The 136,902-nt window shown below is 48.8% G+C and overlaps 2 protein-coding genes across 12 annotated transcripts in view; one reads left to right on the top strand and one right to left on the bottom strand.

Moving 5' to 3' along the window:
* Positions 1 to 23,858: 23,858 nt before the first annotated feature.
* Positions 23,859 to 92,030, bottom strand: Mi-2 (chromodomain-helicase-DNA-binding protein Mi-2 homolog). 10 transcript variants are annotated; one of them, XM_077675864.1, is made up of 30 exons: positions 91,810 to 92,030; positions 85,991 to 86,583; positions 82,171 to 82,339; positions 80,001 to 80,101; positions 79,516 to 79,716; positions 79,233 to 79,376; positions 77,904 to 77,957; positions 70,156 to 70,428; positions 68,869 to 69,588; positions 66,965 to 67,165; positions 66,397 to 66,534; positions 64,662 to 64,783; positions 64,340 to 64,457; positions 63,711 to 63,766; positions 63,116 to 63,257; positions 62,628 to 62,759; positions 62,195 to 62,312; positions 61,232 to 61,356; positions 59,690 to 60,302; positions 57,705 to 57,746; positions 56,986 to 57,086; positions 48,297 to 48,388; positions 41,397 to 41,583; positions 37,423 to 37,608; positions 36,107 to 36,320; positions 34,559 to 35,180; positions 33,993 to 34,087; positions 32,445 to 32,813; positions 29,895 to 29,989; positions 23,859 to 25,197 (listed from the first exon to the last, which is right to left on the bottom strand). In XM_077675864.1, exons 1-29 carry the CDS (start codon positions 91,892 to 91,894, stop codon positions 29,919 to 29,921), a joined length of 6,084 nt encoding a protein of 2,027 aa, XP_077531990.1. In that variant the 5' UTR covers positions 91,895 to 92,030; the 3' UTR covers positions 23,859 to 25,197; positions 29,895 to 29,918. The 10 variants fall into 10 exon arrangements, with proteins under 10 accessions (XP_077531990.1, XP_077531980.1, XP_077531984.1 ...); XM_077675854.1 differs by having other exon boundaries at positions 77,781 to 77,957; positions 91,810 to 92,029; XM_077675858.1 differs by having other exon boundaries at positions 29,930 to 29,989; positions 77,781 to 77,957; positions 91,810 to 92,029.
* Positions 92,031 to 118,592: 26,562 nt separating this feature from the next.
* Positions 118,593 to 136,902, top strand: part of LOC144144418 (calmodulin-B-like) — a 94,207-nt gene continuing 75,897 nt past the window's right edge. Inside the window, exon 1 of one of the 2 annotated variants that reach the window (XM_077675851.1) lies at positions 118,593 to 119,071. Coding sequence is in view for 1 of the 2 variants with exons in the window: in XM_077675850.1 (XP_077531976.1) it covers positions 119,069 to 119,071 (3 nt within the window). In the remaining variant the exon portion in view is untranslated. The remainder of the gene's footprint in view (positions 119,072 to 136,902) is intronic. The other variant, XM_077675850.1, reaches the window with a different exon arrangement.

Genomic DNA, 136,902 nt, shown 5'->3' with positions numbered 1-136,902 from the left:
TGCGCCAGCCGCGGAAGTGCCCTCACTCTACCGTCGGGACAGCCGCCGGAGGGGCAGTGCACGGCACAGATGCGAGGATTAGCGAAAGTCGAGAAAGCGCGCACAACCAGCATCACGCAGGACCTCTCTCTCCTCCAGTTGAAAGGAGGTGGAGGCTCGAGAACACAGGTACGAAGAGAGAGGGACTCGAGCGTTGCTCCGTGTTGTCGCGGAAAGGAGAAGGAGGCTCGGCGGGAGAGGCGTGAAGAATCAATCTGGTGGCGCGTCGACAGGTGAGGCGCGCGAGATGCGCTGTTTTACTTTCCTGGCGGAATAATCCGCGGCAGAGAAAGGCCCCGCGGCGGCGGCCTGCAGCCCATCTCGGTCAGCGAGGCCCCCGTCACGCACGCGGAACGAACGTCGGGACACGCGCTGCCGGCTGCCGCCACCGAGCAGCAGCAGCAACCGGGCACGCACGCCACGCCGTGCGACTACCGGCACGCCGGACCAAGACTAAACAGCAAAAAACGGGCGAAAGACAACAGGGGCGAGCGAAAGTGCACGCTACAATCCTCTCGGAAAACGGACGGTGGAAAAGAAATAACGGGGAAGAACGAAACAGCGCGCGCGGCTGGCCAGATGGTCCGCATCCCATCAGATGCGTGGCGAAAGAAAGGTTCGCAAAACGCGGCTAACGCTGTCGACAACGTCGTGACGGCGTGGTCGGTGCGAGCGTGTCTGCCTTCCCGTGCGGTCGTCCAACGCCGAGAGATGAAGCTGTCGCCGCTGTGTTCGAGGAGGCGCGTGATCGGCAACAAAAGGATGAGGATGGAGCCTCCCGATGCGCTCTACGGGAGCAGAAGACCCTGAAAGCATGCTGGGCGTGAAGCTCGCGTGCGCGTGCGGTAACAATCGCGCGTGATCCGAAAATCTCGGTGCGACCGAATACCAAGGTCGGCGATCTATCGCGAACGCCGCATCGGATTACGCGGCTGAAAGGTCGTGGAGGGAAAGACGCGGCCCGTGCACAGCGCCGTCTGCCACGCAACTGAACGACAAATAACAGAATCGCATAACGCCGTTGGATAGTGTTTTCTCTTTCAAGTGTTTTGTGGTTGCTCTAATTTAAATTGTTGTTTAGTCGTGTTTTGTTTGAACGCCGGACTCCTTTTATTCGTATCGCGATGACGTGCTTGAGCCTGTCAAGGGACCACAGCATGAAATAACTAAGTCGCTCCTGGTTTCGGTTAGCACACAGGCTGGCGCAGTGGGGAAAAATTCGATTGGCAGGGAACGCGCTCACTGGCCGCAGTCGATCAGCAACGACAAGGAGGGGACAAGTGGGCGCGTTTTCTTCCCTCCACGAGTGGGCGACACGGGAAGTCGGGCAGCCACACGTCCAGATGCACGTTTTGTATACGTGTGCGCATGGGTCAAAGTGGTCGCGTTACAGGCCTGCAACAGGCGTGTTCGGCGCTCAGAGTTTGCCGAGGGTACGCACTTCAAAGGTAGCGTTGGCGCTACGATTACTGCTTGATCCCTAAACGGTAGTTCTGCAAGCCAGGCGTTTCATGGAGAGAAGTAACACAAGACTACAACGAGTCGACTGTACATGGTGTGGACAGTCAAGAATGAATCGGGGTTTTTGAAACACAGAAAAGTCTTATGACTGAACGGAAGGGTCCGCTCTAACCCACGGATTTTTAATTCCAATTTATACCATGGCTCAGCCGACGCTTTTCACTCGAATATGCGCAGACTAATCTATTATTTCACCTCGAAACTAATGCGTTAGTAACCGGTGTGTAGCCGCATGATTGGCGATCGGCCGCCAGGCGAAGGTTTCTTCAGCACGTAGGCGAAGGTCCCTTCAATCTAAATTATACAACTATGTCAATTACACTGACTTGATTTGAGCCTTTAGAGCACATTGTGGGGGATATATAGGTGATTTTCTAACTAAAACGTAGATTTTATGAGAGACGGAATGTGCACAAATTACGCAACTTTAACCACACTACACTAACTTTCACGATTTCGGATGGCTTCGGGCAAATTATTTCTGTATACCATTTTTCACATATTGCATATTTTGTTACGAATAATTAACCGAAACTGAAATTGACGATTTTAATATTTTTTGCTTATCGTAAAGCGTTTGACAAGGTATTTCAAGCTTCCTTCCAAACTTCAACTTCCAAACTACCTCTTCAGTTGATATCTTCATATCCTACATGATCATATATGATAAACTGAAATCTGACGGGGTCGCATTTCACAATGCATATTGTCAAAGACAGCATACATACAGCTTTAGACGCATAATATATTGCTGTGAGAGAATACGGACAAACTACGGTACACAAAAGCTAACGTTTATGATCACTGAACTATTGAATGCTCATCCAGCCATTACAACCATGGTGCAAGAAAGCCGCTCAGTAATTTCGTTTAAAAAGAAAATACACACACATCTACTAAAGCTTCAACAGTAAATTTGTTTTTCTTTTATTCTGTTTCTCTTTTTCGTTTTTCTTTTTCTTTTCTTCTTTTTTCTGACAATTTCATTTTAGTTCGCATCCCTCAGGCTGACTTTAAAAATAGACGTGTATGGATGTGTCCCTTTAGTAAGTTGTGAAGACAGATGAATTTAACTTTGGTTGACGTTAAAAATCGACGTGTACGGATGTGTCACTTTTAGTAAGTAGTGAAGCCAGATGATTTTAACTTTTTTTTTTTTTACGTCTCCAACATGCTCCTTGTGTGCTTTATTGACTGGGACAGGTTGCGGCACTTTGTCAGGCATTAAATTGCCTTTTTGCGAACCTTGTCCCTTTCATGTGTGACAAATGTACTGTTCCCTGTACTCTGTAATCGACTGATTGATTGAATAAACCTTGATTGAAAATCGAAATCGAAATGGTCGCAAACAATTTTCTGGGTCAATCTACTGTGCCCCCGGGCTATATTTGATGCTACCTCGGGTTTACCACAAGGCAGTGTTCTGGGACAACTGCTCTTTAATTTGATTTTAATGATTTAGTAGATGTGGTTCCGGCGTCAGTGCTTATCAAATTGTTCGCATATGACATCAAAGTTGTTTTTTTTTAACTGAATCTGGAACTTACCCGGAAGCACTAACAGGAATCTATCAATGTGAAAATAAAAAGACAAATAAACCAAGGGTGCGGAAAATGGGATACGAAAACTTCATCAATTTGTAGCAGATTGTTATTTTTTAAAATTACACCAACAATCACTATCAGCTACTCGGCGACCTAGTACCACGGGTTAACAGCAAAGTGAGATGGAACAAGCACATTTCGGGTATCTGCGCAGGTGCTTTTAGGAATTTTTTTTTACGTAAAATGAAATACACATAGAAAAAATGCAAGGCTTTTTGTCCATCAATAATGAATTTACTAGGCCAAAACTCGAATACCAGAGTACAGTTTTGCATCCACAAACCAAGCTTGAAATGCTCAAACTTGAAATGATTCGAAGGCCATTCGTTGTATGGCCTGAGGCTATATCAGCACACGTCTCTGAACTGAGACCCCCTGTCATACAGTTCAGAGCCGGTTTTGGTTCCAAAACCGCGTCCATAAATCGACTCTCCGTGGCATAACTGAGATGGGTCACTGAACAGTGGGCAAGTCTTCAGTCGTTTCGCGATCGTGCAGCCCGTCGACCACGGCCACAGGGTCTGCTCCGTCCGTCCGTCCTTCGTCTGCATATACGCGCATAGTGACACAAATGCATGTTTGCAGCGACGCGTCTGCAGAGGATGCACCTGGCAAACTTCCGCCGCTGAGTTCGTGCCGTACCGTGGACAGGCCATCAACAGTGCACAGTTCACGCACGCGCCATAAATAAAATCCAAATGTGTGGCCTATACGCCCAGAAAAAGGAGCGAACGATTCCGTAGCAAGAACATTTCGGAGTTTCTGAAAATTTTTGAGTTTTAGAAAATTTTGAAGCTCAGTCTTGCCACCCGACTCGTCGTCCACATCAACCATTGTACTAAGGTAGTGAGACACACAATTGATCCGGAAACTAGAGCAAATGCTTCCAACGCTTATTTTCAATCGCTATTTTCCTGCTATTGAAATGCGGTTCCCCCATGCGTTGCGCCCAGTCATTCTTCTTCAATCCGTAATATTACTATTAGTGAGGATGCAGTATTGAACCTCGTTCTGAACTTAGACATTAAAAAAAATATGCTGGCCCAGACGGCATCCCCGACCAATTCCTGTACGTTACGCCTTATGAATGTCCCAAGTCCTTATCTGATAGGTATAAGCATGGGCGGCTCGCGCCGTCCTCTTCCAATCTCTTAATGTAAAGCTCCCACCAGTTGTTTGATTGCTGTGTTAGCACAGTATCTTTGCGTGAATGAAGGATGGGGTATACTTGCTTTACTTTTTTTTTGCAATGAAGTGACAAGTGGTTGCAGGGCCTACTTTTACTGCGAAGCAGTATATGTCTCAAGGGGTCTCAACGCCCCGGTGGCAAAATCGCCACCTTTTTAACATGAAAGTTTTATTCCTGGATACAGAAATATTTCGCTGACGTCATATCCGTCACGTAAGTGACGCCAGTACAACGAAGCAAGTGGCCTGTAAAGGATGCACCCCTGCAACACAGTCTCCTTGCGGAGAAGCAACCTTTAGTACTAAAGGGTATCAGAGAGGAAGTTAACTTCAAGGCTGTCGAGGGGACGAAAAGAAGATTAGAATGCTGGTGGACGAAAAGCAGAGAGGGGAATATTGCCTAGGACAGTTACCACCTGTAACAGGGAAAAGAAAGTATTTCGGGCCTAATAAGCTTTAGTGCCTGCCCTAAGCAGCGCTAGTATTAAACCAAGAGTGTAAAACATCGTTATATTAGCCCTTTTTGGTAAGATGACATATCATCACCCCGCTTCAAAGGGGAAACCAATATGAATCATCATCATCATCATCGGGTAGGTTGTTCGTTTTGGGGTTTTACATTTTAACACGAAAAAATTATGCCTGCATACCCCAAGCTTTCACTGACGTCATAACCGCCACGGAAATGACGCCAGTACACCTTTGCCGAAGCGACCCGCCAGCAAGACGTCGCTTGCCAAGCACACCCACAAGACAGCCGCCGACCGCAAATCATGCTCAGCTGCAGATTTCGCTGCACATTTCACTTTCGTGTTTTACTGATTCCTACGACAGAGGAATCAACCACAGTTTTTTTTGTTGTTGTTGTTGCTGTTGTTCTTCCCCAGGTCCCTCGGTTCGGGTAATCATGGATGTTTAGTCGCAAGGCCACTGTCCAGTCATACGACGCGAAAGTCGTATACCTTTTGCACAAACACTCTCCTGCACGCCCTCGCACGTTCGCGGCAGATGATACCTCGGGCATCATTTCGCGTCTGTGTCGCGCTTGCGTGTGCTACTGCAGGTGCCCTCTGGACGTTGTTGTCACGTGAAGCGTTTCGTCTTGGCAGGTGTCAGCTCGGCGTAGTCGGCGGCGTCAGGCTCCTCCGACGGATTCTACAGTAACCAGCTGTGGTACATAGCAATGCCGCGGAGTGGAGCTAATCCTAACCTTAATCCATAAACGCCATCGAGACTCTGCACACACCATCAAAATCTGGCTTGACAGAATGCCCAATTAACCCGACACCCTGTATTAAAATAAAGACACCTTGTATCAAGGTACAAGGGAGGCTCCAAAAACACCAACCTCCAGCAAAGGCTTAAGAATCCGCGGCCGAAACCGTTCACATGCCCCGTAGGGCGGCAAACAAGAGCTATGAAAATAAGACACGACCCGCGTGGTGCAGGCCCTTGTTTCCAGAATCGTTTGCGTAGCTTCACGCGATGCCGGTGGCAGTCGAAATTCGTTACGTACACGCCTAAGGAAAACATGTACTATCGCTATAAATTGAAATACGAACAACCGAGCGCCTGGCTTTCAGTACATGCCGCGCATCCTGGCGACGGGCCGCGCATGCGCAATGGGGAAAAGTTACGAGTTTGTGTCCAACGCTGATATGGAAACATCTTCGTTGGGGTGCGAGCGTTTCGGCGGTCTTCCCACGGTTCGGCGCCCACTCACGCAAGCGTTATCTAACTTTGTTGCTGCGATGAGTGAAAATGGCGCACACAGCTATGTTCCTCTTTTTTTATTTTTTATTTCGTGCTGAGCGCCCGACAGACGATGGAAATACGATGGCCGATGCAAGCGTGGGATGCATCCCGCGCCTGCGTCGGCCATCGTATTTTTATTGTCTGTTCATTCCTGGGAGCTCTGGCTGTCTCCCCCGCCGACATGGAACATCCAGGCTACCCAAGAAGCTCTCCGTAAACATTTGCATATGATCAGCACGAACATTTGTCAGTATACTACGTGAACCCGGTGTGTTGAAGACTGAAATTAGGACCAGGTCCTGCGGACAATAAAGTCTCTCTCTCTCTCTCTCTCTCTCTCTCTCTCTCTCTCTCTCTCTCTCTCTCTCTCTCTCTCTCTCTCTCTCTCTCTCTCTCTCTCTCTCTCTCTCTCTCTCTCTCGAAACGCTGCATATCTATGGTATGCGCTCATGTTTTGCCTCAAATGTTTCCAACATCTCCATGCGTCAAATAATCTTCCAGACATTGACACTACACGAGCGAACATTGCACACCTCGCGACGCTCATTTATAAGGGTTTTTGTTTGAAAGATGTTCCAGTTCCACACTTTCCACAAAGATCTTAGACGATGTAAATCATGAGGAAAAGCCTGTTCGTTTTAACCTCACATTAACGTAAGCGCGCACTTTACTCTCACAGAGTTACAGACTCGCCGGTTGAGGTCAAAACCCCTGATCTCCCTCACTAAGCAGGTCCCCACATCTCAGTTATTCAAACGTCCCATTACATGGCGAGGTTGAGGCAAACTTTATAAGGTCGAAACTCCACGGGGTTGACCACCTGCGCAGAAAGAGGACACTACACACGTGCCGAAAATAACGCGGTCTCGTTTAAATGGACTCTGCAACACTTCCGGTTAACGCTTCCACTCTTTCCTTCACAAAGTCTGAAAGCACCACGCTCGCCAGCACGGAGCGGCACTGCGTGATTTGTTCGTCGCAGCAGGTACGCCCTCCGTTTCTGTTTTGCTTTTGTGGCTTTTTAAAGTGGCTATCGAATGTGTTCATTGAACCGAAAGGAAGCCGGCCAATAGCCGCTACACCGATGCGATGACGTAATTCGAGCGGCCGACGAACGCCAAAACCGGGAAAGAGAGAGAAACCTCTTGAGCCAGTTTCTAAGCTACCTGACGGGCACAGAGCAGGAATTTCTGGCTGAGGTACTTTGTGACCCCCTATTCTAAGCACTGGTTGTGTTTGTTCACTACGTTTTGAAAGCATCAACGATTTAGAAAAAAAAAAAAAAAAGAGTTGAGAGTGTTGCAGGACCCCTTCAAAAGGAGTTGTTATCGGGCCGCTATCTGCTTCCCTGCAGGCTTTGTTAAACAACCCGTCTTAGTTGGCATGCGCAAAGTGATATTCGTGACAGCACGCATCTTTCAGATTTGCATGCTATAATTACAGCGCTGTTTCATTTTATTTGCTCATCCCTCGCAGTCGTGTTGACTATCACCATGTTTCTTTTTTTGTTTCTATTATTTCGGTTAATTCGGTAATTACGACGGAAAAAGCAATGTTTTGAAAAAAGTTACTCCGCCAACATTTCCCAATTGCAAAGTTGCAGTTCGTCAATGATCTGTGAAACCAGGTAGTCCTCTTGAAAAAACAAAAATCTCAGGACACCTAAGCGCTTCTTCAGCTTGGATCAAAACAGGATAGCTGGGGAGTTGGTTTGAATTCATGTTCACTAGGCGCAAAAATGCACAGACGAAAAGACGGAGGCAAACGCAAACAGGGCGCCACTCACGACAGAAATTTATTTTGAAAAGTCTCGGCGCATGTCGCCCACTGATGCTATGCATTTCGTCACGTGTTCTTATCTAAATACGCTACTTCTTGCTGGGATAGTGCTAGGGATGGCTGGCCAACACATTTGTCGCCTCGTTCTCTGATTTCCACCCTGGAGTTGCCACCTAGGACCAGCAAGCCCTTGCTGGATTGGAAGTCCGGCCATTCAAAAATAATAAAAGATGGCATAGCGCTGTCCTGTGTAAGGGCAGCGGTGACCAAGTCATGCTGGCTAGCCTTACAGAGCAGACGGCGCGTTTGAGTGGTGCTGGTTATCCAGATTACGTACTCGCGCGAGCCTGCGAAAAAAGACAAATGGGTGAAAGCAGGAGCAGGAACGTCCAGCCCGGATCAGGAAAAAGAAAAGAAACGGGCCCACGCGTCGATTCCGTATGCGCACAAACCTTCACACGGGCTGGAGAATGTGGCGGCAAGATATGGGAAGGCAGTAGCGGTCCCAGAGATTGGTTCTGCGGGGGGGGGGGATTTATTTTTTTATTTTCTTTTCTTTTTTTTTGGGGGGGGGGGGGCGAGGCGAGTAAAGAATCGCTCCCCTCCTTGCGCCAATTCTGCTGAAGTGGTTAACCATGGAGGCGTGTGCGCGTATGCGGTGCAACCCGCTGGGATTTAACTTCGCGCAAGTGGAATGCTTAAAAAACTAAAAATAACAAACTGAGGACCTCTTTAGGGGGGGGGGGGTCCCCCCCCGGGACCGCCACTGTGGGAAGGGTAGTGTTTAAGGCGCCAAGGAAGGCTGGGAGGCATATGCGCGGCCATCAAAAAGAAAGCGGAAACCAAGGGCACAACGCGAAGAGAAGGATGTGGCTCAAAATATCGATCCAGGCATGTAAGATGTGCTGCGGGGGTGGTTCGCGATATTGGACTGTCATGTCGAGCGAGCTGTGTCGGACAGACGGGACGCGAAAGGAACACGAACGGGCCACCAATAACAAAGACAACCTCCCACAGTTGGCCACCCATTGCGACGAGTGTGGATGCACGGCAATGTTTGGCGCTACCACTCGCTTATAGTACAAACATAAAGATCAAAGAACGAGGGAAATACTCGAAGCATGCACTCAATCAGAAAGCGAGGCGGCAAATGCGTTGGCCAGCCGTCCCTAACACTATCGCAGCAAGTAGCGTATTTAGATAAGAACATGTGACGCAATGCATAGCATCAATGTGCGACATGCGCCGAGACTGTTTGTACAGTCTTTGTCAAAATTTTGTGGGCCACAGCAACTGTGGCTGGAGCAGGCGCGGGGCCGAGCAGGGGCGCTGCGCTTGCCGCTGTCGGCTGGTTGCGCGGCTAAAGAGAGCGAGGGGAACTTTTGTTCTTGCTTTTGTAGTGTGTTCGCCCCGACAACTGCTGCGCGAAGTGCCTGCGCTGAAGCGAAGTGCGCCTACTCAAAGAACCCGCCCTCTTGAATAAAGCCAGCGCTAATTCAGACGAAGACGAAGCCCTGCTGCACTTATCGCGGCAGCCATACTACGAAATGAAGAGCAAAAGTTCCCCTCACTGTTTTTAGCCGCGTAACCAGCCGACAGCGGCAAGCGCAGCGCCCCTGCTTGGCCGCGCACCTCCTCCGTCCATGGTCGCCGTGGCCCACAAATTTTTGACAAAGACTGTACATGTTTCTTCTCTTCAAAGTAAATTTCGGCTGTGGCGCCCCGGTTTGTGTTCACCTCCGTCGTTTCATCTGTGTGTTTTTGCGCCTAGTGAAGATGAACTTCAGCTTGGTTCTGACTGCGGAAGCATGAATGGCCAATATTGAACACCGGGGGCGCTTAAGCCGTTCAAGCGTTTCCGACGGACTTATTTCTCTTGCAGAGGCTTAGCACGATTTGCACGTTGAGCCGCTCTCGTTGCTGCCGCCGTGTATTCAGAAAGTTGTTGACAACGGCGGATTTCGCTGCCGGACTGTTCGCTCGTTTGGCTGCCTTCTTCCGCTCCCTTCATCTGCGGTGCACTGGCGTGGCCCTCCAGTGCTCGGTGCTGCCGAGATTAAGGTCACGCTATGGAACGCCTCGTGCTACGGAACGTTTCGAGGACGCGTGGTCGAGGGGCAGTTGCGCAGTCACGGACGCCGAAGCCAACGCCGCGGCTTTGTTGCAAAAATGAGCCGCTTAATGTATGTGCACTAAGGGGGACTCACCTGGTAACATTCGTATGGAACTGACCACTTCATGACCCACGGGCTTAAAAACCATCGTGCACCTGTGCGAAAAGCTTTGCAGATCCATGAAAAGGTTCCAAATGGCCTAGTTCGCCTATTTTGGAAGTGAAATATCGATAAACCGAAATGTATTTCTTGTTAAATTTTTATTTCAGCAAAGAAACGATATATTTTCGAAAGAAGAAAACTAGGCCGTTTGGTACATTTTAATGAATTTGTAAAATCTTTCGTATCCGCACACAATGCTTTTTAAGCCTGTGAGTCATGACGTGATCAAGTGAGTTCCAGAACAGCTGCATGCGTTTCAGTGCAGAAGCATGCGTTCAATTATAATAAATACCGGCAGTTGCGTCTTTTCTGGCGCGTTTAATCTAGAATAGCGAAGGAGCTTGTGCAACTACATTTTTTTAATTTTTTTTTAAAAACAAACCGCAGCTTTCCACGTTTCTTTTGACAATCCACCACTTTGTAATAAAAAGATGGCTGGAGTCCTTCCTCAAAAATCAAAACGTCAGAAAAATTTGAGATGGTCCACGTACACCAGAGCGTCGTGAAAACTATTGCAAATTATTATAAAAAACTGTAGTTTTTTTTTTTAATTTACTGTTGTACAAAGCAAGGAAGAAAGTGCATCCCGGCTTTCCCATCAGGCAACGTAACCGTAAGACGTCGCCTGCAAAGGGGTGCTTCGGGGACACACATGCACAGAAACAGGAAAGACCCATCTCTGTCTTAATCACAGAGAAATTAGACATAACCCTCACCCGTCCCCCAGTGTGGTCTGGTACCCACAAAATCCGACGAAGAAACACGCATTTAAATCTGCGATACTTACGCCTAAAGAGGCGTGGCTTGTGGTGTCGTTGGCGGTGGTCCTGGGCTAATACATTGACTGTATTCCAACCAAGCATACGCCGAAAATAGTTTACAAGAAAGCAATGGGTGGTCCGCCAAGTATTAATGCGTAGCATTATTTGCGGGGTACCCCCACAGCCAGGACCGTGTAACGCCTTCCATATGCACAAAAAATTAAAGCCGTTCCATTCAATGTGAAAGCTGTCTTAAGTGAATAGCAGTGATTCGCCATAATCAATGTTGGCGCTGTTAGCCGCTCACTGCTACCACCCATCACGCTCTTCTCAGCCCTGTCTCACTCCTCTCTTGATGAATATGCAATTCAAATTTCCCGCCTTCGCAGGGCTCGCGCGTTCCCTGCCTGAAACTGCGCCAGCGGGAGTTCTGTTCTTTTTGTGCATGCTTTAATTTCGTATGCTGGGGCTGTTTTGCGTCATTTCGAACGCGTAATTTTTTTTCTTGCGCGTTGGATCCTTTCTGCGGCATTTCGAACGCGCCATTTTTTTTTTTTTTTTCTTGAGCGGCCGCTTTTTTCGCTTACTACCGTAAAAACTAACCCAAAGAGCGTTCCTAAAGGCCGATTCACACGGCGGACGAAATCACCGATTCTGACCGCGGAATGCGTAGATTTGTTATGACGTCAGCGATTCGTGACCCTCGCGAACGGACCGCGGACGACGCTTCGCGATTCTAGCGGGGGAATGCAGCAAAATACTGTGCTGTATCGCGCACACAAGGCTAAATAGTCTAGCAACCAAGCCTCCCTGCTCGTTGCAGCGGGTCGTTTGTTGACATTTTTATGCTCTTGGGGCCCTATTCTCGACCGACGTTTATAAGTATCTATAAACGTTGTTCTCGACTGCACAAATTCCCAGGGAACTGAAAAATTTGCCGGTAGTCTTTTCTGATTATGAAAGGGGAACAGCGCAAACTCAGACAGGACACAAGAAGAAGGAGGTGACAAACACGAGCGCTGACTTACAACTGAGGTTTATTCCTTGGCTTTCCACATATATATGCTAATAGTCAAAAGCACAAGAAAAACCGAAAATTTCACGATAGAAGGAGATACGAAGCCGCTCGTCACGCTTCACCGACGCCATGTGCCACAAACACTAGCTGTACTATTGAGGGACAGATAATTAATCTCTTTCTGCGAGAGGGACAAGGAAGGAACACTAACACATTTGTCTTTTCTGCGCAATATTTCTGCGGCTTCAATTATTTCTCTTGTTATTTTATCTTCATGTCTTGAAATGACCTGCGTTTTTTGAAATATTGGGGCGCAGTCACGGCAATCCCGACAGTGGACACCTAAGTGGCCACTAATCGCCGTATGTACATTGTAGTTATGTTCTTTTAATTTTTCATTTAGGCATCGTCCAGTTTGGCCTACGTACGTTTTCCCACAAGACAGCGGAACGGAATAGACGACGCCTTTAACACATTGAACAAACCGATTTTCGTGCTTTACGGAGCAAGACTGCACTGTACTTTTGGTTTTGTTTACTCTGGAGATACGGCGATTGTTTACTCTGTACATACGGCGATTAGTGGCCACTTAGGTGTCCACTGTCGGGATTGCCATGACTGCGCCCCAATATTTCAAAAAACGCAGGTCATTTCAAGACATAAAGATAAAATAACAAGAGAAATAATTGAAAAATATTGCGCAGAAAAGATAAATATGTTAGTGTTCCTTCCTTGTCCCTCTCGCAGAAAGAGTAATTATCTGTCCCTCAATAGTACAGCTAGTGTTTGTGGCACATGGCGTCGGTGACCTCCTTCTTCTTGTGTCCTGTCTGAGTTTGCGCTGTTCCCCTTTCATAATCATGCACCAACTCGTCTAAGCCTTAACCCTTGCTAGCTTTTCTGATTGGCTTTCAATTTTGGTCACGTGCTTCCGGTTGACAAAGCGGTTGTGTGTGCTTTGGTCATTTTGACGTTTCATGACGTTTACTGCCAACAGTTCTAAAGTTTGCCTTATTTCTCTCTATGTGAAGTGCACAATTCTTGGCCGGAAATGAAAAACTACACTAAATGCACCGGACATGACAACGTAAGCCTGTATTCGCTATTCAACAACAATACTGCTGTAATACACGCCCTCTCTGATTGGCTGAGAAGGCGTGACGTAATTTAAACAGTTGGCGTGAACCATTTCCTCCATGGCGTGAACGATCACGTCACGCATTGGCAACTCCAGTCTGCGTAAAAGTTACGTAATGTTACATAACAGCTTGGAAATGGCGGCTGCATTTGCTCCGAAACAGGGCAAAAAATTTCCCCGACCTTCGGCGCCGCGAAATGTCCGTGAATTTGCAACAGGCGCAGTTTCGCATGACGCGCGGTTTAAACCATGTTTTCTACCGAAACAAATAATAGTTTCGACTATTTCCAAGTCAGCGATCACGGAGCATACAAATAACGTGCAGTGTTTTGCTTTTATGTCTGGCAATAAAATAATTATTTGTTTGGCGTAACCGCAACATACTGAGAGGGCAGTACAAGCCTCTCCATGACAAAGAGAACCCAATGCATGGTATTGTCCACGCTCCTCCAAGTAAGCTGCTGGGTCGCATGATCGAACTCAAGAAAAAATAACAAAGAAAAATTAGTGCCCTTCCACTCTGTGAATGTGGAGAAGGATGAACAGCAAAGCTGGACGCAGTCCACGGAGTCCACGAAGCAAAACACGTTTATCGCAACTTGCAATGGAGCATATTTCCCAGCCAATTAACCTCTGACGGATCCAAGCTTTGTTCTTACAGATAAACATGGTACAGCCTGCGTCCCTCCCGCGTCGTAAGCATCTTACTGTTTGTGTAAGGCAGGGTTCAGGCTGTTGCCGCAACTGTCGTTAAAGAATGACGTCGTTTCACGTCTCAGCCAACCGAACTGCGTCACATGGCATTTTTTACGTCCATAGATAACGATACGGGTTTTGCGTCGGTAATCTGACCATAGCCTAACACACAAACCCAATCCGCTCTACCACTAAGGACTCCGGACAGGTCCCACTGGGCCGTTTAACGACCGCGTTTAAATCTCGCACCAGCACAACGGACATTCCATTCATCAGTACGGGCATGAAACCTATAGCTGCGCGTGCACGCCTGCCCTCCTCCCTCCCACTATTCTCCACTACAAACCTGCGCACGCATAAACCGGCAACCGGTCATGTGAGCGTGCTTATTTATAAGTGACAGATGCCGTCGAACATATCCCCTGAAAGCGCTCTGAAGAAGTGATATTGGCTTACGCCGGCGTTCCAAGCGGGAAATTCGCTGTTCATCCGGGAGGGATTCGCCGCTACTCCACAATCTGAACTTGAGGCGGTAACGGCGGTGCCAGCAGCTTTCTGTTGTTTTTGCACCCATTCACGCTTGTGTTCGGGCCAACGCTTCGATTCTTGCTCTTCTTCCTCCAAACGAACTGCATGCATCCATCCCATAACGATTTAAAACCTGGAAGCCCTTTAGCTCTATCCTCGCGTAAAACATGTGGCTGTCCGTTTTCCTTCCCCCTCGTATGCATCTTACTGTGTGTTTAAAGGAGCCATGAAGAGAAAACACAAGTTTGGTTCATTCAAAAGATTGTCTCGTTAGAATCATACTGACACCACTTTTAACGTAAACTTCGCTCAAATAAGCTACATAATTAGGAAAAACGGGAATGGTCATGCGACCCACCAGCTCATTTCCCGCAACAGAACCTATGATGTCACATGAGCTAAGCTCTGCGATTGGCGGAGGCTGGCAGAAGCAGACGCAAATTAGGTAGAGCTTACAAACTAGACGAACGAGCGATTTGCGCTTAAATTTAGGGCACATTCTTTACAAAGCAATAGGAATGATGGGACAAACAGTGGAAGGTACGAAAGCACATGTAAACATAGAAGTACTGATGCGTTCTGCTGTTCGTACTGCGCACAGCATGCTTGGTTTAGCTGCACAGCACTACGGGGCTTGGGGTTGTCTCAGACGACACTGGCCGATTGACGCAAGCAACGGTGTCTTACGTGACCCCATTTGTCGAGCGAGCACTGTTTCAGGGAACGAATATTTTCTCCCAGAACAAAAACAAGCCAGGTTTAAATGCGGGCAAAAACAAACCATACGCTTGCCACGGTATGGAGGCGCCATCTAGGTTACGGAACATAAAGAAACGCGGGAACAAACCAACACCGCTGTACAGGGTGGAGACAACCTTTGAACGGTCCCGTGCCGCCGCAATTGGGCCAACGGGCTCAACGCGTTATTCTTTTCGTTTCCCACGAGACCTAGCAACACGAAACAGACAATATGATTCAAACTTCTTCAGTAAACTGCGTTGCGGCGATAATTTTAGCGCGGTTTTGACACAATGACTTGCTTCGGCGGCGAGCGAGCAACCGAAAATGGCGGCGCCAGCGTATACGTGTCTCTACTGTCTCTACCCTGTACAGCGGATGCGTGAATGAAGGTACTCTAGGCTGCAGAACGGTCGGTTCCTGTGATGTCATTTGGGACCACGAAAACGCACGATTGAGCGGGAAAATCAAAATTTTAACCTAAATTGTTTAATTTCTCAGTGAATAAAGCACCGTTGGTATCCGGACAAGCGCTGGGGGCACTATAAAACACGAAATCTTTCGAATAAAACCAACTTGTATTTTCTCTTCATGGCTCCTTTAAGATGTCTGTGTAACACATCAACCCACACCCGAAACACTCGATTGAGGAGGACATCCGACTAACCGATTAAGCCATGTATTTTCGACATCTAAATACCAGCACAACCGGAATTTCATCGGTAGCGGCATGAAGCCTAGCTATGCGGGCGCGCCGCCCTTTTTCTACCCGCAAACCATGCACGCATAAACCGGCAACCGGTGATGGCGCATACTTAGGCGTGAAAGACACCTGCGAAAATGTCGCTCGGAAGGCCTTCCAAACTGAAAAAAATGCGTCCTAACTGGGGAACTTTCTATTCTACCGGGAGGGGTTCGCAACTGCTTCCCGAAGTGAATTCGAGTGGAAACGGCGACGGCTGGCTTCGGTCGTTTTAGGGGACAGTCCTTTGGCAGCCGTCCCCTGGGCTTCGCGGGAGCGGCGTCTGGTAACCGAGTGAGCGAACGCAGCAGCGACGAAAGAAAGAAAACGGGGAGGAGCGTCTAGCGAAGGGTGAAGTGGAGTACGACACGTGCGAGTACGGCGACATCTCTCTCACTGCCTTTCCCTCACACATGTTTCATGTGTCGCCAACAAGCAGCGTCCTCCCCCTGACACTTTCCCCAGACGCTGTTCCATTCTGCGCTAATCGAAACCACGTGAAGTTTGCGCGAGTGGTTCAAACACGATATGCAACATGCTCGCTGCTACCTTGTTCGGGGCTAACCCGAATCACGTGACCTTTGCGCGGGAGGTTCAAACACGAATTTCAACATGCTGGCCGGCGGCGGCGGGGCACTGCGAGGGAGCAGCAGAGTAGCGCACGCCGCCGTACGTTCTCTGATCACGCGAACACTTCCTGAGACGCAGCAGAAATCCGCCGTGACCGAGAAGACTGCAGCTCGCGCTGCGCACAAATTTCATATTAGGGAGTATAGAAATCGTCAGGGCATCTTTTTACGCCCATCTATGCTTCTGCTTATTTTTCGCAATCATGTGATAACCGCATACCGCCGTTATAGCTGCCGACTGCGCAACTTGCCAAAGGGGCATCGGTGGAGGCGAGGGGAAAATAGTCGCTCGCTGAGTCGTCCTCAATTTAAGTTGAACCCTTTTAGTGGGCCTCCAAGTTTCTGCCCTGTAGGTGAGTACCGGTAACATGCAGCTGTCATACACTTTCTTCTCCAGGGACAATGGTAGGCTGCCATTAATTATTTGAGAATGCCTTCCGAATGCTCTCCACCCCATCTTATATAACCTTCTAAATATCTCTGCCTCGATCATGATTGGGATCCGGGGCCACGACTTGGCCTAGGTAGATATATTCGCTTACCACTTCCACTGCTTCGCCACCTATATCAAACTGCTGCGCCCTCCCGAGGTTATTAAGCATTACTTTGTGTCCTGCATATTATTTTTCAGGCCCACGATTCTACTCTGCTTGTTCAGTGCGGTAATCATGCTTTGCAATTCCTGGTACAAGTTACTTAACGTCATCAGCAAATCTGAGGTTACTGAGGTATTCTCCATTAACACTTACGCCCACCTGTTCCCAATCCAATGTTCTGAATACCTCTTGTAAACATGCTGTGAATAACATTGGATAGATTGTGTCTCCTTGTGTGGCGCCCTTCTTTATAGGTATTGTGCGGCTCTCCTTATGGAGGACGATGGTAGCTGCAGACCCACTGTAGATATCCTCTGGTATGCTTACGTAATGCTTGTCTACACCCTGATTCCTCAATGCCTGAATTACTGCTAGGGTTGCCAGCTGACCGGTTTTTGACCGGCCCGACCGGTTTTTTAGGCAGCGGGCCGGTTGCCGGTCTGTACCTAAAACCGGCTGGCATTGGCCGTTTTTTTGGCTATCATGCCGCGGTTATTCCTTTTTGGTCTTTTGTAAGCGTCAATACAGCAACTATGATGACACGCGAGTCGAGAAAATACGTAGCCGAGCGCGATTCCTGGGATGGAAGGTGTACAAGGGGAGGAACAACGCACCGAAATGCCGCCGGCGCGGCCAGCAAGTGCGGTTACTTATCAGTGCAGCACATTCAGAGCAATAACCAAAAGCTCAACCACTTTCAGTACAAATGTTATGTTGATTTCTCTGTAGGAAAACAGTACAATAAATGGCATTGCAGGGAAAAAAAACCGTGGCTCCTTTTTTCCAACAAAAATTCGCCCTTTATACCACACCAACTACCCCCCCCCTTCCCCCCCCCCCCGAAGGGCCGGTTTTTTCTTCGGGAAAAGGTGGCAACCCTAATTACTGCTGAGGTTTCGACAGTCAAATGCTTTCTCATAATCTCCAGGGGTTAAATGATAAAGGTATAGAACATCCGCCTCGCGTGCAGAAGGACCGTGGTTCAAATCCCGGTGCCGAACAATTCACATCGGATGAAAAAAAAAATCCGCGTGTTGATGGAATTGCAGGAGGAGGCTTGGGGTGCGGCCTGATCCCGGTGACCATTGCCGGCAACGCACTCCCTCACCAGAGCAGGATTGGCCACCCTGGTGTAGTAAAGCCCCAACCTCCCATGAATATGCCAATTAACCTTCAGCCCTCAGGCTCCAGTGACTGAGAAGCAACTGACCACGGCGGCGGTCAGAAATGTGACGCAGCAGAGGGTGCTAAGAATCCCTGGATCCGGACAGGCCGCCATTGTAATCTGAACCTGGCAACGTTTAAGAAATGAACACTTATTGTGCGTAAATTGGAGGGTACAGGAATGCGACACGCAATTTCGAATTTGTTCAGAACAATGCGAGACGAAATAGGTTTATCATTTCCTGTCTTACTCCGCATTCATCCTTCAACCGCCCGCCCCCCCCCCTACCCCCCACACACACCCACACCCACACCCACACACACACACACACACACACACACACACACAACACACACCCCACCCCACTCCCACGACGTCCATGATCCACATCCGCCGGATCCAAAAACGCGACGGTGCTTTTATGTCCGCGACTGCCCATCAACAAAGCTGCTCGTTACTAGTGAGTTACTGATGTAATGCTTTCAATATCATTCCGATGAACTGTCTTTGGAGAGCGAATCTAGGATGAGGAGCGATTCGAAAAAAGCCGCGCCACCCCACGAGACCGAAGGAAAACGAAGACGAGCAGACGACGGAAAGACAGCACGCGCCTCCCGCCCTCTGTGAGCGCTAGAAGTAGTTACAGTCGGCGGGCTCTTCAAAGCCGAACAAGGTAACGACACGCGACGTGCTTCCTGTGTACGTCAGTCAGTCCGTCCGTGTAGTGAGAGAGAGAGAGAGAGAGAGAGAGAGAGAGAGAGAGAGAGAGAGAGAGAGAGAGAGAGAGAGAGAGAGAGAGAGAGAGAGAGAGAGAGAGAGAGAGAGAGAGAGAGAGAGAGAGAGAGAGAGAGAGAGAGAGAGAGAGAGAGAGATTATACTTTCCGTTGACTGTAAATGAACATGCTTTTCACCTTAGTCATGAGAGTAGTATTCGTAAAACCCAAACTTTTCCTTTTTTTTTTTTATTTCTTCGTGGATTCGGCAAGCAAAAGACGCTGGTGCGCTCGACTCCTAATTCCGTTTTCGAACTACAATCCTTTTCGTTGGTCGACTTCTCACTGCCAACCATGTTTGAAGCGGCTTCAACGGAGAAGCTGCTGTCGAAGTGTTGCAGCCTGCTAGCCTAGCTTCACCGCGACGGAATGCTCCTACGGCTACTAAAAGTTATTTTAGGGGCCTTAAATGCTCCGAGACAGCAGCCCCTGCCCGCGGCAAGGTGGGGCAACCAGCACGGGCATCTCTCTAAAACGTCACGCACGCGTAAACGGAAAAGTGGGGAGGCCACGGTCAAAAGTCGAGATTAGCAATCTCGCCACATGTTTTCCTAAACGGCGAGAGAACGGTACTGAGCACACTGCGCGCAGAACAGCAGCAAAGGGCGCCCATTGAGATGGCGCGCGGAGAACAACAATAGGGTGGTGCTGCTTCCACAAGGCAGCCACATGCAATTTCGCTTCGCCGCTGCCTCGTCTCTCAAGCCTGACGAGCGTGTCCGCTTTGTTTCTCCCTTCTTTTCCATGCCCAAGGCTGCGAAGAGAAGCGGGAAAACCAGCAGACCAAGGATTGCAGACGACGTCAATTCCCGGCCGCGACCGCTACCTCCTCCCACCACACACGCGCACACGGAAGTCTTACATCCTGCACAGACGCCCGCGCTGACGGAGGAACACTGCGGTTCGCGCGACTTTTCTTCGCTGAGGGAGCGTCGCAGAGATGGTAGGGCATGGCAGAGCGTTCGACTTATCGCCTACCCTGCTCTGCTGTATTATATGCACTGTGAAACAACCACAAAACGAAAATATATTGAGGTGGACAGAGGCATAAACCTTGGCGGCTGTATTCACACAGTTGAGCTGCCGGCAACGTCGCAGCTATTACATATATTAAAATTGCTTTAAGAATTTTAGCGCGTTTGATCACGTTCGAACCGACAGCATTTCAAATCGAAAAACATATCACGCAAAATCAACACACCCGGCACCTAGAAGTCGACGCAGCAGCACTTGATAATTAATCCTCCCATAGCTACCTTAGTGGGTTTAAAAATCTGTAAAATCTGTAAAATTTGTAAAATCTGTAAAATCTCTATTATCTTTGCCAATTGCTTCTTGTACGAAGCCCAACAGCGGGTAAAATCAGGTAAAATAAAAGCGGTTTTTTCCTGACTGTTTCTCCAGAGTTGTACGTCACGGCGTAAAGTGCCGTGGGTGAAAGAACACACACAAAATCGAAAATGTTATTTCCCCAAGAGTGCACAGACGTTGTGATATGCTGTTAAAAGAACAAAATAGCAGATTATTGAGCTGGAAGAGCGATTTTCAGAAACTCTTAGGTAACAGGCCTGCCCAAGAGGAAAATGGAAAGTACATACGCCTGAAGTTTGTTCAACGCGCAAGTGCAGGAAAGTAATTGAATATTCCCGAGTGGTAGTCGTCCTTTTCTTCTTCTGTTTCGGGCCGAGTTAACGTAGCGACGCCCAGTCACTCCGCGCTGAGTACTTCCCGAAATAGTTTTGGCCCCCAAAAGTCTCCTGTGGACTTTATCGCTTGGTTAACTGCACAATTCTGCTACCTTTATTTCAGCAGGTACACGAAAGCGACTGCCCTCGTACAAACTTCACATTTGCAAGGATATACAGCAGCCACCGCTTTTGATCAGATACCACTTCGGCTACCAAGATGTCGCAAAGCATTCATGTCTAGTTGAACGCCTGAGACGCTTTACTTAACCTACGGTGCGCTGCGGTGCATTCCCCGATTCCATCAGCCATGCGCACTCCCTTACTTCTTCTAAGACACGTGGTTTAGGGGCTGTTTCACTGACGCCGACTTTTTCGCCCAATGAGCCATTTTATGCTTTCGCACAATATATCCGCACTTGTTCGCGGGGAAATGGTCAAGGCACATTTTGATTGTTTTAATATGGTCATACACGCGGTGCTTTTTTCTTCTTCTTTTTTACAGGTTGGGGGCAGTCTGTCTATATAATACAAGAGGTGCGTGCGGCCCTGTCCCGTCGTTTGAGCCCGCCCATAAATCGCATCGAGCGCGCGCAGGCCACGTGCGGATACGCGTTCGCAAAACCGATCGAAGCACGCGTCACATGCGATCGACATGGTCGATACAGTACACGTAAATTTAGATCATGCCCGAAAGTGCTTTTTAACGTGGGCCTTCAGCTACAATTTTCCAAATGAACTACACTACTCATGTAATATAGTGAATACACGCGATCGCCAAAGCACAGACCAGCCAGAGAAAACTGAAAGCGCTCAGACGCAACTGCAAAAGAGCCTTGCGCTAATCACGATGCAGGTGCGCCGCACTGCATCCTGTCAGCTTTGACAACCGACGAGGGCATCGCATTCAGTTGCTTCTACACTAGATCAGGAAGCAACCGGTACGCCGCGCCCACGCGCCTCTCAAGTAACAGTGAGGAACCGCGCAGGAAGCGAGTTTCGACGACACGGTCTTGGTCAGCCTCGCACAGGCAAGACGTCGCAACGGGATCACTCGCTCGGGTAGTATCATGCAGTTGAGGTCCCCGGCATTTCAATTCGGACCCTTCGGATGCAGAGGATCAGATGGGGTGAAAGATATCACGCCACCGGGGTCCGCGCGCGATACCCAACGTGCGATTCGATGCCCGCCCGGGCAACCCGTTGGAGATTCAAAAACACGTTTTGCGCGCGCCAGCGCCCAATCCACGGCATGCGTACTTACTTTGCTTGTTTGCAACTCATTCTGGGTTGTTGGAGGAAGGAGTTGGCCTCACAACTCGAGGAAAGAAACAAAACTGTAGCCTTCGGGCGCCGGCACCGCGAGCAGAAAAGCAGTGGAAAGGAAGTTTCATTTTATAGCTCGCAAATCGGATATGACGACACGCAGATCAATATGACGCATGCGCAATGTTGCTGCTATTTCGAAACCGAAACCACTCCGACGTTAGTTTCGAATCACCCCGACGCTAGGATGCATCTGCATGACTGGACAGTTCTGCAGTGAACACAAGTAACCGTCAAAATTGGGACGAATGCAACTCCCACTTAGCGTTTTTAAAGCGCAGCTTGCACGGCTAGAGTTCGGTGTATTTTTCATGCCCGCGGAACGCGAACGAAAAGTCCTGGGGCTCTACGCGTCTTCAAACCGCGGGCGTTGTCAACTGCCGTGCGTGATACTGTACCCGGCCACTACCAGTTGCCTGCCGCACAGAACATTGGTTTTGAGCGGCATGCAAGGCTTATACGTCTCATCACTAGCGGTTAATGCAGATTCGTTCATAATGAGCTACATGTTCAATGTCAAGAATTTTTGTAATTAGACCTCAAGCTTGTGCATCTATCACTAGGAGATGCACGTTGAGAAAATTAATAGCCACCTTTTTCAAAATCAGGATTCCCACGTAGGTGTCTCAGCCGTATTTCTCTTGAAAGCTGCAATAAAGGGCGGCTGCTTGTCATGAAGCCGCGATTGCACCACTCACTAAAATTGTGGTTTTGAGAGAAATTAGGCCGTCAAAATGACAATTGTTTGCATCAGAGAGAGGATCTTTTTTTCTTCTTTATAACGGGAAGGGGGGGGGGGTGAGTAGGAAAGAGAGAGAGAAGGCTCTTTATTATAGGGAATAAAGGGAATTTCTACGATATATTATAGGGAATTTATAGGGAATTTCTACGATAATTCCCAGGGCAGTGCTTTGCTTTTTGAGGCTAGAGCAGGTTGCCTGCGAACTAAGAGTTTTGTGGGGAAGTATTCACAAAATGATGGGGTATGCGTGGTCTGCGGAAAAGAAACAGAAACTATGCGGCACATCGTGCTAGAATGTGAGGGTATCCATCCAAATCTACACGAAGGGAATATTGGGCTGTCAGAAGCCCTAGGATTTAAAGGTATCACAGAGGAAGTTAACTTCAAGGCTGTCGAGGGGACGAAAAGAAGATTAGAATGCTGGTGGACGAAAAGCAGAGAGGGGAATATTGCCTATGACAGTTACCACTTGTAACAGAAAAAAAAAGTATTTTGTGCCTAATAAGCTTTTTGTGCCTGCCCTAAGCAGCGCTAGTATTGAACCAAAAGGTTAAAACATAGGTATATTAGTCTTTTTGGTAAGATGACATGTCATCACCCCGATACAAAGGGGAAACCAATAGAAATCATCATCATCATCATCATCAGGAGAAGGCCGGGATGTTTGCCTAAATTTCGACACAGCCATGCTACTCGGCGGGGGAAGGGGGAAAGAAAAGGCCCGATAGATTACAGGGCAGAAGCAAGAGGAAGAAACAAATAAAATTTGGGAGAAAAGTAACAAAAAATGACATTCAGTTTGTGTCAGTAGTGTGCTTAGTCACTCTAAATCACAGCAATGACACCAATTATGTCCGGACAGTCGAACGCTGCCGCCAGTATTTTGCATTAAGCAGGTGGAGATGGCCATGGACCAAGAAGTACTTTCAAGGTACTGGGCTGAGGCGCTCTAGTTCCTGCATAAGACTGCACCTTGCATGTATATATGCAGAGCATTTCAACAGCAAATGGTGACACCAAGTCCAGCACAACACTGTACATCATAACACTTTTCCACAGAAGTGCCAAGATAGGTGCGACTTCAATGGCATGCATTTCGGGAGATTGCAACTCCAACAAGCCGTGCTCCGCAACCAGGAGAACTGACGCAACAACACGATTCATAGAAATGATGATTTTTATTTTTGACGACTATACACGAAATAATGGCCGCTACAGGCACCAAACCAAAATTTTTTTTTTGCACATGAACACTTGCACACTTATAATAAGAGGTTCATATCACCTACGCTGGCACAGTAAAAGCAGCGAATCAATCGCGCCTGGAAACTGATGACGCCACAATGAACACGGCAAAATAAAGACATTTTCATGAAATTTTCATTACCAGCCTGATGGGCATTTTCCACACTCACTGGTGGAAAGGAGCTTTTCGCTGTGCTGTTTTCTCTGGTAATGAGTATCAAAACGATGTCACAGTATACAGCTTTGTAGCAACTTGCTCCTATGCAATTAAAATTCTCTACTGTCAATGGCCTCGGCAGCAAGCATATCCAATAAACTGCCCTAAACTTTTTCAATGTTCTCAGCAATTTGAGAACAAGCAACAAAGGCAAGCTTTTTTTTTAACTGTCAAGTGTTCACAACACAGTGAGATAAAACAATAGGCAATCATACTTCATTGATCAGCATGTAGTGAAAATTTCAGTTTCAGCTGAGACAAATCATTTCGCAATGAAAGAAACACAAGCGATGAATGCAGCAGGATGCTACAAGCTATCATGACCAGCCACACCTTTCGCTGATCGTACTAAAAATAGACCACGTCACACATCTCAGCCAGCCTTCGACTTATATCTTCTTGGACACAAAGAAAAACAACGATCCGATGAAAGCTGGTCACACATTTCACAACTTTCCGTTGAAAGCAACAGAGAAAGCACGATGACAATCAGGCAAAATTCCGGAAAAAAAAAAAGCAATCAGAAGACGGCACAACAGAAACACAATGAGCAAGCTAGGACAAGAGCTTGAGAAAAGCGAAGGACAATTCCCCCCCTCCCCATCCCTTCCCCAACATACAAAAATACTTCTCGTCGATCTTTGACACAGCTGCTGTAAGCAGGCTGTGCCTATGTCGCGATAACTCCCAACCCCATCCCCGAACCCCAACCACAGTGGAATTTTAAAGGAAAAGGCGTCTCAGTTCATCAGGCAAACACGCAAGAGCGACGCGCTTTGGTTCGACCACCTGCTCGAACACAAAGAAACGCTGACAGATGGATGCTCTCATCTGCTTTTTTTTTTTCCTTTGCCTTCTTGCTTTTTATGAGAAAAAGAGAAATGAGGGGTGACGCAATGATCACCAAGAAAAAACAAGCAATCCAATGAGACGTGTTGGATCCGGCTGCGGGAGCTCTGGGAATCCATCAGTCATTGAAGACTTGTTTGATTCTTGTCCGAACTGTACAAGGTCCTTTCGCTTCTTGCTCACTTTTCTGCAGAGAGACAAATTAAAGCACAAATGTCACGGCACGCCTTGAAGTCTCTCTATTATCCAACAAGTTTGTACTGCGAACAGGCCTACTAAAATTAATCCCGTATATCCGCCGCTTGCACATCAGCTGCCTATGAGGCAAGAGATACTTCAAATAAAGCACAAACTTCCCATGAAGCACGTGGCAAGAAATTTTGGAAGACAGGGCCCACAGTTTAACCCAAAAAAATTTCAATGTCTATTGCAGTCAGATTTTTCACAAGCCCTCCTAGAAAGAAAGAAAGAAGAGTTGAGGTTGCTAGTTTCTCCATCCCACTTGCTCCACCCATAGGAGTAGGTTTAGCTAAGCCATTTAGAAAAACTCAAAATGCGCAGTAAATGGACGCAAAGAAACAAAAGTGAAGGGAAGTACGCTAAAAGCTAATCAAAGCATGCGTCAGAATCTTTTTCCAGGTTCCCACGACTTCTCTTTTCTTGGCCACTCATTTCACCACACTCGCAACTCGTGTTCTTATGGAACGATGAAATTGCCCTGAAGGTGCAAAAATGAAGAGAAAAATCCAAACTCATTCAACCTGCTTATTAGCAAAACTATGTATAATAGCAACGCAAGCGTAAAACCACAGGCAGTGCTCGTAGAGGACCACCTCCACCGCAAAAGCAAAGCAGCAGCACACTGACGATGGATTACACATAACAGCACATCAACCCATACAGTATTGTGTGCAACGGAAGACTAGCCATCAAAACACACGTGTGAATACTACTTCACCTTATGCCCACTGCTGCAATCTGACCCTCAACAGGGCTTCTTTCTTGTTTTTTTTTTGTTTTTGTCAAGCCAGTAGAGTTAATTGCGCCAGAGCAGACTCCAACTTTAGCCACTATGCAGTAATTGCCACGTCCAATTAGATTTTCTTTTTAAAGGCAAGCTCACCTTACAGTCCTTTCTACGAAAACCTGGCATCAGAGTGACAAAGATGGTGCTAAAGTCTCACTGGGGTGGTATTCTGGAGTTTATTTTGAAAATGTCCACTTTGCGTTCGTTTCATTGCGACATACTTTATTGACTGTTGCGCAACTTTTTTGAAACACGTTTTAAACAAGTAAACCCATTTTAAACTGTTTAACTGAATGTATTTTGAAAATGTAAACACAATAACATTTTTTATGACCAAGTTGAAAGGTTCCATCTCAAGGGGACGAATGTCAAGAGATGGCAGCTGCAGCCAGCTCTTTCCTGCGGCAGTAAAGCGTAAAGAGCGTAAACAATGCTGCGACTGCTGTTTTTTCACGTTTGAACCTCGATTTTTATGTCCGTGACAGTAATCGTGTATTAACATACAGTAGAACCCCCGTAATACGACTTTCAAGGGACCGTTAGAAAGCGTTGTATGACCATGGGGTCGTACAATCGGGGTGCAAGTAAATGCTGGACTAGTAGACGGTTTCACGCGAGAGGTGGTCTAAGAACTTATATAAAATACTATATTTAGCAAGTTCTCGCATGATTTGTGAACCTTTAGATGAAATCCCAAGTTGAAAAATATAAACGCCTCTGTTGTGCCCCCTTCCCCTCCAAGGCGTCCGAGCTAGCCCACCAGCCAAGGGCCGTCTTATAGACCACCAGCCCAGCCGCCCGAGACTTGCGCGACCGAGATAAGGCCGATGTGGTCGAGCAAATTGCGAGGGGAAAAGGAGGGTGAGCAAGTGCCGAGGCTAGTACAAGGCAGAGGTGAAAAAACGGAATTCCCGTGCAGGGTGGAGACACCCTTTGAATGGTCCCGTGCCGTCGCTATTGGGTCAAAGTGCTCAACACATTGCTGTTTTCGTTTCCCACAAGACGCAGCAACGCGAAATAGACAAGATGATTCAAACTTCGCAAGTAAACCGACTTGCGGTGAAACTTAACAGCGCGATCTTGCTACAGTGACTTGCTGCAGCGGCCAGCGAGTGACCCGAAATGGCGGCACCAACGTACATACGTGTCGCCACCCTTACGGCGGACGCGCGTGAACCGAGGCACCCTAGCAAAGAAAGGAGCGGAGTGACAACGTCGCTTTGAAAGGCACTGATAAGCAGAGAGCATAGATATAGGCAGAGAGAGCGCCGTGAAAGGAAAAAACTTGGATCAAGCGGGCGGGGAAAGTGGCTATTTGGTCATCGCCGTGGGGTTGCGTCGTATGTGTTTTCACATTCGTCGGCAGCTTGATGGGAGCTTCAAATTCACAGTCCGCCTGCCACCTGAACTTCGACTTCTCGTGGTTGGCGCGTTGGCGTGCTGTTGCCGCGTGGGGCCGTTGAAGGTTAACTTCTGCTTTCGTCTTCTTTGGTCTGTTCAGCAAGTGGTCTGGCCCACATGTGGACCTTTGCACATCAGGCAGCGTGAAATGGGGGTTTCAATTAAAGAGCGGTTAAGACGAGGTGGCGAAGCGGCATAAAATATGGGCAAAACGACGGTTTATCCGTGCCAGGGTCCGTCATAGCATGCACCCGAGCGTCATATCATCGGGGTTTTTAATGCATTGTTTCTAAGGCGAGTTTGCGAGGACCGTAGTAATCAGTCGTAAGAAACGGGTTGTCGTTAGTCCGGGGGACGTATCAGCGGGGTTCCACTGTAATGACCCTCTGTTACGTATTTTGGCATAGACGCACTTGCACACGTAGACGCGAGCTTTTCCAAGAGTCCCGAATGGTTTGTTACGGCATTGGCGTTTCTGTGGTGCTCTCCGAGTGAAAAAATAAACGAGTGGTTGCGGTTACCGTTTCTTAAGTACCTGCCTGCTTTGCGTCAACCTCACGAACTTAAGCTAGTAGGTGTATATGTCAAGTACCCATAAAAGTTTAAAAATTCCATGTAGAGCGCTTGTGTAATTTTGGTCATCTGCTTGACAGCTGCCAAGCGCACAGACGATCGTTCATTTCCCCGCGTGATGGAGACAGCGTGGATGCACCACCTCACAGGGGGCTGTGACAGTGACAGTGATATTGTTTCTTCACTACTGACCACTGACTGAAAACCACCAGTAGCAAAAAAACGAAGGATGCATATATCACTTGGTCCTGGACACTGAGCCCGCGCTGCCGCCGGCCAAATTTATCTCGCAGCTTGTCGCACAGCCACTGCACCAGAGGCAGAATGCTTCCGTAGGCATTTTGAACGGGTCAACATTATTTATTGCCCTCCTGTTCCACCAACAAGGCGTTGACTGGTACATTCATATTAGAACTGCCAAAATAGTCCGCTCCGAGAAGCCACGGTTCAACGCAGTAGCTCCGTCGTGCTTGCGTTGTGTCACATCCAGTTCACTTCTAGCGAATCAGAGCTTGTTCAAAACACACTTGTGAAGCGGGCACGAAACTCGCAAAGCTCCAGAATACCGCCCCTGGCTAGGATGTCCATAGACCCACTCACAATTCTCATCCCATTAGCTGGAAATGCCAATATGTGGTGGCCTGATGTCTTCGCGGAGTATGCAACAGTCCGTCCGACATAAGGTCTACAGTTCTGCTTTGAGGTCTGCTTAAAGTACTACAAGTTTTACGCTCCTTGGTGACATTCCATTTCCAAGTTAGTGCAGGTTGGGCACTTCCTGGTGCACCTAGCACCATCTAGTGGTTAGATTTTACTCTGCCGCAATCATCTTAACCAACTGCGAAAACGAGCTTGTTGTTCAGCCTCTGCGGCCCAATGGGTACCATTGCACTTTTAGCTCTTATGTGTTGGGTTCGAACCCCAGCAGGTTAAATTTTGTTTTCCTACGATTTTTTTCTATTGAAACAATGCTTCTTAGGTCAGTTTGATGCAATATTTTCGTAAATAAGGGCAGTTCAGTATCTTCTAGGTTGGTTTAGGTGCAGAGAGAAACCTATTCTGATACACAATTGATGTTCTGCATCACACCAGAAATGCCCGGCCTGCAAAGACTTGGGAAAAAAATGCCGCCGCTTCTCGGCATGTTGCTAGGCTCACTGTTGAGGTTACCCATCGTTGGGGCTGGGAATAGGCATAACATTCTCACTCAGGGAGATTGGCCAGAGAAGATGACAGCTGTCGCCGAACTTCCCATGACCACTTCCTATCTGCTGCAGCGTCAACACACGCATCCGCAACTCTGATACGCCCCCTCAGCAAGGCCTATTACATGCATAATGAGTCTCAAGCATCTCTGTATATTTTTTTCCCCTCAACCATTTGAGGACAGCTTTGGCCCAAGGATCTGCAGACACCCCAAGAGAAGCTGGTGGTAGAAATAGGCAACTTTCTCTGTGTTTCGGCCCCCCTTATTCCCTCCCTTTTGAGGCGTAGCAACACTTGATGTGAACAACTTGATAAGCCCTGCCTAAACTGCACCATCTCAATCCAATTTCAATCTTTGGTATAACAGTGGCTAGCAAAGAGCAGGTCAATAATTAGTGTCATGTACTGCGCAGTACATGGCAAAAGGGAGCCCAGTTGCCAAAGTTACACCCCGTTCCGAAGAACGGTGGAACTCTTTCCCAACCAAATGCTTTAGGAAAAAAGTAATCCAGAATTCACCCAGATTGTGGTTATTTCTTGCAGTGGGCAAAGGTCAACACAAAGGCATGTGTACGTCTACAAAAACAACAGACGGCAAAGAAAAAACGAGAAACACGGGGTGCGAGGCACTGGACATGCAGAAGGCAAAAAAAGGAAGGAAGCGAAGCATGTCTTACATTCCTGATTAGCCGTGATTACGACTAGTACTGACCCCTGAATGGGTGCGGGAAATTGCCAGCCATCAACGATGCAGCTGCCCCACTAGGAAATCCTGAAAAAGAGGCGGGGGGAGAGAGCAGAGCACGCTGCCAGGTTACCAACACGCACACACAGCAAAAAAAGCTCGCCAGGGGGGCTTCACGCCTACAGTTTCCATGTGTACTCACCATCCACTTTTCACACTGACTGGTACACAAGCAAACCCACTAAGATAGGATGTGCGCAACAAGCTTTTCGACCCACGTTTCTACCCGTATTCACGTTATCATTGTCACCAGCTGTTTTCAGGTATTGTATTTTTCGTCGTGCTAATGATGAGGTATCCAGAACGCTGCCCATGTGGGCATAAATAAAATAGACGCAAAAGTGAAATAGCCTTTGCGAATTTCCCACACAACATAAAAGCACAACTAACACAAACCAAAGTGCCGCACTGTTAAAGGGACGGAAAACCGATTTTTGTTGCGTATATGTTCTCTAGCTCATATGAAAGCCAGCGTTTTATATAGCCCGGTAACCGCAAGCAATTTATAAACAAACTGGCGGAAAAAATTTTAATTTGGGAGCAAAATTTCTGAAATCAGAAGGGTGGCGGTTCGTAGTGTCGAAACTAGACCCTAAAATATGTGTCCCGGTCACGTGACCTACAAACCTAGCAGCTACGGTAACTGCTGAAACGTTTATTTATTATTGAAAATATTTTAAGACAAGAATTTGTATAAGTTTCAATTGTATATGTATTTTTAAACATTATTTTGAAAATTTTTAAGACACACCACCCACCGTCGCCGGGTTGCTCTCAGTGTGGCTAACTGAGCCTCCATGCCCAGAATCAATGGCAGAGATCAGTAAACAGACCCAGCGAAGCAGCTTTGATGATTCTGCCCGAGTCAGGGGCATTTGTTCTGCCAAAATATTTCAGCTTCCAAATACGCCAACGGCAGGTTAAAAAAAAAAAAAAAAAAAAAAAAGAAAGATGTTGCGCCCGGGGAGAATCGAACTTCCGACCTCTACAAGGTGAAGCCAGATTCTACCTATCGTCTATCCCAATAGATGGCGCATTTGTGCTAAATCGACTGTTGAATTAAAAAAAAACACATAATGGACAAAGAAAGCCTGCGACTAACTTTTTTAGCTGGGGACAAGTTTTTAAATATCGTTTTTCATTTCGCCTACAGACAAAAGTTATGTTGCCGCGCTACTATACGTCATGGTTGGCAGCATTATTTTTGGAAGGACACATACGGCTCGTAGATCTAGAAATTTCGATTTAAAAAGTTCTAGAGCATTATCAGCAAAACTGGGAAAGAGAATATATGCTCAACAAAAACCGGTTGTCTGTCCCTTTAAGACAAACGACATGGGCAATATTCCGGCTTCAGTAATAAAACTTGCTGTAAAGTTGTGACAAAAATCCAGGCCTCCAAAGATCATAGTAACAAAGGACACATGCAAATGGCCACACAAAAGAACTTATGGGTTTAATGTCTACAGGCACACAGGGTTGATTATGCAGTTCAGCACTGCAACACCAAAGAACTTCGTAGACAATGTGGACTAGGCCTCTTTGACCTCACTGCATACTATGTGTGCTGGTGGTTTTAGTTGGCAAGGGTTATTTGGGTGCTTATGATGGGCCACAACGTGGGATGATTCCACACGCAATCACAAAACCACACAAAAAAGCTCAAAACAACAAAAATCTTTTCTGCAACTGCTCAGAATGGGAGAAAAAATCAAAGGTAAAAAAAAGGAAGAAGTACATCCATTGCTTCAACTAAAAAACTAAATTTGAATACTAATGTGAACAAAAAAAAAGGGGGAAAGAAAGAAAAGGAAAGGAAAATGCCCATGCAGAAAATGTGGCAAAGTCAGAGTCCCGCATAACTGTGGGTAAAAAGGCAGAGGAAGTCCAACAGCAGAGCCACTGAATGGGAAGTGGTGAGGAGGAGGCACGTGCAGCTTGCAGGAATAACTGCTTTCTTTTTTGCCTCTCCATGCAGAGCAGTCCTTACGGCGACTCGAGAATGGTGGCAGCAGTAGTGAAAGCAGGCAGGCAAAAACATGGCTTGCAAAACAACAACAGACTCGGATTGGCTTTCCCAGTCCTTTGGCGAGCCAGTAATTCGGACAGCTTGCAGGGGCCTTGGGTCAGAACGGCTGCTGACAGCCACAATCACCACCTTGCGCCACAAGTTAGAAAGGCACAGCAGCAGAGCCTGAAAGTGGCTCGGCTAGGCAGGCAGCGGGCAGAGGAGCAAGCCTGGGAGCAGGGGCCAGACTCGGGACAACCACTGCAGCAGGGTGCTTCAGAGCAAGAAGACAACAGGCTGGGAAGGCACGGCAGGCAGAAAAGCAGCACGAGCAAGGATCCCTTGGGAACACGTCCACGGCGCAGGCAAGGCACAGAGGAGAGGGTCAGGGTTCTGCCGCGGTGGAGGGGCCAGGAGAGGAGGACGAAGAGGAGGAGGTGGAGGACGGAGAGGAGCCCCCTCCCCCCTCCTGACCTGAGGCCTGGGCGAGGGCCGACTGGCTCGAGAAAGCGGCGGCGGCCGCCGCTGCTGCGGCAGCCGCGGCCGCAGCAGCAGCGGAGGAGGAGGGTCCTGCGGTGGCAGCGGCTGCGCCCGGCGGTGGTGGCGGGGGTGCCCCGAGCGGCGACGGCTGGTGGGCCATCAGGGGGTGGTGCGGCGGGGCGCCCCCTCCCAGGGCGGCCAGGGTGGCGGCCGGTGGGGCGCCCCCCGTGGCCAGCCGCGACAGGATGCCCCGCTCGGACATCTGCAGCCGCTGGGCCACCGGCGGAATGCGGGCCAGCGTGGCGGGCAGCCGGCTCACATCCGACTTCATGTCGCTCAGCAGCTCCTCCAGCTGGTTCAGCACTGCACGGGAGGGCGAGAAAGGAGCACACTGCTAAAGGGGCACACAACCACTGTCGCACATAGGGATGTAGGGTCAGCCGCACCAGTCAATGAAGACGCTAAAAATACACAAAAGGAATATCCCAGCCTTTTCAATGCACACTGAACATCTACTTCAATGTGCCCATGTATTCTTACCACCTCAAGTTTCTTACCTCCGAGAATGTCAGTTTTAGAAACTTTAAATTCACATAAAGCAGTGCTATTACATATTTGCATTAAGGACACCGAAGTCAACCAGCAAGTTGGTTTCAATTGAGTCTGACCTTCCCATGGCCATTTTAGTGCTGATTCTGTGCCAAAAGATGCCTTAATTGCTTATGAAACTGCTAATGAAAAGCTGATCAAACGCGACGCAAACTGCGACTGTAGTCGCTGTTTCATCACAATAAACCGGAAGCAAGCGAGGCAGCAGTGGTGTACGGCGGTACAGAAGCAACCAAATACAATGCTACCACGTACCGAATGGTCCGGTCAGCTTTGGTCAAATCATTCATGCTTTCCCGAACTCCCACATCCCTTGCTGCTCCGGACCACTAAGCAAAATGTTCCTTTATAGGACCCGTGATCAGTATTGACGCTTTGTTGAAGAAATACACCTCCTTGTGAGGCCCCGCAAATGTTGGCGTCGAACCAACCACTCATGCGTAGCTCACATGCTTCCTTGAAAAGCTGTACCGCTGCCCCAAGTATGGACGCGTAGCACCATCCAGTGGCAGCCAGGAAAGATGTCGCGCAGTACAGATAGTGGCGGCGGCACTTGTCTTAATGTCTTCGCTATTTTATACCTTATTTAAAAAAAAAAAAAAATCTACGTGTAAAAATGGTACATTCGTGTTCTCGGTGAACAAATCTATCAATCTAGAACAACTTGTATTTTGACTTCAGTGTCAATTACCTGCCTGCCACTCTCCCCAATTTACAGCTTTAGAAACTCCACAGGCAAGCTCTGCCAAGAAACTGGCAAATTTTCGGCGTACATCTTGCACTGCCACTCACAACACGCACCACACAGCATCCCAAATTGCGGACAAAGAAGAACTACCGCTGCTTCCGGAAGAGTACAGACTAATGTGAGGTTTAATAGGGAAGCTCAAAGGGCAGGGGAGGCAAAGAAGCGGCCCAGTGCCGTGGACTCACCCTTATGGAGGACAGCATTTGCCGGCTTGTTCCCTGCAAGGGACTCTTTCGACAAGTGCTGGTGCGATTCCGCAAGGCACTCGAGCTCCGCAAACCTGCCAACACACACACACACACACACACACAAACTTTTGAAGTAGGGAAAAAAACAGCAGATTTTCTCTACACTTCTGCAACTTGTGCCAGCTCTTCAAGCCGCACGCTCTGCTTTGCCGGTTCCAAGTAATGCAAAAATGTTTGATTCCACTGCGTTTGAGCATTTCTGTGGCGATAGGTTGTTGCACTCACTACCAGAAACAAGCAGCTCAGAAAACGCCGCGGTGTGCAGTGACTGCATCCAGTTGGTAGTCTTCATTATTCACATTGCAACGAGAAACTGATAACGTAGCAATGCTAGAAACAAAGGCAAAGTGCGGGCAGCAATGCCACTCTCCACCTGTTGCAATCGGTGGAAAAAATTATGGCGTTCTAGTGGCAAGAGGACAAAACAAATGTGCCAGAAGCGAAACCATTGCAAATCAATTCGTGCAAGCTGCGCCCTCTCTGTGCAGTAGTTGCTCAAGTACCTGGTGTTGAGCGCCATGGCCGGATGGTTGGGGTCCTGGGTGAGGTTGAGGTAGGCCGCTCGACGCAGCTGCTCCTCAATCACCAGGGCCTGCTCGAGGAGCTTGAACCTCCTGGCCAGGAACTTGTTCTTGATCTCGAGGAAGTTTCCCTTGCCCACGTCCATCTTGAAGGGCTCGTTGATGATGCCAAAGGCCACGTCGTTCTGGATGTCCTGCCAGCGGCCGTAGCCGTGCTTCACGATCCCGGCCAGCAGCCAGTAGTCGTGCCGCCGGTGCCAGATTTCGTACTCCCGGCCGGGCACGGCCGCCCGCTCCTCGTTCTGCCACAGCGTGTGCAGCTCCGTGAAGCCCCCGTCCGCAATGTTGAACATGAACTTGCGCTTGCTCACGCAGGGCACGACGGACGAGGAGGACGGCGCTGCTGCGACCGCGCTGGGTGTGGCACTGCCGCTCCGGTCGCTGCCCCCCTCCTTCTTGCCGCTCTTCTCTTCCCCCGCAGGCTTCTTGTCCTCGTCGGCTGGCCGAGGAGTCTGCTTGCCGCTGCTCTCGGCCTCCTCCGCCTTGGGCGTTGCCGCGGCAGCCTCGGGGGTGGCGGTTTCTTCGCTGGGCTCCTTCTTGGTCACTGAACCAAGAAAGGGAACAAGGGTAAGAACGGTTTGACCTATTTTTTATTTCTTCACGGATTTTGATGAAAATTGGCACAGCAACTGGAAATGCTTCTGTGATAACACCATAAAAATTTTAAAGTAATATTTTGAGAACTTCTTTATTTATAAAGTTTTCTTTCTGCTCACTTCATACCAAGCTTAATTAAGCGGCTTATAAAACATAATAGAAAACTTGTGCGACATGCTTTGCATTCCCAAATGAATGGACGAGGTCGTGACATTCTTCGATTTTTTTTATTTAGAACACTTTTTTTACCTTTGAGCTTTTTAGAGGTGAATGTACAACAGGAATGTAGACTATAAACGACTACTTGAATAATAAATTCACAAAAGGTAAACCTGGAAAACCAAGAGTGTCACAACCTGAACTGTTAGTCAAGGAATGTAATGTGAAAAACAATCAAAATAGACCCAGCTGTCAAGAAGAAATCCCTGAAACAAGCTATGCAGGTGGTAAAGTTGCAACGTAGATTTTATTTATTGAAAGTCACTAAGGTTCCATGCTTTGTGCTCGCTAAACGATAATATGGTCTTGCGAGTGTTTAAAAAGTGCTGCGCCAGCAATTCCCTGGACTGCAGCGAGGATGACTTGCTGTGTGGGCGACAGCCAGATATTTTAGTTAACGAGTAATCCAAGACGAAACAAGTTATAGCCTCAATAAAACAATGTGTACACAAGTGTTTTTTTTTTTTTTGCATTTTTCGACTAAAAGGTAAGGGGGTGACTTATATTCTGCATAATACAGTAGTACTGGGTAACGCAGAACATAGAAGCACCTTTTAATCAGGATTGGCTTGGCCCAGGTACACCTACCCGATAACCTCTTGGATTCAATGACAAGTGTGTGCAACAAGAGCCCTAATCCCATCCCCCACGTACCAACTTCCTTTTCTTCGTTGGCAGCCGCCGGGGGCTCTTCGTCCTTCTTCTCGGCCGCCTCACTCTCGGCCTTCTTCTCGGGCGGCTTGGCGTCACCGGGCTCGGTGCTCTCGGGCTCAGTCTTGACAGTGACCGCTGACGAGGGTGACTCCTTGTCTGCCTCCTTGGGCTTCTCACCTCCATCCTCAGATGGGGCCGCAGATGCGGCAGCCTGCTGCAGCGGGAGAACGCAGAGGTTTCAAACAAGACGTCACATGGCCTCGCAATGCTCTAGATTAGCTTGCAGACATATCAGGGGGAAAAAAAGTGTGTCTAGTGTGCATTTCCCAGCGCCATTGCAAGTCCCTGTTGCAATATCATGGTGGTACACTTGCTCCTCAATAGTCAACTTGCCCAAGAATTAACCATGCTCGTTTTTGTACACTAAGCTCTTTTTTGCACAGTGCCACAAAGCATTGGTCGAATAGGCTGAAACCCGACCATTAGATTATACCAAGCTTTAACTAACCTGCCAACTTTTGCCTTCAATGAAGCAACTTCCCTTTCCATAGTCACTATGAGAGTCAATGACATTGTCAGGTTTAGTAAACTTTATCATTGGCCTACACAAGTGGAAAGAAGAGGCGGATGCTCCTCTGGGCACCCTAGAAAGTAGCACTACCAAGGCTACAGTCATGCTACCAGGTATCTACACTGCGCTTTCTGGCCACCGCCCCCCTCCCTCCCCCCGAATAGGTCACTCTGAATCTGCATCACGGAGAGGTCCTTGCTTGACTTCTCAATCGTTGAAATGATCCTTCATCCTTAAAAACGAAAACTCCTTGAGTTAAGTTTTCATGTCTTTTCTTTTCTAAGCGACAGTTGGTCTATATGTGACATTCCTCTTCACTGTTTGCTTCAACCGCAGTGCTGCTTATAGGCAAGACTCATTGAACAATTTATGCAGTAATTTTGGGGGGCAAGTTGTGCTACGAATCAGTAGTTGATGGAGACGGAAACTGAGCACCGAACTTCACATGAACAATCACAGATAAAGTTTACTTATACATATCCTTATACAGATATTTCGTGGCGCAGTTTTCTGCACACGTGTCGATCATTTTGATTAAATTCATAAATAAAATCGATCTATCTAAAGTAAAGCCCTATATCAAGCAAGCTTTGGATAATAGGAACAAAATGTGCAGCTCGTAGGAATTGAAGATACCATGTTCCGGCTTTCCGATGCTCACCAGGCAACATTACAAAGAGAGAGAGAGAGAGAGAAAAGGTGAAAATTTGGGTTATGGAAATGAATCCAAGGAACGAGAGCTCACCTCAGCGCCCTCTTTGTCCTTGACTGCAGCAACATCCTTGTCCTTGGCGTCTTCTGTAGCTGGCTTTTTGTCCTTGTCATCAGCAGGAGCTGTCCCATCGGCTGTTGCCTCTGCGTTCTTCTTGTCCAAGCCAAGTTCCTCTGGAGATATGCTGTAGCTGCCGTTGATGTGCTCGAATTCTTGAACCTATAGATACATGCACACAAGCATGTAGCAATCCTCAGAAAAGCACAGTCATAATCATAAGATGAGCATACCAAAGGGACAAGCACTACGACAAACTACATACTGAAACAACTATGCACGCCTGAACCGCCCCTCACAGTTGTAGCTTTCACAAGAAATGCAGCATAAATATCATTGCCCCAGAACAAAAACAGCCCTCTTAGATTGTTCTGGGATCAGCAGCAGGAAAAGCTCAATTTCCCAGGTTGGTGTTTGCTTTGAGAACAACAATAGCAGCAGCTGTAATGCAGTGACTTCTAGGCTGTACCAGAGTGCGATCTGGTCATTTTAAGCATGCAGGAGTGTGCACCCTCACTAGAAGGCAAATTCTTGACAACAAAGCGAGCCTAACTTGGGAAAAAACCACCTCACGAAACGCAGCCACTTCATAAAACCCATGTCTTGCTTTGCTTAAAGCAGCAGGCAGCAAGTGACAACTCCCCATTTCTGCTGGTTATACAGCTATCAAGATATTGACAGTTCTAGTAGCTGAGGAACACAGGAAGGCCTCATAACACAATCACTGTACATCAGGCTCCAACTACTGGCAAGCCTTGTCGAACGGTTTGTGCAAGCCCAGCTGAGGCAATTGCGTTCATTGCATTTCCTTTCATTGCGTGGCACGCAATGAATGGAAATACTAGCACACCTTTATTTTTCGCAAGGAGGACCACCCTAAACACCAAAACTGAACACAAGGAGCCAGGCATTGAAGGATAGAGCTGTTAATGTGCACTGTTTACAACAGAATAATACTCCTAACACACATTTGAGACGTTTTTGTGCGTCACGTGGGTCCAATGATAGAACACTCGTCTACGTTCTCGCCTTAGACTATTCACCTGTGAAAAGGACTACAGTCAAACTTCGATGTAATGAACTTCAATGTAACGAACCACATACCTTTTTCAAGTGTCTACCTGCCATGTATTTTCAACCTCTCAGTAACAAAGTCATGTTTGCCGAATTTTCAATGTAAAGAAGTTTCATGAACAATTAGGCAAGCACTGAAGTAGGGCCTCGATAAAACGTGAAGCGCGACACAAGCCACCCAACGCTGCAGATGCAGTGAGCTGTAGAGTCCAAGAGCAAGCATAGTGCCTACAAGCTCCTTGCCTACAAACTGCGTATGGCACCTCCTGTGGAGGTGTAGGAGGGTCTGGGAAGAATGGTTTACAGAACAGCCACTACAGAGCACCTGCGCCGCCGCTGCACGACGCCGCTTTATCCTTTATCCGTGTTCGCTCAGGCTCACTCTGTTCCACCGTTCCAGCAAGTGTGCGGTGAAGCATTTGTGGGTCGCTATGAGCTTCTATTGGCCACTATCAGCCTTACGCACACATTTTTTTCACACCCACGTCTGTGATTTCACTCCAGCGGTGGCTTCTGCCTCAGCCAGAAAATGCTGCACGCAACGCGCGGCAGTGGGAGGAGCCTGGTGACTTGTGCCAACGGGGAGGTGCGTGTCCTATGGCGGGAGCCTCGTAGTACAGTGGCTAGAATAGGAAAGTGTGATGACCGGGCCCTCTGCCGCGTGACTCTGCAGGAGGAAAATCCAGGTGGCGCTGTCGCACGATTACACGTTCGCTGCGACGGCGGCGGAATATGGAGTACGAATATATTTTCTTTCATGGCTATTCTACGTGGTCGCGAAAACTGAGATGCAATGAATGTCGTATTTTAAAGTACTAAAATCAAAGTTTGCAACCGACTGGGCACACTTTTATTTTCGCATTTTATTTTCGACACGCATTTTATTTTCGACGTGCTCGTTACAAACAGACAAAAACTACTCACTTTTGGTGAATTTCTCATGATTCGTTCATAACTGCAAAGGCTCGAAGCAATCAACTTTCTTTGCTTTGCCTTTTGCTGCCTTTTCTTTGTGCAAGCGTGCGTGCGTGCCTGCGTGTGTGTGTGTGTGTGTGTGTGTGTGTGTGTGTGTGTGTGTGTGTGTGTTTGTGTGTGTGTGTGAAGAAATTCAAGCATTTCGACGTACGATTCTGCTCGACGTTCGATTCTGCTGTTACGTGAGGCAATGAGCTTTAAATGCCTCTTTCTTTCACGAAAAGGCATGCCTTCTCCTTTTTCAATGCCTTCGTGCAGCTAGAGGACCAAAACGAATTTGATAGTCATGGACAGGCTTCTTCAGTATGTCAGATGTTTCGTAAATGCTTCCAACGCTGCAAGCTTAAGGTACGTGTACGGGCTTTGGCTTTATCCTGCGCAGTGCGACACACGCTGTAAGGTACTGTGAAGGGCGAAACACTCAGCGTGTGGTTTCCCCCATGTTGCCGAAGGTCAAGTTCTTCACAGAAAAGGAGCATGGGGTTCTTCAAACTCTGTACTCACAGATCGATATGGAGTCACCATCCTTAGCGTTTTTATTGCTGGGTGGGGCCGCGGGTGCGCTTCTCGCTTGACACTTCCTGCTCGGGGAAATTGTTTCGGCTGGTACTTTGGAAGATTGGGAAATTGCGTGGGCACAGCTTCCGGGGGCAACCGAGGCCTGCCCCTGTAGATTGAGACAACTCCGTTCACGGTATGTTCAATGTGCCGGGAGATTTACCTTACGTCGAAGTGTAGCTCGCACATAGGGGTGTTTTCCTTGAGCCGCTTCTCAGTACGTGGTATTGCTCGTCGCCACTGCGCCAATATAGACGCGCGTTCTTCGGAACGCCAAACAACGACAGTTTCTTTTCGCAGGACTTGTACACCGTGTAGCGGCCCGGCACAAAATTGTGGCTCTGCTTTGGCGGCAGTTAAACCTGCTACGGCACAGGAAACAAGCGGTCCTTCTCTCTGGTCCAAGCAGCAATCGCATTGCAGACGATCCGCGCGCGCCTCACCAGGCGACGTGTAAACGATCGCGCGCGCTCCCTCACGGATCCCTATCGGCGGCTTCAAAGCGCCTCATAGGCGCTGCATGCCGCTAATCACACTTTCCTATTCTAGCCACTGTACTCGTAGTGTACGGGGCTCCCGCCCCAGCAGCAATGATTAGGCTTACCATTGCGGCAGATATTTGATAGGCGCTTTCGTAAGCGGCGCGTGACATTTTACAGTGTAGCTTTCACACACAGTAACAGCTTCTTTCCCGCATGAGCAACTTTGTTTGCCCCTCACGTTGCATTTCAGTGGGTGGAAAGAAATGGTCACTGGTGCAACCGGTGCACTGCTTTTGTTTTTTTAAGCAAGGAGTTCCATTCTGCAATCTAAGTAGTTTGAGCTACCTGCTTCATTTCATGGCTGCAGCATTGTGCAGGAACTATACGCACACCGTCAATACGCCAGCCGTGTAAACGTGCCACGTTTTTGCTTGCAGGAACCACTTCAATGAAACGAAGTAAATTACAAATGTAACCAACTTTGCTACATTGAGGTTTGACTGTGCACACTTCTACGCAACAGACCGAACTTATAAAGCTAAAGACCACCCTCGGGAGCACTCATGATAAAAACCACTGGTTTTGGCTCTTGGCACCTGCTACTCCCAGTCGACAGCAACCACGCCCACCAGTACAAAGTAACTACTCACACCAGTTTAACCTGTCTTCGGTCCAATACCTTCTGCGCACATCTGATTATTATTAACCTTGCATTTTATTTTTAACTGATCAGAGTTTTTGTTCAGTTTGCATGTCATTTGACTTAATCTTTTGTAATATTTGTGCAAGTTACTCCCATAGGGGTATTCTGAATAAATAGATAAATAAAAGAAGAAGAAATGAGCGAAGGGGAACGGAGACCTTCTTGCGGATGAGGCTCATGACACCGATGCGGGTGAGCACGTGCTGTCGGCTGAGCCCTTCCCGGGGGACGCCATCGGCAAACGTCTCTGCATTGTCCACGCCCGGCTCGCACAGGTGGCGCATGAAGAGAGAGACGTACGCCTTGAAGTTCTTCTCAGACTTGCCGCGCAGGTCTCTCACCAGCCTAGAGGGGGGGAGGGAGGGAGGTCACCCCTTACCATCACCCTTCTTCTGGCACTACGAATGCAAAGTCCTCACATACACTTCAGCCCGAGAAGCCAAGAGACACAAAGAATGTTCCCTGCATCGCAGCACACTGCTACACACACAAGGCACAAGAACCCTGCAGCGTGGAGCCAGCAGCCACTGCAACCTCTCGTTCAAGGCACAGCCACACTTTACTTGCCCATAGCAGCTTGCTCATTATGCCCTTGATTACGCTGCCATAGCTAGTACAACACAGAGAATAGAACGCCTCCAGGAGGCCTTACCCCTCTCCATGAGAACCTCACATCACCCAGAGAGGGTCATCTTAAAAAGGGGCCATGCAGACAAAATACAAGTTTGTTTTATTCAAAAGATTTGTTTTTTAAAGTGCCTTGGCAAACGATTTAAAATTTTTTTCTCCTGCCAAATCATCATGTGTTTTGTGATGTCTGCGATGACATAACAAAGACAGGTCTTCAAGCAAACGTCATGGCGCTCTTAGGCTCTGCAGCGAACTGCGGAGCCTTGTTTACTGTCAGTACTCCTAGATGGCACCACCATACTGCTCTGAACCGCTATTCGCCTTTACTTTCATTTCTGACCATATCTGCACAAGGCTTGTTTTTGTTAAGGTAGAAAGTAACCGTTTTTTGTGAAAAATGGGGTATGCTCGACAAACAGGGTCACGCAAGACATAGCCGCTTACGCCAATTGGCCAGTGTCGTGTGAGAAAATCCCAAAGCGGCGGACTGCTGTGAAGCTATAACAACCATAGTGTGCGCAGTACCAACAGCACCAACAGCAGTATGCCCTGGTGCTTCTATGTTTATGAGTACTTCCGTAACTTCCACTGTTTACAGCACCATCCTCACTGCCGTAAAATGAATATGCATTACATTTAAGGGGGGACATGGCTTTCATCTTCAGCAAAATGACCAAAACATCGTTTTTTTGAAAGCCACATATTCGGCTTCTATGTTTTCTATTCTGTGCGTCTGCAAAGTGGCATAAAAAAATACTTTTGCCGGGCGCGGCGACAAAAGATGAGCGCAAAAGAGCGAAAAGCAGCAATTTTCGGAGCACTGTATTTCCACAATGGCGCCACCGGGCGTGGCCATTTTGATATCATTAGATCGGCCTAACGATCGTCTCTCCAGTTCCGCTCGTCGCTTTTGTCTCTCTTATCTTCATTCATTTACAAATGCCAGTGGTGCCACTGATGAACGGTGATTTGGAGCAATTTTTGTATCAGCAAATTATTAATTTTGGAGCAATTTGGAGCACCTAAATGCCAGTTTTGGAGCACCTTGGAGCAACTAAACATCAACTGCTAGAAGTGTCCAAAGCATCTCTCAACACTAAAAATTGACCAGTATCATCCAGTAATTGATGTGGAGGTCGTCATGGAATGCGCTTCAAGGTGCTTTTCCCACATGCGCTCACAAATGGACGGCACAGCTCAAGAATAATGGTCTTCTTGTCCCTACTAGGAAAGTCTTTTTTCAAGGAGTCACTGAAAACGCTTCATAGTTGGCAGGCTCGAACATGCATTAAAAATAGCTTTCACAGTCAGCTCTCCCAATAGCCCAAGAATAGCGAAATAGCCAATAAAGAAAAGTTCTACAACCACAAGAAAAAGTAGCCATATTCGGCTCTTTATAGCCCAACCTGTCATTCCTGGGGCAATGGGATTTTTTTTCCTACTTATTTCGAAACAGTCGCTAGAAGTCGCCAGAAGTTTGATGCAATTAAATCCCCAAGTATCCACGCAATAGCAAAAATGCAACAAAACATAATTTGCAAGGTATTTAGTTCCTTTCTGGTGTAGATAAAAGACAACATGCAACACGATAATGAATATTGAAAGGCTTCAACAAACCTGCCTAGCAAAAAAACAACGTGCCTCTTTTCTAGTTTATTAATTGTTGAGGCAAGCCCTCGTGTTTTACTTTTTCATTTTATTAGATGCAGGCGCTTGCTATCAGTCCTCGTGCGCATTTCCAAGCTAGCTGGAAATGTGTAACGAGAAATGCGCATGGAGCACTTTTACATGTGATTCGTGCGCGTCGGCGTTGCGCGTGCGATTTTTTCACGCCCGCACGCGGCAGTTTCTACCACGCTCAGAAAATGACGCGCGACGCGCGCAGCAGTGGGAGGAGCCTGGCGGCTTGCGCCAATGGGGAGGCGCGTGCCTCATGGCGGCGGTTTTGAAGCGCTCGAGATAGCCCGGTCACGGCCGGCTGGTTCCGTCGGCGGTTTTTAGGCTTACCACCCCGGCAGGTATTGCATGGACGTTTTCACTAGCGACGCGGATGATGTTTTATAGTACCGATTTCGCCCACATTATAAGCTCCTTTACCACACAAGCAACTTCGTGCGCGCCTTGTGCGGTGTTTTAGAGAGCGCTTAAAAGTGGTCGCTTGAGCTCCCCACACCACTTCGCGGCCGAAGCCGCCGCCATGTTGCCGCGCCGCGCGCAGCGTGCGGGTGCTTACGCGGCGCGTTTTCGCAAGCAGAAAACGCTCCACGAGGTTCGTGCTTTAGAGAGACTGGCTGTTTTTGACGGCCCGCTTCACTTGCGGCGGTCCCCTCCGCGAGCCCAACAAGCGAAGCAAGAGCTTGCAGACGACCGCGTCACGCATGCCGCGAAACGGCGCTCCCGCTGGCTCTCGGAGCGGAGAGAGCCAGCAATAAACGCCACCTAAAACCCCCTATTGTTTATAGCAGGAATTATTGGAAACCACAACAAGAAGGAAAGTTTTTACCCGCGGTACGCCAGCGCTGCAATGACTTGCTAGACGAAAACACTGTATCGGCGGTACAGTGACAGCGCCAACCAAACTCACCGCGGAAAACACAATTACGGGTGCGAGGGAGTTCAAGTTATCAACCCGATTTAGTTATACATGTCTAGAGACCACTGCGAAGTAGTGCTTGTAACAAGCTGCACGCGATTGGCGCGACACAAATTTTGGCGCACTTTTGGCGCACTTGCTTGCAAAATCGTGGTTTTTTTATCAGGATGGCGCAGTATACCTCATTTGGCGCAAATTGGCGCATTTGGCGCAGGAGTGGCAGCACTGAAATGCACAAACGGCAAACAAAGAAAAGACGCACAAACGAAGCTAGAAATAGATGCTGAAGCGCTATTGGCCCCCCAGTCAAGGCGCACTAAAACGACCCCCGATTGGGTGTTGCTGCAGCAACGCAAGATGGCGGCCGCCTAACTGCTAAGTGCGCGCTTCTGAGTTAATTTTCACTGCTTCGCTCGGCCAAGTTTCTGTTCAGTCTGTGGTATTCAACACGGATTTTATCTCGATGGGAATGCCTGAGATCACAAGCCAGATTACGGGAAGTTGTGTGGCTTGAAAGGCAGAGGTCATCTAACGCTTTGTGGTGCACGTGACTCTACCGTCGCCAGACCCCAGAGGGCGACACGCGGTGTGCACGATTGTGATAGCGGTTCGCGAAATGACCTTTTAGCCAGATTTGCGATGTTTAGGCGCTTCGTTATTGCTATGTTTGACAGTGGGCTTCGCTAGCCTTGGGAAAGAAACAGTCGACGCGTCAAACGCTGCGGCGCGCACGGCATAGCCGCTGCGCACTGGAGCGTCACCTGACTGTGCAACCAGTTACGATTGAACACCGACAGTTGTAATTAATGCCTGCGACGTTAGATTTAATCTTAAAAGCGACCTGACCAGCCATATCAGGGATAATCAAAGTACGATATGTTGCGGTAAATGTGCGCCGCGATGCGCGCGAGCCATATCGCCTTTCTTGCGCAATGTTTCCCGTGCACTTCTAATAAAAATGCAAACAGATTTGTGTTAGGAATACAGTCTATGCCCGTTACAACGGACCCTCTGAATCCGGAAAAAAACGTCCGCTGTAGCCGAAGTATGCAGTATCCGACGGGGGGGGGGGGGGGGGGGGGGGGGGCTATGAGCTCTACAGTGAGTACTTTGACCGATATTGCATGCATAGTATATACACTTTGTTCTTTCTACATGCCTGATGCACCTCTGCACAGTGTTCGCGCGAGGGCAAAGAATCGCGTAAACACCGTTTCCAAAACTTAGCACCGGCACTTCGAAAAGGCCTAGCGCATGTGGTCAAGCGCGTAAAGACATAAGATAAGCTGAGCAAATAACGCAAGAATATAACTAGGCGCAATTATAAACCAGCTATAAAGCATCAGTCGTGCCCATCAGCATTAGCTAGGCTCTTTTAAATCCCCTCACGACGAGGCAGGTTTTCCCGAAACCATTCGTCAAACAAATCGGATCGCTGCCTGACGTTCCCTCAAGGCAGATTCCACATTTTTAGCGATTTTATTCTGGTCATTGAAACAGATGTAATGAAATAATCTGATGACGGTCAGCTGTAAAATCGAAAGTTAGACCAGTTGGACTGCGCACGGTTACCGGCAGATTGCACACAATGGATGGGGAACAACCCCTACTTGAGGCATTTCTTACCTTTTTCACCGAACGGAACAGCAACGATGCATGCGTGGGAATAATAAAAGCCGAACTTCACTGAACCCGAGTTTTTTATTACATAAAAAAACTGACGAGGGCAGACTCGCCTCCGAGTGCACCACTTCGAGTATTCGATTGCCCTGTTTTCAATCTCACCGGAGTCGCGTTTATCGGCAGCGGCCTTGTTCTTGATGGTACAGCGGACACTGTGCTTAGAAAGGCCTGTACTTCTGGCGATGTCAGCCTGTTTTTCCTCGTGTTCAACAGCGTTAATTACGCTTAATTTATCCGACAGTGAAATCAGCTACCCTGCCGCTCATGCCGCTGGTCGCACAAAAAAAAAAAGCCACTGGCTTGGCTTGGCTGCGCCAACGACCCGGCTGCCAGCAATGTTGCCAGACATAATTGTTTTCTTGCCAAAATAAACGAAAAAGCACACCGGGCGCCGGCCCCGCGGAAGTCCGCTATAAACGTTCAGTCGAAACAATTTTCGCCTAAAATTTAGTCTGTTGTAGCCGATAGTCTGCTCTAGCCGGGTTCGTTGTGAGCGGAGTGGACTCCATTTAAAATGCATGGGTACCAGACAAACCAACAGAAATGGTCTGTTGTAACCGAAAGTCCGTTGTTGCCGGATCCGCTGTAACGAGCGTAGACTGTATAGGAATGAAAATATGCTCTCTGCGTTAAAAATGTACCTTACTGTCGCAGCATTTAACAGTGAATTTTCTAGGGAAATTATTAATACTGGTGCATACATCTATGGCTTAGGGCATACTGGCTGTGCTTCGAGAAGTATTGGATGCCTTGAATGTCAAAAGTATTAAAAAATGTGCATACATCGAAGCTGGAGTTATGCAGAATATACCAAGGTTCAAAGTTGCTCATTTGCATCCTTGTGGTATGTAAACTTTTGGCACGGAACACCTGCACGTACGAGTACTAAGTTGCTGCTCCAAGCAAGGTTATAAAACATGAAAGAAGCCGAAAGTCAGTTTTCAAACAAAAAAAGAGTGCTTCACTTGTTGCCATGGTGACAATGCTGCAAAGGGAAGTTGTCCAGTGCGATACAGCCAAGCAGCTAACGTACTTTGCATGGAAAGTCATCTCCCCCTCCATTTGGTCTTTGGTCTGTAAACTGAGCTATGTACTCTTCACAGAAAAGCTGAAAATGATGTTTTGTGGAAAGAAAAAGAATGTAAAAGGCACTCCAATTTCAAGGCACGGCCTTCCAGATGCCCCATGTTCAGAAGGTCACGAAAAACTACAACCCTTGTGACTTTTGATGAGCGAAATCTATGTTGCAACTTCAGAAGCCGTTTTCTCAAAATAGTTTTTTTGCCACCTGCGTCGCTTGTTCCGGGGATTTCTTCGTGCCCGCTCAGTCTATTTTGATTCTGTTTTCGCATTACATTCTTTGATGAACAGTTCAGGTCGTGACACTCCTGGTTTTCCAGGTTTACTTTTTGTGATTTTTTTTATTTAAGCAGTCATTCACAGTCATTAGCCTGTTGTACATTGACCTCTAAAAAACTGAAAACTAAAAAAACAATGTGTTGTAAAAAAAAAATCTAGGACTGTCACGACCTTGTCCATTCATTTGGGAATGAAAAGCACTTCAAACAAGTTTTCCATCGTGTTTTAAAAGCCGCCCAAGTTCGGTACAAGCTGAACAGAAAGAAAATTTCATAAATGAAGTTTTCAAAAGATTATTATAAAAATTTTATGATATCACCAAAGAAGCATTTCCTGTTGCTGTGCCAATTCTCATCGAAAGCCACATAGAAATAAAAAAGTTGATTTTGAAAGCCCCGTCCCCGGGCTCAAGCGAAAACAGCTTGTTCAGCAAGCTTATCAGCCCTGCCTAACTGGGTTTTCTTTTGACGGCATCAGCCAGTTAATTGCACAGCTGTGCATATTAACGTCATAGTTTCTAGTGCGGGAGACCAGCTAGCGAGTCACATGGCCATTCCCTTTTTTCCTAATTATAGCTCATTTGAGCAAAGTTTACGCTAACAGTGGTGTCAGCACGATTCTAACGAGGCAATCTTTTGAATGAACCAAACTTGTATGTTTTGTCTGCATGGCCCCTTTAAGTTGCAACGCAGCTGCAACACTGCAACAAGGATACCGTTAAGCAGATGTACATTCTACGTTTGCTTTAAGAAAACAGGCGAGTGGTGTAGGCAGAACTGAGCACGGCACTCACCATTGAGAGTTAAAAGCATCCTGGGGAGGCATGCCATATCTCATAATAGCGTTCAAGAAGGCCTTCCTCTGCCGGGCATTGAATCCAAGAACCTGGAAGGAGAGACGCACGGCTCGATGATTGCGAGACACATGGAACGTTTACCAGGGCATGACAGCAAAGCCCTGGAGAATGCGAGAGACCAGCTCCTTCCTACGGCTCACAACAGTGCCTGGCCACACAAGGGGCAGCAGCTGTGAGTAGTGTAAAGCCGAGGCATCAGACACCGGAGGCATCATTGGTCAGAAGCTGCACGCATGTACCAGGCCTCCTTTAGAACCGTCGGGATTGCTTTGCCCGGGTCCCCAACTGGCCTGGACTGTGCCGCTTCGCGCAAGAGCACTACTGTGGCACAGCAACCCTTTGGTGTGGTCCACACTGAAGCACCAGGCACTGCCGCAGCACTCGGGGGCAGTGCCTCCTAGCATACCGCGTGTGCACACACTACGCAAGGTGTGTGGACCCCTCAGATGAGTAAGAAGACGTCATCACCTGCCTCGTCACGACCAAAGCTGCGCCCCCCAGGAGCAAAGGCTTACACTGAATGGGCAGCTTGCAGTCAGAGGAAGGCTGCGAAGATGCCAAGACAGAGAACCGCAACCGCAACGCGAAAAAAGCAGCTGTTCTCGACACAACTTGGGAAGTGTTTTTGATGTCACAAGCATAGTTTTCCTCCATTCTAATCCTGCAAGCCCGATTCCAGTGAAAAGTGAAACCAAAGCACATTTAGTGTCTGCTGCAGCAACAACTTGTACATGATGAACCTGCCAATACATGTCAGAAATAAGGCACAATACTGCCACCTAAGCACCATGATAAACTTCAACCATGATCAACTTCCCCGGGAGATCAAGGCTTTCACTTTCTGAATGTGGTGCAACGTGACACACACCAATTTACCTAGACGAGACCATCACCATTAGCAAAACGATTACTACTGAGCAACTAGTTATCTGAGGTTCCTGGAATCTTTGAGACAGCTGCAGTAGCCGTGGTGGTAAGGTGTTTAGTTCTCAACTAGGCCCACTGTACCCACCTGGTGGTGGGCAAAAAAGAAAGATGCATTAATGCATTAATTTTTTCAAGTTCACAGTTACGCCTAATGCTTCCAACACCCGAGACGCTCCTAAATAGTGCCCAGCAATGTTGGAAGCTGCTGCAACACACATAGCAAGCTGCGTTAATGTCGGCAGGAAATAACAAAAATACGCGATCAGAGAATGTAATTTACCTATTAAAAAAAATTCCCGGGCCATCTCCCCTAACGTGAAAACCTGGGGAGTGTTTCACAGTGTAGTGTATAAGAGTATGCAGTGTATGTGCAGGGTGTAATGCAGTGCATAGGTGCAGACAAATAAATGTAGACTTACGCAGTGTATAAGTGTATTCAATCTTCTCTCTTGCCACACTGCGCACACTGATTAGGCGGCGGAGAAGCGCCGGTGGGAGGAGCAATTGCGCGCTTGCTGAGGCAGTGGCGCCCTTGCTAGTGTTAAACCAGATCTAAGCAATTTGCATGCCCCATCTGCTCCACTTTGGGGTAGTGGCAGGGGTCAACGCGAGCGCTGTGAAATGCCCGCGCCTTGCTTTGGGAACTCGTCCTCGGTGATCAACGAGGCCCCGGCACCAGGGAAGTACACGTTTTCTTGTTTCAACCGACCACCCGACCCGATGAGGCCTAGCGTCGAGGGCCGGTGGGTCCTTCAGTGTAAAACACATTACAGTCGAACCTCAATATAACGAAGTAGTACTTTCCGGAAAAAACTTCGTTTTATGGCGAACTTCGTTGCATCGAGATTTGTGCCTTTCAGTGACACAAATGATGTCATCATGAAGATATTGATTTTACAAATTATTCTAGACAAAACTAATAACAAACCGACCGGCGAGCGTTGTATAGTGAAGTTATTTCGATATCTTGACTGATGGTTCGAGGTAAAAGATGCCGCGAAACTCGCACCATGCTAGAGCTCCGGGGCGGGTGCACTCTGATTGACCGAATACGAAAACGAAACTCAGTGAAACTCAGCGGCAGTCCTCTAATGCGTCAAGCAACACTGGGACCGGTCACGTGCTATTGCGGGCTGATGGGAACGGGACGCGGGGGTCCCCACAAAATGGCGGAACTCGGTTTGTCAGCGCTGAGGCTTTGCAAACAGTGTGCGCGATCGGGTGGTAAATCGGTTCCGGCCGTCGGCTGCCTGATTACCGGTGGATCGCTTAGTGCGCTGTTCTAGCTTTGCAGTACGAGTGCGGTGCTTATTGGTATTGCGTGATGTCTGCAACTTCACCAAAAGTTCCGCCCGAAGCAGTGTCGACGCTTACCCTACCAAGTGCTAGCGCGGTGCAAGAGAAGCCTTGCAGTTGTTAATTCTCGAAATAAAAAAAAAAGCTGTGTTCCAGCAGTGACTCGGTCGAAACATCTGGTAAGTTTCTGCGAGCTCTTGTTGAAAGGCTGATCGTTACAGGTGCAATCGTTAAAAGCTCAACTTATCAACTGTACTTCAAGGAACTGTGCTGAACTACAAATTTTTTCCCCGTTGTTTTATTAAAGGCAACGAAGTCTTACTGCAGCTTTTGGAATCTCGTGTAGCACTCGTCGGTAGTGAAGCAATGCCAAACATGGCAACTGCAACACCGAAAAGGATTGGAAGCAGTGGGGAGGCCAGTCGTGCATCGTGTCTGCACTTGCACGGGACCGGTCGCAATGAGTTGGGCGTGAATTATTTCGAGCGTTGTTTACAAATGATCAACTTTTATTTTGCAAGCCTTGCACAAGGCAACTCACTTAGCGTGCGGTCATGAAGTCGGTTATTTTTGCCTGACGTTTGCTGAAGAATGTAGGCGTGATGTGGCGCTCGTACGTTGATATGGCTACCAAAGCTTGTTCGTTCTCGTGCACGCCGGCATGCCTGCGCAATACGTCAATAGCATTTAGCACTTCTGCAGTAGTAGGCGCCTTCATTGACTCCTCGGTGTCTTCATCACTGTCGGCATCGTCTTCCGTGGAGGATTTTTCTTGGATGCTCTCAATAATGGCACCATCGTCCAGCTCCTCGGTTGCGACAGCGTATTCATCGCTTGACATGAAATCTCCAAGGCTGACATCTTCTGGCACGCCGCCGCCTTCGCACAGCTGCTGCCTCGCCTCGACAACATCTGACTGTGCCTCTCCGTCGCCCGCTTCATCGCCGCATTCTATGTCCGATGAGTCGCCCGCAGCTACCTCTACAATGCCAGCCTTTCTGAAGCAGTTGACGACGATGTCCTTGTTCGTTGACTGCCATGACGCAGACAACATTTCAATGGCCATAAACACGTCAATCTTGGTGTCGTGTTCATGCTGCATGTTGAGCAGAGAGAGAGAGAGAAAATGACTTTATTGTGAAATAAATATCCTGCGGAGGTGGGTTCAAGTGCGACGCAGGGCACCCCCACCCCGACTATACTGTCGTCCTCGCGACGATGCCTCGGCCCGGGCTTCCGCGCGGGCGGCGCCACAAAGGTCTCTGGGGGTCACCCCCCGTTCCCCTCGCCTGCGCCTCCCTGCGCTTCTGCCGGCCGAGAGCCGCCTCGAGCCGCTGGATTGTCCTTCGCTGTGTTTCGTACTCGTGAGAGTTGATCGAGTCCGTGGCTTCCTGGGGCAGACTCTCGTCATACCCCCGCGCACTGTGTTCCGCACAACCCCACAGCAAGTGGGCCACCGTCGCATTCGCACACGCACACTCACTACACTTTGCGTCCACGTATACCTCGGGGCACACGTATCGCGCCAACACCGGAGTCAGTACCGAGTCGGTCTGCAATTGTCTATACAGGACGGCTTCGGCTCGGGTGAGCCTCGGGTGCGGCGGCGGCCGCTCCCTCCTGCCGAGCCTGTACCACTGCAGGATTTCTCCACCGTTGAGTAGAGGTTCTTGCTCCGTTGCCTCTTCACCCTCCGTGCGTGAGACGCGGGGTGGCGCCGCGCGACCGGAAAGTTCACGCGCGACGGCGTCCGCAGTCTCGTTGCGGTTCGGGTACGCTCCCGTCGCGGTCCCCGAGTGCGCCGGGAACCACCGGACGTAAGTGACCTGCTCGCACGTGCCCCCCGCACGGGCACCACCAGCTATCTTCGCGGCCTGCGCGCACACCGCGTTCTTCGCATATCCCAATATGGCTGTCCTAGAGTCACTCAAGATCGTGGTACATTCCGGATCCGCCAGCGCCAGCGCGATCGCGACCTCTTCCGCCTGCGCGGCGGTCGAGACCCTCACGCTGCAGGCGCTGCGCGTCTCTCCGGTCCTGGCCGACACCGCTACGGTCACGTACGTGTTCGGGCGGTCCGGGCACCTCGCCGCGTCCACGTAAGTAGCCCCGGCGTCGTCGTTGTAGATCTCGGCCAGCGCCTTGGCCCTGGCCGCCCGCCGTTCTCGGTTGCTGTCGGGGTGTACGTTCCGCGGCAGCGGCAGCACCCGCACTCTTTTCCGCACCTCCTCCGGCAGGCCGTTCTTCTCCTGTAGTCTTCTGCTCTGACCCAGGCCCAAGCTTTTCAGGATATTTCTTCCGGTCCGCGTGGTCTGCAGTCTTTCCAGCTGAGACGCTCGCTGGGACTCCCCGATCTCCTCTAGCGTGTTGTGGACGCCCAGCTCCAGCAGCTTCTGCGTGCTGGCGCTGTTCAGGAGCCCCAGCGCCGCCTTGTACGTCTTGCGGATCGCCACGTTGATGCGGTCCCTCTCGTTGCGCTTCCACGGGTGAAAGGCGCCCACGTAGGCAACGTGGCTCGTGGCGAAGGACCGCACCAACCGCAACAGGCTCTCCTCCTTCATGCCGTTGTATCTGTTGGCCACCCGCTTGATCAGTTTGGTGGCCATTCCCATCTTTGTGATTACTCTCTCAACCGTGGCTCCGTTGCCGCCGTTCGCCTCCAGCAGCATCCCGAGCACTCGCAGCTTGCTGACTCTGGGGATCTCCGTCCCATCGCACGTGAACAACTTGATCTTACTCGCCTCTTCCTCGGCTCTCTTGCGGTACCTGCCCGGCGGTGGAATCACCAGCAACTCGGACTTTTGCGGGGAGCACTTTAGTCCGGTGCCCGCCAGCTGCTGTTCGATCGCCGCTATCGCCTCCTGCAGCGAACTCTCGATGTGGCCGTCGCTCCCCCCGGGGACCCACAGCGTAATGTCGTCTGCATATATCGTGTGTCGAACCTGCGGGATCTCCGAGAGGCGTTTGGCCACACCGATCATCACCAGGTTGAACAGCACCGGCGAGATCACCGCTCCCTGGGGGGTACCCACGCTGCCCAGCTCTCTCTCCGGCAGCTCCAGGTCCCCCGCTTGTAGTTCCACCGTCCGGTGCGACAGAAAGTCGCGGATGTAGTCGTGGGACCTCTTGCCCAGACCCAGTTCCGAAACCTGCGCCAATATGGCCGAGTGCCTGACTTTATCAAAAGCACTCTGCAGGTCCAGGCCCAGCACGGCTCTGTTGTCCTGCGACGTTGTCGGACGCTCTAGTATCTCGTGCTGCAGTTGTATCATTGCGTCCTGCGTGCTGAGCCTCTCTCGGAACCCTAGCATCGAGTCCGGGTAGAGGCCCTTCTCTTCCAGATACCGCTGCCATCTGTTGTTCAACACGTGCTCCAGGACTTTCCCGACGCACGACGTGAGGGAAATCGGCCGCATGTTCTCGATACCGGGCGGCTTACCCGGCTTGGGTATCAGTATTGTCTTGGCCGCCTTCCACTGCCTCGGCAGTCTTCCCTCGCGCCAGCATCGGTTGAAATACCCCGTCAGCGCTTCTGTCGGCCCGTCGCCCAGGTTTCGCAGGGCTTTATTGGTGATTCCGTCGGGGCCCGCCGCGGACTTGCAGTTGAGGTTCTGCAGCGCCGCGCGGACCTCCCACTCCTCAATGTCGCGGTCCAGGTCCGGGTTGCTCGGGCCTCTGTAGTCGCCGTGGCTCTCGCTGGGAGTGGTAGGGAGATATTTATCGTTGAGCCGTTTACACGTCTCTTCCTTCCCCAACTTCTTCGTCGCGCAGTGCATGATCTGGGCGAGTCGGTGCTGCTGGTAACTCTTGCTGTTGGTATCGTCCAGCAAGTGCCTCAGTAGTTTCCATGTGCGGCTCTGGTGGAGCTGCCCGTCCGCCTCTCTGCAGATGGCGTGCCACTGCTGGGTGCACAGCTGGCGACTGTATCGCTCTATCTCCCTGCCGATCTCGGCGGCCTTCTTCCTGAGATTCCTGTTGTTTCTGTTCTTACGCCAGCGCCTCTGCAGGGCCTGTCTGGCCTCTATCAGGTGCGCCAGGCGGCTGTCCATTTTCTGTACTTCTTCGTCGGTCTCCAGCTCCGTGGTCGCTCCCTTGATCTTGCGCTTCAGGGCGTCCGACCAGCTCTCGATGTCTGCGATTTCCTCGCCGAGCTCCTCGCTCTCCTCTCGGAAGCGATCCCAGTTCGTGAGCTTGTGTTTGCGCTTGCCCCTGCCGACCTCGTCTGCCGACGCCGGCAGGTCCAGCTCGATTATGAAGTGGTCGCTCCCGAGGTTCTGCCCCGTGTTCTTCCATGCCACCCCGCCTCTGGCCTCCTTCCTCTTGCGGACGAAGGACAGGTCCGGGCTGGTGTCGTGGGTTATCGACGTGCCGATGCGTGTGGGTGCCGCTTCGTCCGAATACAGGACGAAACCGGCCTCCTCCGCCGCCTCGAGCAGGGCCTTCCCCTTCGCCGTCGTGCGGCTGTACCCGAGCTCCTTGTGTGCGGCGTTAAAATCGCCGCACATCGCCACCGTGTCTCTGCCAGCGAGCTTCAGCATCTTATGCATGGCCGTCTTGAACTTCTGCTGCCTGTGGCCCGGGTTGCTGTATACGTTGAGCAGAATCCTTTGGATGATGCGCTTCCTGTACGCACACTTAACACTGTTGATTACACCTTGATCCAGCGGCTGGATCAGCGAAGTGCAGTGTGCGGGAAAATATTCCAGCTCGACATTAGTGAGCTGCACGTCAACATGGTGAGCCGAGCAGTTGTCTAAAAGCAGGCAGATTTTCCGGTTCTGCTGCACCATATCTTCGTCCAGCTCCTTAAGCCAGTCGCTGAATAAGGCTCGCGTCATCCAGGCCTTCGCGTTGCTCACGTACGTTACGGGCATGGTCTTGCCTCGGAAGCAACGCGGCCGTCCACTCATTCCCATCACAAGAGGCTTCCGTTTGTCGCTGCCATCCATGTTGGCGCACAACAACACGGTCAGCCGTTGCTTGGATTGCTTTCCGCCGTGGCAGCGTTCGTTCTTGAGGGCCAGGGTCCTCTTGGGCAGAAGACGATAGAACAAGGCCGTCTCGTCGGCGTTGTAGATGTTGCGGCGGTCATACCGGGCAAGAATGCCAGGAACGCTGTCACGAAGCCAGTCTGTGGCCCCAACTGCATTTGCCTCAGCGCATTCTCCGCTGATCACTTTGCCAACGATATTGTGGCGCTCTTTAAAACGTTGCAGCCACCCGCTGCTGGCTTTGAAGTCATGGCACCCTAACATACAAGCGAAGTCTAGGGCTTTTTGTTGCAGTATGGCGCCACTCAAAGGCATGTTTTTGGCACGCATTTCCATAAACCATGTAAAAACGGCTTTTTCTACGTCGACGTACGTAGACGCTTTTACCCTCTTCCTTTCCGCCGTACTCCGGCCGCTGTCACTGACGGCACAAATTATGCTGTCCTTGGCCTTCAAAATGGTTGAAAGTGTGCTCAGCGATATGTCGTACCGGTCAGCCACTTTCTTCTTTTTCTCGCCGCTGGCCACTTCGTTGATCATCTTTGCTTTGAGTTCAAGTGAAAGCACTTTTCTTTTGCGAGGAGCACCACTCATTGTCGCACTAAAGTAACTGCACTGCGACCACGTTAAATGACAAAGAAACGGTACGACTGTCTCAACGTGCTCGAATGAAGAAAAAGAAAATGGACGTCGATGACAACGAACGTCTCCATGGACATGAAAACATCACGCCCTTTATTTGAACGTCCGTACGTCGAGGGCGCCGCGGACGGGTGTTTTTTTTTTTTTTTTTTCTGGGTGTGCTGTCTGCACATGTTATCACGATTTTTTTTATAAACAGTAATGTTTTTACTTTAAATGCAGTCAGATCTGCCGAAATTTGATTTCTGTGCTTGCAAAAACTTCGTTGCATCGAAAGTGTGCCTTAAAACTACTTCGTTAAATCGAGGGTAAAAACACATGCACCTTAATGGCAACAAGAAACTGAAACGTAAAAAGTTCGTTGCATCGCGAACTTCGTTATATCGAGGTTAGACTGTATAACCCGTCTACAAACAGTTTCTGCTTGCGCTTGACGATTGCTGAAGAGGGCAGGGAGTGTTCCACAAACCTTTAAATCATGTTAGTTTATTTTCAACCGGTTTTATGCGTTCTATACTTTTCTTTTAGTATACGTTACGTTCTAGCACGAGGAATTGGAAAACGAGTGGTGTCCCGGTTTTTAGTACCCTGATTACACGAGATGACAGGAGATGCCGACAGCCCCCACTTTAAACCAGGATAAACAAAAATTTGGCAGTTTTGCGTTAACTGAAAATGGGGCCCACTTCTCTTTTTCACAACATTCCTGCTTCCCTAAACCCACTCGTAGGCGGCCACTGGTGCCTGTCAGAGGGAAAGAGGGCACTCACCTCGATGTTCCCGCCCACACGGGCGAGAAGTGGAGGCAAGGGCCTGTCCTTCTCACTGTTGCCACGACTCTTGCGATTGCGCGACTTCTCTCCCGCCCCTCCTATTCGGAAGCAAAAGGCACAGGAGCGGGGGTGGGGTGGGGAGAGAGAAAGACAGAGAGAGAGGGAGATGACGACAGTCAGCACAACTTGCCACAAAAGTCTTACATCAATGTGCCCCCTCCTTCCCCCAAGGGATAAGACCCTCGCGGTCATTACTGAACCAGTGTCTTATGCACAAAAACCATGCAAACCCAAGCCAATGACTATCGCCCAGCAGCTAATGATGTTTCTGCTACCTTGCATAGTGCACGTAATACATAAATAGTGCTGTTCATTTGTAGCACCTCATGCTTTGCCCATCTAGGGATTAATTTGAAATGCACAAGAGGAAGTGTAAAGTTCAAGCAACAATTCACTGTTGCAGACAATAAACAGCATGAGCTCGAACCCGGATGTACTTGAATTCAAACAGTGTTGGTCCATAACTCAAAAATACAAAAAATTTGAGGGCATGTTCAGTAAACAGCAACTTAAAAGTAACTTAAAAATTAGCAGTAACCTAAAGCAGTGACTTAAAATAAGCAGTAACTTAAAAACATGCTTCTCCCCCGTAACACAGACCCATGCAGAACCCATCCGTACGCATGCACCTGCATGAATGGGGAAGGCGCACTCACCGTCGTTCTTCTCCTCGAAGTCGTCGTCGTCTTCTTTGTCATCTATCGAAAGTAAGAATCAGGGTTCAAAAGAACAGGTTGTGCACTCCACCAGGAGAAGTTGGCAGGCGCAGTTGCCGCAGGCAACAGCAAGGGGCACAGGGGGCACGCCCGGCACGCTCGCACGGCAAGACAGGAGACACCAAGCACCCATCCACACTGAAGGGTGGAAGAACGTGAAGCCCCTTCCACCTCAGACTAACACCCAAGGAGCAGCTCCCAGGCACTTCTGTTGCCCCCCCACCAACCACCGTGGTTCCCCTGTGCCCGCTGTTGCCTCCCCGGCACCACTGCGGGTGCCACCAGCTGCTTGCGTGGGCGTGCTGCATGTTGGCCGTTTCCTAGCAGCACTTGTGCTCAGGAACAAGGAGAAGAACAAGAACAAAGCAGGCGTTAGGGAAAAACCAAAAAAAACACTAAGAGCAACACTGTGGCTACCCTGGCAGTTTCAGTGACCCCCTAAGGGCATACCACTTAACACTTACCGTATTTACTCGCGTAATAAACCCACTTCTTTTCCAAAAATTCGGCATGAATTTGGGGGGAGAATTCATTATGCGGGAAAAAAAATTGCAACAGTTTTAAAGGTTGAAATTTCATACAATAAAGTTGCTAAGAGAAGTACTGTCAGAGCCTTGCCATTTTCATAAAACCACATAGGTAATTATGTAATCAAATTTCTTTTTTATTCGCAACATGCTAGTGGGTCCCTACTCACCACGGAGCTGTCCTCCTTACTAAAGTCGCTTGCCCCCTCCCATTTGTTTCCGGCCCACAGCGCACCGTCTTGCGTGCCATCAAGGCACTCCAAAACTTCTTTTCCGACACCGGGAAACTACCTGCCGCGGTGGCTCAGTGGCTAAGGCGTTGCACTGCTGAGCACGAGGTCGCGGGTTCGATTCCCGGCCGCGGCGGCCGCTTTTCTGATGGAGGCGAAAAGCAAAAACGCCCGTGTGCACGAGATTTCAACGCACGTTAAAGATCCCCAGGTGGTCAAAATTAATCCGGAGCCCTCCACTACGGCGCGCCTCATCGCCTGCGTTGCGTCGGCGCGTTAAACCCTACAATCAATCAATTGACACCAGGAAACTTCCCTTCTTTGGACCCACGAAACACACGGCGATCCCTGTTCCCCGCCCAAAAACCTCGTTTTCGCCCGTAGCGCACACGAAGTGCCGCCCAGCCGTGCAGTTTCCATGTGCATTAACACATGCTCAACCGCCTACAGTTTAAATCCGGCTGTGTAGCTTAGGTACTGGCCTATCGTACGGCGCTCACTAGGAGCTCAGAAAAAGGTCGGAACACAGCTGAACAACAAAACCACGAGCGTAATGGCGAAGTCGCAGAACCTCAAGACCAGAGGAGTGCGGAGTACGTTTAGTGCGTTGTTCGCACGCCGCCAGAACTAGTCATAGCAACAAAGAGCAGGGAAGGAGTGCGGAGTACGTTTTGTGCTTTGTTCGCACACAGGGACGTTTTTACGGCGCAAGAAGGTTTGTTTTGCGTTGAGCAGGTGGCGCTCCACAAGCGCGCAATTTTTAAACTGTGAGCAATGGCATTCGAAACGTCTCTTGCTACTGTTGAGATTTCTTTTTGTTAGAATGCGTTTTTAGCATTTCTGCGCGTACTGTAGTGTGATATCAAGTTACTGTGATGGTCTAAGGGATCAGCAAACATGCTGAGATAAAAACATATTCCTGCTGCATTTTTTATTCAAAGTGACAAAAAAGTAAATTCTCAAGAAGACAAGTGGGGGGAGGGTTCATTACGCGAGTAAATATGGTACTTCTTCATGCAGCGTAACCTAATCAAAACGACCGTCCAAACGCACTGAGCTCGTAACAATGCAGGGAATTGAAAATGGGCAACTATGAAATGCACACGGAAGCAATGGGGAATAACGCGGCCGCGAAGGGCAGCACAAGCGAACACCAAGCGGTGCGCACCGGAGGGCACGGAGAAGTCCGAGTTGTAGTCGGAGAGGTTGTCCTGCCAGGTGGCGTCGTCCTGGGCGCCCATGGCGTCCGTGTAGTTGACCTGCTTGCGCACGCGCTTGCCCTTGCCCAGGGAGCGGGCCATGTCCTCCTGCTGCTGCTCGTAGTGGTGGCGCAGCAGCTTCTCCCAGTAGGCCGGGTCGGCCGACTCGGCCTCCTGCTTGAGCACCTCGGTCTCGGGCTCCTCCTGCTCGGCCTCCTTGGTGACGTAGGCGGCCACCTTGAAGGAGCCCAGGTACTCGTTGGCCCAGAGCTCCTTCTGCTCGATGCCCTCCTTGGTGCGGTCCAGCAGCTCCTCGACCGCCTTGTCGTCGTAGTGGATCAGGTCCTCCTTGCCCTCGTCGTCCTTGAACAGCTCTTCGGTGCCGAAGCGCAAGATGTCGTCCAGCTCCTGCTTGGACATGGTGTTGGAGCGGCTGCCCATGCCCGGCCGCACCACCAGGTGGGTCAACATCATCTTTTTCTTGGCCACTTGTGTGATGCGCTCCTCCACTGAGGCACGCGTCACGAAGCGGTAGATCATCACTTTGTTGGCCTGGCCGATGCGGTGGGCGCGGCTGAACGCCTGCACACACAGGGCAGCACAGCACGTTCAGACACCGTTGCTCGCCCCCCACTCGATGCAACTCGAGCACTAACGCTGCCGCTGAGCCTGCAACAGCAACTACAGCCTGCCTAGGGACATGGCGCAAGTTTGTGAATTTAGGAAGACGTTCTCTCTCTCTCGCTCTTTTTTACAAATGCACACGGTTTTTCTTACCTCCTGCCATGCTTCACAACAAGTTTAAAGGGGCAACAAAGACAAAATACAAACTGGCTCGCTTGAAAGGCTGCCACATCAGAATAACAGGCATGAACTCCACTCAAACAAGTTAGATAACAGGAATGGCAACTCAACTAATTCTTTTCCATATGGCCCCATCACATCAAAGCAACTGGTTTGTCCAACTGACAACTGCCAACAACAGCTAGACCAAATAAGCATGATTGTGCAATTGTAGTGGTGTCTCTAGTTACATTTCATCACCCTGTCTGAATGTTACGGAGTTCTGGGTTGCTCCGTTTTTAGCACCGCACCTGTAATGTCACTGCTAACATTGCGATTTTTTTTTGCGCTAATATTTGTGACTCTACCTCTATTTACAAGGGGGTGGTACCTTCAACTAAAACAAGCACGCATCTTGTCTTCATGATTCCTTTAAAATGTGCACAGCTACCATGTGCACATGGCACATCCATTGTTTGGCAACCACAGGAGAAGGAAACATGACAGGCCTGCTAATTCATTAGGGACACAATCGCACATTACTATTACAAGTTAACAGCCCTTAACATTATGGTATTGAATAGTTAACGCTACACTTTACTGTTAACAGTGGCAACGATAACCAGTAAAGAGGATTTTTAACATACAAATTTGAGGCACCTTCAAGTGCTTCTTATACGGCCAGAGGAGGAAAAAAATAGAGGGGCCACAGGGCAAGTGAAGCATACCTGAATGTCATTGTGTGGATTCCAGTCGGAATCGTAAATGATGACAGTGTCTGCGGTGGCCAGGTTTATACCCAGGCCACCAGCCCTTGTGGACAGAAGAAAGCAGAACTGGGGAGCATTTGGGGCTGCACAAGGGGGAAACAAAAAGGAAACCATGTCAAAAGCATTCAAGACAAAACAGCCAACCACGTCTCAGTTGCAATTGTTGTGTGTAGCAGCTCTGCAACTTGCATCATTTACATTGACCCCTACGTGTGTGCTCAACAAGCCTGCAACCAGAAATTAACATGCCCAGAAACCTACACTGAGAGAGGGTTTGGGCTAACAATGAATGGGAAACACTTGAGCAATTTCACATCCGTGGATTCAAATGATTGTGGAAGATTTTGATGAGATGATTCAATGCTTGTATAAAGAGAGCTTTCACAGCAGGATACAAAGAAATTACACTGCTCTCGTACTCGACTTGCAACATTAAATCACAGGGGACTACCGATGGATAGAGGACACTACAAGCCCAGCACTGTACCACTAAACTGCCAGCACTGTTCACTTGAGCATCGGCAGCCACATGACAACCACTGCACACTGATGATGTCCCACTAAACATGCTCCCACCCCTAAGCAGGCGATTTGCCACCTGACACACCTGTTACTGATACTGTTTTCTCTCCCTCCAGGGACATCATTTGATGACCGATTCTCCTACGAAGACCATGCCTTGGCTTGCCAGTTCGAGACAGTGGTGCCTCAGTATGCTGATAAGTCTGTCAGCAACATGCTCACACAGAACCAACAGGCAATGGGGACATTATGCTAAAAGGTATCTCTCCAGCTACCATGGTGCGTACTTTAGCACAACTCGAGTGGAAATTTCACCGCTAGTGCCCTACAGCAGTGCCCTACAGCCTTTAGGGAAGCACTGATCTTCAGCCCCAATCGGAAGCGGCAGACAGAGCTCACCGTTGAAGCGATCAATGGCCTCCTGACGCTGGCTGCCAGTGATGCCGCCGTCAATGCGTTCATACTTGTACCCCTCAGCTTCCAAAAAGTCTTCCATGATGTCCAGCATCTTGGTCATCTGCGGATGAAGCCTCCCCTGCACACTTGCCCCTCAAAAGCACACAATAGGTCTCTTTTTTTGGGGAGCAGCCCAAAACTGCTCCCGCCATAGATGTTCTATGGGCAAATAAAATACGGAGCTGCTTGGAGCTGCTCAGAGCTACTTTGAGCAGGCAAAAAAAAAAGAGACCAAAAGTATCAGTGCAAGGACAGTGCCACTGAAAGCTGCTGTTGTTCTACCCCAAAACAGTAAACAAAGAAACGTCGAAAGGGAAACGGGGAGAAAGCTGGCCTGGAGCGGTAGGTGTGAGATGGCCGGGGGGGCCAGGATCACCTGTGAGAAGATGAGCACGCGGTGCCCCGTTTCCTTCAGCTGGCGCAGCATCTTATGCAGCAAGATGAGCTTGCCGCACGCCTTGGTCAGCGCTGTGCCTTCGTAGGCTCCATTGGGCATGCGTGGTGCCTCCTGAAAAGGGGGACGACAACAGCATGCACACGCCCAGTCATTCGGGGCAGCAGCACAAAGCATCAACCTCTGCAGCCAAGGCGGCTGTTTTAACCTGTGGAACACGTGAACACTCAGCTGCCAAGAGGAGTCTGTTGAAGAATATGTGCATATTCTTTTTCATTTGCTTTTCCACCACACTCATTAAACCGCACTTAAAGAACACAATTTACGCACAGATAACGTAATTAGGCAAAAGCACCAACTACTTTGAAGTAACAGTCACTTTGAAATGCACAGCCCTTTGTGCAAGGAGCATGGGTCGAGGACACAACTTGAACATCCTCTTTCCACGCATGAAAAGAAACGAAACGTGCCTGTGAGGCAGCAGGGAACAGGTAGGGATGATTGCAGCACTTCTTCAGGTCCATCATGATGTTCAGCAAGGACACAGAGTGACTGCCTCCCTTGGCATTCAGTGCCTCGTAGTTTCGCGTCAGGATGTACTTGTAGTACTTCCTGCAGGACAATGCACACACCCAATGAGCAAAGGAGACGGTGGTCACAAGAGAAGGAATGGTTAAACGCTGCTAGAATAGACACCGAGGGGAAAAAGAAATGACGTAGAAAGAGAAAATGCCCACCAGTCAGCATCAGCACCGCAATTTATTTAATTTCCATACACTCAATGTAACTGTACATAACCAAGGTGAAATAGAATCATGCAAATAAGGTTAGTCATAGGCAGTGTTTCAATAATTAACAACCTAGAGACTAGCACCCTTAGAAGATGTTTAGGAGTGCATCCCCCTCCCCCTTTTTTATTTAGGTGCCGACATGAACAGTTGGCCCTGCAGAATGCCAAGACCATGACTGCACAAGAAGCCCTTCCTAATATTAACGCGGCTTTCATTTGTTGGGGAGGGAGGGGAGACCGCTTCAGCATGGGAAAGCAATACTGTTTCAACTCACTTCTGGAGTGGTGTCAGGTCCACACGAATGATGAACTCACTCTTTGAGGGCATTCCCTGAAGTAAAAGAACAAAGCAGGAAAACCAAAAAATTATGCCACCATCTGATAAAAATCCGTTCCACACATGCAAGCAAACTTTATTTGGCTCATCTGTGTCCCTAAGCAGGTCCAAATAAATCTTGCTCGCTCTCCCTAATGTTTGCAACTCTGCATAAATCCCTGGCTATACAAGAGTCGCTCACCCACTTTGTGCCTGTGCACCGATAAGTAAACATGGCAAACATCGAAGTAGAAAGAAGAAACTCTGGCACATTATGGCACATACTAATCAGTGTTCACATTTTCTCTTAGTTGCGCTCATAGCGTTGTCGTAGCCCCAGACCCTTATTTTTATCACTAGAAAATTGTTAACAATTGTCTGTTAGCCACTGTTAACAATTGCCCGTCAACAATTTTTCAGGGAGCACACAATAATAGCTCACTGGAGACGGGTGATTCATCTTAAGCAATGGATATGTTGCCCGAAAGCTTTTAGGACACGTCACAGCAAATGAACAACACCATGACTTTAGAAGACAAAGTACAGCAGAAGGAGCGGCAGCGAAGTGCGGCCAGACCAGACACCCACCTTGAGCACATCTGCCTTGAGCCGCCGCAAAAGGTGGCATCCCAGCAGATCGTGAAGCTTCTTCACCTGTTCCTCTTTGGCCAGGTCAGCAAACTCGTTCAGGAAGCCCTGCAGGTCACTGCACACACGGGCCTCATGCAAATGCAACCAAGGCAAGCCGCAAAGGGAAAACTAAGGCCAAACTACCAGCACCTTTCTATTTTTTTCACAGCCCAGTAAAGAAAGGGCATGCTACAGACAAAATACTGCAATGAGAATTCAAGCTAAAACAAAAAAGGAAGAATTAACTGCCGGAATGAGAGGGGGGGGGGTCACGACATACTTGAAGTTCTGTGGACTCAGGAAGTTGAGGAGATGGAAAAGTTCTTCCAGGTTGTTCTGCAGTGGTGTGCCAGTCAAGAGGAGCTTGTAGGCGATCTTGTAGTTGTTCAGCACTTTGAAAAACTGCACAGGGGAAAAAGAAGAGCACTGAGTGCATGGCAGAGACGAGGACCAGACAGAAAAAGATGTGCCAAGACCTACGTGTTGAGTTTGCAAACAGTTGCAGCAGCTACACTTTGCGGCGAGCCCACAGAGGCTTTGGGAAAGCACAGAAACCTCTGCTGACCACAAGTGTTTTGCACTCGAGCAGTAAGCATGCGTAATTTGACAAGCAGGGCCCAGGCCTTGTGACAAGACAGCTTGAATGAAAACAAAAAGATAAGCTCAGATGAAAACGATAGCAGGTAAGCATTCTGCATGCTACACTAACTAACTAAGGCTGTCAACAAAGCCCGTTGCCTGTGAGCTGACAACGGGCGGACTGTGTTTGTCCAAATACAGAGGTTATAATTTGCTACGTACGACAAATGCAGCAATGACGCATAAACATGCCATTTGATAGCGTGGATTCTAAATAAGCAAGGGAAAATGGTTGCAAACTTTGTAAAGTGGCTGTGGGTTTCCCACTGTTTGTTATACTTGGTTTCCCACTATATGTTATACTTTGCACCAGTACACTACACAATTTCTTTTGCTATGTTCAAAACATGTCTTCGTGCATCTTTAAACATACAGTTAAAAAAGAAAGCAAATAATAGCAGACCTTCTGTACAAGCTGTAAGTTCAGTGTTGCCGGAAAAAATACCAAGAAAATGCGGAGCACTTGTGAATGCATGCACCACGGCGACCGCCAAGCGTTCCCTCCATGCGCAGTAAAAAAAGAAAAAGAAAAAAAGAAGAAGAGCGAAGAAACAATTGCTTGTGAGCAGGTGCCTTGCAGCGACCGCCAAGACCTCGCACAGTGGCTTCAGCAACAACAGCGCTGTTGTCAAGCACAGTACAAAGCAACGACGGAACATGTAAATAAACAATGTCAAACTTGTACAAATGGGTGGTGATGTGTCCTTCAGTGCTCACGCATGAAAAAATCCGGCAGCTTTGCTATGGCTCAAGCCTTGCGCAACTTAGTGTGAGCTTCGCCAGTTGAGCTGGTGGAAATCTATAATGCTCAGGGTGACTTTGCATCCACCACTCACCGCTAAGACAGCGACCTTTTCGATGCATGTGACAACGTTACTAGCACCGCAACTATGCAAGTAAACAATGATACTGAAACTTAACTACGTGTCCGGCAACGCTCACTTACAACAGCTTCGCCATTCAAGTCTTGCGCGTGAGTGCAAGTTTCCCTGAATTTCTAAATGTACCGACAGTGGTCCCACCGAAAGTTCCACGTGACAAATGAAAGGCTGTTTACTTTTAGCAGTTGCTGTCCCAAGTTTATCAGGGGCTCAAGGCACGCAGCTCATAGATCGAGGCCAGCTTTTCTTTTATATCAACAGCCTTTTGAGGACCAATAGAGGTTTATTTGAGTAGGTGTACTTCATAAGTCTTTGCCAATCTGAGACATGCTTTGAGAGTCGAGGCTTGTTTATCTGTTTGTTTCTTGTTTTTCTTCACCCGCTTTGTAACAGCCCAAACAGGACTGACAGTACAAATAAATGAATGAACGAGTGCAAAGGAGACTGTCCGGCATTGCGCGTAATGAGCGGAAATAAAAAGCACCCAGCACCCACCTTGGATTGGTTGTTTTTGAGCCGATGCGCCTCGTCCACAACCAACACCTGCCAATCCACCGAGCCCAGAATGGTGGCGTCAATGGACACCAGTTCGTACGATGTCAGCAGCACATGGAACTTGACTGCACAGTCTTTCTGCATGGCCGAGACAGAGGGAGGACACACACAACTTGGGACGGTGACACAGCCACTTCACATTCTTTCCTCGGCACCTCGATGCCATTTCAAAGCTCACTCGGACTCAGGCAAGAACAGCCAATGCAAACTGTGCTTTTCAAGTGCAAAGCCTAACAGACACTTCAGAGATGCTGCCAGTCCCATTTTAGTGAGAACAATTTTCATGCTCCCAGAGCTGCCCTTTCCTCTATTCTGCCTTCCACCCGACTGCAAGCCCCAACACACGTCCACAAGGCTCATTTTACTTCACTTGACTACTTGGCGGTTCCCTGCTCATACGAAAATGACACACTCCCTTGCGGCGGCAGGGCTGAACTAGCGAGAGTCGGCTGCAAGCTTTTCTTTCTGTACCCAGTCACTCTGTGGAAGCCAAGCAAAGGACACCCACCTTGATGCGGCAAGCCTTGTTGGGGTTGCGGACCGCCTTTTCGTCGAAAGAAAATTCGTGCTCTCGAATGACGGCCCGGCTATCCTTGTCCCCAATATAGGTCACCACGTAGAAGTCGGGGGCCCACACCTCGAACTCGCGCTCCCAGTTGATGATGGTGGACAGTGGGGCGCTCACCAGGAACGGACCACGGCAGTGGCCCTGCAGCCACCACGACAACAGCCAGGGAGAGTACAGATGAGGGCATGAGCACCACGAAACTGCCACACACACCCACTTGCAGCACACCTGACACAGGCGATTATGGCTGGCATCCTTGCTGAGTTTATTTATAAGCACACGCCATGACAGTCTGAACATTCAGCACACTGTGCAAAAAACAAGTCTTTCAGCAGTAACTCTGGCAAAGTTGTATACAGTATTAGGACAAATGATGCATAGCTCTCTAATAAAACCAGCCCTACAAACATTTAATTTTAACACACACTACTGACTCAAGTCAAACTGACTTTTGACTCTAATAAAACCAACCCCGACTATTGGCAAGTAGAAGCTAGAGAGAGGTCTGCCTACCCATGCTGACTAGTTATAAAATGTGGTCTTGACCGGAGCACAACAGAAAATCCATAATCACGGTTTCATCCCATGTAGTTGCAAACAAATAGCTTTATCTCTTTAGTACCAAGCAACAGTGTAACGATGATGATGACATTGTTCATTGTTCGGGGTCACTGCATGGTGTATACTGGCTTGTGGAAATTTATCTTCTAACGGTACCAAATTTCAACCAGAACGCATGGTTTTTGAGATGGATGCACAGCGCAGACAAGAAAGTGAACTACAGTAGAATCTCGATGATACGATTCTGGGTGATACGAATTTCGGGATGATACGAATTTCTGAAAAGTCCCGGCAAAATTGCATTGTTTGCAATGGGAAAAATTTCGGCTGTTACGAACGGACCTGCGCGGCCCGGCGGATGATACGAACGAGCCAGCGAGGCGCCCGACTGCCGAACAAGCAAGTGACGGCTCTCTCTCTCTCCATTTGTCACTCTTTTTTCTCCGGAAACGGTCGGGCTGTTGTTTTCTGCTCGCGAAAACGCGCCCCGCACGCCCCTTGCGCGCCGCGAAACCTCTCGCACGCTGCGCGCGCCGCTGCCGGCGGCGGCAACATGGCGGCGGCTTCGGCCGCGAAGTGGCACGGCCGCTTGAGCGACTGCTTCTAGCCGCTCTTTAAAATGCCACTCAAGGCAGACACGAAGTTTCTTGTGCAGTAAAGGAGCTGATAACGTTGGCGAAAACGGTACTATAAAACACCATCCGCGCCGGTAGTGAAAGCGCCTATAAAATATCTGCCGGAGTGCTAAGCCTAAACATCTCAGGCGGAGCCACCGCGGGTTGTCTCGAGCGTTTCGCAAGTCGTCAGCGTCTTTTTCTGACCGAGGTAGGCGATACCGCGGGCGCGAAATCGTCAATGCGGCCGTGAAAATACAGCGCGCGCAAAGCCGAGGCCTGCGAATCGCGTGCAAAAACGCACCACGCGGTTCACGCTTGACTGTTGCGGCGTGTAGCGAGCTTGGACACCGGGAGTGAGGAGACAAGCGCGAATCTAGGCGAAGCGTTGCGTTACGCGCTCCAGAAAGGACTGCTTTGTGACGTGGGGGTTTAAAAAAAGCAGAAAAAATCACGGATTTGTTCACGCGAAAGTAAGAAAAGAAATAAACGAAAACTTTTTTCAGCGCTCAATTTTTTGGTCTGTGTTGGTTCATACGAATTTCGGATGATACGAATATTTTTCGCGGTCCCGCGAGATTCGTATCATCGAGATTCTACTGTATACTACAACGACCAATCCGAGTAATCACGGGGCCCTTCTTGAGAGAAGGGGAGGGGAGCGCGCACCTCCTTGAAGAGTGAGTAGAGGAAGACGATGGTCTGGATGGTCTTTCCCAGGCCCATCTCGTCGGCCAGGATGGTGTCGGTGTGGTTGGCCCACGAGAAGCGGAGCCAGTTGACCCCCTCCAGCTGGTACGGGTGCAGCTCGTTGTCGTTCTCCACCACAAAGGGCGGCTGGGTCTCGTACTTGCGCTTGGGGTCCACCACGGGGCCGCCGCCCCGCTCCCCCCCCGTCGGGGTGCCCCGGCCCCCCCGGGAGTCCTCGTCCCGGAGATCCCTAGACTTCTTGCCCTTGGACTTGCTCTTGCCGCCCGAGGCCTTCTTGGAGGCGGGCGCCTGGTCGGCGCTGTCCGCCATGGCGGCGCGCAGGTCCCAGTAGTCCTGGATGGCCTTCTGGAGATCGGGGATCTCGAACTCGCCGGGGTCGTCCGTCTCCCAGGTGGCCCGGTCGTAGGGCAGCTCGCGCCACTTGACCAGGTAGTGGGTGGAGCCGTCACGCAGGGCCCGGTGGTTGATGACGCGGTGCACCTGGAGCCACTCGGGGCGAATGCCGTAGCGGTAGTACTTCTCCTCGAGGTTCTGGTAGTTCTTGTCCTTGGCGTGCTTCTCCTCCCGGCTGCTCTTGTCGCTGGTCCCCCCGTTGGAGCCGTCGTCCGGCAGCGGCGGGTCATCCATGTCGTTCTTGCGGATGTAGTTGCGGAACATCAGCTGGTGGTAGACCTCCAACTGCGCGGGAGGCCAAAAATCAGTTAAATTCCCTAGAATAGTGATAGGCAAAAGCGCTGCAAAAGCCAACCCCATTACCACAATGTTTAAAAATAATGGTGCAACTGCTGGTCTACCCAATTATAATGCCATGAAAACAAACAACTATTTTTGCCTACTCAGTTCTCCATAAAATTAAATGCTTTCTCTTGCAACGCACAGCACTTGTTCATAGGGACGAATAACCCTCCTATGCACACGAAAAGCATAGAACTTGTTTGCAACAGTCACCAGCACGAAACAGGCACTGTTCGTAGAAAGTTGACGGGCAGCTGTGTTGGTTTTCTTGAAGTTCAATCAACCTTAAGCCCCTTTGACAGAGCCCTGCTCCAACATTGACCTTTCTTGAACAGTAGTCCCGTTCAAGCGCACATTCTAACAAATTTCTGCCCTATTAAAATACATTTCAAAACGCATAATTATCAATCTGCCGATTACATCCACAAATGCGTTGTCATTAGCGACTCCACCACCACGACCAGAGAGAGAGAGAGAGAGAGGGGGGGGGGGGGGGGGGGGCCGGCCCACCTGGGTCTCAGAGATCCAGGAGCAGTGCCAGTAGGACATGTCGTGCCATTTGACAAAGAACTCCCTCAAGGGCTTGGGCTGCGGCTTCTTGCTGGTGGATGGCTGGGACGTCGATGGCCCCGCCTGGCTGTTGCTGCTGCTGCTGCTCGCTGCGTTGTTGTCCTCGGCGGCCTTGCCGCCTTCCTCCTTCTTGGCGTCGCCGCTTGCGTCACCTTTCACCTCGGCCCAGCGCCAGAACAGGATCCTCTGAACCTTGCCCTTGAGCGGCTCCACCTGGTGGCGGCCGCAGGGACAGAGGACAGAGCGTCAGCCCAGCTTCCCCTTGCCACTGCAGTTGTACCGCTGCCTAAAGGCATGATCTTAAATGCGGGAAAGTGGAAAACAAATACATTTCCCTTCTTAAAGGCACACCTACTGCAAATTAAATATTTTCGTCCCTGCAGAGAGACCGTATTCTAAATGGACACTCCAGCACACTTGCTTGGCTACAAAAAAACGTTCTGTCTGGATAATAATTAGAAAAATAAAGCAAGACCTCTGCTCATTGCCTCAAAATTTTGTTTTCTTAACCCTTTTGATCCCAATTTTTTTTATTTCAAGCAAAACAATGTTTTCTGTGTGTTTTCCCAAACTTGAGGTTCCCATAAGCTCACAAATAAAAATGGAGCTGGAAGTGCAAATAATAACAGATTTTATAATGAGGCAATTAATTACAAAATCTGGCAATTAAAAATTTTATGTTGAGCAGAGACATCACCTTTGCATTTTTTCCTAAACCTTATGACTACACGAACCTACAAACTAAAAATGAGCTTTGTAGTGCATGTATTTATAGCTTTACAAGCTTGGGAATAAAACTCAGACCGCCATTTTTCTCCGCCTCAATGTCGTAATTTCGTCTTCACCGGAGCTGCTGCTTCTTTGTAGCGTCCAGCTCTACTAAAATGAAACAACAGTTATATCCATCGCAATAGGCATCATTGAAGGACAATCCCCCAGAAAACTAGCAGTTTTGGTTTCATTCCCTATGTGCTAGAGGGACTTTTAGGTGACGGCACCGACACCACCAGGGCCGAAAGGGCTAATGCCAAATACAGCGTAGAAAATCTTGACCTGCACGGGCATGCACCATTCCAGCAGCAACTGTAATGGCCACGCTACAAAAGAACAACACTAAATTTTTTTGTGCGTTTTATAAATGTTTTACATTAATGTCCTGTTTCATTAGCTTTGCTTTCCCCAATTTATGGAGGCATGAATTGTAGTGCCGATAAATGACCAAAAATGGGACGCAAGATAGTCCCGTTTTTGTCCTTTTCTGAGTGATGCAGAAACCACCGAGAATTGGATATAAACAAGCATTAAATTATAAATACAAGAAAATTTGTAACCTGTTACATGGGATGGAAAAGGGCCAACAATGCAAACTGAAGCTGGAAATGATGCACAGACACACGTACACACTAATGAAAAAAAGAAAAAACTGCAAGGAACAGGGAAGCCTCTTCTGCTTTTGGATGCTACTTAAGGAAGCCATGAAGACAAAACACAAGTTTGGTTCATTCACACGGAAAACAAGCGCTAAATAAAAGCACGGGACGAGGAGTAGACGGGACAAGCGCTGACTTTCAACAAAAAGTTCATTGCCGCTCCAGCGCTTATAAACAAGTCTGGGAGCACAAAGAGAGGGGAAAAAGAAAGGGAAACATCAAAAACGGAGGCCAAAAAAAGAAGAACAGTGACGTGCCGCCTACGATAAGAAATCCAATTCGTGTTTCGATTGGATTTCCCTTCTGGTTCATTCAAAAGATTGCCTCGTTAGAATCAAACTGACACCACTTTTAAAGTAAACTTCGTCTAATAAGCGATATAATCAGGAAAAAAGGGGATGGCCATGCGAACCACTAGCTCATTTCCCACAAAAGAACCTACGATGTCATAGCAGCCAGCTCTATGATTGGCGGAGGCTGGCAACAGCACACGCAAATTAGGCACAGCTTATAAGCTTACCGAACGAGCTATTTGAGCTCAAATTTAGCACGCATTCTTCTTATATCAGCAAGAATGGTGGGACAAACAGTGGAAGTTAAGAAAGCACACATAAACATAGAAGTACTGATGCGTACTGCTACTGGTACTGCACGCACTACGCTTTGTTTAGCTGCACAGCACTACGGGGCTTTGAGTTGTCTCAGATGACACTGGCCGATTGACGCAAGCAGGGCGTCTTGCGTGGCCATATTTGTCGAGCAAGCACTATGTTTGCCGAAACTATTATTTTCTCCCAGAACAAAAACAAGCCAGGTTTAAATATGGTAAAAAAAACAAACCCAAGGCAGAAAACTGCTTCCAATGGTATGGTGGCGCCATCTAGGTTCACTAACAGTAAATAAGGCTTTGGAATCGACTGCACAGCAGTCAGTTTCTGTGATGTCATTGCAGACCACGAAAACACACGATTTGGCGGGAAAATCAAAATTTTAACCTAAATTGATTCATTTCTCAGTGAATAAAGCATCGTTTGTATCCGGACAAGCGCTGGAAGCACTATATAATACGAAATCTTTTGAATAAAACAAACTTGTATTTTGTCTTCATGGCTCCTTTAACAGCACGAGAATCAGAAATGCCCCAGTCTACATGTGCGCGCTCTCATTACGCCTTGCATCGATTTGCCCACTACTAACTTGCCACCCAGTACCAACTGTCAAGCAGTCAGACCATCAGCAAGCTACCCAAATGCACCAGAAAGGGTAACAAACTGCAGAGGCCAACTCTGCCATGGCAAGAACACAAGGAGGTACCAAAACAAGACAAAAAACAATTACATTGCAGGCACCGAGCAAGATAATTGAAAGCCATCATTTTTTGTATTGGTGACAAAATGCTCGCTAAAGCAACAGCTACCAAAAATGGTAATGTTCAGCTTCCGAGTCGATTCAATCACTAATTGGGAAAAAATTTTAAACAGACACAATCCAAAGGTGCGGAAAAAGTTTACACCTGAAAACAAGAAAGGAGCACACAGGCAGGGTACATTGCCAAAAATCCCAAAATTAGAATATTCAAGAAAGTGTGTGGAAAGTTGTTCAAGGGTACGGGATGGTTGCGCAAAGTAGGCCTTCAAGGCGTGACACAGAAAGAGCAACTGAACCGACACGATGTGGAATCTAAGAGCATCTCCAGAGAAAAAACAAATAAGCAGGAGCAGGGGTTGAACATACAGACACGGGGGAACTTGTAGGTCGGGGAGACTGTGAGCATGACTGCGGTGAGGCTGGTGCCGTGAGCAGCAGAAGTGGGACGAAGCAAGGCAGGGAGACGTGCAACACCCGACAGACAAACCATGCAGGCAAGGCCAGGCCAGGACGTGTACGGGAACAAGCTGATTGATTGACAATGGGGTTTAACACGCTGAAGCTACACCTGGTCACCAAAGTGGGAGGCATTCTGTCCACCTGGGCATTTCTAACATGAGCCAAAATCTCAACACACGGGTGTTTTCGCTTTCTGCCTCCATCTGAAGAGCAGCCACGGCGACCGAGGTCGAACCTGCATTCTTGGGCTCAGCAGCACAACGCCTTCGCCACCGAGCCCCCCGGGGCAGGGGGCAAAGTAAACAGAGAAAGAAGTTTCTCTCAACAAGCCCCAGATATCACTCGGGGCCAAAAACATGTTACAGGGCGGTCTGTCAGCGACTCCCCTACAGTTTAGAACCACCCTAAGCTGAAATACCATCTTCATACAACAAAAAATTGTCGCGTTGCATTCGATGTTGCAATAACGCAAGGGTACCTACCATAACATTTCTCAACGTACAACTGCGCATTTTAATGGTAGAGTCGAACCCCGCAATAACGAAACCGCCATGAAAAGCCAAAAAATTCACTTTTGCGGGATTTTTGTTACCGGAGGAATGAAACAAATGACAGGAAAATCACCCGCAAACTGAAAATTTGTTTTCGAAAGTTAGTTATATCCCTTTGCAAGCCTTACCTTGCAGTACCTTAACAGCCCTGCTCTCGCACAAGAAGTGCTTCATTGCTAGACGTGCGCCTAAGAACGAGCGAATCGTAATGTTCTCTGCACATTTTTCTTCCTGGTGCTCGGCATAAATACCGTAAAAACCCGCGTATAGCCCGGGGTTTTTTTCTAAAATTTAGGGTGCGAAATTTCAGCCCCGTAGTATATGCGGATCCCAAAAAGTTTCGGCCCAAATTCAGTTTTGGTTTCGGCATTGGTTGGTGCTATCATCATTATCAGGTGTCTGCGCGCTTCTACATTAGGTAGCGTTAGTGGCGTTAGTCCTAGAGACCTACAGGTACAGGCGTGCATCAGGCGAGCAACAGTGGCCATTGCAATCACTTGGCGCACATCACGACGGCCACGATTTTACTTCCGTGATTGTAAGCCATGTCAGGACCACGCAGGCAATACTCGGCTGCCTTTAAAAGGAAAGTTATTTCTGCTGCCGAAACCATCGGCAACTGTGCCGCGGAGCGGCAGTTTGGCGTGAATGAGCGGAGCATTTGCGGTTGGTGGAAGCAGAAGGAAGCCCTTTTTGCATGCAGCGGCAAGAGAAAAAGTTTCCGGGGACCGAAAAATGGAGCGTTTCCGGACGTGGAACGAGAACTGACGGACTTTGTTCGGGAGCAACGAGCTGCACAACTCACTGTGAACATCAAGCTGATGCAGGCAAAGGCAAGGGAGATCGCTCGAGACAAAGGCATTCAGCGGGCGGACTTCAAGGCAAGCAAGCATTGGGTGTCTCGCTTCATGCGCCGCACTGGGTTCTCCCTACATCGGCGTACGTCGGTCTCGCAGAAGCTGCCAGAAAGCTACGAAGAGCTGCTTGTCGCCTTTCAGAAGCACGTGATTTCTTTGCGAAAGGCAGTCCCCTTTCAGCAGCTGGGCCAGATCGGCAATGCTGACCAGACGCCTGTGTACCTGGATATGCCCTCGGCTCTAACGGTGCATCAAAAAGGCTCCAGGCAAGTTACCGTGCGATCAACTGGAAACGAGAAAACGCGGGTAACTGTAATGCTGTCCTGCACGGCAGACGGGCGCAAGCTGCCACCCTATGTGGTGTTTAAACGAAAGATGCTGCCGAAGGGGGAGACGTTCCCAAAAAATGTTGTCGTCCGCTGCCAGGACAAGGGGTGGATGGACGAGTCGCTAGTGTTGGACTGGATCAAGTCCGTGTGGTGTCGACGGCCCGGAGCACTGCTGGGGCTCCCATCGATGCTTGTGCTCGACGCGTTTCGGTGTCATCTGGCGGACTCCGTGAAACGACTGCTGTGCGACTCCCGCACTGAGCTCGTCGTCATCCCGGGCGGGATGATCTATAGCCACTTGATGTGTGCCTTAATAAACCGTTTAAGGACCACAGCAGGAGCCTGTATATGGAGTGGATGAGGACGGGAGAGCCAGAAGTGACCCCTGCCGGACGGCTGAAAGAGGCCTCGCCAGCTCTGCTCTGCTCGTGGATCGCCGAGGCGTGGGCCTGCATTCCCAAGGCGCTCGTTTGTCGTGCCTTCAGCTCCATCTCAAACGCGCTTGATGGCACGGAGGATGAGGTGCTGTGGGAGGAGTGGATGAGGTCCGGAGAGCCAGAAGTGACCCCTGCCGGACGGCTGAAACGGGCCTCGCCAGCTCTGCTCTGCTCGTGGATCGCCGAGGCGTGGGCCTGCATTCCCGAGGCGCTCGTTTGTCGTGCCTTCAAAAAGTGCTCCATCTCAAACGCGCTTGATGGCACGGAGGATGAGGTGGTGTGGGAGGACATTTTGGACAAGGGAGATTCGGAAGACAGTGAGTCAGACGAGGACGACGACTAATCGTGCGCGCGCGTGCGCACGCAAGTGTGTAAATAAATGCATTTTTCTGTTTTCCTCGAACTATATTTGCGTGAAAACGTTTTTTCTCGCATTTGCTATTCCCGAATTACACCTCGGACTATACGCGGGTCCGACTATACGCAGACCCGCGTATACTCGGACTATACCCGGACTATACGTGGGTTTTTACGGTATGTTCGAGCATGCAAGCGAAATTCAGCCTCGAAGTTTGCCAGACAGTGGCACCTCGGTGTTCCAATGCTGTCCACAAAACTAAGTGAGCACCACTTTGTTGACGCCCAGAAAGGCCACAGCTATCAGTTTTTTTTTTTTTGCTTTGCACACAAGCACCATTGAACAGTGGCGTTCTTGCTTTTCGAAATGGCAGATTGAGCTGCAGGCGGTTCAAAACTCGTCGGCGCTATCCTCCCTTCTTTCACTTGGACCACTGAATTGGGCAATGATGGCTGCCTTATCTTGTAGCGATAAAAAGTTCCACCTTTGATTGAGAGCAAACGTGCCGATTGCCACATATGGTGCAGCCAGCTAGTGTAGCCCACGCCAAAGACGTGCCATGAATCACATGTGTCGCCCCCTGGTGGCGTCACTGCGAGGCTGCCTCCTGGATTTTGCTAACGTGGGATCGTTTTCCAAGAACATTTCATGGCCGTGAGATATGATATACATGGGTTTCTATGGACGTTAGCCGAGGACCTGAAAATATTTCGTTGCTGCGGGAATTTCATACTCGCAATATTTCCTTATGGCGGGGTTTGACTGTATTCGGCCAGAAATGGTTTCAAGTAAATGCAGCAGCGTTGACATATAGATTATAGGCAATAGTTATATGAAGCCAGTTTTGTACTGTCAAATTTGATGACTTTTCCTCTCAGTAAACTGTCAGGACTGCAGCACTAAGCTTGACTAACCACTCAAAATGATTATCTTAAACGTAAAAGCCAGAAAAATGATGTACTGACTGCCAGAAAGCTTTGCACATTTTTAGAGAAGGCCTTGATATTAGTCAGCTGCAAGCCCCTACAACTGTGAGCATTTCAATAATGAAAGTGAAAGAGGCAAAAGCAGTTGGTGCAGTGCATGGCACGAGTGCAAGAAAAACCACTGCCGAAAGACCAAACTCAGAGCCAAGCACTGCAAACAATGTAAGCAGGCCTCTCGATTTTGGTAGCAAAATGTAGCACAAAGCAGCCTGCATTGCAGCCTTGAGCTGTGAGCACTGTAGTTGCAACAACCATCTCAGACACATGAGGCTCAGATTGCCTAGCATTCACGAAGCTGTGCAAGTATCATTTCAGTTTCAAAAGCTTATTGAATCAACAATGTTGGGAAAAAAAAAAAAAAAAAAAGCAACACATCAACATCAGCAGCTACATGCAAGCTGAAGAGAGTTGGCGCCATACACAGTGGCAAGTAACCATGCTTTTAAGCTGTAGGAGCACAAACACTATTTTGCATTGCTGCAACGAAAGAGTGCTAGACTTAAAAAAAAAAGTAAAAAAAGAAGGCGATACTTTCTTAATTAACTATGGAGGTTGATCATGGCTGGGACAATTTTTGCAACAAAGGCGCACAGCTCTTCTCAGGCAGTCTGTTAGCCATTAGTATAAGCGGCAGACATTTAAACCGTCTGGCATGTCAGGTGAAGTCAATTCTATTTTGCAGCAAATCTCGAATCAGTGCACTATGCGCCCACTGTGGGAGAGAAGCAGTGAGCGAGTGCGAGGATACAAGGAGAGCAGAAGAGAGAAGAGGAAGGAGGAGATCACTTGCCGAGCAGCGCGGACAGTTCCACTTTCCGGTGGGGACGTTTTTCAGAGGGGGGTTCAGACAAAAGGTGTGGAAGGCCGCAGGACAACTGTCACAACACAACAACTCGCCACCGTCTTTACACACCCGGCAGAACTCCATGTGCTCGTCTTCCTCCTGCTCCTGGATGCCTTCGCCCTCCTGAAAGAACAAGGACGGGGGGCTCGGTTCACTCTAAAAAGGCTCGCTCGTCCCAGCAACAATGACACAAATCGTATCGCAAGCTTCAAACAAATAATCCCGATATTAAAAAAGAACAGACTGAGCGGTGGCGACTACCCAGACACTTTCAGGCAGTTTCTCCGCGATGTCACAGAATCGTGTTTGTGTGATTGGCAGCTGACTGACCTAAGGGGCCTCTAGATCCAATAAATCGTTTCACTAGAACGATGACATGCAGTTGCCACACTGACCACTATGTTTTGGTGCTGGCCCATGTTTAGTGCAAAATCTGAAAGCCTTCTAATATTTCTTGCACTTGTTCGGTTAACCGGTTGTTAACTTGTTCGGTTCAGCTGCAATGGAGTTGAGTGAATTCCCGAAGGCTTCAAGACAGAGTTGGGTTTTGTCTTCACGGCCTTTGAAATGCATCTTGTGGTTGGCGCACTGTATTCCGATGAACAATTTCCCTGTTCCAATATTAGTCGTACTCCATTCCATATACATACTACATTGGTCAAGTATTGTAAAACAGCGATCGCAGCATTAAATATTCAAATAAATATGGCCAGAATAACTAATCTGGTACCAGTGGAACCTTGCAAGTACCACATAGGTACACTTGCCAATCAGCTTCCCCCACACTGAACTTTCACATGTTTTTTTATAGAGCAGTCCAACAAACCAGTACTTTTTTTACGGATTGTCGGATTACTTGGATATTAGCATGACTGATAACTGTGAACTTCAATGACAGGGTTTCTTGCGCAAAAAAATAAAGATATATCTGAGGAGGTAAGTATACACACGAGACAATACTTTCATTTTTTTCACTTAGCTTAATTAAGGGTGATAGTCGTGTTCTGGCTAAGATGTCATTATCCTATTGTAATTGTGTACCGTATCACCACTAGAATCTCGAAATAGTTGCAAAGAGCAAAAAAATACAAGGTAACCAAGAAAATAACAAAGCGGTTCCCCCACCGCTCTCAAGCACTACCCTTTACTTTTACCAATTGCTGCTCAATGCATCCAGCTGACACAGCTCGTTTGACCCAGATTCTGTAAACTTCCTACACGCCACTGCCAACGGAAAGTACACAAATGCGGCTAGTTCCTCACGTGCATCACTACCCACCAAGAAACACATCAGAACCCCACGAGTCGGCTCGGCAGTGAGGCCCTCACACCGCTTCTGTTCAAGCACAAGCAAAAAGAGCCCCGTGCAAGGCCCCTGTGCTGCAGAGAGGCACTCACGCAGTGGGGGCAGCTCCATTTGCCTTCGGGCGGTTCTTCGAGCTCGGGCTCCAAACAGACCAAGTGATAGGCGCGTGGACATGTGTCACACAATATGATTTCACCCCCTTGCTGGCACACTTCACAGTAGTCCTGGTGATCCGTCTGTCGGAGAGGAAAACAGCGGGAGGCGGCAATTCAGGAAACAAGAAAGCAGAATCCCCCGCAGCCAACAAACGCCCCATCCCTTTCCCACGTGGAAGCTGGACAACAAGCTACGAGTAAGAGTCCCTCAGCGACGCACCTCGTAGCCGTCGTTCTCGGCATCCGAGTTGGGGAAGCTGGCCGTGGTCTTGGTCTTCTTCTTCTTCTTGGCCTTCTTGGCCTTGCCCTTCTTGGAGGAGCCCTTGTCGCTCTTGGCAGGGGGAGGAGTCATATTCTGCGCCTCTTCCAACGCAGCCTCAAAGTCGGCATCGCTCTGGTCGCTCACGCTGTTCTCTTCCTCCTGTAGCAGGGAGGGCGAGGGGGACGCGGTAAGATGATTATCGTTCTTGTGTTTGCCCCTGAGAGCATGACATGTACAACACCCACCAGAGCACAGCTAAGGACGGAGAGAATTGCGATAAATTTGAAGGCACCCAACTGAACTGTCAATTTTTTTTTCACTGTCCCTGTGTGCATCCTGTACAGAGAATGCTTCCACAGACTGTAGCCTTAGAGAAGGTTTTTTCAACGTAAAATGAGCTTTAAGGGAAGACGCAAACCGGAAAGAATGTTACCAGTACTTACAGAGCTTTGTTTTTTCCGCTTGCCGATGCCACCGAGTTTGATCTTGAGCAGAGGCACAGATTTCTTCTTTTTGCTTTTGCTGCGGCTTGACCGCTCCCCATCTGCACAGCATGAGGTACGCACATTAAAGGTGTTGTGCCACCAAATTTTAAGTCTGTAAAAAGCCTGCTGTAGGCTTCCTCTGCATGCAACGACCCTCAACACGAAGTGCTGGGTACAGCAAGCGCTTAATATATATTTTAATTCGCTTCTAAAAATTACCTAAATGCTCTTCTGGAAATCGGGACCCATCGCTAGCGCCACTAACCATGACGTCAGTGAATTGCCAGCGCAGCAAAGTTTGTGACGTCATACAACGCTAGCTACTCGAGCGACGTGAACGTGAACTCCAGTTACCACAGTTTGTTTGGTCGCTTGGTCGTATCGACACACTATACCGATACGACGGCGACGCCGACGAGTCGTTAAAACATCGGCCAACAGACCGCGTTGTCACACCACGCCGACGGCGACACAAACACGTCGGCCGATGGAAAGTCGCCGTAGTGTGACTGACTCGCCGACCGAAGACGCGAACAAAACCGGTCGCCTGACTGGTCGCACGACGCGTCGTCAATCGACCGAGAAGCGAAAACTGCGCCCCGACAACATTCGTGCCGCAATGAACGCGGCTCTATTTTGTTAGTTTCTGGAGGGTAATAAACTCAGTAAGTTCCATGAAGCCCATACAACTCAACACTAGCGCTAATGCGATCCGTATTTTGGCGTTCGACGCTTCGGCCGTGCTCTTCGGCGACGCCGCTACCCCGGAATGCGTGTGCGATCGGCTCGCCTGTAGAAAATATAAGGTCAGTTTCGTGCAGAAGAACAGTTACGTAGGGTAATTTGGGTAATAAGAGATCAGTATCGGCAAAGGTTTTTAACGTAAAACGTAAAACCAAAGTACGGCAAGCACTATCCCTTCAGTGCAAAATCGCAGTCGCAGCCGGGCACACTTATTTTTGCGAGCGCTTTCGCAGAAGAGCAGAGTTGATGGCGATAAGCTGTCGCGGGGGCTTCGCGGAACCTTGCTGCGCAAGCGCTATTTAAAAAATGTGAGTTTGCAAGCCAGGAATTCTGTAAACTAGCTAGTAAACACCGACGTACGACTCCAAGGATGGGCCTCCATCTAGTACACCGGCTATATCGCGGAGTGGAATCGTTTGTTCGCTGGCTCAGTGGTCTCGCGCGTTCCGCCCATCCGGTCAACGTTGCCGGTTCGATTCGCGGCGGGGGCAGCTTTTTTTTTTTTTTTTGAGCGTTTTTTTAGCATTTTTATGGTTTGCAAATCCATGGTTTTCATTTGTCTGCATCCGAGGATGCAGACAAAGAATCCGCGTCAGAGCTGTCGCGGCTTGACGTGACGAGTCGGCGTGTTTACTTCCGTGGTGAAGCACGTATGTGGGGGAGCAGACGCCGCAGTAAAGTCGCAACGTACCGCAGCGCCGCATGGTAGACACGCGTGGCAGAGCGTCCGCGCAACCATAGCCTCCTATATAACCTACTAAAGGAGGCTATGGCGCAACGCTGTGACGTCACTGCTTGAATCGGCGCCCAGAAACCGAAACCGAATCCTGTTCACATGAATCGTGCGATAATAAATTCTTTACTCAGAATATGTGCATGTGAGAGCATGTATCATGCTTTCTAATGAAATATAAAACGTTTGCAACAAAGAATGCACAAGCAACAAATTTGGTGGCACAACACCTTTAAGTACGGAACTGAGCCTTCGCCCCGTCGCCACCATGGAAACGAATTGCTGAAGGTTCCACAGCATCCCAGGTGCAGCTTTGCAACTGATCATGCTACTTTCACGACAAACCACTCAAAAGATCTGAGCCAGCCACAAAGTATCACCCCACAGTTAGCACTGAAGGCAAAAGACAGCTTTGCACCCAATGCCGCATTCAAAAAATAATTCTACGAGATTCCCGAGAGGCTTAGAAGCCACCAGACCTAACTAGCACAGGCAGCAACTTTTGATGATAAATCACATGAACACTCCAAAGTCAACAAAGCGCTCCTGCCATGTTAGACCGCACAGTAAAAGCATCCTAAATCCGAAATACTTTCTGAACTGCCCTGTGCTAAATACTAGGCAATGATGTGGCCAATTGATCCCACTCACCGTTGTCCTTGACGGAGCCAGTGGGTGTGGACGCGGCGACCCTCGACTGCCGCACGGGCCTGTCGTCTTCGTCGAGGGCGTCGTCCGCGTTGGGGTTGTTACTCAGGAACTCGTGCCACTTGGCAGAGATGAGCAGCACGATCTTGGCCATGGCGATCTTGGGGTTCGCCTGCAGACAGCAACACGGGCCCACAGTTCACATCGATTCGTTCAGACGTGGACGTGCCCGAAAGCATCATGCACAAATGTGAATTTTCGCGTTTGGCGATAATCAGAAATACAGCCACCTATGCGGCTCGATTTGAAACTGCATACACGTCAGCAGCACAATGCCCGTAACTTATGCGACCCTGTGGAGGGTTCAAGAGGGGTTGCCCCTGTATGCAATACACAGCACTGAAGTACCAAGGCCAGACACTTTCTACCACAAATGTGTACAAATCAAATTGACCGCAATGCAGTGTGCCTGAAGAGATCGCAAGGCATGCTGCCAAGTGCAATTTTACTGTGGGAGTCACAGTCACTCTTCCCCACTACTGTTAGTTGACTGTGTGCAAGCAAAACATTTTAGTAACAGTTTAAATTCACTAACAACCACTTCATTTAAACAACTTTGACTCACATCGTCTAGGGAGTTCGGGTGCATTAAAAAAATGGATGGAGCCAGTGCTTTCACATTTAAAATCACCGGTGCTTGAAATTTTTAAAAGGAGACAACTGTCAAGGGCGAAAAAGATAACATGCTTTTCAAAACAACCCTCTGCACAAAGATTGCAATGAACAGCAAAGATATGCTTTTTACATTATGCACTAGCAAAAATAAAAACAAGTCTCATTGCTGAAAGGAGAGCAGAGAGAGAAATAAACAGCAGCAGCATCTGTAGTTGCCAGCCCTGAGTGATTACACAGTGTTTATTAGGAAGTTCCCTGTAAGCCTGGGCAGTGAAGGCTCCCGTCATGTTTTCTTATCATGCACTTATCCGACTAGCTCTCCCCCTTTTTCTTGCTTTGTTTACTGTAGTGTACTCCAGATATAATAAAGCGGATTCATGAATGAGGTATCTACATTACAGAGAATAATGAGTGCATTCGCCTTAAAAAAATAAAGGCAACTTCTACCAGTGTTTGAACAGACAGCCAGGTACATATACAGGAAGAGCCTGCATGAAAAAGAAAATAACCTTCCCAAATGTTTGTGTTTATGCTATTCAAAGGTCAATTTTCAAGTTCTGCTGGTACCAAAATGATGTGAACGTCCACTAAACTGCTGTACATTACTCTATCAAATGCATGCACATGACTAATCAGAATTCAAAGGCTTATGGCAAACAAGCCCTGCATTGAATGTTGCTTGAAGTCTGAAATGCAACTCTTTTTTTTTATTGCAACTCTTTACAGGCACAGAACTGAAAATAGTTGCCCATTTCCAGCACACTTTTAGATATAACAAAAGTCAACAGCTTTTTAATAGTTGAGAAATTCAGCCCACATGTGAGCACCTAATGAGGATCACTAAACGCCAGTTTTCTTAATACCCCTGTCACAAGGGCACTTTCAATCCGGATCGAAGCGAAGCGCAACGGACTTTTCGAGCACGTTCAACGCATCACAGCTGCTGCACTCCGGATTCAGAAGTTGCACTCTCGTACATCAGATGGTGTCAAAAAAAGTTATTTTGCAGCCGGCATCTTGTAGTCCTGCACAGTCATAGCCAGTTCAAGCCAAATTCACAGCCATGCCAAATCCGCTGTAGCTTGGTTTGTAGGAGCGGGTGCAACACGTTGTGTTGCAGTCTGTGAGCACTTTGGCGATGACGATTGGCTTCCAGCGGGTTTTTTTGTTTGTTGTTTTTTCATCATTGCCCACAACAGCGACAATATGGCAAGGTAAACTAACAAAAAGTGCTGCACTCGATACAGCCGCCAGCAGCCGTGATGCCAACCCTAGGAATTTATCCCTAGATCTAGGGGTTTTTCGTCTCTTTTAAAGATTTGGCGTCTTTTTGTGAAATCTAGGGATTTTTTAGAGTCTGTTGAAATGAAACGCTATGCAGCTTAGTGACTGGTGTTGCTGAGTAACCACACGTTTTCAACAATAAGTGACTGCAAAGAATGTAATTTTTTGCTAATTTCTATTTTTCATTTCTAACTTTCCTTCGCTATTTCTATTTTTTTCATTTAAAACAGCATTGGTGTTGTGCAAGCCAAGAGAGGGCGACTGTGGTTCTGTAACGCGAGGTTCTCGCAGTAACAACCTCTGAGGTGTGCTGTCTGGTGAATGCCAACTTGCGAAAAAAAAAAAAAAAAATGCAATCTGGGGATTTTGTCTGCTATCTAGGGATTTTTTAGGGGTCATTCTAGGGATAAAGCGTTGCCTCAGGTTGGCATCACTGCGTGGCGACACCATTTTTGTTTTCACATTGGATTGACCCATGGTGTTGGGAGTGCAGAAATGAAATTTAGTAAAAGTAGGTATACGTAACTAAATAAATATTATTGCTTGCTTGTTTGAGTCAAGTCAACACAATTTATGGCACTATTTGTAGTTGTCGCCTTCTATGGGATTGCTCAGTGGGGATGAGGGTATCACCGCTCTTTTCCGGTTAGGCTCAAAAACCTCATTCCCGCATAGGATAGCCTGATTGAGCTTGATCCGGATCGACTCAATCGCAATTGAAAGTGCCCAGGTGACAGGGGTATAAGATGACTCGCTGTCATCTAGGAAGGGCTACAAATAATGCCGTGGCAGGCAAAAAAAGAAAGAAAGGCTGTCTTAACTGCGTAACGATAAATTTGGCAAGAGTAGCAGCCCTTACTTCAAGCAGCAACTCTTTCGTGCATAGTGGAGTGAAAACCCTGTATGGAACCCTGTTTCTATGTGGATAATTTTCAGTCTTCTTATGCTGCAGAAACACTCGCAGGATAAGTGTCGAAGAGACACGTTTACTCCTCCTCCGTGCAGTCGAACAATACTATAAAGGATTTCACACAAACAGCATGTTCAATGCGCTAGCATGACAAACAAGACTGTGCAAGTTCTCTGGTGTAATTTGCATTTCAAATAAACAAGCCTGCACACTTTTTAGCTCAGAACAATGTAGACAGGAATGCTGACTTCAGCATGAATCACGGCAGGGTGCAATATCAGACTCCGCTGCTCTAGCATCACCCATTTGGGCAGTGTGCTTATCATTGCGGCTTTGATGGGCCGACAACGATAACAAAGCTGGCATTCCTGTCTATCTGCTTGCGTGCCTGTTAGCAATGACACCCTACTGCGATGTCTTAAAGCGCAGCGAAAAAATTGCGGCCCAAGTGCACTCATGGCCTGCTACTAGAGCACTGGCCTTCTTTCCCAGGAGCAGATGCAGCGAAACATCTGGCACTTCGCCCAATCAAAGCAACACGAAAACCATCCCGCACCGTACATTGACACTGCCCCTATAACCTGGTTCTCTCTCAAGGGACAACTTTGCCATTTCTATTCACTCAACCTCTGGCACATCAAGGATACATTGACAGCACTTTAAAGCTTTGTGTGTGCGGCCTCCATGGCTGGGCATTATTAGCGCCCTCCCTGCCCTCCCCTTTTCCCTGTGGCTTCGGGCCATACTTTCTTAAGAAAGTTTGCTTCCTTCCTACTCACTCACTTTTCAGCCCAAAGTACACATTGGTGCAACATCTCGCTTCCATTAAAACCGCATCCAGGTTTCTTGTTATCAATTCCCATTTCATGCCACAAGAGGCAGAGTAGGGGGCGCACGTGGCAACTGGAGAAAGAAACAGCGCGGGAGACCACCCCCCCTGGCCCCTGGGCATACCTTTGTGACGAGTGGCCGCACGTGCTGCGAGAAGAGCTTGTAGCTGGTCAGGTTCTGGTAGTCGGCATCCGTGTACTCCATGGGCACATCCTGCAGTCCCAGCTCCTGACACACTTCCGTCGAGCTCTTGTGCTGCTCGGGCTCCGCCGCCGCGGGGGGCTCCGCGGGCGGCGGCGGGGCCTTCTCCAGCCGGGGCTTCTTGGCCGGCTTGCGGTCCACCACGTAGTCGCTGTCATTGTCCGAGTGGCCGCCCCCCAGCAGCTGGCTGTCGCTGTCGTCCTCGTCCTCCGAGGCAGCACGCTTCTTCTTCTTCTTCTTGCCCTTCTTGCGTTCGCCGTCACCCCCCTTGCCCTTGCGCTTCTTGGCCTTGGCCTTCTTGGGCTTGGGAGGTGTTTCGGGAGGCTCCTCCTCCTCCTCCTCTTCCTCCCCTTCCAGCGGGGGATCATCCTCCGCCCCACCCCCACTGGCGAGGCTGGGCGTTGGGGGTGCGCGCGTAGATGCTCCTTCGTCCGACTCCTGACTGTTGCCCCCGTCCCCTCCCGCGCCACCCCGGCTGCTCGCCTCTTCCTCCTCTTCCTCCGCCGCCTCCGACCCTGCAGCAAAGGCGCAACAGGCAGGTCAAGAGAAGGCGTTTGCACGAGTCGACAGCAAACATGCGACAGGCACTCAAACTGTTGCGGACAGCTAGCAAAACGATTTTGGAAACCACCATCTCCATGCAACGTAGTCACTCTCAGCTCTAGATGCCATTTTAGCCATCCAATTGATACCAGAAGCAAAAACACGTGGGGGGGGGGGGGGGGGGGGGGGGGGGGGGGGGGAGGGGGATGACAACTGGTTTGACAACCCTAATACCCCTGTCACACGGCAAATCTAATGTCATTCAAACTGAATGACATTAGCTGTTAATGACATTCGGCTCGGCCGTCTGGGTCTACACGGCGAAACAAATGTCATTTGATTGTGATAGTGGTGACGACTAGCGAGCTCGCAAAAGCGCAAAATTACATTTAAAGCGCATATAGAGTGTTTTCACGCGTAATATTTCTTTTAAAAAACGTAACAAAGGAATATTTTTTAAAATAAAAACAAGAAAACCACCGATTTAAGTGACATCAGTCGACATCACAAGCCGAGACAAGTCTGCAAAAAATCCGGATTCGGCTAGCGCGCGCACTGGGGACGAGATTTTCTTTTTTGTTAGTACTTGTTTATCTTTCTTTATTTTAACAACAATACATAAAAGAAAATATAAGTTTACTGACAGTTTTTAGAAACAATATTCTCTGGTTTGTTAGTTAATTTTCCTGTCTAGGGACGCGCTACTGCTGTCGAGGCTACTCATTCGGCCGCCAACTGAGGTGTAACTGAGGTCCGGGACCTCAGTTAGCCGGTAAATGACATTCGCCTTGAATGTCATTCGGTATTCTCGTGTAGCGCCGAATTAATGACATTTAGAGCGAATGACATTTGCTGTAAATGTCATTAGATCTGCCGTGTGACAGGGGTATAAGCCTCACTAGTCATTAGCAGGTGAAACAAAACAAAGACCACCCAACCTACATTGACAAGTAGAAAGCAGGGCAGAATGCCCCACTACTGTGCCCTCATGGGAAAAACCATGATATGTCATCCTGCGGAATGATTTCTAAGATGCTCAGTGACACGTCGCCCACTCATCACCATCATGCAAAGGACGCGCGTATGCAGGGTTCGCATGTGTACAAAACGCCCATCACCACGCACCATATCCCGTGTTCTCGCCCACTGTTTGGAAAGTAAAATTGACCTCCAAGTCTTTCCGGCATGAAGGAAACAACCACATACAACTGGGTTACTATACTTCGCCTCTCTTGACTGCAAAAATAGCTGCAGTTTCAACGTGCTGCTGGCAACTAAGAGATTGCTTCCAGCTGCATGGAACACTGGGGCTAGTTTTGCGTCAGTTTACGCACACCTACTTGAGTCTTGCATGTGTCAATCACTCAATCCTTTGCAAGGGCAACAGCCATGCTCCATGGGGCCCATTTTTTGCCTGTGCCAATACAGTTGAACCCCGTCATAAGAGACATGGATGAAACAGACGCCTGGGTATAATACACTATTCCCCCACATGGCTGGCCCCACCATCTTTCCCATTAAGTTGACCTCTTTTGTAACAGGCGTCGGATGTAGAAGACAGTTGGTTAAATTACCCTTGGATTCTGGTCAACAATCTCATTTGTAACGGATATTTTAACTTTAGATGTGGTGCCACCAGTCACTAACTCCAGTTGCGTCCACTGGAAGTAAAGGGGGTGACCAATGCATGCAGTCGCTATTCATTGCAACTTGGCAAACGCACAGTGGATCAGTCGGCTATTAAACAATGACAAGAAGCCCTGGCAATGAAAATACAACGTACAGAACTGGTTAAAGCTTATCGCCAAGTGCACAAGCGCAAACATGCATGTGGGCTTCTGCCCAAGCCAAGAATACGAAAAGTGCACGGTGGGCTCACTCGATCGCGTAGCTCCCAGCGAGAAAGCATCGCAGTTGTCGAGTCCTGAATGCGTGATGAATTGCCAGAGCACACAGCGGAAGAATCTGTGGCCTCTGGCTACTTATCAGGCTTGGGAACTCAACATCTACAATTCTTCCTACGCAGGCAGTGAAAGAAGAGAAAGCTCGAAGAAGCTGCTGTAAACAGCAGTGTAATTACAGCCATGAAGCAAACAAAGACTCAGAACTACTTCATAAATTCTGGGGGCAAAGCATGAGTTATAATAAACCTTTCGGAACATGCTGTAGCACTCTTTTGAGCTTATCTTAGTATTGGGGTGCCTACATTTAACTAGGGCTTGATCAGCAGGTGCAAACAGTACCCTGCTTGCAAAAGACCTCTCACATAAGAGACAGAAACACCTCCCCGGTACGTGTCTCTTATGAAGGGGTTCAACTATGAACTTGTCCTTCCAGCTAGATCGGGTTCAAAAACACCTCCTAGTGTAAAAGTCCACGTTGGGAACGTGGAAGTGTTGGAGGTGCCTAGCATTAAAATTGTGGGTTTTAATCTACTGCACAACCACACAAAGACCTGCTTTATAACACAAAATTCCAGGTAACTCAAACCATGGGCACATTACGCGAGTTTGCAGCTCGCAACGAAGGTCTCAAAGAAACAGACAGAATTCACCTCATACAGGCGTTTGTAATAAGCCACATTACGTATTCTCTGCCATACCTCAATCCCTCTCAGGCAGAGTTGGCAAAAATTAATTGTCTCATTCGCCGGATATACAAGACGGCATTGCACTCCCACTGCCAGATTAGAACAGCTGGGCATTTACAACACTGCAGAAGAAATAGTCGAGGCCCATCAACTCAATCAACTTAAGCGCCTATCGACAACACCCACTGGCCGACAGATCATGCATAGATTAAATCTGCGAGCTCCGCTAATCACTGATCCCAAAGTCCCCATTCCTCCAAGCATTCATGCGCACCTCTGCATCTGCCCTCTCCCACGCAATATGCACCCAGTGCACAACAAAACACGCAGGTAACAGCGAGTATCAAGTGTACAAAACAGTACAGAACAGTACAAGTGTAGAGAAATCAAGTGTACAGAACAGGCACTCAGCATATGTGGCTCCCAGTAGCCAAATTACACACTAAACAAGAAATAAAAAATCTTCTCGAGCCTGCTACACTCGGCATGTTATTTACAAAGCATGGCACAGCATTTATGTGTATGTGCTCAAGTGACCTGATTGCTCTGAATATCATCCCGACTTCATTATTACCCATTCATCAACAATGAAGTCTCCATGGAGACCTGCACAGAAGCCCCACTGCAATTTATAACAATGATCGGAACACTATCACTTGCATTGTGTCGGTGCGTTAAAACCCTACAATCAATCATCGCAACACTACACACAACCAAGAGTTCATGCTTACTAAGAAGCAGCACAAGCATTTTATTTCCAATAACGTCAAGATTTAAAAAGTTAGCTAGCATAGGGGGCATTCCTGGGCTGTTGCGACAACTAAAGCTTAACGAACAGCACAGATGTCTTCAAATACTTGAATGGGGACTGCTAGTAGTGTCAGCAGCACACTTAACATTCAAAAAGCAGCTGCTCATTTTTTATGTTAGAAATACAACATTACACTGCTTTGATGCATCTCGAACAGCCTGCACAAATGCAAAGAAAGCCGCTTTCACATGAGGCGCTGCATGACAGAAGATGCCAGCCCGCACTTTCTGCAATGGATAGTGATGTCCACTCAAACAATACTGCAAAAGCCTCTAGAGCATCAAACCTGTGCATCAGCTGGTACAATGGGTACCTAGAAGAAAACAGCCCAAAACAGCCAATCGTGCTATTGTGTTGCTGCCTCCTTATTTCCTGCTGTTTTTTTTTTCTACTGTTTGTCAGTACGCCCTGGTAATGCTGCCGTTCACAGCTTTGCATTTAAGCTCGCCCCTTCTGCGTTTTTTTAAACGCATTAAACGACATGTCTAACTTCACTAACGATTATACACACGCCAATAATTCTTGAGCTGGCGCGTGTTTGAGACAGCGGGGTGCCTCGCAGTAAATTAGCGATATACAAGCCAGAGGAAAAAGCATGTCGCTCGTATCACAAGCTTTGACTACTTGGAGCAGCGACAGGCTAGTGATACATTCATTCTCAATGAATGAATGAATGAAATGCAAGGATTAAGCGACGAAGTCCAACGTGTCGCGTTTCAACGGTTGCAAAGTGGAACGTATCTCAGCGAGGCACTTTCCCGTTATTCAAGGCCACGACATAGGCCCACATTCAAAAGCACAGCAATCAAGGGCACGTAATAACTATCAAGTACGGCGATTGGCAAATGACGGTAGCCACGCCAAATGGGTGTCTAGAAGCAGTAACTGCAGTCGACTTTATGACGGAAATGCGTCATATATCGTATGTTCGCGTTTATTTTGCACTTGACAACTTGCCCAGGTGATAGAAGGTAAAACCGAAAGCTGCTTTTCAAACGGTTTTGACTTTGATGCTAACGGCGTCACCAAAACCTGGCGTAAAAAAAAAGGAAAAAGAGTTGCTCCATCGACGTGCCCACCCAAACGTGCGCCAACACGTAGAGCACATTTCGGCCGCCACGTTAGGATCCTACAAAAGAATGACAAGCGAAAAATAAAAAATAAAAAGCAAAAGAAAACTAATATGCTTTTATTTCTGTATATCGGATCCCTCAAAACCAGCCATTTTGGAAAAAAAAAAAAAAAGGCCCCCGCTAGCCTCGTTCCGAGGTTCAGATCAATATGATAATGAGATATACATATCCGGATAGTTATCCCGCCGTCTTCCTCCATTGACGACGAGCACCAAAAAGCAAAATCGGGCCCGGGTCCCCGCAACCAGTGTGAGCACCACTTAAAGCTTACTCTTTCGAAGCGCCAGTGACAGTCATACAGCACGATTGTCGCGCACCACAACAGACCCATGTGCTCGGCGAGACGCCGGTCAAAAAAGCAGCGGCGCCTCCGACGCCGCCGTACGGCTACTAAGCCTAGCGCAATCGGGAACATTGGCGCGAAAGTTCGTGCATCTAAAACCCTTTCGAACGGGCCGGCCACGATCGTAAACGCTCTCACAGTCTCCTCAAGACACTCGCGAACACGGCGAGCGGTGAATGGACGCGGGAAAGCGCCGATATCGAGCCGACGCCGGCTATCAAGCGACCGGCGAGCTCGCGTCGCGAGGGGGTTCCCATCGCGCTTCGACAGGTAGAACAGCGGAACGGCGGCAGACGAACAAAAAGCAAGCGCGTCGCTCACCGGCTAAAGAATCGTCTTCTGCTTCTTCGGTGGCCATCTCTTGGTCTTCGGACTGTTCTTCGTCGCGTCCGGAAGGCGCGGGCATATCACTGGACAACGCCGAAACGCGTCCCCAAATCTTTTCACGGGGGCCGGAGAGCGCAGGGCCGCGAGCACCACAGAAGACTATCGCTGTAAAGATGTCTACGTTATTTTCTCACCCCCTCCCTGCAACAAAGTAGAGGAGGAAAATGGACTGCGGGGGGGAGACACGCCGGAGCTTGCCCCTGCGCATGCGCCACTGACGTCACCGGCCGTCAGATATCCCACAAATATTAGCAAGCAACCCTACCACCGAATCCTGCGAGAGGGAAAGCGGGTGCGGGGAGGGGGTTGCAAAAGAAAATAACCATAAAATGAAACACCACGTGACCGGAGTTGGGAATAATGGCCTACTAGACTCGCGCTTTTCGGGGGAGCTGCTTGTGACAGCGAGATCTCTCCTTTCGGCAAAAAGGCGCTCTTACGTAACTCCATTGCCTGGGGTAGTGAATTCACATTTAGAAGTGTCCAGTAATTGCACGCCTCCCTAATTCAAATAAATGGAAAGTTTCTTAGAAATAATTTTTTCATTGTCAACATGTGTCGAGGTGAGAACTTTTACTAAACTACATTATAATATAAAGCAAGGAAATTCCGTGAATTTTCAGGGCATTGGTAAACTTCACCCACCAGAGAAAAAAAAAACGGTAGGCCGGTATTAGACGTAACAACACCACAAGTCCAATAGATTCCACTGATAAATATGAATTGTTCGTAGTTTATCCTCTGATGTGAACTAAGAACGTGCACAAATAAGTGTCAGTAGCAACGGCGTTAATGTATACCGCTTACATATTTACAGGGGAACGAAAATTAATACGATGGATGCGGCACGATAGGGTTGGAATGGCGGCCGCGATAAATGCGAATGTATTAATCTGCCGTCGTATACCGGACCAAAACTAGAATTTCCGCAAAAACTTTCATGCACGCGCCTTGCTTTAACCACGTAGCCGCCCGGTCCGCCATTGCTACATCTGCCGCTTTTTCTATTCCTTTTTTCATAGCCTTTGTCTGAACGGTGTTCCTTTTTCTAGTTTTCTTTTCATCTTCGGCGTTCCGTCGTTCAGACATTTTTTTTTTTTTCGCCAACTGCGCGTCTCTCGGCGGCCCTGCTCGCGCCATTTTCGTTCGCTCTATCCTTCTATCTCTTTCTCCCCGCCGCCTTTCTTTCTTTCTCGCTTTCTTTTCGCTCCATCTCTTTCTCGGGAAGGCTGTGCGGGTGCCAGATATATAGAGACGGATAGCTGCAACGCCGGACTCAGAGAACGAGGGGTGGGCGAGGGGGAAGAGAAAGAGCGCTGATGAAGGGGGAGGGGAGGAACGCCGCTGAGGGACGGTATACTCAACTGAGCTATACATAGACCGATAGTTATCCCCCTTCGAGCTGGGCAACAGCACGCGCAAGAGAGAATTGTCCACGGAAGCGATTTTTGGCCGGTTTAGCTCGTCGCGTGAGTTATGCAAAACTTCCAGAGGAAATGCGTGTTATTTAAGAGCGTACGAGATCTAGCCAGGCGAACATAAAAGCGACATCGCCTCACCGCAGAGCGAAGATATACAAGTATTCACCAACGCCCAGCCGGGGTGAACTGAATTGTTCCCGAACAACAAACCAGGAAGGGCAGCGTTCGGATCTGCTTGTCGCGAGTCTTTAGTACTTTAGGGTGCAACATCTAAGAAATTAATAAGGTTAGCCAATGAAATCAACAGCTTCTTTTCACTTTTGCGGAAGACGACACACTAGGTGGGCGAGGCATTTGAGCCAGCTGTTTCGAGGCTTGGAAATGTCAAGCATGAGCGATGGCCTGGAAGCCTTGGCTGTAACGTACGTACTTGTTTCCTGCCAGTGTGACAAAAGCGGAAACACGCAATATCGATTCAGTTGAGCCGTTGCAAAGTCTCCAGCGATAAGAATATGGAAATGTAAGAGAAAAGGGGTTCTTAACAATGTACTTTTACGTGAGTTCATATTAAAACAAAGTTTTTATGTATTTCTATTTAGTACACTGTTTTTCTTCTTGGTTTGGTTTTGGGTAAACTAATTTTATTGCCCTGGCTATCAAGCGAGATACCTATGTGATTGAAGCCACTGTCCATACCACCGGCGGGTACCCGTTTCGTAACCCGTTGTTTAGTCTGCAGCGTGCCCGCTATCTCGCACGAGCATGCAAAGCATCGTCGAATAACAAATCACCCAAATCGATCGCTCGAGTCCTATTTTTACCCAGTATTTCCTCGTATTGTTTTCTTTCCTTTTTTTTTTTTTATTTTTGTACAGGAGCCACGTGGACCGAGACCATTGGTGACAGAGGAAAAAGCGGGAAACGCACTATGTACAGCAATACTTTCAGACACAATTTCTCTCTCTCTCTCCCTCCCTCCCTCCCTCCCTCCCTCCCTCCCTCCCCCTCTCTCTCTCTCTCTCTCTCTCTCTCTCTCTCTCTCTCTCTCTCTCTCTCTCTCTCTCTCTCTCTCTCTCTCTTCAACATTTCTTGAGCTCTGCGTGAGCAACATGAACGGTGCAATGGTTAGAAATATTATCTGGCAGAAAATTTGTTCGTATGCTGCAGATCAACAGCGACGACGACGTAAAATTTGTCCTTTTTATTTATTTATTTATTTATTTTTATTTGTACATACTGCAGCCCCCCCCCCCCCCCTTGGGGCTATGGCAGGAGTGAGCATTCAACAGAACAAGAAATAGCAATTAAACAGATCAACAGAGCAATACAACAAAAGAACAGTTAACGCAGAAAGGGCGAGTAAAAAATTTTCCAGCGGAAGGGAGGGAGCGTCACCCGGCAATCCATTCCCGAGTTCGGCAGTGAAAGGGAAAAAACTAAATTTGAATGCGTTGGTTCGACAGTGGTAAGGTTTGATATTAAAGCCATGTCAGTTTTAATGTCAGATTGAGGCCACTAGGGTTGGTACACCAATTAAAACCGAGCAGCAGGCATTTACCGTTTTTTATGGCTTCAGGTTTCATTGCATCGACATCTGGAATTTGACTGAATAAACTTTTATTAGACAAGCACTAGGCATTGATGCCGGGACGTGTGGAAATGTGGCAGCCGATCAAAAGGGGCGTGTTGAAATTGCTTTCAATGCGAGTGCATCGTGTTGGTACTCGCGCGCACCTTTTCCTCCAAGTCTCCATGGCCATACTTCAGGAATGACGACAACTCGCATGCTTTGAACGAGGTAAGTACGGCGGAAACATTGGCATCGGGGAAAAGTTTGTTCTCAGTTGTACAGAAAGACGTCACCGGCCCCAAGCCACGAGGGAAAACTTGCCGTGTGTTAGTGCAAACTGAAATTACGAAAGAATGTTTACATTGGATGTTTAGATGGCCCTTTTGCACTCACTTGAACACACGACGGTCACCGTCACTGATGTTCCCATTTGGTACGAAGGTCTGTTCCCATCACTCCATGGCGCTCCCGCTCTCAATGACGCTATCAGCTTGTGTTACGCCTTCTGCTTTACTTACCCGTCGTCGGTAGCCCCACTGTTACAACTCGAGCCACAGCCTTCCAGGTGACTTGTCTTCACCCTCATTCATTCGGACATCAGATGCTCAGGCAAATCAGCACCTCAGGTTCTGAATTCAGGCGGACAGGCAGATTGATTGATTGATTGATTGATTGATTGATTGATTGATTGATTGATTGATTGATTGATTGATTGATTGATTGATTGATTGATTGATTGATTGACTGATTCACTGACTGACTGATAGACTTACAGGGACGCACTTGGCAGATAAGCCTGGTCGCGCTCTCTGGCGTCCAGCATATTTCGGTAAGAGTAGAGGAGGCTGTGAACGAAAGTCATGCAAGGAGGTGCGGTATCCCTAACTGACCACAAACAAGCCTGGTAGTGCTCCTAAGGCAAATGGAAAGTCGCCCAGTGTTTCACTTAGAGTATTTCAAACTATTGGAGTTAACATTTCGCATAGCGGTAATTTGCAAATGGTTACGTTAAACTTAAGGACTGCATACTTGGGAATGATAACTTTCCCGTCACCCTTCCCTACCCACGTATACACGAGGCATGCATCTGGCACAGACCAAACCGGCACCTACTGCTTCTCGCCCACATCATCTCCCTCCCTGTACGACATTCTACGCCAGGACTGTGGCCTCCCCTCACACTTAGTCTACCCTAGCCCGCACAACCCACACCCTCAACCGAACCCCAACTTTGAGCAGTGGGAGACCACGCTGACCAAGGCATCGCTGGATCAACAACGACCCTGGTAACCCGAGCGATGTGTAAACATTTTTCTCCGAGTACATTTTTTAACGTTATTCCTGTATAGCAATTTTTGTCATCGTGTCGTGGTTTTCTAATTGCAAATAGTTGTTATCGGATCACTCTTCTGCAGTGGCGCGTTAAGTGTCATGCGCGTAAAATTCTGTGCACGTATGCGCTTTCTCTGTTGTTTTCTTTTGTTCCTTGACAAATGTTGTCAATGTGTGTCGTGTTATTTCTTCTGTGTTGTATTAATATGTACCCAGTTAACTACTGCGTCCTTGTGAATGTAAATATGTAATCCCACCCTGCCCAAGGCCTGGCTCTCAGGCTGGCAGTATTCAATAAATAAAACAAGCAGCGCAGACTCTCAACCTCCTGGTCCAAGAAGGCTGACCGCACTCCCGTACTTCAACCTGACCCTCAGTAAATGTTCATACTCCCACTACACGCTCGGTCAGCGGATTCGGGCAGCCTCGTGCGGTGAGACGGGGCCGATTATGCTCCGTCAACCCCTGTGGTAAATGTTGTGGTAAATGTCGGGGGAAGAGCGAAGGAGCTGCCAGTGGACCAGCATCTCGTTTGTTGGTGGATCTCTCGACATATGGAGGCTTGGGTCAGGTTAATAGTCGATGCTCCCTCCGTACGAATCTTAGAATGCAGGAGAAAATGTCACAGGGGTTGCGTGCAGACATGAATTACGCAAATTCGACAAAGACCTCTTGCATTCCACGTGACTTTTTTCGATCAGGAGCAGCCTTGTTCGAGCTGTCTAATCTAGATCGACAACAAACCTGGAACCCCGGAGATTATGGAGGCTGTTATGATTCAGCGCGCCGCTACCCTGTGTGCGCGGCATACAAGTTTGGTGCAATGTGGTGAAGTTTTTGTCTGTTGCGGGAAAGCCCGCCCTCCTTAAAGGGGCCATGCAGACAAAATACAAGTTTGTTTTATTCGAAAGATATGGTGTTTTATAGTACCCCCAGCGCTTGTCCGACAGCAAGCGATGCTTTATTCACTGAGAAACAAATCAAGTTAGGTTAAAATTTTGATTCTTCGCCAAAACGCGTGTTTCGTGACGTCGTCTGCGATGACGCAACAAGAGCAGTTCTTCAAGCGAACGTTAGTGCGCCGTTAGGCTCTGCCGCGTACTGCGGCACGGCCGGGCTAGAGCGGCGGGGCCTAGTTTACCGTCGGTGCTCCTAAATGGCGCCACCATACTGCTCCGCACCGCAGTTAGCCTTTGCTTTGTTTTTGAATGCATTTCCACCTGGCTTGTTTTTGTTACGGCACGTAGTAACTGTTAAGTGAAACATGGGGTGCTCGACAAACAGGGTCACTTAAAGGGGCACTGACACAAAATTTTGAAGGCGAGATAACTTCGGAGATAGATTGGTGGGAACACATATACATCATCTGCAAAATATCAGCGGCAAATACAGCCTAGAGCATATTTAAAATCAATTTTAAAGTGTGCGAAACGCAACCGAGCAGCCAGCAGATGACCACGCGCAATCGACATCCCGAGGATATTGTATAAATAAACAACGTCCAAACACGTCACGAGTTTGTGTTTGCCGCTTCCGCACTGCCGGCGTTTTTCGCCGGCTCGTCCGGCTCGCCGCTCCAATCGGAGGGCCGGAGGGCGGAGCATCTGCTCTCGAGAACGAACGACCCGATCGTTGGCGGCGGAGGCGCCGTGATTTCGTCGGCTCATGGGGCAGCTGGCCGCGACCAAAGTTCTACAGCGATTCCGGGCACTCTCTTTCTATTACTGTTTATTACCATTGGATGCGAAAACGCGCCGGAGGCACGAAAAGCCCACTGAGCTAGCCGCACGGTCGCTGTGCAGGCGGCGGCCACGGCCGCGAAGTGGCCCAGACCGGCGCAGGTAGCTCGAGTGATAGCTTGTTACCGCGGCACGAAATTGTCCCCAAGTCCCGACCATGGTGGCTTACATGAGAAAGGAGTTAATGATGCGATGGCGGGTTGCATTAAAAATTGTCATCTGCACCGCTTACGAGAGCGGCACTAGAACATCCGCCGCAGTGCTAAGCCGAACACATCTGTAGGCGGACCTGTAGGCAGACCGGCCGGCTGCTCCCAGCGCGCGTCTTGCCACCCACCGTCTCGAGCGTCGCGCGTCGTTCTTTAGCCGCGGTAGCATTTGCACTCGCAGCGCCTGCGTCACATCCACGGTCGCTTTTTAATTAAGCGCCTCACGAGATCAGTACGTGGGGGCATTCGCAGAAACTGCCGTCGATGCGGATTCGACAGTGCTACGGCGGCTCTGCTCTGTGATATCCCTCCGACGGTCACGTGTTCAGCTTTGTTCACACAAAATCCACAAAATCCATCGTTTCGCGGCACTCGCTGAAACCGAAACTGCGACTGGCCGCATTTAAAATGCCTCTAATTAAACAACCGTCGCACGCTGAAGCAAATGAGGTTTCTACAGGTTATAAGTAGGTCACTAGCTACTTATCGCAACAAAAAAAACAAGATGCAAAATTTTTGTGTCAGTGCCCCTTTAAGACAATGTCGCTTACTCCAATTCACCTGTGTCGTGTCAGAAAACCCCAAAGCCCACACTGCTGTGCGGCTATAACAAGCATAGTGCGCACAGTACCAACAATAGTACGCTCTAGTATTATTTTTACGTGTACGTTCATAACTTCCATGTTCACCCCGCTATTCTTACTGCTATAAAATGAATATGCATCACATTAAAGCGAAAACAGCACGTTTTATGGCATATGACCTCGTAGGTTCTGTTGCGCAAAATCAGCTAGTGAGTCGCATGGCCATTCTATTTTTTCCTAATTATATAGCTTATTTGAGCGAAGTTTACGCTGAAAGTGGTGTCAGCATGATTCTAACGAGGCAATCTTCCGAACGAACCAAACTTGTGTTCTGTCTGCATGGCCCCTTTAAGGGTTGAAGCCGAAGTCCAGCTCCCAGGGTCAGCTCACGCTGATTTTGGGGTGCCCGGGTGGTCAGACCATACTGCCACGTGTCGATATAACTGGAATATGTAACGTTTAAGTTGTTCACCCCTGAGAGCATTCTTGTACAAAACCAGATATCGCAGAAGAGAGCGGGTGTTTTCCGGTATTTAGCACAGCTTTATTAATGTCAGACGTTTTCTACGAAGCATTTTCGCCCATCAAGATTTGTGGTTATATGTGTTGTGCGTATCCTCCGCAGAATTTGCGATTTCTCAGTGTTGATATCCCATGTGGCACGGGAAGGGATGGTGTTCCTATAGGCGTAGGAAATGCAGACGTACTCCATATTTCTTTGGGAAGGGAGTGTGATAGTCGTAATCGACGTAAAGCACGCGTGTATACGAGTTTACGAGGATTTTGGTAGGATAATTGTGCATTGAAGAATCTCTGAATCTCTGAAGAATCTCTCCTGCATTGAAGAAACCAGAATTGTTGCCTTCGTACTATAGGACGTCCCGGGGTCGGCGTATACAGTGTTTTCATAGTTTTTAAAGCAAAGCGTTCTAGCTCTACCAGCCAACGGTTATTTCGTGGCGTGCGGGACAACAAACTCCTAACGCAGCGGAGGCGGCGGCGGGGGTAGGGGGGGGGGGGGACGGAGGGTTTCACTCACAGAGCACACTGGAGATGGCGCGGCGAATTTACCCAGCGTTCCCCGTGCGGAAGTGCCTGCTCGCCGCAGGCGGCGTCGGTGGTACGGCTTTGTCGTCTGCTTTAGCGGCGGTTGTTTTGGGCTTGTTTTGATGCAGCTTCGCGTCCATTGCGCGGTGCCTTCTCACGGCTTGATTAACTTGTTCGACAGCACCTCCTGAGTAACCCAGACCCGGCGGAATTAAGTGGTCGTACGGCAAAGGTACGTTAAGGATTAGTTTGCAGGGCAGGAAAACAAAATGTACAAACCTCATACAGACATCTGGCCGTTAGAGAAACGCTACCTTTTGCGCACTGCTTGCCGCGAATGGGACTCCGTTTTCCAAATTGTGAATACCAAATCGGATGTGTTTTAAACAAACGGCGAAAGTACCATCTGGTTCTGATAAATAGCGATTATAAAAGTTCCCTCAGCTTTCGCGCAATCGTCAAACTTACCAAAGGAACTAGTTTAAATGTGTATAAATGGGAATCACTAAGCTCACATGCCGAATTGTTTCTGTGTCTGCGCTTGTGTCGCGCGGTGGTGTAGACCCAAGCTAGCACATCTGGACGCCTAGGTTCCGCTGTCTCACCCTTCGAAAGACGCTCCTATCCGTTTTCTTTCTCCCGACTCACGGCCGGGCTACAGCGGCGTCGTTCTAGCCCGGCCGTGGCAGACGTATGCGTTCGGGACGCCGCCCCCGCGAATTCCAGGTAACCGCTGGCAGAATCTCTGGTTTCACTTTTTGTAGAGCCACGTGTGTGAATTCAAGAGACGTCGCATGGATAATTGTTGTGGGTGTCGTTTAAAGCTTTGCTTTCCGAACACCTTCACAGCGTGGCTTGGAGCAAATTTTTTTCAACGCTTTCAAATTCACGGCTGTCCAAAGTACTACTTTCCCACTGAACGAAAATAGTCTTACGCGAATAACCCACGCAACAAAGACACGTTCTATCAGCTATCCTCTGAAGCCTGGTAGAACTTAATAACGAAAGGTGCCGCGCTCACCATTGACCTCCGTGGGCGGCGTCCGGAACCACGTCGCATGGGCACTGATTGCTGTGGGTGTCATTTAAGCTTTGCTTTCCAATCACCTTCACAGCCAGCGTGGACTGGAGCCAATTTTTAAAGCTTTCCTCGTTGGAATTTGTGGGTGGGTCAGACTCGGGCGATCTCCACACGCTCGCGGCTGCGGTGTCAACGGCGCCGGCGTGGGTGGCAGGCAAGAGACAAAGGCAACCGACGCCGGCCTCCAAGGGGGTTTATTCCCCGGACCACCCTAGCACTCCCGTCTTTTACGTTGTCAACGGGTCCCGCGTTGCTCGAGCGGTCGGAGTCGGTCGACTCCGGTGCTACCAGTGGACGACGGTCGGTCCAGGCTGGAAGGGAAGATCCGGGCCGCTCCGCTGCCGCACGCCGTCATCTACTCGCTAGGCGCAACCAAACGGTTGCCCCCAGCGCCGCTGCCGAAGTCCCCGAGCCGCCTCCCCGCCTATGCGACTTTCGAGCTTCCAAGCGCGCCGAAGCAGCGGCGCCATCTCACAAAGCACAAGCGAACTCCCCTGTAGTTGCATCCTATTGAGCAAGCTTGCCGCGGCGTCGTCGAAGAGCCGCGCGGGCCTCAGAACGCTAACCGCGTACCGAGTCGGCATCGCGGGTTTCCACAATTCCCATAAATTGGATCCCTTTGGATCTGTTTTTCGGTAGGAGGAGGGCTTTTATGGAAAGTCACCGGCTCGGTGACATATCCATCATGACATCCAGCTGTTCGTTCTCTGGAGGTTAATTGGTAGAATAACCTGCCCCAATTATGTTTGTTCCCAGACGCTCGTTCTGCACTATGAGAGTGGCCTCTTATTTCTCCAAAAGAATTGTAACACACAGTTTGAATATCCTTGAGGCGATCGTGAATGTTTGGCGAGTGAGGCCTGGCCTATAGTACCCGTATACTGCCCTGATGATGGTGTCCATTTGGCCAATTCTTCAGTGCGGCAAGGTTTCTTGTACGGTCATATCAGTGCCTGTGTAAGTTTTGTCGTTTCTTCCCCTCCTGTTCTTCCCCTGTACAGACGTTTTAGATGCGGCTGCATCTCATTCACTCGCCTTGTCCCTCCATACGGCGTTGTTGTTGTCCGTCCACACCCCTCCCCCATTCTCCTCGCCGTGCGAGCTGCGATCTCCGCCGCTCACCCCCTCTCCTCTCCGATAGCGAACACTCTCTCGCGAGGGGCATTGGATTGGATTCGATTGGCTTGGCTTGGCTTGGATTGGATTGGATTTGGATTGGATTAAAGTGGATTGTGTTGGATTGTGTTGCGTCATAGCCGCGCCACGTTGCGTCATAGCCGCGGCAGGGGGTTCACGGCACGTTTCACGCGATGGGAGAATCAACCTAACGGAAACAACAACGAAACCCCCTGTGCGTCGCATCTACACAGGGGTTCCCGCGAGGGGAGGTGGGAGAATTTTTACAATGCGGGACAACTGGCCAAAGATTCCGTCTATTGTCCCGATTGTGAGATTGGCTCTGCCTCTTCTTTGTAGGGCCATGCCGAGGATTCTTACTTGGCTGTTCTCTGGGATCACATGGTGACCTATTGTTCGGGCTTTCTTAATTTGGCCGCCTGGCACCATTCATCGTTCGCCGAACCGAGCTTACGGCGGTGACCGGGCCGCGAAAATTCCAAAAGTTATTTTAAAATTTGTGCAGTTACACGCCACATACTCTCTTTTATACCTATTATAGCAAGTCCGGCAAGTCCTCGTATCTGGATGCCTCAGCTGTAGCTTCCATTTAGAACAGATGACGTGCTTCCGCGGGTGCTTGATGGGCATGGCTGATAGCGGATGGCTAGCAGCCACGGTAACATTAAAATATGAGCCTAATAACGCTATCGCATTAAAAACTGCATTTATGTGTTATTCACACCTGACGTCACCCATTGTTGTGTTCTGGTCCGTTTTTCAGGAATTCAGTCTCTCTCTCGCTGAAAGGGCAATATATGGTTTGATGACTGACTCGCCCACTTTTTCGTTTAAGAACGCTTCGATAATTTCTCTCTCAAGCCTATCACTGGTCCTGCGCAGACTCTTGCTTGCTCTAAGGTCAGACCTGTGCCCTGCAGCGTAATGCACCCTCCAATGCGAAGGTGCACGCGCTGTTGGCATCTATAGCGACACGCCGCGCCTGCCGGGCTACGTGTGTCATCTCAGCGCCACGAGCTGTCGCCTAAGGTTTTGCAGCAGCACACCGTGCCGCGACACCACCCACCCACCGTGAAAGTCGTGGGCAGCGGTCTATGTGCGCGCCACCCTCAACAGTGCTCCTGTTGACCTGGCCCCAGTTGCTGACGGCCCAATGAAGTGTACCGCCGTGACAGCACACATGGAGACAACGGACACTACCGTGGCCAGCGTCTACATCCGGCCGCAGAAACCATGGGACGCCGTGGCGCTGTGCCGGCTGTGCGCAAACCTGGACTCGGACGCTGTACTGTGCGGCGACTTCAACGCACATCACCCTGCCTGGGGAGTCACCGAGCCACCCGAAGGGGACGAGAGCTGTTAGGCGCCGTCACCACCTGTGGACTGCACGTGGTCAACACCGGCAGCCCTACTTTCGTCCGACCGGCAGCCCTACTTTCGTCCGCCGTGGCACGGTCCAGCAGTCATGCATCGACCTAACCCTGGTGACGCAGCGGTGCGCCTATTCATGGGAGACCGCCGCCAGCACGTGGGGTTCTGACCACTACCCCATACTGGTCACCCCCGGGAACCACCGCAAGCGAGCCGACACAAGGGCTTACGCAGTCACTAGCTGGGTCGACTTCCGCAAGGAAATGACCGAATGCACCGAGGACCCTGAAGTCGACTTCCTCGCAGCAGTTGTGCGGAGCGCCGACAAGGCAACGGTACGGGGAGAGGTACCTATCTGCACGCCACTCCCGGACATGCAGCTGCTACGGCTTCGGGCCCGTCGCAACCAGCTACAGAGAATGGCTTTGCGAAGCAAGCGCCCAGAGGACTGGACGGAGTACTGGAGGGCGGACGCCCAATGCCGCCGACGGGCACGGTAGCGTCACAGGCAGGGCTGGGAGTCGGTGTGTTCGTCCATGGACTCTCCCAAGGACCCGGGCAGAACCTGGTGTATCTTTAAGGATCTGCTGGGGCCTACCACCACCAGCCGGCGTCCCCTGCATGCGGTCGCCATATCCCTGGGCATCACAGAAGGGGCCCTGGCGGAGCTGTTCGCCGACCAGTTTGCCAAGGCCGCTCAAACCCCGCCTCCAGTTCCTGCGGCCTCACCCGACGCGGCGCCAGCCGCCCCACACGACCAGAAAGTGGTGTCCCTCTGCTCCAAGGACATCACGCTCCGTGAGCAGCAAGCCGCCCTGAATCGATGCCCCAAGCGGCGGAGCGCTCCTGGTATGGACGGGGTTACCTACCAGATGCTGCGGAGCCTGGACTTGACTCAGAGCCGCTTCCGCGACTGTTCAATCGGGTCTGGCAGGCTGGTGTCCTCCCGCCACCTTGCCTCCTGGGGCTCATCTCGCCAATTCTCAAGGTCGGCAAGCCCCCGACGGAGCCAGAGTCCTACCGTCCTATGTCCCTGACGTCGGCTGCTGGGAAGGTCATGGAGAGTGCAGCCCTGGCCCGTCTCGAGTGGATTGCGGACCACAGCGGCGTCTTTCGGGAGCAGCAAAGCGGCTTCAGGCGGCACCGCTGCACGGCTGACTCCCTGGGGGACGTCATCTCTATGCTGGAACAGGCCCGCCACGACAAGGAGGTGGCCTTCCTGCTCCTGCTGGACATGCGGTCGGCATTCGACACGGTTGCCCACGGGGCCATCCTGGAAGCCCTGGACGGCATGGGCGTTGTGGGACGCCTAGGAGGCTACATCCGGGTGTTCCTGCGTGACCGGACCCTGCGGGTGAAGGTCGGCCGGGTGACCAGCAGTCCTGGAGACGTCCGCTCCGGGGTGCCCTAGGGAAGCGTGCTGAGCCCGTTTCTTTTCAACTTAGTGCTGGCTCCTCTCCCCGACTGCATCCCTCCAGGCTTGCGACACCCAGTGGAGGTGGCGGTGTATGCTGACGACGTGCAATTCTGGACCCATGGCCCCACCAAAGACTGCCACATAGTCAAGGCGTGCCTCCAGGAGGCTCTGGGCGCAGTTGCAGTCTTCCTCGGGAGCCGTGGCCTGCAGCTCTCGGAGGCCAATACGCAGGCCCTTATGCTGCACCCGGGAGGATGCAGGGCTCGACAGGCAATACCGCCCATCACACTCAACGGGTGGCCTCTTCCCTGGCGGCTGACCGTGAAGTACCTGGGGTAGCTAAATTTGAGGGTGGCTGTAGAAGATTAAAATGTAGAGAATTTGCGGAGTCTTCTTGTCAGGTAAGATTTCGACAAGTGTAAGGTCCACGTTTGTGTCCGCGATTTCGCGCAATTTGGTGGTAAGGGTCCTTTTACTCAGGACTGCCGTGCGCTGTGTTCTGCTGAAGGCGTTGTATCCTTGAAGGCGATGACAGAAATGGAATTATTATTGAACGAAATTGTTGAAATATTGGTATTCGCGATATACACTGGCGTATATGGTTAATTTGGTTAGCTTTTTTATCAAGCCTTCGCTAGATTTATGTTATGCTGGCTAAGCCATAACTTATCAAATAGGCCAAGCCTTTAGATGTTCTGCGAACAGCGCCTATCACACGTCTGGGACCCCCGGACCCCACCAGAATGCGCTGAAAAATTTTAAATCACTGAAAGTTCAAGGCTTTCTTTAGCCTTTTTCATAATCTTGCATTAATCTATCGCGATGACTTTACTGCAGAATAGGAAGAAATGTAGTACAGTGCGAGTATCATCATCGAACGCATAACTATCATCATCGCCAGCGCTGGGCTCGAGACTTGAGATCGAACTGGACGTGGCAGGCTGGTGAGCGCCGAGGATTGGAGCTTCGGCTGTGACCTTCGGCCGAGCGCCCAGGACCTCGGGGAGAAGCATCGGGCGCCAACCGCCTCGTCCTTGATGTCCAACTAGCTTCCCCGCGGCGTCCGGCTCCACGTCTCAAGCCAACTATAGGCTGGCGCGGTGGTGGTGCCGCAGGAGCCCTTCGGAGGACACTTCTCGAGACCCCGCACCCGCCGCCTGACCTGGGGACCACCGCCAGTGCCCTGCCCAGCGCGAGGTCCACGTCGACGCCACCCGTCGATTAGTCCGTGCAGTGGCCGGCGCTGGTCGCGATGCCGACCGACTCCTGTATCCAGCGCCAGCTGCCACCGTCATCGATACGGGAGACGGGAACCGCCTTCGTGCCACCGTCGCCTCCCGGCCACAACAGCAACTGGTACCGGCCCTCGGCCAGTTTAACACCTTCGGCCTGGACCTCAAGATCACGTTCCATTCCCCGAACGCGCCGTCGTCGGCCCCTTTTTTGAGCCGCTGCGGTGCGCGGCGCCCGAACGTGGCCGACCCCTGTCCGCCCCCGTCACCATCGTCACCGGGAAACGGCGCTTCGAGTCACCACATCAGCAAGCAGGCGGACGGGCGCGCGGGAGCGACAACGTTCGCTGACGAGGAAAAGCGGATCCTTCCACCCGACGGTCACGCCATCCCGGACCCTTCCTCTCTATCCCGGGAAGTGGAACGTGCCCTCAAACGGCGGGGAAAAAAATAGGCAACGGGATGTGTCCTCAGGGGAGCCGGAAGAGGAAACAAGACTTTGCGAATTTTTTGGGCCAACTTTGTGATGGCGATTCGCATTTACGTTTCGCCCAGGCTGCCGTCATACCGACAGCCTGTTTATGTTCGTATACCGAGTTGTTGGCAATCTCCCGAGAGCCCCGCGATATCGCGTCCGCATTGCGAGAGCTGCTACTGCGCTTTTGTTCTAGAATAAATTCCTCAACCTATTTGCTCCGCGTGAAATTAAATGAATTTCAGAGTTGTCAGTCCTCTGTGCTGAGGGGGAGGTGTACGGGGAGTGCGTTCGAGATTGTCTTTGGACGGCAAGTCACTGTGTTTGTGGCGGTGACTGATGCAGAGGGCGCTGCAGTAGTGGCGGGTGCTAAAGTCGCTGGACTTTAGCGGGTAAAAACACCCGAGTATAACAGGGGAAGACTCCCCGCCTCCCGCTTCTCCATCCGCTTACTCCGTCATATTCCTCTACACTCTGCACATCATTTTTCGACTACTGGCTGGAGGAATACAGGTCCATTTAATTGCAAAGTTTTAGATGCAGAGCATCTGATTCACTCGCCTTGTCCCCCCGGCGTCGTCGCCGTCGGCGTTATCCACCCCTCCCCCATTCTCCTCGCCGCGCCAGCTGCGCTCTCTGCCGCTCACCCCCTCTCCTCTCCGATAGCGAACACACTCTCGCGAGGGGCATTGGATTGGATTGGCTTGGCTTGGCTTGGCTTTGGCTTGGCTTGGCTTGGATTGGATTTGGATTTGGATTGGATTGGATTAAAGTGGATTGTGTTGGATTATGTTGCGTCATAGGCGCGGCACGTTGTGTCATAGCCGCGGCAGGGGGTTCACGGCACGTTTTACGCGATGGGAGAATCAACCTAACGGAAACAACAACGGGACCCCCTATGCGTCGCATCTACACAGGGGTTCCCGCGAGGGGAGGTGGGCGTTTTACGTGTCATTTTGCTGTAGCTAGCACGCGCACGTTACTCAACTCGCGTATATGTGCATCTGCCCGCCTCTTCAGGTTTACTTCGGCTTGCCTATTGCATGTGGTGGTGCTGGTTAAAGTAGCAGCTATTAATGCGCCAAGTGAGTCGCACGTCAGCAATGAAGCAGTTAAACTGCTAGGTTGGCAGTCATTCATATTTCCAACGTTTATTACCATATTCCTTCCTGCTTTACTCCCCCGCAAATAACGGTGTTTTTTTTTTCTTGGCGACGCATGCGCATGCACTATACCCTGTTATGATCGGTTTCGCTTCCTGGCATGTCTCGCTATGCGATTGAGCTGCCGCCGGCACTGGAGCAATAGACTAACGGACAATGAACAGCAGACAGGCAGACACTGGGCTCAATAATCGCCGCATGCCAGCAATATTGCACCGAATATTCGCTAAGCACGGCGCATATATTTGTTCGTGCAATCAAGATCAAAATAAGGGAAAATTGGCGTGAACAGAGGGGACAGTAACAAGTTTGCTCTTCCAATCCGGAAGTAACCAGAATCACGGAAACCGTCCATTCGAAGCAGCACAGGCAAAAAGATACTGGAGGTATCCAAGGCAGTGCCCGTTGCGAAGCGGCCGAAGGATTCCTTCTAAGCATGCATGAACTGGCCGTCGCGCTACGGTGAGGGAAGGCAGCTTGAAGCGGTAGATGCGTGGGGACCACAGCGCGCGAGGTCAGGCCCGATGAAGTCTATATGATGGACGAAGACGTCCCGTGCGCTCTGTCCCGTCCGACTGGTCCCAGTCGGCGTCGGTGCGTGGCTGCAGCCTCGACCAAGACCAGCAGGTCCCCCGCCGAAGAATGGCGCGAGGAAGGAGTCGCAGACGCAGTTCTACCGGACGCGTCACAACGCACGAGGCAGAGCGGGTCAGCCACCGAGCCAGAAGAGGATCAGCTCGACCATGGAGAGCGGGCTATGGTATACTTGACCAGAGACTGCGCCTTGCGGAGCAAGTTCGTCCCAAGTGACTGAAGAGACCGCGTGGGAATCCTTGCCAAGGCGTTATCGCCCATGGCCGGGAAAATTCAGTTGTCCAGGCGGCGAAGACCCGTGTTCATTCAGGCTGCGAGGTTCCAGGGGTTACTTCGAGGTGGGTCGGTATCCGGAGGTGCCGTGAAGGTAATCTTCGCTAGGCGGAAAGCTTGAGGTCCAGCTAGAAGAATCGACGTCCTTCAGAGCCGAACTCTGGAACTTGCTGCTGTTGTTCCTCGTCTCATGACACGTATACCCACGCGGCTGATTGGTCAGGGATCGGGGATGAAAGGGGCTAGTGCGCCCGCTTACAACCACTGAAATGTAGATAACTAACCGTGTACATCCAGAAACAGCGCGCAATTACGAGAGAGAATTGGTTAAAAATTGGAAAGCTAGGTTGAGCTTGAGAAAACGTACACGTAATGCTCACAGCTATAACAGGGCCGACGCCTGGTCTCGGACACGTATGCATGAATGGCTGCAGCGACCCGTCTGTGGCAATATCCCAGTGATGCGGCCCCAAGCAGACATGGAAATAGGAAGTCTAATACGTTGTAATGTCCTGGCAAGGTGGCGTTGTCTCGTCATTGAAAATCCATGGAAATGTAATGGGAAGTGCTTTAGTGTCTCATGTTCATCGCAAATAGCACATAGGGCGGAGAAGGCGAGACCAGACAGATCGCGCTCTCGTCGCGCACCGCTTCCTTATTTTTCTCTTCTGCAATCACCGACGACAACATGGAAAGAGAAGCCGAGGGAGGCGGAATACCTTGGGATGGAATTTGCAGCCGTTAATGAATGCGGCTGGCGCAGGATGGGGGCGTACAATCGGGTGAGGCCAGGTTCAGACTGTTGCCGCAACTGTCGTAATAGCTTTAAAAAAATGACATCATTTCACGTCTCAGCAAACCGAATTTCGTGACACGCCGTTTTTTTTTTACGTCCTCAGATCACGATATGGCTTTTGCGCCGGTAGTCTGAACATAGCTTAAAAGTTAAGAACGGGCTTGAACGGCAAGAGCTTATGCAGTGTATCATTGCGCCGAAACGACGACCCCGGATGTCAACGCAGGCACGCGTTTTGAAAGGAGATTGCGCTAAATGCGAGATACCGCCTGCTTTTTCTCGCGTAGTTTCTTTTGTTGTCGCTGAAGTATGTAGTTTATAAGCAGATTATGTCTGCAAAATCACTGAAACGACTCGCGTCATGTTCAAAATACTCGCATTAAGGCGCGCTTTGCGCCGCGCTGAGGTGCAGCCGGCTGCGACCGGGAGAGGCCATAGTTGCTGTGGACATTTAACTGCTGGCGGTTATCACGATGAATAGGATGACGCTGGGGATGGCAACGTTTTTATGCACAGGAAGCAGAGAGAGAGAGAGAGAGAGAGAGAGAGAGAGAGAGAGAGAGAGAGAGAGAGAGAGAGAGAGAGAGAGAGAGAGATACTTTATTTTGACAGGAAGACTCTACGTCAAGTGGGGGAAGTGGGAGTAGAAAGAAAGTCCATCGTCTACGTTGCTTCACAAAAACAGGTGTTTAAGGGCTTGAGAAGCGTATCGGAACGTTTCTTCATTTACGTCCCGACACTCACCCCCTTCGCTATAATGATGTCGCGCTGCTCTAAAGAAACTCAATGTCGCGTGGATCTGTCGCACAGTGTTGTTGTTATTGATACTGTGTTATTTTCGCGTGCGCAATCAGGGGATTGGCTTGGTTATAGACAAGAAAAAAGATTCGTATTTAATTAAAGCACTCCAGGAAAATAATTTAAAGGGTTCTGAAAGTTTTTTTTATGCCTTAGGTGAGGAAGCGAAAAACTAAAACATAACAGTGATCACATAAAAGAACTGAAAAAGATGCAGAAATGGATACATTTGAAGAAATTTCATGAGGTGCCACAAGAAATAATCGAATTGCGTTGTGAATGTAAGAGAATTTTCGATGAAGCGCAGGAGGGCAGGGCAAACATCTCGACGGCAGAACCCCATTTCTGAAGCCCCGAATGATAGAAGAGCCGGCACTGATTAGGCTCTCCGCAGACTATGAAGCGGCACCTCAAGGAGCTGACGCCTGAGGCTTGAAATTCGTCCACAGGTCAAAAGGTAGTGATCAACAGACTCGTCTTCATTGCTGCACCTAGCAGCTTGCGCCAGGCGAGACCTGTGTAGGTGCCTATTTAACTGGGGCAAACGACAGCGAAGGGCCGTAATAATCATCTCTAAGTCGAGTGAAGGGCACTCTTCAGGTTTCCATGATAGTTTTAGATGAGACAAATCCCTCAACGACAACAAAGCTGGTTTTTTTTGCTGCCCTTGAAGCTCCAATAACCTAGAGTACCGTGCACCGATTATTAAAGGGGTTGGCTCAATGACGTCGACAACAGACCCGGAGAGTGCCATCCTTGCCAGTGAGTCTGCGGCTTGGATAATAGTGAGCCCCGCATGTCCAAGAACCCCCCAAAAGCGAATTTCAGTAGGACTGGGTGGCAGGAGCGATCGAACCGACCGCAGGAGAGAAGTGTCTTGCAAGGAGAATGGGCTAAGCGTATACGGATAGGGAATCTGAAATTATTATTGAAGACAACATTTGTATGTTCAACTTTCGTATAGAGACAAGACAATTGCCAAGAATTCATCATAGAAGATGGGGATAAAGTCAACAAGATGAACCGAAAAGGGCCAGTTATGGGAGGAAGAAAATATACCTATTTCAGATTTTTTATCACGTCAGAAGGCATCTGTATACAGGGGGGGGGGGGGGGTTCAAAATGAAACTTTATGGTTCTCTTAAAGTATAGGCACTGGGATGCACGCGAAGGCCACCTGTGCACATAAGTCATGTCGCCAGGGGGACACAAAGTGAGATTATAATTACCACTGTCCGCATACCAATGAACTCCAATTGAATAATTACATTTTGTTCACTGCAGTAAGGGCTATGTTTGTATTAAAAAGGTATAGGCAGTCGTGTTTGTAGTCAGCATCAGGTGGAAGAATTCTTCTAGCGTGTCTGTGCTCCGAGATATCCGGCTCCAAATTTTAAGGGTCGTTCTTGCATTTTCGCTGTTGTCGGTTATTAGCAGCTCGCTGTTCTCTTTGTTCGGAAGATTGCTGAATACAAGAACTGACGCCTAGGCTTCGCAAGAAATGGAGCGACCCCGGCAGTGTTTCTTCCGGAGCGGTATCAAAAACTATACTTTAAATCGCGCCTTGAGCTAGTGTATGCGATTTGAAGTCTTTTATTAACATAAAATGTTACGCACACGGAAAATCAGGTGCGGAGAAGCACCAAAGTCAACCGAGCGCACAGAAACAGCAGGGAGAGCGAGTCCGGGTGAAGCAGACGACAAATGCGAGAATCCTTAAAACGACGTCCCGTAGACGCGCTTCGCATGCGCCGTCCATGGTCGCGCTCACCGCCAATAGGCCCAGTGATAGCTGACGCACGCTGAGAAGGAAAGAGGGGGAAGCAGGGGTCCAACGGACGCCAGAGGAGGGGGAGGAGAAAACTTTATTTAACAGGGAGATCGAGCTTGTAAGTGGGCGGGGTCCTCAGTCCAGGACTCTGTTGGTGCGGCCTCCCGTCTTCGCCCTTTCAGTGAGCCAAAGCTGCTTACTTAGGTCCGAGCTGGCAAGTTCACTCTCCCAGTGCTCGTGTGTACGCCAGAGTAAAACGCTCACAAACAAAAGCACTTTAGGTGACCGGTAAAAAGTGCAAAGGTCGATGGGTACGTCGTCTGCTCCTGCCCCTTTCGGTTCCAGCTGTCTCCTTCCCTCCCTTACGCCGGCGGCTTTCCCGCGCGTGCGTGTGTGCGTGTTATTTGTCATAGAGTGCTTAACATTCTGAGAAGCCCCTAGTAGGAATTATTGTTGTTATTCATTGAATGCGCGATGCGTGGGCCTTTTTTTTTTTCGGTGGAAACTTATCACGCACGCTCGTGAAAGCCGCCGGCTTACGGGAGGCCAGGAGAGCTGTCGAACTTGAAGTGGCGTGACTCCGCGGGAGCAGACAATATACCCATGAGCCTTTGCGCTTTTTACCATTCACCTATTGGAGAACCGTAGAGGCCAGAGTCATTCGTCACCGCCGTCAACGACCGTCGGGGAGTGTTCTGGCCGCGCCGTATTTTCGAAGTCTCATGATCGCTACCAATGTCTTTCCCTCCCAACACCTTGCTATGTGGGAAAGTGTATGGGCGCACTGTCAGGCTGTACGCTGTCAATGCCCGCGCACGCACGCACGCACGCACGCACGCACGCACGCACGCACGCACGCACACACGCACACACACACACGCACACACACACACACACACACACACGCACGCACACACGCACGCACGCACGCACGCACACACGCACACACACACACACGCACACACACACACACACGCACGCACACACGCACGCACGCACGCACACACGCACACACACACACACACACACGCACGCACGCACGCACGCACACACGCACACACACACACACACACACACACACTTATACGTGCACATACGCGCGCGCGCACACACAATTTTACGCGCGTGCACACACACACACTTTTACACGCGCCCATACGCGCACACTCACGCACACACGCGTGCACTCACGCACGCATGCGCAGATACACACACGTATTTTCGTCAATATGGCCTTGCAATGCAAAAAAATTGGTTGGCCTGCTTGGCCAATCTCCCAAGTGGGTATGGTTGGCTTGCAAACGTGCGCCGATGTCGCTGGGTGGTCGCCGCGAGGCACGCACACACGAGCGCTCGGCATTTTCGTGGTTTGTTTTAACTGTATGGCGGTCGCCGCAATCTTAGCCCTTCTCCCTAAGCATGCCCGGCATGCTTGGCTTGACAAACGTGCGCAGAGGACCCTGGGCGGAAGCTGCGAGGCACGCACACACGCGCTAGGCATTGTCTTGGTTTAGTTAACAGTCCTGCGGTTACCGCGAGGCCCACGCTCACTTGCGCGCGCTCGGCAGTTTCTTGGTATTTTTAACTGTGGGCACGAAAAATTACGATTTGCTAAAGAGCTTCGCTTTTAAAAAAGCCAGGTAACCCCGTTATAAAGTTTTCACGCCGTCGATGCGATATAGCCAGGCTATGCGCGGATGGCCTGGGGTGAACCTGAACCGCCTAAACGATAGTTTAGGATGGTGGCAAGTAGCCAAAAGGTCCGCTAATATTTTAGAGAGAATTAAGTCGCATCGTATATTGCCGTAAAATTACACAAAGCATTTCAATGTCATTTGGCAGCCGTTGGTTAATTCCAAGGCATGTACTCTTTTTTTTGTACTTTCTATTTGCGCGATAAAAAGACCACACCTTCTCTTTTCCTCTATCAACGTTCCTTAGTTTTATATCGTGCTCGCATTTTCTCCCGTACCTTCTTGAGCTGCCACTCTTCCTCCTTTGTGAATGGTAGACGTTCCTTCACGCTATCGGGCGCCATCCATCCCGTGTTGCATTTGGCCTGCTCGGTGACTGCCACTGCCGTTCCCCGAACTACCTAACGAGGATGACAAGGTCAACATTAGTGCCACGGCCAAGCGTGACCATTGGTTACAGCAGCGGCTCACAGGAGACGCCGACGTGGATACGTTTGGGGAGCCAAACGACCCATTTATATATTCTTATGACGTGGACTTCGTGTCCGGGTGTCCGGCCGCACTGGGTGTCGAACTGGCGTGAGGATGGTTTCTCTGTTGTGATGCGATTACGACATGCGGTACGAGTCGTCGCTGCTGTGACCGGAATGCGGAGACAGTATGCAGGGACGGGAGGAGGTTTCGGCATCGCAGTAAACCGAGGGTGTACGACATGGAGCTTACTTGTAGGCGCCACCAAAGCAGGGGTCGGCAGTTGGGTGAGTGGACTGTGTTGATCGTAGCATAGCAAGGTCCCCAGACTGCAGCCGCATTGGTGCAGTCTGGGGACCTCGGAACGACGGCCGGCGATGAGGACTGAACAGGAGAGGTGCAGGGCGGCACACGGGCGTCACGCCGAATGCTAAGCAAAGCACCGGAGGCGTTCTTCACTGCTAGCTATAGCGGGGGGCTTTGGGTCCTCGACGTGGAATCCTGTGTCCCCACCAGTGGGCAAGCAACTTATTCAGGCTATCCCGCGGCCGTCGACTGCGCAAGGAAGTGGCCGAAGAGCCGACCCGTAAAGGTCATTAGGTACAGCGCTCACCTAAATTTGGTAGGGAAGTTGTTCGGTCGGTTGGTCAACAGGTGTCCGGAGCTCGACGCGCAAACAGTATGAAGGCGCTTAGCACGTCGTAAGGCAGCGAGCTTTAATTCAATCTAAATAAATGCTATAACGCGAAAAATTTGTTACTATGTCAGCTTGCCTAAATAAACTGCCCTTTCATTTATATATTTATTTACAATACTTTCAGGGCCAAAAGCTGTAACAGAAAGGAGTGGGGGTACAGAACTATAACAACCAACAGTTGTAGTACATAAGTGGGAGTACATAGTATTACTACACACTTCAACAAATTGGGTTTTGTAGGGCAGTCTTGAATTGGGAGTGTCCTGAGATGTCAGCAGTGGAGGCGGGAAGGTGGTTCCAGTCAACAGTGGTTCTTGGAATGAAAGAATCATTATATAGGTTAGTCCGACGAGAAGGAACACGAACTTTGCTATCGTGGTCTGTGCGGAACGAAATGTATGCAGGCGGAAACGCCAGCTGTGTTTTCAGGTGATCCACGGACTCGACGAAGAGGACCTCATTTCCGTCGAGCGGATCGAGTCGCCGTGGGTGAGCGATGCGGAAAATTTTTTATTGGAAAAGACAAAGACCATGATATTTGCGGCGTGCCGACAAGTCAGGCAGGCCAAGAACAGATTTCATTGAGGTGACACTGGCATTACGGGTATAGTTCAATAAAATCAAACGAGTGGCACGATTCTGGATGAACTCAATGACTTCGGTGAGCGTGATTTTTCTGGAGTCCCAAACAACGCAGGCGTACTCTAATTTTGGACCAACAAGTGTAAATTTAACAGCGGACGACACGAAGTAGCAGTTCCGGAGCAAATATCCAAGCATGCGGTTGGCATTGTTAGATATGTATTTGACATACATATTCCAATGAAATCTAAGATTTGACGAAATCTCGTCTGGTCGGGTAAAAGATTCATAGCTAAAGAAACTGGTGATCGGCGACCAAGACTGTGAACAAGGCTTACGTGTGGAAGTTGAAACGTCTTTTTACCTTTTTAAATAAACCCGTGGTCGGCGATCACCAGTTTCTTCAACTATGAATACAAGATTATTCAAATAATACGTATGCTTGTTGTTATGCCGCCGAGATATTCGCGTGGTTTTGCACTTCGCGATATTTAATTTAACAAGCCATTTTCCGCATCAATCAGAAACGCTGTTAAGGTCATCCTGTAGTTCGTGCAAATCACTGGGGCAGTTAATTTTGTGGTATATAACGCAGTCATCCGCAAAAGGTTTAATTAACGAGTGAGTGACGCAGCTAGAGAGGTCGTTAATATAAACGAGAAAGCGAAGTGGCCCCAGTACTGAACCTTAATTGTGGCACATCAGAAGATACAGGAGATGATGCAGATGAAAAACCATTAGCGGTGACGCAGTGCGTGCGGTTAGAAAGGAAACTTTTGATCCAAAGAATACATTGTCATCTATGTTTAGCTTGCTGAGTTTAAGAATAATTAAGAATAAGTAAATCATGAAAAACAGAGTCAAACTAGCTCTCTGGCGAAGTCGACAAAAACACAGTCAGTATCACAACCACTATCTACGTTAATGAACAGATCGCTAGTGAAAGAATGCAACTGTGTTTCACACCATAGATATTTTCTAAAGTCATGTTGGCAATTACTGAAAAATCACTTAGACTCCAAATACCTAATAATGTGGGAACACAAAATATGCTCAATCATTTTACAGGGACTACTCATTAAAGATATATGACGGTAGTTACGAGGAAAATGTGAATCACCAGTCTTGTGAACCGTAACCACCTTCCCTTTTATCCAATCAGCAGGAAGGGCATTTTGATGCAAAGATTGCTCAGAAAGTTTAAACAGAATGATGGCCGAGCACAGTTCTGCACATTTGAGCATTTTTGAATTGATTGAGTCGGGGATCGAGAAGAAGAAATTTTTAGATTCGTAATAAGTTTGCGAACACCAGTTCAGTCGATAGTTATTGGTTCCATTCACTCAAAACTTTCGCTGGGTACACCAGGAAAGCAAGCGGAAGCATCGACATTGAAAGCTGCAGAGAACGTGTTATGAAGGACAGTGCATGCTGCAGCATTCATCAACTGGAACCGCAACATCATCAGTGGAAGTGAGCTGAACCAGACTTGTCTTAGTACCACCTACCAACCACCTACCACCAACCACCTACCACCAACCACCTTAGTACCACCTACCACCAACATTTTCGTGGGTTTGTTTGTAAAAGCAGAGGTAGTGTGTTGTTAAAGAAATTTTGCTTTGCACTGCGCACTGTCTTGGTGTATTGTGTTATTTCGCTGATAGTTCAACCAACGGGCTGAATTATTTGCATGTTTTGCCTGACGAAACAAACGCTTCTTCTTGTTGCGTAAACGGCTTAAATGGTTGAAAACCCATGAAGAACGTGGGTTTGAGTAGACTTTTTTCTTACGAACGTGTTCGCGATCAATGATGATACTTGATCTCTGTAAAGGAACCAATTCTCATTGACCGACCGTTCCTCAAAGTTTCCCCAAAATTCCTCCATGAATTGTTCCAATTAAGTCCTGATTAATTCAATGTTCGCTCTAGAATAACCCTGAAATATTTTAATTGTTTTTTACGGTGTCTGAGCTTTTAACGTGAAGTAAAGCACTAAATGGTTGCTTCTTTTAAGTAAGAGGTAAGTAAGAGGAGAGATCAAGTGAAGAGTAGTAGTGAGAATTAAATCTAAAGTGTTGGCACTACTATACTCGGTTACAACTCAAGAACGGCACCACCTCATGTAGTGTATCACTCCGCCAAAGCACCGGACCCGTGACTTCAGTGCGCGCGCCTTTTGAAATGGGTTTGCTATGAATGCGTGATACCGTCTGCCTTGTCTCACGCAGTTTGTATGTCGTCACTCGAGTCGTTTATAAGCATATTAAGTCCAAAAAATCATGGGAACGGCTCACGCCATGTTCAAAATATTCCCAGTAACGCCCTACATGCGCCGCGCGGAGAAACATCTGGCTACGGTGATAAGGCACAGCGGCAACTTCCTGTGCCCCATATTAAGTTGTCACCGAGTATAGCAGCAATACGAGTGGGTGAAGCCCTTTTTGATGAAGCCATTTGTGCTTGATCAAACAAAAAATCCTGCGAGAAAAATTACCGCCTGTAAAGAATACAAAAAGCCCATCAAAATGCTTAAGAGGGAGGAAGGGGGGTGGGGAATTAATGGATGAATGAATGAATAAAGGGGGAGGAACGAAGGAGCAGGCTGACGCAATTGCAACTCTTCAAAACATATACGAGAAGCGAACGTTGACGCAATACACTAAAACCCTCCTCTTTTGGCTATTCAAAAGGCAACAAATAGAAAGGGAAAGGAATTTTCTGACAGCAGAATTTCACTCAAGCGGAAGTAATCGTAATGTGGGTTCAGTAATTTTGGCGAAATTTACGCTGGCAGCTGCGGAGTGAACGAATTCATTAAAATCCACGGACTCGTGTTCCGTTCGCTCCATCTTGCGCCTGTACAGAGGGCTACACACTATAACACAGCTTTCATACCCCCTGCCCTATCCTACCTCGCTCGAAAAGGATTTCAAGAAAACTGCCGCGCCGTTGTGAAGTCTAAGCCCAACACTTTTGCCCTCAGCGTATTTGTAAAAAGTTTGTGTGCACAGTTCTCAGAGGTAACCAGTTGAAGTTGAACCAGCTAGTGTTCTGTGCACTGTACATCGTCACGTGGAAACAGCAGTCAGTTTCCGAAGCATCGCGCCACAGGCGGCCTAGTTTCAGTTTCGACATGCAGCCGCCTCCGTAGTTCTGAGCGCATCCGGAGAGGGCGCCGCCGTCCCACACAGCGGAACAGGCGAAAGCGGCGCCGCCGCCAGCGGCGCCTTTTTGTTGGTCCTTCGTAATTGGACACAAAAATAGAACTTACTTGAAAGCGGGGTGTCAGCCAGCGAGCGAGCCCGGCGAGAGGAACTGTTCCGTCCCGGACGAGGGAAGAAGCAAACAGAGGCGAGCAAAAACCCTCTGTTTCGACATAATGCCCGTTTCCGCTTACCGGGGATGACTGCGGGACGCTGAAGTCTTCTGCTAGCGCCGATCCCCCTGTCGTCTGCTACCGGAGTCGGCATGTGCGGGCACTGCGCGCTCGGAGGCATCCTGCGTCGTTCCCTGTCGTGATCGTGGGCTGCTGCGACGAAGAAAAATCAGCAGCTTTTGCTTAGCTCGCTCCTCTCCTTCGGGAACCGTCCGTGCTGCTTACAAACGTGCTGGCGTAGGAAGTGCGGCGGGACGCGCCGTGAACCGGACGAGCTAGCTGCCGCTTCGCCGCCGTCTGCGAACAGGATTACACCTCTTCGATCACCTGTTAGGCTGCCCGAGTCAGCGCACTGAAAATGGTGAGAAAACTTGGTGTGTGCCACTTTTTGTGACCTTCAGGTTTTGTTTACGCTGTTCTACTTATCCCAAAACAACGATCGAATACCCGGCGCAAATTTCGGGCTTTTTTTTTTCAGGGGAAAGTGTTCGAAAATATTTATTGCGCTTGAAATTCGGTTTACGTGCGCTGTTTGTAATGAATTGAAATAAAATTGCATAGCAACTTCACAAATAGTTATTCTGCCTTAGTTCGCAAATGATACAGATATTTTTAACTATGCAGCGAGTGGATGTTTGTGATTCAGTTATTTGATTATTTGTTGTAAAAGAAGATAGCGGATAGAATACTCATGAGAGTAAAACAGCGGAAATGAGTTTAGGTTTGCTCACACTTGAGGGCATGATAAAATTAATGGGCCAGTGATTTCTGAAACGACCGTGATATCTTGCCCGATAATGCCCTAGCTATTTCGCACAAAAATAAAATCGAAGTATTTTTCATTTCGGGTATATCCGGAGCTTGTACAGTACTCGTTTTGTTTAGTTTTCGTGTTATTGGGTCACCTGCACAGTTCTAACATTAATTAGGGATGATTGAGTGGCTTGCTCTGCTATCCTCGGTACTGCAGCGTCAGTACCCGCATCCGATCTCTATGACTCATTGTTTAGTAATCAGCGCGCTTGCTTACAGAGGCTCGAGATAGGGTAAGGTAAAACCACAAAAACTAAATGAAAGGCCAACGCGACCGCGAACAGAACTTGTCGCTTCAGAAGAACTTTTTTTTTTTTTTGCTAAGGGGTATAAGAGCTTCTCATAGGCAACACCGCCTATCGCCGCATTCTTTTGAACTACTTGAACTATTTTGAACATGAAATTGAACTATTTATCTCATATTTCTGCTGCCGCTTTTAAACGGTACAGTAGGGTGAAAAATGGGGTGGTCTTAGGACTGCGAAAACTTTCGGCCAAATAAAACACCCAGAGCCGGGAGCGAAGACATTCGGCACCGAGGCGGAATCTACCCGTGGCAAGTTTAAGCAACCCTGACCGTTCTCTTTGTTGTGTCGACCCGAACAGATTGGGCGCATTCCCGGGAGAGCAGGACGTGCTGCGGCATCCCGGGAACAGAGCGTATAGCTGCCCTTACGGGGCGTCACAAGAATAGCGCCTGTGCTGGTGGCGGGAGTGTACGCGGAGAATATACTGCATGTATACGTTAGCTGATACGGTAAATGGGCCCAGCCTTGGCCGGGTCGGGTTTGCACAGCGTTGTCCTCATGGTTTACTTGTGAGCTTGCTTCTCTTATCCAATCTGCCAAACTCTAGCGAGGGAGTGCGACGGCACAAGTTGCGAAAAAAAAAAATACAAAAACGTAAAATTGATATGTGCATGGAATAATGCTGGAGCATTCGGAGACATCGTGGGGTGCGTCAATTTGTTTTGAGGAAATTTTCTTTGTACTATTTATTTATTTATTTATTTATTTATTTATGTATTTATTTATTTATTTATTGTCCCATATAATTACCGTGCAAAAGCAGCGACATATGTACTTGGTGTTTAGTATATATATTCACTGTAATTGCTTGCAAAACAAACGTTTGCTGTACAGAGTATGGCTTAAAATGGACAAAAAAATGTGTGGATGCAGAAAGTGAGACCAAAAATCGTACACTTTAAAGGGACCCGGCGACACTCTTTGCAACTTTTTTTTTGAAATCTTATATGCTTGCAGAACGTAGTCCCCCAACACACCCAACCCATAGATTAAGGGGTCTCAAAGTACCTCAGCCAAAAATTACTGCTTTACACCCATCAGATAACTTGAAAACTCGCTCAAGAGATTTATCTCTCTTTCTCGGTCTTGACGTACTTCGACCGCTGGAATTACGTCATTAAGGCCATGTAGCAGCTGTTGGCCGGTTTTGCTTGAGTTCCAGCAATGAACGAATTTGATAGCCCTTTTAAAAATCAAGCCATGGCACAAAAACAAATCAGAAATGGAAGGTGTATCTGGTGCGACGAGCAAATCATCCAGTGCCGCTCCGTGCTGGCGATAACTATAGCTTTCGCAGTGTTTCCAGACGCGAAGGAAAGAGTGAAGGCGCTTATCGAAAGTGTTGCAGAGTCCCCTGAAGAAGTTCCGTAGGGTGTCTTCACCACAATGCTCCGGAATGACAAATCGAAGCGGCCTAGTGTGAATGCGTCGAATGACGGGGCCGAGCATGCAATTCGAGTGAAAAAGGGCAACTGCGCTGGGACATTGCGAAATGAAAAACGCCATTCATGCTTCGCTCGGTGTTCCTCGCACATGAATTTTTCAAGTCAAATCATATGTTGAGCCTCGTCATTCGCCGAATTCGTAGACTTGGTAACTTCCATTGGTCATTCCGAAGAATTGTGATGAAGGCACCCTATACGGGGACTTCTTAGCGCGCACAAATGCTCGGTGTGTAAGAAAAAAATTCCCGCGCCTTCCCGCGAGGGGAACACGAGTAAATGCAGAGCATTGGGGCCTCAGTACTGATTGAAGGCAGTGTTGCTTCCATCGCTTCTTCCGTGATGCTGGAGTAGCAGACACGAGTAAACGTGGGCACGAGCGTCAACCAAGGAAGGAAGGAGCAACGCAGTGACTGAAACACGAGCGACCGCTAGCCGCTATATTTGCAGCGCGCGCAGTAGAGGGAGAGCAGTACGGGGGGGAGAGCGCGCATGCTCAAGCAGCGCGCGCCCTTCCACGACCCATCGCGCTGCTATCACGCACCTGTTAGGCCGAGACCGCGACGGAGCGAACTGGCTGACTACGACGCATGCGCGCGCCAGCTGCTGTTGAGAGAGAGGAGGGAAGGAGAGGCGCACCTGCTGCGGACACGAATCTGTTGACACCGTCCGACGCAGGAACAGGCGAGGCTAAGAAATGCTATGCATTTAAAAAATGCTGCACAAAACCAAACCGACATTAGTTCTGGTAAAATTAAGTTCTTGAACTCAAACTCTTCGGTGGCTTTGATAAAACGTTCTGAAGAAACGCTGTTGTATCGTCCTCTCCTGGCAGTTTGTTACGTTGCGTGGTCGCTTAAAGGAATAAAGAGTATGCGATTTAGTGATGATGTGATTTTGGATCTTATTGAAAACACAGTGACGAGTTCTACTAGTAGGGGGAGGTAGGGGAAAGAGGAGGGTGAGGAGGCTACCGCTTCAGCGTGGCCCCCTTCCGCATTGTCCAGCAATTACGGATGTAACGGCTTTCTGCATATCTCCCAGGTCTGAAGTGCCGCCTCGTCCGATTGGATAGGAGCGACCATACTTTCCTGCTTCATTCCCTCTTCCTTTCTTCAACTCTCTTTCATATTCCTTATGGCGAAAATACGCAGTGAATAAAGAACATATTAGGAACACTTTCTGAGACAAAAACTCCGCACCCCTACCAGTACAGGGTTTGGCCACCTTAGTGTAGTTTTCCGCTGGAACCTCCCATATCGAAAAGTTTCCTATCAGGACCCTCCGTATCGGAACCTTCCTAATCGGAAGAAATCTGAACTTTGTCGTGAAATGGACATTAATAGGTTTATGATTGAGTGGATGAATGAGGAGGAGAGAGTATGTGGGTCACTTTTGTATTTGTGTGCTGTGTTTGGTGCGGGAACTCAAATATGCGAATAACATAGAAGAATTAAGATTTAAGGATGGAAACTTGGGCTAGTTGGTTAGACGATACTGGGTACATTTTACTAGCGCAAAAGACGGACCCCAAGAGTAAGAAAAACACAGAACGAATGCTACTGTCCTAGCGTTCCTAGTGTCCTAGCTAGTGTCCTAACGAACGCTAGGACTAGCGTTCGTCCTGTGTTTTTCTTACTTGTAGTCCGTCTTTTGCGCTAGTAAAATGTACCCAGTAAGAATTAAGAAAGCAACACGTGAGTGATAAACGCATCATGCGTCCCTTTTTCTCAAGACAACAAGGCGTCTCCCCGCCAGGTGGAGTTGGGCTGCACTGCTGCACAGCGCACGAAGTTCTCCTCTTTTATTTCATTTATTTTTTAAACCTTCTGCCTGCAGCGGCACAGTGCGGGCTACTTTTAGCGAAGGCTCCGCCCGTATCTTTTCTGTACCGGCTTTCACGGAGATCCTATCGTGACTTCCTTTACGGCCGGGGCTCGAGCCGGGCGCGTCACCGGTACCACGCATCCTTGCGCGCTTCACGAGCGCATTTTACAGCGCCTCTGCAGCGAATCAACTGCTTCTGCTCGCAAGCGTCCCGATTTTCATTTCCGCACGTTTTCTCATCTGGAGACTCCGATGCTATGCAGTTCAAGGCTATACATACGTGCACGTTGCTGTCCCAGCCAGCTGGTAGAAGTTAAAACGGAGACACCGACCAAAAGAGAAGCTGTTAAGAACTCTAAAACAACAAACAAGACGTTTTTCATTGTGAATAAGGAAGCCGAAACGTCTTGTTTGTTGTTTTTAAAGTTTTTAACAGTTTCTCTTTTGGTCGGTGTCTCCGTTTTTCCTTCAACATGTATCCCGACCAGACGGGCTTCCGTCAAACCCTCGACTTCAATCCAGGTGGTACTGCGACGAAGCGGGTAGTTTGACAAGGGGTTCGCTAAGATGGAGACGGGGAGGCGGTCGAAGAAGTGAAGAGAATGGAGGAGGGCGGGCACGATAAGGGAGAACGGATTAAGGCAGATGGGAATGTAGTATAGCGACGCTAAGAAGGGGGCCGGTTGGTACTGATCACCCATGTTTGACGGCACTGAGTGTTTGCAAATGAGGAGCTTTTTTTTTTTTTTAATTGAGTCAAATCTATGGCATTGAACAAAATCTAAGAAGCGAAAATCTGTGACGGGGACTAAATGAAACGCTGCCAAATCTATTATATGATATGGTTTACACGTCAGCTATTGGAGGTTAGCTTTGACAACGTTGCGTTTAGGTCCGTTAACAAAATTTTCGTTTGCTTCTAAAATTCTGCTCAGGTGGAGTTCACAGATTTTCAAAAAGAGCTCCTCAAGTGCTTCGTGCATGATCCCTGTCGTCCGTGCCTTGTACGCACGCTCAGAGCAGTCAGACACGACGTGGGAATAAATGTGAGAATGCAAGATGTAGCAATGCCGCGTCGCAACTCGTCCGCCTAGCCTGAGGAGGAGGAGGAAGAGGAGGAGGAATGCCCATGTTTGTGCGTTTCGAGGTTTGGCAATACACATACCATTACACCAGTAACTCTTGTTCCTTCTAAACAAAAATTAAACGAAATTTTCAAATGTAACATAAGCACCCTAAGTGGCGACTTTGAACTCAGGCAAATTTTTGATTCACAGGGGAAACAGCACTTTCGGAAAATCGCGCGGGATACTTCGGAATATCGGGAGGTTGTTCAGCGGCAACTGCGCTGACGGAAGTGATGCACGGCGTGGGGAGCAGTTTCGTCGTACGAGGAGCTGCACGGAAGGCTGGATTAGCGATGAGCTGAGATCTGTGGGCGATGAACAGTTCGACGACACATGAGACTAGGAAAACGACGTGGAGCGTGATCACAGAAAGCAACTTCGGGTAGTCCTCGTTACCAGATCCGACAAAGACTAGGGAAGATAGCTGAGGCATTGGGAAGCTATTCTAGTCACGTTGGCAGGGGGGTGTGAACGAAAACCGGGGGGGGGGGGGGGGGTGCGGTTAGATGTACAGAATCGCTCAAGTAGTAATGCTTTAAATCGGCGTCCTCAAAACTTGTAGTGCTTAATTCTTTCCGTTCATAGTATGTAGGACACTACGTCTTTTAAGAGAGTAATATTGACAAGAAAGGGTTTTATTCCGGGATTCACGAAGGTTTCACTTACGTCATACCCGTCACGGAAGTGATGCCAATACAACGAAGCAAGCGGCCTGTAAAGGGTGCACCCCTGTACACAGGGTCTTATTGCGGGGAAGCAACCTTTAGTACTAAAGAGTACTAATGGAAGCTAAAACGTCGTTAGAGATGTACAGGGCTGAGAAACTGGACATCAAGGAAAATTTTTACGATAATTCCCAGGGCAGTGCTTTGCTTTTTGAGGCTAGAGCAGGTTGCCTGCGAACTAAGAGTTTTGTGGGGAAGTATTCACAAAATGATGGGGTATGCGTGGTCTGCGGAAAAGAAACAGAAACTATGCGGCACATCGTGTTAGAATGTGAGGGTATCCATCCAAATCTACATGAAGGGAATATTGGGCTTTCAGATGCCCTAGGATTTAAGGGTATCACAGAGGAAGTTACCTTCAAGGCTGTCGAGGGGACGAAAAGAAGATTAGAATGCTGGTGGACGAAAAGCAGAGAGGGGAATATTGCCTAGGACAGTTACCACCTGTGACAGAAAAAAAAAAGTATTTTGTGCCTAATAAGCTTTTTGTGCCTGCCCTAAGCAGCGCTAGTATTGAACCAAAAGTGTAAAACACATGTATATTAATCCTTTTTGGTAAGATGACATGTCATCACCCCGATACAAAGGGGATACCAATAGAAATCATCAATCATCATCAGTACGTTATACTTGGGGTTGTTCGTTTTCGGGTTTTATATTTTAACACGCAAGTGTCATTTATGCCAGGATACACCAAGATTTCACTGATGTCATATTCGTCACGGAAATAACACCAGCACAGCTTTGCCGAAGCGACCCGTTAGCAGGACGTCGCTCGTCAAGCGCACCCACAAGACAGCCGCCGACCCGCAAATCATGCTCAGCAGCAGATTTCGCTGCACATTTCAGTTTCGTGTTTTACTGATTCCTATGACAGAGGAATCAACATATTTTTTTCTAGCCAGCCCTTAAGAAGTCGAGTAAGCCCATAGAAAAGGAGGGGTGTATAGGGCATCAAGGCCGTCATTTCCCCATTTGCAACCAAGCTTCGGTGATGCCGCGTAAGTTCGAACACTCATAACGTGGGCCTCTTTAACTGGGGGAGTTGCGGCCAGGTACAACAACAACAAGGTAAATCGCCACAACTGGGCGTAAAAATTCCACCGAATTAAAATATACATTATGAAGGGTGGGTGGTCGAGGAAAAATTAGTTGGCTGCGCGAAAGAGACCAGGGTGAACAAACACAGGGACGCGGATTGACACGATTGTCGTTGTTCCATCAACTTAGTGTACTGGTAACAGAGTCTAGTGCATCATCACTCACCTCAGGAGTCGGCTGTGCACCCAAATAGATTCCAAAATTATTCCAAGGCATAGGGACTCCAAAGCATAGGGATTCCAAAGCGTAGGGACTGACTTTCTCAATATGTCTACACGGTTATGATTTATCGATTCACGCGTGGCGCATACTTAGGGCGGCCAGGTAAAGTAATCAAGTATTTCAGTGGGTGTGCTCCATGTCCAGCGAATCGGTGAAGCCGACAGAACACGATCTCCATTTCTAATCGGGTCGCATGCAAAATTTACCCTCTGATTTTCTGCGGAGAACAATGCAGACGTGATGATGTCATCTTTTGCAAGTACGCTTCACCGCAAAGCTTACGAGCGCTACACCGGTGCCAGGGACCTCGTCATGGAGGCAGGTCTCGATTCTTTTGTGACCAGCGAGCAACAGTCTAGCAGGCGCACGGCGCAGCCATGACTCCATCCCAAACAGGAAACCTCAGCACAACAGCCGTCTCGCGGTGTTCGAGCTGCATTATGGTGGTCAACGAAACGCTGCTGCCCTGAAGGGCAAGCTTTCTATTTCGTTCAAGGCACGTGCTGCCTTGACGTTTTAAGAAGAAGTATACCCGTAATTGCATTTATGCCCAGCTAAAATAAGGAGGATGCACAATGCCAGAGGTGTCAGAGGTTGCAAAGGTTCCGGAGCGAACTAAGCATGTCTTGGTACGCGAAAATACCTGACCTTTTTGAGTGCGCAAAAAGAGCGTCGGCATCGCGGGAAAGTACTTCGCACAGTACAAAAGCAGCAAATTGATCTGGCGCATTACGGACGTCAAAGGTCGGCAAATTTGGAGGATAAACCAGTAAAGCAGCACTAGTTGATCGCGTTCTTTTTCTTCTGAAGGCTCTTAGTAATAAGATACAATCAATCAATCAATTAATCAATCAATCAATCAATCAATCAATCAATCAATCAATCAATCAATCAATCAATCAATCAATCAATCAATCAATCAATCAATCAATCAATCAATCAATCAATCTTCAACCTTTATTTAATCAATCTAGGAACAACCGTAGGGTCTTGGTACTGGTACACCGTGTTTAAAGACAAACGAAAATCAAGACGATTTAACACACGAAATACTACACATAAGACAAAAAACAATAGCTTTAAAGATCTCAGAAATAAAAAAATAAAAAAAACGGTGTTGCTAGCCCTGGCATTCAGGCGGAGAAATGTTAAGGCACAAAAACGGAATTGAACAAGCAAGTAGAAACTCAACATGCACATGAGAAACAAAATATATACGTCTAAAACAAAAGCTTTGCAACAAAAAACAAAGGAAATTTCAAAATGCCAAAGAAAAGTTCTGCGTAGCACACACTTACACTCAAACCGATAGACGTTTAAGGGACACATAAGAAATACAGTGATATACGGCACGCAAACCTGCATTGAGTATATAAAGGCGCCAAAACTACAACAGTTCTCACGTCATTAGAAAAACAAAAGAAACGAGCTTTGAAATATATGAAGACGATGAGAATAGGCATTATACGAAGACTGTAGCCTGCTGATTAGCGAACGATGGCTGCCTAAAGTATCCGTTCTGAAATCCCGACACGCTCGGAAAAGTTTACGCGGCACGTTGACATTAATAAATGTAACCAGGTCGTCGCAAAAAACACCGCACTGAATCAATTTATTAAGAAAGATGAGATCAGCTAGCATTCGTCGACATTAAAGAGTAGGAATATTTTTCAGAAAAAAAAAAACATGCTGTTGTTTTGTTTGTGTCTGCTTGCACATGACGAAAACGGTGCCTAGAGATTGAAATGAAATTATTTCGAGCCCTTTGGGTACGCTCTTTATTGGACTTGCATTTTCGAAAAGAATTGATCAGTATTCGAGAAGAGGTAAGCGGAACCGAATACATAATTAAGGAAGGAAGATGACCTTGGCACTTTCTAAAATATCTGCCAACAGTCCCCAGGCATAGAAGAGAGCGTCGGGTAATTTGTGTAACGTGGGAAGGAAAAGTTAGAGAAGAATCAAAGAGTGCTTTCAAGTCTAAAATTTCGGTCATCCTCGGCAGTGCAGCACTTCCAGTTTTATAGAAATATTGCGTTTTTTCTATTATAATAAACAACTTTTGTCTTCGAGGGGTTCAAAATTAGACCGTTTTTGGTGCCTCAACGATGGAGGGACATGATTTAAGCCGGAAGGGAATTACAGTCCTGAACATTGCGCACTTATCTATCAGCAGACAACAAAAACGAAGAATTTTGTATGGCAGAAGCGACATCATTAATTAAAATGGAAAAAAAAGGAGGCCATGCAAGGACGCGCGTTCTATCCCAGTCGCGCTGACTGCTTTTCTGATGGGGGCTAAAAGCGCAAATGTGTCGAGATTTCGGCGCACGTTAGAGATCCCCAGGCGGCCAAAAATAATCCTGAGCCCTCCACTCCGGCGCGCCTCATAAATCACGCACAACTTCGGTGCGTTAAACCCCACAATCAATCGATAATGTTGGGGGAGATTTTCATTATCATGGCACATGCCCTAGACACAGCGCAGTTCCAGCACGCATGGTACCGTATCAGCCCCTATCATCCCGGCCTCCTCTTATCTCCCACACAAATCTCGCCCCCTGCTTGCTCTTCTAAACGCAGTCATATCAGGAGCTCCGCAATCTAACCCACCAAATTGCAGTCGGCATGACTCGGTATAACGCTTCGACCATTGCAAACCGATGCGTGCGCCTCTTTACCCAACGACACGGCCCGACGACTGGCGACCCTCCGCCCATATGTATATTCGCGGCGCATCTCGGTATCGGCCTGACCTCCACGCTCAGCGACGGGACGAGAAAGAGTAGCCCTTCGATCAGCCCCGGCCGGACGTCAATCGGTCCGCCGAGCCCGTTGGAGACGCCTGGCAGTCTGCCTGGCTGCCGCCTGAATGGCCACAATCAATAGCAAGCGCGGCCCTAGAGCTCCGCGATGCCGTGTTTTCAGGTCACCACTCGAGTCTCGGAAGTAGATAATCGACGGACGAGAAGAAGAGACGGATGACGGTGGTGCGCCATGTCGTTGTTACGCCTCCTCGTTTAAACTTGCACCGTATCGTCTTGCTCATCGTCGCGTGCACGCTGAGAGAGTGCGAGAAGTTTGGGGCGCGATTTTGCTGCGAGGGCTTTGCGACGGGTTTCTCAACGTTTGGGTCATTTATTTTTTTCGCTCCTTCAACCCCTTCCTCCTTCCTGTGTTATTTTTTTCCCGCTTACCAGCGCCGAAAGATAGATCGCATATTGCGTTTTGAAAGAGTCGAACATAATAGTATACTTTCTTCGCTTCATCCTCTGTCTCGACCCGAAAGGTTCCGCGCGCGGAGAAAGCCATAGAGTAGAGCAGGATCAGCCCCAAAACAGAACATAAAATCACAGAACTCATCTGTTAATAGCTTGTTCGTGCGCCTATGCTGGCAGCATCTATTTCCACAACCATCCTTTTCAATGTAATCTCAAAATTTATGACTCCTTCTCGCCGACCTCCTGCGACGCCGAGTGGCCGACGTCATTCGTCTGGGAGTCGTATCGTTTGTTTTGGCCTCCGCGCGTGCCCAGTGGCGGCGTCTTCGTCGCGGAGACTCTTGTTCTTACTTCCTCGCAGGCGGGCTCTGCGCGTTGCCGGTCACCAAATCGCTCTCCCGAGCCTTGTGTTTTTCCCGCGCAAAGACACCGCCGCGAGCCTATAGCTGCGCCCAGGCACGGAAAATGGGACCAGTGGCGCGGAGAGTCGCTGCGAACGCTGAATTGCCGATCGAAGTCGATACACTGTGTGCACGAACTGCCGACTGTAATAGCTAGCGGACAGAAATGAAAACGGAGGCTGAGCTTTTCTTAAACGACGTGAGCGGGCCATTTCAGTTCCTATTACAGTAGCTTTTATTTGCTTTTTCCTCCAGTGCCACCTGGTCTTTACGGCATTCCTGTTTGTGTAGGGCCATGTGACGCGTGCACACAAGCCAGTGGCTACACCTAAGCTGACGTGTGAAATATTTGCAATTCTTAGCACGAGCAGCCTGTTTACAGCGTCACGCTTCGGGCGCTCGTCTGTAATTTGGAATGAATCGTCGGTTCTCGATTCGCTCGTCACGCCATGCAACGAGCTTGGCATGGCGTGACAAACGAATCGAACCAGTGGTTTAGAAGGCGTAGGTTCGAATCACTCTTCAAATGTCCCCGTTGTAGTCTGGCTTCGTGAACCTAGCGTGAATGGACGCTTTTAAATCTATCCCCTGTGCCTACTGAAAATTATAATGCGCTGGCGACAGCATATATATATATATATATATATATATATATATATATATATATATATATATATATATATATATATATATATATATATATATATATATATACACATATATATATATATATACATATATATATATATATATATATATATATATATAGTCTAAAATTTTACCAGTAACCTAGAGTAACGAGCGGAAGGTGCTATAACTAGGCGAGGGTATGAGATAACCAAATGTGCGAGTAACCAATGAATTGTTCTAACGCATGCCAGAAGTGGCTGGCAGTCAAATTGAGAGGTCTTCAGTCTTTACATAGTGAGCATGCGACGGCTGCTGAAACGAAGCTTTGTAGACCCGTAAGTGCTCGAGCTCAAAGCCTACGGCTTCGCGTTTGACGTGGAAGACTATGAGTGCCGAAGGTAATTTTTGACGTGACACGTGCTAGTTTGCCCTGGAGGTGGCCATATCGGAGTCTATGTAGTCAGCGGCACGTGTACTTCCGAGAATAGGTCAGCTCTTACGCCTGAACGACGACCGCCGTTCCAACGTGTATCGGACCGCCCTCGGCCCTCTCTGCGTACGCACTGTCACGCAACTGGGTACACACCGTCCTATCACGCATTGGGACCCTGTCTGCTTTCCTGGCTAGAGCCAACCATCCTGCCTACCCGATTGAATATGTTTTCTGGCTACGTCAACTCAAGAATTGTGTGTAAGCGGCGTGCTGAAATGAAGTCTGCTATTTCTAAGGCCGCGCGTACGGTACGATTTAGTACGAGGTGAGATTCTGGCCATATGAAATGATTAAAAAGAAGGCAGCGGTGGGCGAACGTCCATATTCAGCGCCAGCCACTTATTATATCCACATATTTCGTGTGCAAAATACGGAATGTGACCTCGTACATTCAAGCGCGCTTCAAAACGCGTAGATGCATAAGAGAGAGGATATATATATATATATATATATATATATATATATATATATATATATATATATATATATATATATATATATATATATATATATATATATATATAGCGAATCAGAAAGTGGGAAATGAGGGGCTCCGTGAAATAAGACAGAAAATAAGTGTTGGCAGTCAAGAAAACCTCGGAAAGCAAAGGGGAGGTTGTTGTGGGTCATAGAAAGAGAAGAATAATTTTTTGAGTCGAAAAGAAAGTGGTGAACAAATGCCCGCCGGGTGGGATCCGAACCCACGACCTCCAGAATACCGGTCTGGTGCGATAACCACTACGCTACCGGCGGGGCTGTTTCCCCAGCACTTTCTCGGGTATTTATGTTAAGGTATTTTTGTTTCCTGCACTTGGGGGTGGTGGCCAGCGCCACTCGGACTACTCGGGGTGAAGGGGGCCTTCTTTTTAACCCCCGGGCCGTGACTCGAGGGTCTACGACATGTCGAGAGTGGTCGACCAGCGTTGAACCCTCTTAAGCTCCCTTTGGCACCAAGACTGTCAGAACAGAGGCCCTCGCTAAGCATGCAGCGAATCAGAAAATGGGAAATGAGGGGCTCTGTGAAATAAGACAGAAAATAAGGGTTGGCAGTCAAGAAAACCTCGGAAAGCAAAGGGGAGGTTGTGGTGGGTCATAGAAAGAGATGAAGAAGTTTTTGAGTCGAAAAGAAAGTGGTGAAAAAATGTATATTTTTTATATGTATATAAAATATATATATATATATATATATATATATATATATATATAGAGAGAGAGAGAGAGAGAGAGAGAGAGATAGAGAGAATTCCTTTTGCGATCAGATCAGAGGTAATTTTACATGAGAGCCCTCCAGTAGGGTGACTGTCGGTTGACTTTCAGCTTCAGGCCGCTCCACTTGGAAGTGGCGACCGTTTAATTACAACTCGGCCGGGTTTTTCGTAGTCCCGCCACAAGCCGTACCAGATCACGCGCACCGTCCACAGGCAGGAGGACACTTGGGTGGGGGCTCCGTGCGTGTCCCTCCGGCCACCGTGCGGCGTGTCAGTGGCCACTCATCCGCGAAGAGACCACCGTGTTAGCGGTAACCATTCCTCGACGTCTATGCCGACGCCCCGCCGCTGACAGATTCCGCCCCCATCGATCCACAGTAGGCGCACACCACTCCCTGTCGTTGCCGTTTCCGCCACGGCGCGGACCGACAGGCTGGACTTGCTTCCAAGTAGTCTGGGGAGACCCGGTGGCTCACTCGTAGCCCCTTGCTCTCCCCGCTGAGCTGACCGGCCGGCCCGAGGCTCTTTCAAAACCCAGTCTATGGATGTTGTATGGCACGTGAAGACGTCGCGTGAATCTACTTTCGTCCGGCTCCCCGGGGCGCCAGCGGCCGGCCACGCGAACGCATACATTGTAGGAACCAACTTCATGTGCGAAAGGTTCGCGAGCCCGACCCCGCCCGACGAAGTGAAGCCGACACGCAAGGAACAGAAATGACCGGTTTATTCCGGGACAACAAAACAAAAACGACATGTGTAGAGACAGCAGCTTGAAACACATAACGGTCATGGGAACAACGCGACACTGAATAACGACCTGCACCTACTGGGCCGATAAATAGTACGGCGCTTCACTCTGCAATAACGACACCGCTCGAGTCCTTGCACCAAGCCACTCCATGTGCGCCCAACACACGTGCTGGTTAGTCCCAGCTGGCAAAGGGTGACACCTACACCGCACAAGTGAGAGCTGTCTTTATATCACACGGGATAGTTGTGCGCATGCTCCGAGTTTGATGCGCACCACATACGTGCTCCTTGTCCGCTCACTGTTTAATTTCAATTTGTTTATTTCCACTCCAAGGAGCAGTGGGCTCGGAAATAAAAGCTCTAGATCTCTCTCTCTCTCTCACACACAGACAGACAGACAGACAGACAGACAGACAGACAGACAGACAGACAGACAGACAGACAGACAGACAGACAGACAGACAGACAGACAGACAGGCAGACGTCTCTACAACATAAAACCAAAAGATAAGACAATAAATATGTGGGCGTACCTTTTGTGCAGATGACCACCGACCGAGGCAGCAAATGCGGTCGTACTTTTGGTAAACATTTTGTGTCCCCTCAACTTCGCTGGTCATCCAACATCACAGAGTGAAACGGATTTTACAGTGAAGCTATTAGCCTCTCGTTGGTGGGAAAATTCCGTGCCGTAAACAAAAAAATCCAAGCGGAGTGGAGCAGTTCTCGCCCAAGATGCCCAGCGCATGCGTCAGGCATTTGCCACCAGAGAAGCCCAGCGCAATCTTTCTTTGCAATAACGCATACAGCGCAGAGTTCAGTATTCGTTAAAAAAAACACACAAAACAAGCGTCGAAACCTCACGATACATGATAAGGCGCCTGTGAACAATAGGACCACCCTATGCGTTCCTGGTGAAGACCAGGTTTGCAGCTGCTCGCGAAAAGGGGGGTTGACGCCATTCGATGGCGAGAGCAAGTGAAAAGCCCGCCGAGGAACATTCCGTACCCTCCCACATCAGCATGCGTAGTGGTTCACAAAAGTTTCGCTGGACATACACTTTCGCAGGGCGGGATGGCGGCCATCTTTTTTTTATCTATAAAGCATTGGCTGCCCCTTAGGGCCTTTCATTTCTGCAAGTGTGGTTTGTTTAATTTGTGGGTCCCTTTGTGCGCTAGACCGCCCTTGTCACGCGCCTTCTTCGTGACGTACCTTAAAGTCTCACTTGAACGTCGTGCGGCGTCTTTATCCAACATTGTCTGCACTGCAAACCCTTCAGGAACCTCCTCTTGCAAACACTTTATTGTAAAAGGAACCTCCTCTCGTACCTGAATTCTCTCTCTCTCTCTCGCCAACTCTTAGAGGACTTATCCCACGTATGAGGCGCTCCAGGATGACCGTGTCTGCCCAGACGGAGTCCCTTGTCGAGGCGTTGGTATCTGGCTGGCCGAAATGTTATGTCCTATTTTGCCGACCATCGTTCAAGCTTCGCTATTCATATATACATGGTTCTAAATCGTACTTTTCTCTCCAGAGGAGCACGGTGAAAAGCATTGGCGTATGTCATAAAAAAACACCCACCTTTGCAGAACGGACACAATTGCTTCATTTAAGAGGAAAATGAGTGAAATGTTATTGTCTTTTATAGAAGAAGTACAAACAGCAAAATAACCAGAAACTAATTCTGGCGAAATTTGCAGGGAACATATCAAGGGCGGGAACAACTTTTGTCGAACACTTGCTGCCTTTATCAACAACGCTTGGGAAGTTTGGGAGATGGCGCTGCCTGTTTATAATTCAGCGCGGCAGCTGACGACGAAAAGGCCCATTGAAGTGCAAATGCCTTCGGATTGTTCCGCCGCAAAAGTCCCATGTTTCGTTGGGGGATTTTGTTCAAAGTTCTTGGTATTTTTTTAACTGTAATTTCGAAAGTTTCCTTCGGAGTTTGTTTTTATACCGAGAACTGAAGCCAATTAGCATCATAAAGCAGGCTATCCTCCGACCAGCAAGGACTGAACTATCCCTAGAAGATTGAATGTGTTTGCAACCGTCTCACTATCTGTCTTCCTATATTCATTACCGGAGGCTGAATGTGTAGGTAAGCGTCGTTTCCTTTTCACTTCCGATATCTGCATTATTTACATGCGAAAGAAACCATCTTAAGCAGTGACCGCAGTTTTGCATGCAGGATAGTCATGTTCCTTTCCCCCTTATTTCTCACTTGTCCATTTTGTCGAGATGACTTCTCAAACATGAGGTTATTTATCGGGGAATTAATTTTCACATCAGTAAAAGTGACCTATCAAGCATCTACAAGTACGATGAATGTGTTGCAAGCTCACGTGAAAGCCAATAGAGAATTTTTATTAAGCCAGGCTGGCTAAAGAAGAAGAAGAAGAAGAAGAAGAAGAAGAAGAAGAAGAAGGAGGAGGAGGAGGAGGAGGAGGAGGAGGAGAGGAGGAGAAGAAGAAGAAGAAGAAGAAGAAGAAGAAGAAGAAGAAGAAGAAGAAGAAGAAGAAGAAGAAGAAGAAGAAGAAAAAGAAGAAGAAGATTATTGAAGTGTGCAAGAAAAGTACACAAGCAAAAACGCTACAGACTGTAGTCAGTGACTGTACAGGGACCCTCGATGAGTTAATACAGAGTTAATAATTACAAAAAAAAAACATTGGTAGCGACAGTGCAACAACATAGGACGCCCCCAAGAAATCACAAGGGTGAATTCATTTCAAGTAAGCAATCAAAACTAGAAAATGTTCACGACTTAAAAGACAAGACAGAAAAAGATCAGCATATCTAATTCCCACGGGGAATAAATGACAAAAACGTGACCAAAGACCAATTAACAGCACAAAAGATGGTCTTTTATGGACGATGTAAATGACGACACGCACATAAATAATTTCACAGCAAGTGGTAAACTTGTCCGAATTGATAGTGCAGAGAAATTTGAGTCATTTTGCCGTAATTCTTTTGTGCACGTGGTAATAAAAGTTTCTGTTTGATGCAAACCTTGTGCTGTTATGGTTTGCCTAAAAGGTGGGGTTGGTGAAATTAAAAGGCAATTGAAAACAGAGGCTCAGCTTTCTGGCGATAACCAGAACAACGCGCAGACGCGACTGGAAAGAACAATTTCAGCCGCAATTTCTAGACACTATTGCGGAATTGTTTCGAGATCCGTGTTTTTTTTTTTTACCTATTAGAAATACTAGAACTATCCAGTGGTGGGACCCCGTGAGAAGCGTGCAGGAAGCACAACGTGTTTGCGCTGGGCGTTGGAGTCGTCGGGCTTGAAGCGAGATTTCTCACGCTGTTGCAAGCGTGGATTTCTCGTGTTATATTCCAAACGAGATTTCTCACGGCATGAAATTCCGGCTGCTATTCAATGCAATCTGTGAAGCAGATTTGCTTGAAACAAAATTGCAAATTTCGACTGTTCATCCTCAGAGAGAGAGAAAGAGAGGTAATGGCCTACCTAACCGACGGAAACGTTCCGGCAAGAACTTAAAACCTGCCCTTCTTGCGCTGCATATTAACTAGAGGTCCAACGTACACTGAACAAAATAATATAGCACGCGATCACCTCGTGAATTCAGGGTCAGCAGACGGAAACGACTTATGCACACACATACCATATATATATATATATATATATATATATATATATATATATATATATATATATATATATATATATATATATATATATGGTTTGGAAATGAGGGGCTCGTTAGGAAATACAGCAAGAAATGCCGGCAGTCTACAACGCCAAAGAAGGCATAGGGGAAGGTTAGACTATTTTTTTACCGTTAGTGACGTTACATTATTATTAATTTTTATTAATTACGTGAGAAAGAAAGAAAGAAAAACACGCGCCCAGAGTGGGGACCGAACCCACGCCTTTCGATGGGTTCGGTCCCCACTCTG

Source organism: Haemaphysalis longicornis, unplaced genomic scaffold, assembly GCF_048455015.1.
Source record: "Haemaphysalis longicornis isolate Haplotype H1 unplaced genomic scaffold, Haemaphysalis longicornis Haplotype H1 scaffold_7, whole genome shotgun sequence".
Classification (NCBI taxonomy): domain Eukaryota; kingdom Metazoa; phylum Arthropoda; class Arachnida; order Ixodida; family Ixodidae; genus Haemaphysalis; species Haemaphysalis longicornis.
Note: the sequence above shows the minus strand (reverse complement) of the source record. Positions and strands in the feature narration are given on the sequence as shown.

Coding starts and splice junctions, on each gene's coding strand:
- Mi-2 (XM_077675854.1), bottom strand. CDS start 91,894: ATGCCCGCGCCTTCCGGACGCGACGAAGAACAGTCCGAAGACCAAGAG. Junction 64,458..64,661: donor CTGAGTCCACAGAACTTCAA/GTATGTCGTGAC, acceptor CCGTGTGTGCAG/TGACCTGCAGGGCTTCCTGA. Junction 41,584..48,296: donor GATGCTTTTAACTCTCAATG/GTGAGTGCCGTG, acceptor CCCCCCCTCTAG/GCTGGTGAGAGACCTGCGCG.